The sequence below is a fragment of the Hyperolius riggenbachi genome, chromosome 1, assembly GCF_040937935.1.
Source record: "Hyperolius riggenbachi isolate aHypRig1 chromosome 1, aHypRig1.pri, whole genome shotgun sequence".
NCBI lineage: Eukaryota > Metazoa > Chordata > Amphibia > Anura > Hyperoliidae > Hyperolius > Hyperolius riggenbachi.
The window spans coordinates 414604381-414726276 of NC_090646.1; the positions used below are offsets into that span (position 1 = coordinate 414604381).

The 121896-nt window shown below is 42.6% G+C and overlaps 1 protein-coding gene across 2 annotated transcripts; it reads left to right on the forward strand.

Annotated features, from left to right (window-relative positions):
• Positions 1–24566: 24566 nt before the first annotated feature.
• On the forward strand, positions 24567–121486 carry MAMDC2 (MAM domain containing 2). 2 transcript variants are annotated; one of them, XM_068271408.1, is made up of 14 exons: positions 24567–24673; positions 42444–42557; positions 76787–77055; positions 81865–81949; positions 83401–83538; positions 86949–87205; positions 96926–97019; positions 100049–100189; positions 106302–106567; positions 108527–108620; positions 109934–110086; positions 112421–112683; positions 115500–115584; positions 121067–121486. In XM_068271408.1, the coding sequence occupies exons 1-14, from the start codon at positions 24634–24636 to the stop codon at positions 121132–121134; spliced, it is 2067 nt and encodes a 688-aa protein (XP_068127509.1). In that variant the 5' UTR covers positions 24567–24633; the 3' UTR covers positions 121135–121486. The 2 variants fall into 2 exon arrangements, with proteins under 2 accessions (XP_068127509.1, XP_068127510.1); XM_068271409.1 differs by lacking the exons at positions 115500–115584; positions 121067–121486 and having other exon boundaries at positions 109934–110082; positions 112421–112605.
• The last annotated feature ends 410 nt before the right edge of the window (positions 121487–121896 follow it).

A 121896-nucleotide genomic window follows, 5' to 3' on the forward strand; every position in this document is an offset into this window, starting at 1 on the left:
AAAACAGAAAAATAAAAATGAATCACTTAGAGTGACAAAATAAATAATGAATAACAATTAAAAATACTCTCAGATTTCCTATAAATTGTCTTTTACTGTGAGGAAACGCGGAAAGCCGCCGCGTGTGCCAAGAGCTAGGCGGCTGACTCCGCGTCCTACGCTGTGGTTTGCACGCGTCTGGTTGTATGGTGGATCGCGGAAAAGCCGCCGCATGTCCTGACAGCAAAGCGGCTGTTTGCATGCAGCAGCGTGTGCTTGGTGTGGCTGGGTCTGTTTGTGCACCTAGGCAGATGGAGAGCTATGCGCGCGCGGGCCTGAATTCAGGACCTTTATACCAGCAGGGGAAGTGTCAGCTGATCAGGAAGGTCAGCTGATTCCTGCAGGACTCATGATTGGCTGAATGGTTCGGGCGGGGCGGCAGTGTCCAGCAACTATATATTCTGCTGCTTGGTCAGTTGCTGCATGGGCGTAGGGCCCGCGGTCGCAGGGGTCGCCGTCGCGACCGGGCCCGCCTCCTGAAGAGGCGGGGGGGGCCCGGGGGTATGCCTGGCGCTGGCCGTTTTGCACGAGATGGCGGCCGCCATGTTGTGGGCGGTGCTCGCCGCTCGTAACACTCCGACGTCAGCCAGCACTTTGCCCCATCCGCCCCCTGCCCAATCAGGAGCACCTGGCAGAGGGCGTGCCTGCGATTGAATTGCATTGCAAAGGCAGGGGGCTGGAGAGAGCGTGGATAGCTCCGCCTCCTGCACGTGGTGGAGATGCCTGCCCGGCGCCCGCTGAGCCGCGCTGAACTACTGCAAAAGCAGGGGGCTGGAGAGAGTGTGGATAGCTCCGCCCCCTGCACATGGTGGAGATGGCTGCCCGGCGCCGGCCGACCCCCGCTGAACTATTTTGCCTGCCCGGTGCCCGCTGACCCCGATGGCATTTTCGGCCTGCCCCATTGCACCAGGCTCAGGAAGACCAGGTTCCACCAGCTTAGTGCAGCCAGCCGCCTCCTCCACAGTCCAGTGTCCTCCCTCAGCCTGGCCCTGGCTCTCTGCCACACCACCTAAGGTGACAGCCTGGCCAGAACTAGTCTCACATGCCAGCAGCAGCAAGTAGGTGTGTGTGTGTCAGCAGTGTGTGTGTGTGTCAGCCGCAGTGTGTGTGTCCGCAGCAGCAGTGTGTTTGTGTCCGCAGCAGCAGTGTGTTTGTGTCCGCAGCAGCGTGTGTGTGTAGTGTCAGCAGTGTGTGTGTAGTGTCAGCAGTGTGTGTGTAGTGTCAGCAGTGTGTGTGTGTGTCAGCAGTGTGTGTGTGTGTCAGCAGTGTGTGTGTGTGTGTCAGCAGTGTGTGTGTGTGTCAGCAGTGTGTGTGTGTGTCAGCAGTGTGTGTGTGTCAGCAGTGTGTGTGTGTGTCAGCAGTGTGTGTGTGTGTCAGCAGTGTGTGTGTGTGTGTGTGTCAGCAGTGTGTGTGTGTGTCAGCAGTGTGTGTGTGTGTCAGCAGTGTGTGTGTGTGTGTGTGTGTGTGTGTGTGTGTGTGTGTGTGTGTGTGTCAGCAGTGTGTGTGTGTGTGTGTGTGTGTGTGTGTGTGTCAGCAGTGTGTGTGTGTGTGTGTGTGTGTCAGCAGTGTGTGTGTGTGTGTGTGTGTCAGCAGTGTGTGTGTGTCAGCAGTGTGTGTGTGTGTGTGTGTCAGCAGTGTGTGTGTGTCAGCAGTGTGTGTGTGTGTCAGCAGTGTGTGTGTGTGTGTGTGTGTGTGTCAGCAGTGTGTGTGTGTGTGTGTGTGTGTGTGTCAGCAGTGTGTGTGTGTGTGTGTGTCAGCAGTGTGTGTGTGTGTGTGTGTCAGCAGTGTGTGTGTGTGTGTGTGTCAGCAGTGTGTGTGTGTGTGTGTCAGCAGTGTGTGTGTGTGTGTGTGTGTCAGCAGTGTGTGTGTGTGTGTCAGCAGTGTGTGTGTGTGTGTGTCAGCAGTGTGTGTGTGTGTGTCAGCAGTGTGTGTGTGTGTGTGTCAGCAGTGTGTGTGTGTGTGTCAGCAGTGTGTGTGTGTGTGTGTGTGTGTGTGTGTGTGTGTGTGTGTCAGCAGTGTGTGTGTCAGCAGAGTGTGTGTGTGTGTGTGTGTGTCAGCAGTGTGTGTGTGTGTGTGTGTGTGTCAGCAGTGTGTGTGTGTGTGTCAGCAGTGTGTGTGTGTGTGTGTGTGTCAGCAGTGTGTGTGTGTCAGCAGTGTGTGTGTGTGTGTGTCAGCAGTGTGTGTGTGTGTGTGTGTGTGTGTGTGTCAGCAGTGTGTGTGTGTGTGTGTGTCAGCAGTGTGTGTGTGTGTGTGTGTGTCAGCAGTGTGTGTGTGTGTCAGCAGTGTGTGTGTGTCAGCAGTGTGTGTGTGTGTGTGTGTGTGTCAGCAGTGTGTGTCAGCAGTGTGTGTGTGTGTGTGTCAGCAGTGTGTGTGTGTGTGTCAGCAGTGTGTGTGTGTGTGTGTGTCAGCAGTGTGTGTGTGTGTGTGTGTGTGTGTGTGTGTGTGTGTGTGTCAGCAGTGTGTGTGTGAGAGCAGTGTGTGTGTGTGTCAGCAGTGTGTGTGTGTCAGCAGTGTGTGTGTGTGTGTGTGTGTGTCAGCAGTGTGTGTGTGTGTGTGTGTGTGTGTGTGTGTGTGTGTGTGTCAGCAGTGTGTGTCAGCAGTGTGTGTGTGTGTGTGTCAGCAGTGTGTGTCAGCAGTGTGTGTGTGTGTGTGTGTCAGCAGTGTGTGTGTGTGTGTCAGCAGTGTGTGTGTGTGTGTGTCAGCAGTGTGTGTGTGTGTGTGTCAGCAGTGTGTGTGTGTGTGTGTGTGTGAGCAGTGTGTGTGTGTGAGCAGTGTGTGTGTGTGTCAGCAGTGTGTGTGTGTGTCAGCAGTGTGTGTGTGTGTGTGTGTGTGTGTCAGCAGTGTGTGTGTGTGTGTGTGTCAGCAGTGTGTGTGTGTGTGTGTGTGTGTGTCAGCAGTGTGTGTGTGTGTGTCAGCAGTGTGTGTCAGCAGTGTGTGTGTGTGTGTCAGCAGTGTGTGTGTGTGTGTCAGCAGTGTGTGTGTGTGTCAGCAGTGTGTGTGTGTGTCAGCAGTGTGTGTGTGTGTGTCAGCAGTGTGTGTGTGTGTGTGTGTGTCAGCAGTGTGTGTGTGTGTGTGTGTGTCAGCAGTGTGTGTGTGTGTCAGCAGTGTGTGTGTGTGTGTGTGTGTGTGTCAGCAGTGTGTGTGTGTGTCAGCAGTGTGTGTGTGTGTGTGTGTGTCAGCAGTGTGTGTGTGTGTGTGTGTGTCAGCAGTGTGTGTGTGTGTGTGTGTGTGTGTGTGTGTCAGCAGTGTGTGTGTGTGTCAGCAGTGTGTGTGTGTGTGTGTCAGCAGTGTGTGTGTGTGTGTGTGTGTGTGTCAGCAGTGTGTGTGTGTGTGTGTGTCAGCAGTGTGTGTGTGTGTGTGTGTCAGCAGTGTGTGTGTGTGTGTGTCAGCAGTGTGTGTGTGTGTGTCAGCAGTGTGTGTGTGTGTCAGCAGTGTGTGTGTGTGTCAGCAGTGTGTGTGTGTGTGTGTCAGCAGTGTGTGTGTGTGTGTGTGTGTGTGTGTGTCGTGTCAGCAGCAGTGTGTGTGTCGTGTCAGCAGCAGTGTGTGTGTGTGTGTCGTGTCAGCAGCAGTGTGTGTGTGTGTGTGTGTCGTGTCAGCAGCAGTGTGTGTGTGTAATGTCAGCAGCAGTGTGTGTGTGTGTAATGTCAGCAGCAGTGTGTGTGTGTGTAATGTCAGCAGCAGTGTGTGTGTGTGTGTAATGTCAGCAGCAGTGTGTGTGTGTGTAATGTCAGCAGCAGTGTGTGTGTGTGTAATGTCAGCAGCAGTGTGTGTGTGTGCGTAATGTCAGCAGCAGTGTGTGTGTGTGTAATGTCAGCAGCAGTGTGTGTGTGTGTAATGTCAGCAGCAGTGTGTGTGTGTGTAATGTCGGCAGCAGTGTGTGTGTGTGTAATGTCAGCAGCAGTGTGTGTGTGTGTAATGTCAGCAGCAGTGTGTGTGTGTGTAATGTCAGCAGCAGTGTGTGTGTGTGTAATGTCAGCAGCAGTGTGTGTGTGTGTAATGTCAGCAGCAGTGTGTGTGTGTGTAATGTCAGCAGCAGTGTGTGTGTGTGTAATGTCAGCAGCAGTGTGTGTGTGTAATGTCAGCAGCAGTGTGTGTGTGTAATGTCAGCAGCAGCGTGTGTGTGTAATGTCAGCAGCAGCGTGTGTGTGTGTAATGTCAGCAGCAGTGTGTGTGTTTGTCCGCAGCAGCAGCGTGTGTGTCGTCGTAGCAGCAGCAGCGTGTGTGTGTGTGTCGTGTCAGCAGCAGCGTGTGTGTGTGTGTGTCAGCAGCAGCGTGTGTGTGTGTGTGTCAGCAGCAGCGTGTGTGTGTGTGTGTCGTGTCAGCAGCAGCGTGTGTGTGTGTCGTGGCAGCAGCAGTGTGTGTGTCGTGTCAGCAGCAGCAGTGTGTGTGTCGTGTCAGCAGCAGCAGTGTGTGTGTGTGTCGTGTCAGCAGCAGCAGTGTGTGTGTCGTGTCAGCAGCAGCAGTGTGTGTGTCAGTGTGTGTGTGTGTCAGCAGCAGCAGTGTGTGTGTGTCAGCAGCAACGTTTTTAAACGTAAGTGTGAACCGGGCCTTATGCTGGGAATACACGGGTTGATTCTCGGGCTCGATTCTGCGCCCAATCGTTTTTGGCGCTCGATTCTGTGGGCAATTCTCTTATCTTCCACTCATTTTTCTTATCTTTTTCCATCGTCCCCAATGCAGAATCGAGCGGCAAAACGATCGGGCGGCAGATCGGACGTGTCGGAAATTATCTATCGAGCCATCTTATCAGTTCAGAATCGAGCCGTGTATTCCCAGCATTAGGTTCGGGCTGATCTCTACTACTTTCAATGTGTACAGTATAAGCTGTTATTCTGTTCCTGTACTGCTAGTAAACTAGCGGCAATGTGTACAGTATAAGCTGTTATTCTGTTCTTGTACTGTTAGTAAACTAGCGGCAGTGTGTGCTGATCTCTGCTACCTCCAGCGTGTACAGTATAAGCTGTTACTCTGTGCCTTTGCTGAGCGTAAACTAGCTGCAGTGTGTGCTGATCTGTTACCTCCAGTATGTACAGTATAAGATGTTGCTCTGTGCCTGTACTGACAGTAAACTAGCTGCAGTGTGCTGATCTCTGCTGCCTCCAGCGTGTACAGTATAAGCTGTTACTCTGCCTGTACTGATAGTAAACTAGCTGCAGTGTGTGCTGATCTGTTACCTCCAGTATGTACAGTATAAGGTGTTGCTCTGTGCCTGTACTACTAGTAAACTAGCGGCAGTGTGTCCTGATCTCTGCTACTTCCAGCGTGTACAGTATAAGCTCTTACTCTGTGCCTGTACTGATGGTAAACTAACTGCAGCATGTGGTGATCTCTGCTGTCTCCAGCGTGTACAGTATAAGCTGTTACTCTGTGCCTTTACTGATAGTAAACTAGCTGCAGTGTGTGCTGATCTGTTACCTCCAGTATGTACAGTATAAGCTGTTGCTCTGTGCCTGTACTGATTGTAAACTAGCTGCAGTGTGTGCTGATCTGTTACTTCCAGTATGTACAGTATAAGGTGTTGCTCTGGGCCTGTACTGACAGTAAACTAGCTGCAGTGTGTGCTGATCTGTTACTTCCAGTATGTACAGTATAAGGTGTTGCTCTGGGCCTGTACTGACAGTAAACTAGCTGCAGTGTGTGCTGATCTCTGCTACCTCCAGTATGTACAGTATAAGCTGTTGCTCTGTGCCTGTACTGATTGTAAACCAGCTGTATTATATGTACAGTATTAGCTGTAAAGCCTGGTACACACATACAATTTTGAATAGCCAATTTTACTACTTCTAGGTATTATGAGAGCTCAGCTCTGTTCACAGTATTCAAAGTCTCTTGGCCCTCATACTACATGTAGTGGTAAAATTGGTCAGTGAGTGACCAATCAAAATTAAATGTGTGTATGCAACTTTATTCTATGCCTATACTGATAGTAATCTATCTAATTGAAGGCTAGGGGGCTCCATCCAACATTTTGCTGGGCAGGCCCATTATTATTAGGTTACACCGCTGTTAAGTTCATGTAACTTGGTCCCACCCATGGCCACACCCATTTTTGCCACGGCACACTGCGCGCATCGCAGGTCCTTCCCAGCCAGTGCTCATTGGTGCCCTGGATCTTTTAGGATCCTAGCAACGCCCCTGTTTACTATAAAAGGATTCTACTGTAATTCCTTCAGACTGGCATCTTGCTACTAATTGCCCTATTTCCTCTGGGTGCTGCGTATGTTTGCAAATTGAACGTGGCCCCCATGCTGCTGCAAAGATGAATTGATATAGCCATGCCATGCACAGCTATGGGGATTCGGATATGTGTGTGCATCGGGTGTTGTGGGGGAAGGGGCTGTTGTTGCCGGGAGGGGGGGGCCCACATCCAGATTCCGCATCGGGGCCCAGAGGTTTGTAGCTACGCCACTGAGTTGCTGGTTGCCTGTCGTTGCGAACACATACGTGGGAGCACTCAGACCTGTAGTCAAATCCTCAAGTGTGCCAGGACCAGCTGGAGCTGTAAACCTACACTTAGCTAGATTCTGTTGATAGCTTAAAGTACTAGTTTGATTGTGATTATCTGTTATGACTTCCTGCTTGTCTGACTACTCTCCTGATATCTGACTCTGTACCTTGCCTTTCCGATTCTCCGTTGCCAACCTCCGCTAGCCCTTGACTCTGCCTCTGTCTTCTGATCCTGTACTTTGTTTGTCTGTGAGTTGCCGACCTGGCCTTCCCGACCCTGAGAACTATCTCTATCACTAGGAGATAGTTCATGCCTTGTATGTGCTGGGCACCTGCTTCACAGGGCCAGCTCTGTATGTGCTGGGCACCTGCTCCACAGGGCCAGCTCTGTATGTGCTGGGCACCTGCTCCACAGGGCCAGCTCTGTATTCGCTGGGCACCTGCTCCCCAGGGCCAGCTCTGTATTCGCTGGGCACCTGCTCCCCAGGGCCTTCCCGACCCTGAGAACTATCTCTATCACTAGGAGATAGTTCATGCCTTGTATGTTCTGGGCACCTGCTCCACAGGGCCAGCTTTGTATGTTCTAGGCACCTGCTCCACAGGGCCAGCTCTGTATTTGCTGGGCACCTGCTCCCCAGGGCCAGCTCTGTATTTGCTGGGCACCTGCTCCCCAGGGCCAGCTCTGTATTTGCTGGGCACCTGCCCCATAGGGCCAGCTCTGTATTTGTTGGGCACCTGCTCCACAGGGCCAGCTCTGTATTTGCTGCCTCAGGGCCCATCCTGTATTCATTGGGAACTCGCTCCTCAGGTTCCCCAAGCTTGTTACTATTCTTCTGTATTCTGATCTTGTACCTTGTCATTCTGATACCCTGTTGCCGAACCTCGGCTCGCTCTTAGACTCTGCACCTGATTCCTGATTCTGTACCCCAATATTTCTGATACCCTGTTGCCGAACCCTGCTTGTTTATTAGACTCCGCCTCTGCTTTCTGAATCTGTACTGTATCTGTCCATATGTTACGACCTGGCTTGCCCGACTTCGAGAACTGACCTTACTGTTAGAGGCAGTTCCCAGATCTGTTAGTGACACTCTCTCCTAGGTGTCACTCACGTTCTGTCCTTCCTACGCTCCACCTGACTCCTCCCCCGGGAGAGTCCAGGCCTTCGGAAGGAATCTGTATTGCTGCAGTACTTTATACTGTACGGCACTTGTTTCTGAGGCTTAGTCCTCACGGTATTACTGTTGCACCAAGCACTCACACTACTCAGGTGTTCAGAGGTTAGCGTTATATCGGATTATCGGTGATACTGCAAATCATCAATAATCAGATATATATCTGTATTCCCAGTGATACTGCAGATCACCGAGAATCAGACCCTCTCTGCTACACCGATCGTGACATTTACTCACTTTTATTATAATTTTAATTGAATGACAGCTGACCGATTACAGTTGACTGACAGCAGCACCTGTAGAATTAGGCTGATAGTATAGGACAGTGCTGGTAGCTGCCATCTACAAAAGGCAACACCTGGTGGCAGCACCTGGAGGAGGGGCACAAAGCACAAGATGTAAGAACTGGTACCCAGGACTGACAGAAGGATGCAAGAACTGGTGCTGCAGCTGATTTAGGGAAATAAGACACAATCTTCTATGTGTTTTCCATTCACAAAGCTTTTCAAAGCATACACACATTGGCTAGATGAGGAAGACCCAAGGACATGTAAGGCAGGACTCTCAGATAAGCTAACCTCTGTTTATATGCAGATATTTTGGGTATAAAAATGTTGGCTTATCTATAAGTGTATTTGGTATGTGTATGTGCTTCTTGAAGTGAAGGAGTACATGTAAGGAGATGCATAGATTTTTTTAAACTGTGTTAATTCACAATGAAAACCATAATTTTGCTTCTATTACTGTTATCAGCATTTGAGGTGCCCATACTAATGTGAAATGTGTGTCATCATCCACCCCCCCCCCCCCACCCCATTGCCCGGTGCAGTATACTTCACCTTTCCATGTCTGCTGGCTCCATCTTCATACATGCACCCCACGTAGTTGCTGGCATACAAGTAGGTGCACGTGTGATGTCACACGCACACCCACATTACATCGACAACCACACGGGGCTTGTGTATGAAGATGGAATAGTAACGGAACTCCACTGTCACTATTTTCTTATAGCTTATGTTGATGGTTCCTGTGATTGTAACAACCCCAGGTTCATCTAAAAGACAAAAGGAGACCAGGAGCCCAATGGTGCAGAATTGTGTAAGATTCAGGAAAGCAAATTGCTAAGGATGTATATACTCACAAAGGCGGGTTGCAAGTCCTTGCAATCACTATCAGAGCAGGCAGGAAATTAACCGTCCCCCGCCTGGTTTTCCAGGTCTGTGACAGGCACTAGGTGGTCGCACTCCGGAAGTTCTTTAGGGCAACTAAAAGCTATCACCTCTAAAAGAGGTATAACAAGCTGGCATATAAGCCCCTGCAGCTAAAGCTAAAAAAATTTTGGGATGCATTAAAAGGGAAATAAAAACTCGAGGTCTTAGCATAATATTGCCCCTAAGTAAGGCCACATCTGGAATATGGAATTCAGTTCTGGACACCACATTACAGGAAAGATATTGCAGTTTTAAAGCAGGTGCAGAGACGAGCAACAAAATTGATACGTGGGATGGAAGGTCTCAATTACCAAGAAAGGTTAGATAAACTGGGTTTATTTAGTCTAGAGAAAAGACGCCTTAGAGGGGATCTAATTAACATGTATAAATACATCAGAGGGCAATATAATAGCTTGGCGGATGAGCTTTTTGTCCCTGGGCCTTCACAAAGGACTAGAGGACATGATCTGCGCATGGAGGAAAAACGTTTTAGCCATTTATTTTGGAAAGGGTTCTTTACAGTAAGAGTGATTAAGATGTGGAATGCATTGCCACAGGAAGTAGTTATGGCAAATTCTATTCCTGCATTTAAAGTGGGCTTAGATGCTTTCCTTGCGTTGAAAGACATCGATCGCTACAATTACTAGGTAATTTCCAATGATGTGGATCCAGGGATTTTATCTGATTGCCATTTGGAGTCAGGAAGCAATTTTTTCCCTTTTGGGGCTAATTGGACCATGCCTTGTAAGGGTTTTTCGCCTTCCTCTGGATCAACAGGGATATGTGAGGGAGCAGGCTGGTGTTGTACTTTGTTCTCTGGTTGAACTCGATGGATGTATGTCTTTTTTCAACCCAAATAACTATGTAACAAGACACTTCAAACAGGGGTGGAGTCACCCAATGCATAAAAGATAGGCTAATAAGCTGCTACTCTTATAAATAGAGAGGGAATCTTACCTCTCTTGAAGAATTTGGACCAATTTATTGAAAAAAGGTCTTTTATTCAAGTACATAAAATTGACAACGCTTTCGCGAGTAAAACAGGTGCCTTAACTGCTATGGCTGTGTAGCATGCAGAGAGGCACTCATGCTTGGTACACAGCCATAACAGTTAAGGCACCTGCTTTTTCATTGACCTGAGGAAGCGGGCAAATACCCGCAAAACGCGTTGTCAATTTTATGTGCTTGAATAAAAGACCTTTTTTCAATAAAATGGTCCAAATTCTTCAAGAGAGGTAAGATTCCCTCTCTGTTTATAAGATTACCAGCTTATTAGCCTATCTTTTATGCATTGGGTGCCTCCAACCCTGTTTTAAGTGACTATTTTATTATGCACTGTCACTCCCCTGCCTCTATTACATCACATGGAGTCCTATGGCAACGCCCATTTCTTTGGGCTGCAATTGTGCTAAAATTAACAGCTTCAATGATGGAGGACAAAGAAGTTACTGTATACATGTGTGTGTAGCACAGAAGCAAATGTCTCTAGACAGTGCAGCACAAAAATCACTTGGTCAGATTACGATCAGATACGATCCTTTTCACTTTTTCTCCTAGGTGACTTTCCTGCTTTATAAATAATAGCGCAAAACTATTTTAAACAGAAGATGAAAACATATCTCCTAGGAGAAAACTTAGGACAAAAAGTGAATTGGATCGGCCCTTACCTCTTGAAGTAAAAGACCAGTTTATGTTTTCTGGAAATGGCCACATCACCCAGAACCAGACTGCTATTAGACATGTTAGACAGGAAGAAGAACATGCCCTACCCATTTTCAATTTTTATCCACCAAAAAGTTTGTGCAGCAATGGTGTGAGAATATTGCTCATGCACTGGTCTTTTTTCCCATTAATTTTTTTGCAGACCAATGTTTTTAAACATATCCTGCTCAAATAAGCAATGCATTATTTATTGTGATGTAAGTACTTCACCACTTCTCCCCGAATCCTCCAGGCTTTTGTCATTGTTGTCTGGTGACAAGTACTAAAATATATTTGGCTAATCTGTAGCTTTCTGGACTGAAACTAGTTAGAAATGGGTTTGGAAGAAAGTGCAAAAAATGTCACTGTATGGACCTTGCTTTACTACATTGTTTTTGTTTAATACTTGCTAAGTGATGTTTGTTATTGTGTCCAGATGACAGCATTGTCATTCCGCACTCTCTCCACTTCTCAGGGACCTCTCTCAGAGTGTAGCTACGATCTTTATTACTATTTACACAAAGAGCTCTTAGAGACCGACCACATCTTTTGGCTTTGAACATGTGTAAAGTTCTGAGAAGATTTATTTGTTAAACAGAAAATAGCTTGGCATGTGCAATGATTTTATAGTCCATCTATTCCCCTTCTGTTTAGAAACCTGAATATTACCTGTTGAAGCTAAATACTTTTTAAACAGACAAGGCTGATTCGCCGAAGCAACATGTAGTAACTATTAACAGCCAATCCTAATTCACAGTTCACTCATGTGACTATACCAAAGTGAAAATAAACCTGTACACAATTATGCTGTGAAATAACATTTACTATAGTAATGAGAAGGCAACAGGGAGGACCAGAAACTTAGAAAACACAAAGAAAACCAGGGTCCAAATGTATACTGTAGTATGTTAAAGTACCAGGTGTAAGTATAAAAAAGTCATACTCAAATTTTTTGGTTGCATCTTTTTGCAACCACCTTTCAGGCATGCAGGGGAATATACACCCCCACTCGGAGCAGCATAGCCGGGCCGACACAGAGGCTGGCGAGGCTCCAGCCTTTGAGCACCAGTCAGGATGAGCGCAGTGTGTGCCAGCCTGCTGTTCGCCTCCCGCTGACGTTTTCAGCTGCTGCCTCTGTGTGCAGTACTTTTGGGACGCAGGAGGGCCTGTGAAACAAAGTATTGTTGCAGATGCCCGCTCGCGCAGCTTTACAGCTATCTTGCTACTACAGACAGTCAGTGGCGCCCCTCCTCCTGATTCCTCCCGGGCACTGTGTCTGTCACAGTGTGCATCATCGGCCAGCGCGAAAATTAAAGAGAGTAGGCATGAGGACAGCTTGTAAGCACTGGAGCATGTCACAGGCAGCTAGAGCACAAGGAGACGTACACTAACAGGAGGGGGGAGGAAAGAGACACAGAAAAGAGCCAGGATGTCTCAAGAGGGAGTCAAAGAGTGTCACATGGAGGACATAGCCAGCCCACAGCCCAGCAGTGTGTTTTAGAGAGATGCAGAGTCCAGGCCAATGACCAAAAAGGAGGTAATAATTATATACTCTGTCATATTATCTTTTTCCCATATGCATTCTCTCTTTCGTTTACCACCTTCTGTCTGCCAGTCTCTCCTCCTCAACACTCCCCTGTCCTTTCTTCCTCCTCTCTGCCCATCCTGTCAGTCTCTCTTCCTCAACTTTCCCCTGTCCTTACACCTCTCTGCCCACCCTGTCATACTCACCTCCTGGACACCCCAGTTCTGTCAGTCTGCCTTGTCAGTCAGTCTAGTACAGTACATAGTCATGTCACTGACTGTCCTCAGAAGAGCTCACAATGTAATCTTACCATAGTTAAGTCTGATGTCCTACCATATTATTATTAAAATTATTATGTATTTATATACCACCAACATCTGCTGCAGCACTTTACAGAGTACATAGTTACGTCACTGACTGTTGCCAGAGTAGCTCACAATGTAATTCTACCAGCGGCCGAGTTCAGATCTGACTCCATGGTGGGGGGAGCTGCCTGTACAGCACTGGTACTGGGCGCTAATAGGCGCCCCAACTGTGGAGGAGAGCAGCTGACAGGCAGTGAATACACCCTTACTGACACCCAAACAAGACTGATTGCAATGTTTTGTTTTTTGTGTTTTTTTGGGGGGTGGGGCGCACCTGGGCAGCTCAGCCTCTGTTGTTGGTGGACCTTGTCCCGGCCCTGCGGAGCAGGATAATTATCTAGACTGTTGACCTCCTGGGTTTGACAGAATAGTAACCAGGAGGTGAAAAACACTATAGTGGTACGTGCGCTCCTCTGAAAGAATGCTACTAAGGATCACACCGAATCACACTGCTATAATGGTAAATGCATGATTTTGTTTGAAGGGAGAAAAAGCCTGCCGTTTTAAGGGATATTGGGATCATTCCCACCAAACACATTTGCTGGTCTCCTGCTGGGTCAGCCTGTGAATCTGGTGAACGTGAAGATATGCTTATATTCACCAGGGTGTGGGATTAACACAGTGTGTACACGGTGCTTGTTGTTGGGGAAGGAAGAAGGATACCATCCACTTCCAAAACTGGTTCACACTATGTCTGCTCCCTTTGTTTATCTTTCAGCTGTTGGCAGGAACAAGCACAAGAGATCATGGGGACCAACTGCATCATTAGAACGCTATTTGCTGATCTTAATCAATCAGCCACCGGATCTGGTGAGAGTATTGAATTCTACCTGACAATCGCAAGCCTGGAAGAGGGCACTTTATGAGATTAATGACTGAGAACTGTCCCTGAGAGATATAAGAACTGTTATGTTTTTTGTATGTGAAGCACTATCTTGGACTTATGGTTATTAATGGTTTAGCACTGGTAGATGTTGAGCGCTATACTGACTTCAACATAGTAACCAGGAGGTACTAGACTAAAATCCCAAGCTCCTTCCAGAGACAATTGTATCTTTATTCCAGTGATTTTTTTGGCACATCGTTGCTGTCACTGACCTGAGGAAGCAGGTAATGCTCGTGAAACGCGTTGTCCAGTTTTTATGTGCAGTGAATTTTTATGTACAAAAAACTTTTAAATTTGAACAGACTGATGGTCCTACAGAAAAGATAAGCCTTCTGATACCTTTTCATTTTAACAGTCCTAATACATTGTATTCTTTTTGGGTGCCTCCATCCCTCCAATTATCATAGTGCCATACTTGCCTTGGTAATCCTGGTTGTTAGCAGCAACCCTGGAGTGTGGGTCTTTGAGTGGATTCACAATGGTGTGGGTCGCATTGCTCCAGTTCATTCGTGCATGTAAAGTGTTCTGGTGCACAGGCAAATAAGCATGTGCAGTGTGCAGGAATGCATGGCAGAAGCCCCAGGTTAAGAACAAAAGGCCAGTGCTGACTCTTTTGGCCAGCTTCCGTTGTGCCCTTGTTGGTGCCACTACTGCCCATTATTCTGCTTGACTGATATCATTTCCAAAGTCCAAAGTGTCTGTGACTCATAACTCCTCCCTCAATTATTGATAGCTTGTCATGCCCCACACTTAATGCTGCACTGGATATAAAAGAAGGCTTACAATTATCTATGAAAATGTACTTTTAGTCCAAAGGCACCATAACTCTAATACATACCAGTAGTGCTTTTCATTGAATAGATAACTGTTTTCAGCACTATTTCAAAGCATATTATAAGCAAGCGAAGGACATTATTCAAAGACTAATTTCAAGAAGTGACATAACCAGGATACTTTTATTTACAGCATATTGAAGTTCTCCCTTAACCACTTGAGGACCACAGTGGTAAACCCCCTAAAGACTAGGCTATTTTTTCAAAATTGGCCACTGCAGCTTTAAGGCCAGGCTGCAGGGTCTGTTGGTGGGGGCAGACTGCCCCACGGATGTTTGTTTATTTATTTATTTGTGTTTAGTTGTCATTTTTTTAAATAAATTTCCTTGATTTTTTATTAAGCATTTGTTGAAGTTCTCCCTTAACCACTTGAGGACCACAGTGGTAAACCCCCCTAAAGACCAGGCTATTTTTTTCAAAATTGGCCACTGCAGCTTTAAGGCCAAGCTGCAGGGTCGAACAACACAGCACACAAGTGATTCCCCTCCCCTTTTTTCCACACCAAAGAGCGTCCTGTTGGTTAGGTCAGACTGCCCCCGGACGTTTGTTTATTTATTTATTTGTGTTTATTTGTCATTTTTTTTAAATACATTTCCTTGATTTTTTATTAAGCATTTGTTCCTCCCTCCCTCGCTCCCCCCGCCGGCCAATCAGCGTGATCAGCTGTCATAGGCTTCAGCCTATGACAGCCGATCACCTTCAGGTGTCCCAGGGGGACAACTGTGTCACACGGCTGTCCACAGTACAGCCCTGCTGCTGATCGCAGTGATGTACATCTAATTAGACAGCGGTTTCACCGTCTAACAGTCTTCCGAGCAGCTCCGCCCCCTGAGCTGGAGATGCGCGATCTCCTGCAAACTGCAGCCCCAGGACTTGACGTCAATTGGCATTAAGTGGTCCTGGGGCTGCCACCGCGGCCACACCAATTGGCGTTAGGCAGTCCCCTAGTAGTTAAAGCGGGAGGGACAGTCATACTATCCCAGGGAAACAAAAACTTATATAAGTAGATACTTGTTCTACATACATAACATATGTATTGTGCTGACCACATTTTGATTTCAGTGGATTTTATGTAGTAAATAAAGAGAAAACTGTTCTTGGCATTTTCCATTTTTACTCCCTCTGATTGAAGCCAATCCTGATGTAATTTCCTCCGTTACTCTCTTTTCTCTCCTAGAAACTGCACTGTCATGTCTAGCTTGCTTTGTAAACATGTGAGCAGCAAAAGATCGTACATCAGAAGCTCACTGAACTAACCTCAGCCAACCAGTGAGTGGCAGGAATGTGGGAGGAGTGATGACAAGCTTCCTTCTCTTCAGCAATGTACCAAATAGAGCCAGGTTGACTGAGATAACATTTATTACAGCAGAAACATTTCTGATTAGATTAAAGGGCTTGCAATACAGGGTCATGATGCAGGCTGCATAATAAACACAGAGCAGTGGGTAAATGGAATTTGATTTTATGGCTGACAATCCCACTTTAAACTCTAGTGGGAAACTGGCAAACGGCTACTGTTATGCACACATTGCAAAAAAATGGTTTATTATAGAAAAATGTGTTTCTGCATTCATTTCTGTTCCACTGGTTTGTCACTGCACCTAAGATGCCCGAAAACTGTGGTCAATATTATTGCTCCAATAAATCCCAGTCACTAGAGGTGGACTAAACTGCTCAATTTCATGAAAACAAAAACAATTTTGATATTTGTGAAACTGAAGGTCAGTGGTGGCTGTAAAAGTAACTTGCAGGAGATATCAAAGGGTTCTTTGATGTATCATCAGTCTTTCCGCCCTGCCATAGACATATAAATTGGGACTCGCCATGCCAAGTCCCTGCATAGAATTTCAAATGTATCACTAATAGGATAGCAATGATTGAACAGTCAACAACTCCTCATACCTGGAGCACAAAACCTCTAGCTACTGGACAAGTGCATTTTTTAGGAAACTGTTTCTCTATACAAAATGAATCTTGACAGTTAGCAGAGCTAATACCCCAAGGTAATACAACTGGCAGGGGCAAGTACTATCAGGCTACTAAGGTAGGGAAATGAGGCAGGACAACTGTTGCTATGCATCGTGAGTGTAGTAGGGATTCATTTAAACATCAATAAGACGATGCCTGTGGTAAAAACAGACAAAATAGGGGTTTTGAACTATTTAGTCATGCATTTTATATTCTTCCTGAATCTGTAGATTTGCCAGACTATTTTCTTATCACAAAAACGAAACCTCATACTACTATGTTTTGTTCAGCCATTGCTGCTATTATTTGTTGATACTCTAAGCACAGACAGAGCTGAGCTTAGAGAGTGGGCGACACCACAAGCATGGGTTGCAGTTCACATCGAATATATCCTCATCTTTCCATTAGTTAGCCACTATGTCAGCACCTCCCACTCACATTACTGTCTTAAAATAATGCATAAATGAGCACTACTCACCCTTTCTAGTATGCTATTGGTTTCATTGGTCTTTAAACACCACATGCTGTTAAACTGTAACTAAAAATGTTCAGTGGAAAATGCAACAAAAACTAAATGTTGTCTGATGGAATTCCAGTAAAACTTCTTCAAACCTTGGAACCTTGGAACTCCTGAGATAAAGTTGGATATGAGGATTGAACAAATCAATTCATCTTCAAAGTGCTAGTATCATCTAATGTTCATCGGATGATCCCAGTATGACAATTTCAGTTCTTAAAGCAAACCTGTCCTTAAAAGGAAATAAGATTTTGTTAAGAAAATGTCTTAAGTATAGATTGGTGCTGCAAAATGCTAAAACTGACAGTGAGCCCAAATTGCTCTTCTTTGCAGCCTGTGCTCTTTGTCATCTGTTAGGAGGGCAGTTGCCATAAGACTGTCCATAAATTTCCACCTTGCTGTAGCAGTAGTTAGCTGCACAAAGCAACACATGTATTACTTATTTCAAACACCTACACTAATCTATTGACCGTTAGCAAACTCTGACACTACTGTCTACCAGTTCCAGCCAGAAGCACTACAGAATACAAACATTAAAAAAAATGTTTGTCATTAATACTTATATTATATAAAGGCAATCTGAAAATACTGAGTTTTTCTCAACAAAAGAGGATTTCCCTTTAATTTGTACTTTTAAAAAGTGGCACTATCTCTTATATCTTGAAGCATCAGACTTACTTAATTGTTCCCATGGCTGTTTACTGCTGACTGCTTATCATAAGGGGACCACCATCTTGGATGTGATTTTGGCACTATGTAGGGCACCGTGGCAAGATACAGAATAGTCTTTCTCAACTTGATGTCTGAAGTATTTGTTAGTCGCTGAGAAGTCATTTCCTATTTTTTGCAGATGGCTGATGGGTTATGTCCTTTGAGAACAGGTTGAAACATCTGTAAAAAGAAAGTGGCTGTATCTCCTCAACAAGAAGTCATTTCTGCAGAGGGCATTCGTTAGTGGAGACCTGGGTAGTCAGTCTACTCTTTTATCTGAAAAGTGCTGCTGTAGTAAAAGGTGTAGTTTAAGTGTGAAAGGTAGTTATATCAGCATAGCATGATAAAGTTTCCATATGATTTTTTTTGTGTATATAAAAACCAAAAGGGATGAGAAAATTCAACTAGGTTCATCACATTTGTATCTTGAGCTGAGTTACACACAGATTGAGAGCTACGCGTGCGCGCCAGGCGACAGGACCTTTATGCTAGTAGAAGGGGAGCCAGCTGATCAAGCCGATCAGCTGACTCCAGCTATGCTCCGGATTGGCTGAGTGGCTGGGGCGGCGCTGTGGAGTGCTCTGGGTATATATAGGACTTGCCTGTCAGTTGCAAGTTGTCTGCTGTTGCGAAAGCGTACGTGTGAGCACTCAGACCATAGTCAGATCTTACAGTGTGTTAGAACCAGCCAGAGCTGGGAATTCACACTTAGTCAGATTCCGTTGATAGCCTATTACTCTATTGTATTGTGACTTCTGTACCATTCTGTAGACTAGTTCCCAGGTGTTGAAACCAAGTACTTCACACCTAAGACTAGGATATTGCTACATTGCTCCTGTTTATGTGTTAGACTAGTTCCCAGGTGTTGAAACCAAGGACTTCACACCTAAGACTAGGATATTGCTACATTGCTACTGTTTATGTGTTAGACTAGTTCCCAGGTGTTGAAACCAAGATCTTCACACCTAAGACTAGGATATTGCTAGACCAGTTCCCAGGTGTTGAAACCAAGGACTTCACACCTAGATTAGGACTGTTATATATTTCTGTTTACCTGTTATGATCTCTGGCTTTCCTGACCACTCTCCTGCTTACTGATTCGGTACTTCCGCCCACCTGATAAACTGTTGCCGACCTTGCCTGTACCCGGATACCGAATCAGTCTTCTGTCTCTGTACTTTATCTGTCCGTATATTGCTGACCTGGCTTGTCTGACCTTTCTGGCGGTCACCTAACCTTTAGGTGATCAGCCTTACTGTACTGTCTGTGACACTAGCTCTTCAGGTGTTCATTAGCTGCAAGCACAGGCTTATGGTCACCTGCTCCTCAGGAGACCATCTTGCAGCACACTCAGTGGTCCCCGCCGCTCAGGTGTCCACTGGCTGCAGTACAGTCTGATTCCCTGCCCCTCAGGGAATCTTTGGCTGCAGTATAATCTGATTCCCTGCTCCTCAGGGAATCCTCGGCTGCAGTCCAATCATTATCTCTCATCCATCTGTTATCGCATTTGCAGCCCAGTCAGTGGTCCCTGCTCCTCAGGCGTCCACTGGCTGCAGTACAATCTGATTCCCTGCTCCTCAGGGAATCCTCGGCTGCAGTTCAATCATAATTCTATCTGTTACCTCATTTGCAGCCCAGTCAGTGGTCCCGGCCCCTCAGGGGTCCACTGGCTGCAGTGCAGTCTGATTCCCTGCTCCTCAGGGAATCCTTGGCTGCAGTCGTGTCTGTGTCTCCAGCTTCTCGGGAGATAACTTCTCTGATTACTGTTGCACCAAACACAATACCACATTGGGTGTCCTGTGTCTAACTATACTAGTATTATTGGTGATTCTGCAGATCACCACATAATCAGGTATAGCATCTGTATTATTGGTGATACTGCAGATCACTAATAATCAGAAAAAACTGTGTTGCTGACACCAATCGTTACAGTTACGGAAAGGGAATAAAGACAATTTTTTGCCTAATCCAGCCATAACTCAAAGAGTTTTTGTACTGCTTTATACAGGTAAGGGTTACAGCATTAGGTAACAGCTGCCAAGCACTTAATTTGCATCATGTGCAAACTGTACAGTTAGACCATTAATCAATATACAATGCACAATGCCATTGCATAACTACATGCCTTAAGCTAAATCAAGTTTCTAAATATACTCTCCAGAATAATTATTTTATTACCATACATTTATTGAATAAAAAAGTGTCACATTTGATAATAAAATAAATATAAAATAACATTTTAAACAAGCTTGAGAAAAGGTAATGTTCCAAATAATTGTTTTATGGTGTCCATTATAACTGCGCTAGTAATACTGGGAACTGGAGATGATCTATGGTATAAAGGAAGCTACAATTTTTATATGGGGGAACAATAGACTACATTTGGTACATGGAGACATAAGGCTGCAGTTGTTACATGGAAGTACAGTTTTTAGATGATGGCCATGAGCAAGCCCGATTCTTGGGGCAGGCGAGGCAGGGTATCGCCCAGGGTGCAGAGCCGGAAGGGGGAGCAGGGGGCGCAAAGGGAGAAGAGGAGAATGCAGAAGGTGCATCAGTGCAAATGCACCAACCTGGCCAATGGAACGAGGAACAGGCAATTCTTCCATATTCCTCTTAGGCGTCCTGTTTCCATAGCAGTAGGACGCCAGTCTCCATGCGACCGCCGCAACAGCAGTTTACGCGATGACTGATATTCTAAAGCTATTGGAGTCCAGGAGCGGACTAGGAAGATGGAAGAATCGTGGGTGCCTCACTCCGCTGGCCATGATGGTGCGTCTGCTCCGCTGAGCTCTGCATGGGGGGCGAGAAAAAGGTTGCACTTTTCTTTTACAGATAGATATTTGACCAGCATGAGACTTCATTTGCTATTGCTATATGGGAGGCAAAACAGAAATTTGCGATCTTAAAACAGAAGATATTTGCAATATATGAGTGCATGAGTGAGATTCAGTGCATCCCTGCTGAATATGAAGATTTTCCTTTTGTTGTCTCTGAAAGCAAAATACACCTCCAGAACTGCTGGAATGCAATGCTTGCTAATTGTACAGAGGAATGATACACCTCTGTTCACACATATACTGTGTACTGTGGGGACCCACCTGTCTCTCTCCCTCTATCTTCCCAAATTCCTTCTCCATTGCCGGGTCCTCTTTTCTTCTTTACTGCAGCTAATCAGTATGGAGAAACATCTCTCCGTAGGCACCCAATGCATTTCACGTCACATTGGGAGCATGAGGACAAATATTACAGCATGGTGATAGGCTGCAGTGGAGGAGAGGAGAGGACCTAGTGCTGGAAGGGTATTTGTGCTCTGCTTCGGGCTCTGCTATTCAGTTGTGGGTATAGAGAGAGACTGGCCCTCTTAGCCCTTGGGCTATAGTTACGCCACCGCCTCTAGAGCCACCTCCCCAAGATTTTGGTGGTTTCATGGTAGGGCTGGCCCTGCCTACATACCACAAAAGGATGACATTTTGGGGTCACAAACCACAGAGAGATTTAAAAATCTATTTCAATGAAATAAAATAAAATACAGGTTTTTAAAAATTTTATTATAATCCAGCCCCACAACTCAGTACGGCTTATAAATTACTTTATGTTTTTGTACAAATAGCTGCTAATTACACTCTTTGGGCTGTCCTCACATTGTTTGCTATACTGAATTTGCTATCGTTTGCTATTGTTGCTATTGCTGCAACCTGTTATTAGATCACCACTTCTTTATAAATAACTTTCTAAAAGTATAGATGAGGAAATGTGCACAGCCAGAAGAAACCAAGGGATTGCCAAAAATTATGTAACATTGTCTGCCAAATGGCTGCATCTGTTCAGAGAACTTGAAAAATTCAATACAACTGTATCCTAACTCATGAAGCAGAGCATAAATCTACATAGAAAGATGCTTTCTAGCCATGGTGGGCCTGCAGCCTTCTGGGGCTCACCTGACAATAGCCCTGTCTAAGATATGGCCTTCAACATAAACGGCAGGTTCTCCATCCTGCCAGTGCAACTGTCATCAATAATATAGCCAAAAAGTGTTCCAAATGGCATCAAACCTTTAGAATCTATAGAGAAGTAATCAGTGCAGTTATACCACTGTCCTCAAGTTGACTTGTTTCAGTATCGCGATGAGTTGAAAACATCATGTAACTCAGAAAATCATTGAGGGGTAAGGAGTATGCCCTGCCCTCTCTATAAAAGCAATAGCTCTGATAGGTGTTGAGGGATGGATTGTAGACTTGTATAGCTTTTGCCACAGGCTGCTCTTGTAAAGAGATGTCATGTGCAGTCCCGTTTCTCGGGGCAGGCAATTTTTATTCCCTTATAGGGGGAAGCACCAAAGTTATGTTGGGCAAGTTTATAAAAAAAATTGTTTAAAATGTGAACTTACTGTAAAAAATTGCCATCTCTGGAAGAGTAGCTTTACCACCTAAAATGTTGCATAGTTATCCAGGTTAGAAAAAGACATATGTTATAACATAACAAAGCAAAAGTTCCACCTCACAAATCGCTTCCCTGACTGGATCAAAGTATGTTGTCCCTACATCTAGCAGCCATAGCTGTGGATGCCCTTCAAAGTTAAAGGAGTCATCAGGCAAAAAAAAAAAATTAGTTTCACTTACCTGGGGCTTCTACCAGCCCCATGCAGCCATCCTGTGTCCTGCGTACATTTTTACGCATTCCCGCTGGTGCAGGAACATTAACACATACATTTTTATGCGTTAGCGGTTCAACATAAAAATGTACGCGTTGAACCGCTAACGCGTAAAAGTGTATGTGTTAATGTTTCTGCACCAGCGGGAATGCATAAAAATGTACGCAATGCGGCCCGCCAACCCCGAGGTCGGCAAAAACTAAACTAGCTGACGGAGGGAGACCAGAGCAGCAGTAAGTGACTACAAGGGCACAGGATGGCTGCATGGGGCTAGTAGAAGCCCCAGGTAAGTGAAACTCATTTTTTTTGCCTGATGACTCCTTTAAGAAAGCATCCACACCCTTTTAAAGTGCAAGTATAAAATTTGCCCTAACTACTTCCTGGGGTAAGATATTTCACACATTCCTCCTTTCCTCCATGGCCTCAATTCACTAAGCTTTATCAAACACTTTATCGAACGTTTGATAATTTACCTCATGAGTAAAATCTAATTTTGAATTCACTAAGGTGTTATAGATTTATTGAACATTTTATCGATAAAACATTCAATACATTTATAACACCTTAATGAATTCAAAATTAGATTTTACTCATGAGGTAAATTATCAAACGTTCGATAAAGTGTTCGATAAAGCTTAGTGAATTGAGGCGTGTGTGTAGATCATGTCCTCTTGTCCTTTGTACAGACCTAGGGAATTGATAAAGAGTTAATTGGCCAAGCTTTTCTCTTGCCCTTGGATGTATCGTCAAGCTGGGTAATTTCTCCTCACAACCAAGGGTCACTAATATGGGTGCTCCACAAGGCTGCGTCCTGTCATAAATCCTGTTCTCCTTCTACAAAAATAACTTCACATCCAAGGCAAACACTGTTAAGGTCATCAAATTTGCTGACAGTACCACCATTGCTGAATTTCCAACCAAGAATGACAAGCAGTCCTACCATCAGCAGGTTGACAGAATATGCCACTGGTGTAAGGAGAACCATCAAGATGAACATCGACTTCAGGAAACATGCCCCCACCCAATTTACATTGATGGTACTGAGGTCGAAAAAGTATCCTGCGTCCATTTCCAATTACCTGAGCTGGAAGGCAAACACTGACTCTACCCAGAGGAAAGCCCAGCAGAGACTACTTTTCCTTTACCAACTGAAGAAGTTCAGTATGGCCCAGGTGCTTCTGATGAGCTTTTACACCGCCACTACTGAATCTGTACTCTGCTCGTCCATCCTGGTCTGGTACGCTGGCTCCTCCACCAGTAACATAGAGGAGACCTGTAGAGTGGATCATTGGAAAACCCCAACCCCTAACTTGACCTCCTCTACAACTACAGATTACGCTTCAGATTGTTGAGGATTGCAAATGACCGACCCTCACACCCAGGCCACCACTTCTATAGTCGACTCCCTTTGAGCCAAAGGTTTTGAGCCATCACCACCAGGACTTCAAGGCATAGGAACTCTTTTTTTTCCCTCTGCTGTTAACCTCTTGAATTCTCTCCCCACTCTCCCCCTCCGATGCCCCCCTTCCCTTTCCCCTTAAGGTTGTGGCTGCTGGCTTCTGTGATTGATAGACTGTCTAGGGAAACACTGTTTAGCTGTATATTGTCACCACCACCGCTATTGTGTTTTTGTCTTATCATGTATATTTTTACTTCTGCTCTGAGCCAAGTATGTGCCAAATCCAATTCCAGGCATCCAATGTGTGTACAGCAGTCCCCATCCTCCCTCGGCCAGCAATCCGCCTGGCAGATCGATTCGGCCGCCTGATGTCACTCCCATCAGCTCTCTCCCCCCTACATAGCAACAGAACAGTGTTGGCCCTGCAGTGCCACCTGAGGGATCGAGCACTCATCCCTGTAAGTGTGTATGTGTGTATCTTGTATTTGTGTGCAAGGCTTGAATCCTTTCAACTGTACATGTAGCCCTTTGTAGGTGGCCCCTACCACTGATTAGCCATCTAGAAACAGCACAGCCCTGCAATAAAATACTTTAAAAAATTTGACAGGAGGACACACACACATGCACGCACGCACGCATCAAGTACGCACACTATCAATGCGGACAAACACTACACAAGTCTATGGGGTCGCAGTGACCAGTGCTCAGAGTTGAGGGTATGTTGATTCCCACAGAGTACAGAGTAGTTATTTTAGGTTCAGAAATTGCTAAATGTAAAAATGATTAACATAAGATGAAAATAAATGCTGCATAAAAGTCAACTCCTTTAACAGTGTGCATCTATTACCCGCACCACAGAGAACCCACAGAGCAAATAATATGTAACCCCAAGAAAGTAGTGTAAATGGGCTGTGTTGGTATAATGTGATATCATTACAGTTCTCCTCATGTATTAGAGCAGTTTATATGATGTGACTTCTCCCTGTATGTCTGGAAGCTGTCAGGAGGAGCAGAGAGAGAGCTTCCCCCTCCCAGGAGTGATCTTTGTCTGTTTCTTCAGCCTTCCCTCACTCCCCACCTTCCCTCCTCCACAAAGAGGGGACAGCTGCGCTCTATCCACAGCCTATCCTCGAGCAGAGCCAGGAGGCTCTCAGTGTAGACTTGCTAGTAGGTGCACACAGTGGTACCCTGTCTCCTGTGCTGTCATGTTGCTCCTGTCTCTTCCTCTGCTGCTTTCTCTGGCAGGTAAGTAGTACCACACAGGGGTTAAACCTGGGGGGTTTGTGCAGTGTGGAAACTTTCTCAGTAGTTTAGGAAAATGCATCGTCAGGTAAAAGAAGCTAGTTATACATGCAAAGTGGGGCTAAGTTACACCAAGTCTGGCAAGAGTCAGGACATGTTTAGAGAATCTAATCAGCCAGCATACTGGCTAAAGTTAACAGCCGGGCAGCACATGTGACTATGATTTACTGGGGAAGCCCTGCACTGTGCTGGATTCTGATTCAGAGCAGCTATCACTGAGGACTGGAATGTGTTTGACACTTGGTGAAACAAAGACATTGCTGGTTGATGTATGGTGGTATGACGGATATCATCCTGCCCTCTGCTCAGGGTCTCAGCTTTCTCCTTCTTAGCAGGACTCCTGTAACTTGCTGACCAGCACTCCTCACTGGCACATGTGAGGAGACCAGATAACTATCTGAATGATGTATGCTGGTACATACTTTGATGTCTTGTTGTATTGTTACACTATCTGAAATCACATTCATTTTGTTACATATGTTAAGCAATACATAACTGAGTAAAATGCTTCTAGTCTAAATACCGTTCTCTGCATTTTAATTCATTGCTTTGAATGAAGTTTTTTTATTTGTTGAATTATGTAAGATTGTAGAAGTACAGTGACACCTACAGCTCACAATAGCATTGCATTGTTAAGTGTGTAACTACTTTGAGGATGCATAAAGTGGAACTCCAGACAAAATAGTTTGCTTTAGATAAAATGGAAAACATTTACATCTGTCAGATTTTACTCCAGTTTTTTTGTCCCTATTGGGAATTGTACCTTTCAAAGTGACCCTTAGCTGAAAATAAACTGATGAGAAGCAACTGTATCCGTCCTCTTACTCCTAAAAAAAAATACTTTTTATTAAATCCTACAGTTTTATTTTATGTTTAAATGCTGAAAAAAATAGATTTTGTCTCAGCAAAAAATAACAGTCTTTCAAACAGTCTGACACAGTTCTAAGCCAAAATCTATGAGCTATGATTTTTTTTAGCTAGTCCCTGCACTCAGAAGCTTTTCTCTGCATCAAAGAGTTTTCTGTCCATAATTCCCTATCAGTGAGGGTTGTATCATTGGTGTAGTCCGACTAGGTCCCAACTAGAGAAACTCACTTGCATATCTGAATGTTTATCTCTTTCAGGTAGAAAAAAATGCCCAACCTAGTTATTTGTATGCTTAGTACTGTACATATCAAATATCAGCAAGTATTCTGGATCAGCACTGCAATTATTATAATGCTCTTTTATTGCATCGTATGGATGGTGGTGCCAATCTAAAATACTTGATGATCATTGCAGTCCCGGGGGTGCTGCGACTGAGGATTTGGGCACACCTGTTGCATGAATGCTTCCCTACCCTACAGCGTTTCTACTGGCATTGTATATACACATGTATGTCAAGTCACATCTCAGCTCAGGTACTCTTTAAGTTAGTCATACATGTGTTGATTGTATCCTGATATGCCAAGGCAATCATTCCCCATCCAACTGGAATTTCATTGAATGGTGATCAATTTCTACCCTTCACAATAAACTCAATTTCTATAGATTTCTATTGGCTGATTCTATCCAGATGATCAAAGCAGCCAGAGATTGATCAGAAAAATTGATGTATATGTGACCAGCTTTCTAAATAATTTTCCAAAGAAAGTGAAATGCAATTTGCGACATTTTTTTACTAGGCTAGGTGTATTGCATTGTAAAACTCCGCAATTTGCCTTAAAGTGGTCTGAAAGCCAGCATTTCTACTTTGCTCAAAAACATTCCTCACAGCTTGAAAGCTACGATCCCAGAAAAAAATTATAGTGGAATATCACTGAAATGGTTAAATAAAGCACTTTCTCCTGCTATTCAGTTTCAAATTCGCATCCAAACTGGAGATAACAGTATATTTTTTACTTGTTAAACACACATGTATTAACACTGGAACGTAAACAAACACTCTCTGAGAAACCGTCTCTGCTTCAGGCACACACAGAGTTTAGCTCCTTAGAAGATTTAAATACATAATAAAAAGCAGTTATAATAGAAAAAGAATAAAATGCAATGCCAGCTATCAGGGTAAGAAAAACTACACTTTGGAAACTTGTAATTTGTAAACAGACAATGTTACTTGTGCACAAAAGCAAATATGATAACTGTATGAGTAATAAAAAGTAGGAAAACACATTTTTATTGAATGTTATGTCAGAGTTTCAGACCACGTTAATGTTTCTCCTGGTACTAGAAGTAACAAAGCAAGTGAGAGAACATATGTCAAGTGAGGACACGGACAACATTAAGATCTGAGAGATGTTCCAGCCCTTCCTTATGGTCTCCAAAACTAAAAAAAAGAATGTCTGGAGTTGCAGCGTAGATTAATTGCAGGATATTGGGTTGCTATTTCTATTCTGATATTGGTGTAATTCCATGATCCTTCCCTAACCTCAACCTCTGCTCTGCGTAACATTAACAGTGATTCCTTAGTAACCATGACTCGATTTGGCCTTGTGAATTCCTAAATAAGGATGGTTATCTTTTTAGCTTTGTGATGTGATGATTAAAGCCTCTGGCCCAGATTATCTACCATACAATGACTGTAGTGAACCAGTGATATACAAAGCTACGATACAACTTAAAACTACTGAACGATTTTTAGAGATGTATTTGGCCTTTGCTAGCTTTTGACCTCTTCACAACATATGGATCAGAAGTAGAATATTATTTTCTAGCTTGATATTTAATAATACCTTTTTCCAAAGAGAGACAAAGTTGGATGTACTGCCCAGTGTGCTAGGCCTTTGCTATTGAAATGTTAAGTTTGTTGATATTATTTACCTGCAAAAGGTTAGTGACCATGCAGAACATCGCATTCATCATCACATTCCTTGGCCACATTATTTTATAGTTAGGCGTGAAAGGCTCATTAGCACTTCTGATAGAAGTCGTTTGACATAAATTATCTAACCAAGGTAATCTGATAGGTCTTCAGGAAAATTCAAACCCATCAACCAACAAAAAAACCAATGAATGGCAAAAGTCTAAGGAGAAGAGGTTTCAGCATGTCAGGATTGTTCGAGGACAGTTGTTTCCTGTTGTCCATATGTAAAGTGACCCACAATGCACACCCAGTCTTTTGCTATAATGCACCTGCTCAATATGAACTCTAGTTGGCACCATGACCTTTCTTTTACATCATGCCTGTGCTACGCTGAGGTGAAAACAAAAGTCTCAAATAACTGTGTGTAGGCATGTCTACTGACAACACATGACCTTCATTGCAGGTGTGTATTAACCTCTTGAGGACTGCAGTGCTAAACCCCCCTAGTGACCAGGCAATTTTAAGTAAACTGTGCCACTGCAGCTTTAAGGCTAAGCTGCAGGGCCGCACAACACAGCACAAAAGTGATTCCCCCCCCTTTTCCCCCCACCAACAGAGCTCTCTGTTGGTGGGGTCTGATCGCCCCCAGATTGTTTATTTTTTTTTTACAAATATTTTTGTTCCTGATTTTATAAAAAAAAAGTATGTTCCTTTAACAGATTCCCTCCCTCCCTCCCTTCTTCCTCACAGCCAGCCAATTGTGGCAATCGGCTGTCATAGGCTTCTGCCTATGAGAACCGATCGCAGTGTCCCAGGGGGACAGCCGTGTCACACGGCTGTCCCCAGTACAACGCTGCTGCCGATCGATCACGCCGTCTAACAGTCTCCCAAGCGGCAACAGCTGCTCGGAGACTGAAGGCGGGGCGTCCTGCGCGCGATCTCCTGTTTTAGCTGGCCCCAGGACTTTATGCCAATCGGCGTTAGGCGGTCCTGGGGCTGCCGCCGCGGCCACGCCCATCGGCGTGACGCGGTCGGCAAGAGGTTAAGCTTTAGAAAATGGCAACTACCTTAAAGTAAACCTGAAGGGAAAAAAACTCTAGTTATTTACCCAAGAAGAGGGAAGGCCTTCCTGGTTCTCTGTCCGTGTCCTCGTTCCAGTGACAGGCTTCTGAAGTACTCGGGTCTTTGAGTATTCACAAAGACGAGCAGCTGTGTACTACACAGGTGCGAACACAGGGATCCTCTAGTACTTACGAAGACGAGTGGCTCCATACTACACAGGTGCGAGCGCAGACATGTGCATGCGCAGTACATAGTCACTCATCTTCAGAAGTTCTTAATGGATCTGAGTACTTCTAAAGACTGACATGAATTTTAAACAGAGACAATGGGGGAACAAAAGGGCAAAGAGAGGACTGGGGAGGTTTATGGAATCTAGAGCCTTTCCTCTCCATTCTTATGTATATGACCTGAAGTGAGTTATCATGCTATTTATGGCAAGTTCATTGCAATAGACATCTATGGACTGATGAGAACAGTGGGATGGTCACAGATGGCATGATTGAGTGTGGCCTAGTGTGAACCCCACCTTACAGTTTCTCCATCTACTGATTCTGCTAGTGTTAGAGGGTTTGTGCATCACAAGCCTCATGTGTTTATTTGAAAGGAAAAGTAGTTTTAAAATTCTGAGTGTTCCAAAAACAGAAAATCATATAAAAACCTAAATTGGGTTATTTTCATATGTCTTCTGAAACCCTGGAATAGTTTTTGTAGACATTCGGTGTGAACATTTATAAATAGAAATGTCACATACCATCTGAAAGTTTAAATATGAGATGCAGTAGAAGTAAATGTCTTGTAATAGTGGGTGGAAAAATAAATGCATATTCTAAGAAAAATAAAGTGTTTAAATCAACACTTTTTTTTGGTTCCAGAAGATTTTTAGTCATTGGTACAAGAGGAACTTTAGTTTAAATGAGATGAAAAAAAAATACTCAGATTTATATGTACATATAGGTGTTACACACCAGACAGCAAAGTAAACCTCATTTTGCAGATCTCAGTTACAAAAGTTGCCTGACTCAAGGTGTATATTGTCTTTAAAACTTGCTGGAGAAGATGTAAAAACAGCAATGTTGATGATAAATGATGTCCCCCTTACTCCCTCCATGGATAGTAGACGTGATAGACGTGGTGGCGTGCCGTGCACTCATCTCCTCTCACGCAGTTAGCATGTAGACAGGAAGACAGGTCGCCCACAAGGACGACATATTCAATAGTCTGTTAACTTTTCACCCCTCCCGCATAATCCTGTGATCAGTGACATCACTTCCTCAATTGTAATTACTACTTTCTATTTCATTAGGAGACACAATACTATACCCAGCTTAGGTGCTGCATTTTCCCCCCACCGCTGGGTTTAAATAAAGTGTCTGGCAGCTAGAGGGCTGAAAAAATTGAAAAAGGCACTGAACTGGTTCAGTACCACAGTCCTTTTGCCTCTGGCTCACATCCTGGTGCACTGATGGGGAACACCTAGTATGAGGGAGGGAAGTGTGCTTCCACTAAAATAAATAGGTACCTCTGGGACTCCTGTACTTCACATGATGTCGGCAGGCCACAACAAGGTGGGCAAGTAATGAAAGGTATGCTTGCTCCAGATTACCTGACACAACCAAAGCCAACCAAAGATTAGAAAATCACAGAGACTAATGCTAAGCGTAATCAATACAATGATTGTTTTAGTGAGCTGAAGGCTAACAATGTATTTATTTTCTATAAGTGAGGATTCTCCATTAAATTAATAGCAACTAAAGAGGGACACACCCATAATTCGAGACCCAAATGGTGCATTGAGCATCACAAAGACCATGGGCCTGCAATTTTCTCCATCTCCATCATTAAATAAGTCCCTGGGAAACCTCCACTCCCTCCCCAAAGCCACAAAGAACCTTCTTAACTAGTCTGGAGTGGACTATAGTCAAACCTTATACATGTCAATTATCAGCTAGCCTGGACTCCTGACTGTCATGCAATGTATCTCTGTACAACATGATCAGTTGGCCTCTTGGAAATAATGAGGTGAGAATTTGCTATATATCTACCGTAGATGCAAAATAATAATTAAAAAAAAAACAGTTTGCCTCTGACTTAAAACAAAAGGTATCTGTGATTATTCAGGGTGGAGGGCACATATGATGTCTCCCATGATGCATCACTGCTGAATATGCAAATTATCCATTGTTTGTCCCTGTTAAATGCACCTCTAGAACCTTAGCTTACAGGCAGGGCCGGTTTAAGCAGCAATGGGGCCCCAGGGCAAAATAAACCTGGGGGGCCCCCCCAACATATACCCCGGCACAAAAATCGGCATTAGGGGACCTTTTTTGCAGCTGGTATAGTCAGGGTGTGAAGTCCCAATCGGTCGGAGCTCCACATTCTGGCTATCCCAGCCTGCATGGGGGACAAGGGGTTAAAAAGTTTCAGGAAGGGGGACCCAACATAATTTTTTTTTTTAAATTCCCACACACTAAACATAAAAAAAAAATTGGAAAAATAGGAAAAAATCCCAGGGATCTTCATACAGCCATATTACGGCTGTATAGCGATCCCTGGCCAAAGCGCTGCGGCTGCGTATAGACACCCTGGAATCCCCGTCAGGAAATTTATTGCGCTTTCGTTTGATGCATGTAAAATGACACTACCGTTAGGTTTGCTACTAAAAGTGACATTTACCGCATTTAAAAGTATACTTTTTTCCTTCTAAACTTTAAAATCGATTTTCTCAAAAACTATAAGGTCTTTTTGAATAATTGTTTTTTCCTCTTATTCCTAATGATCTCCTTAACATATCCTGCAAATTTAGGGTTTCTAGCATTTAAGGTGGATTTGCTATTAACCATTAAAGTCGGCAGGTTTTTAAATGTATTTTTTTTCCTTTGAAACTTTAAAATCGATTTTCTCAAAAACTATAAGGCCGATTTGCAAATTTTTTTTTCCTCTTGTAGCCACTGGGGGCCCCTACAAGCTCTGGGGCCCCGGGGCAGCTGCCTCCTTTGCCTTAATGGTAGCGCCGGCCCTGCTTACAGGAACAAACACAGGATGATTTGCATATTCAGCAGTGATGCATCTTAGGAGACATAGTATTTTAGTAAGCGGGCTTTTTGGTCCTTTTTAGCCCTTTACACATTCCAATGAGTTCTGGTTCACCATAAGCTTGCTGGGCAATCTGTAACTATATATCTAAATACAGACATCCTCCCAACTACTACCTCCTAGATTTCAAGGCAGATGTCTGTGTAGAGTGACTGTAAATCTTAAATGATTCCTTTCCAGCATTTTTTCCTTTTCTTTTTCCCACAATAGCCTCAATTCATAAAAGGCTTTGCAGTAAAAAAATTCTGGGAGGGAAAATACCGCATTCAGTATTTTAGACCTTTGTGTGCTAATTCATAAAGATTTTCACAGCTGCCTTTGAAGTTCGGTAAATTACCGCAGCCCATTGAGTGGTACAGCAGAAGTGTGGCGATATCTCTCTTTTGTTACAAGCTGTAATTACAGTTCCCTGCACAGACTTATGCTGGGTACACATGGTGTGTTCCCGCACTCTATGTTCCGCTCGATTTCTGGCCGCTCGATTATTTCCGAGCGCATTTTGATGATTGTTAGGTCGATTCACATGTAAAGTATGCCAAATCATCCAAACGATCCATCGAAACGCGAATCGGACATGTCGGAAATAATCGAGCCGATGGGAATCGAGCAGCGCATCAAGTGCGGGAACGCACCGAGTGTATCCAGCATCACAGAGACTTCATCTCCCTGCACAGACTCACAGAGACTTCGGCTCCCTGCACAGACTCACAGAGACTTCGGTTCCTTGCACAGACTCACAGAGACTTCGGTTCCCTGCAAAGAGTCACAGAGACTTCGACTCACAGAGACTTCGGCTCCCTGCACAGACTCACAGAGACTTCGGTTCCTTGCACAGACTCACAGAGACTTCGGTTCCCTGCAAAGAGTCACAGAGACTACGACTCACAGAGACTTCGGCTCCCTGCACAGACTCACAGAGACTTCGGTTCCTTGCACAGACTCCCAGAGACTTCGGCTCCCTGCACAGACTCACAGAGACTTCGCTCACAGAGACTTCGGCTCCCTGCACAGACTCACAGAGACTTTGGTTCCCTGCGCAAACTCACAGAGAATTTGGTTCCCTGCACAGACTCACAGAGAATTCGGCTCCCTGCCCAGACAACTCACTGAGACTTTGGCTCCCTGCACAGACTCACAAAGACTTCGACTCACAGAGACTTTGGTTCCCTGCACAGACTCACAGAGAATTCGGCTCCCTGCACAGACAACTCACAGAGACTTTGGCTTCCTGCACAGACTCACAGAGACTTTGACTCACAGAGACTTCGGCTCCCTGCACAGACTCACAGAGACTTTGACTCACAGAGACTTCGGCTCCCTGCACAGACTCACAGAGATTTTGGCTCCCTGCACAGACTCACAGAGATTTCACTCACAGAGACTTCGGCTCCCTGCACAGACCCACAGAGACTTTGGTTCCCTGCACAGACTCACAGAGAATTCGGTTCCCTGCACAGACTCACAGAGACTTCGGCTCCCTGCACAGACTCACAGAGACTTTGGCTCCCTGCACAGACTCACAGAGATTTCACTCACAGAGACTTCGGCTCCCTGCACAGACCCACAGAGACTTTGGTTCCCTGCACAGACTCACAGAGAATTCGGTTCTCTGCACAGACTCACAGAGAATTTGGCTCCCTGCACAGACTCACAGAGACTTCGGTTCCCTGTACAGACTCACAGAGACTTCGGTTTCCTGCACAGACTCACAGAGACTTCGGCTCCCTGCACGGACTCACAGAGACTTCGGCTCCCTGCACAGATGGAGACTTCGCATTGTTAACACCTCACCAGAGGCGTCGGTAATTATCGTCTGACTTACCGCTTGTTGAAGGCTTTATAATTGACAATTGCTGACAATTTACTGACATGTGTTGGAGGTAATTACAGCCAAGTCGGTAATTTACCTCACTGCTCAGTAATTTCAGTTTTTCATGCGGTAACAGCCTTTATGAATTGACACTTTGCTAAGTGCTCTGGAAAGTCTGCTGTTTTCAGCATTACCGCTTTATGAATTGAGACCATTGATGAAGTAGACCCTGTGCAATTCCAGCAAAAAAAATACTTGCAGGTAGTGTGAGTCTTTTATCTCCTCAATATTGCATACAAGTTAATGGTAAATTCAATTGCAGCGATTCAGGAAAGACGCTGGGCGATGCCTAAGTGAGATACTGCACCTTTTTCAAGTAACTTTTTCTCCTAAGTTTTCCCCTGGGAGATAATCTTCTCTTTAAAATAATGTTTTGGGACTTTGCAATTGAAATAGTAGCAAAAAGCAATTGAAAAAGTTCTAACAAAGTTATTTTGAATATTTTCTTGTTTGCTTTAAAAGGCATTTTATTGACATGATGTGAAAATATCACCTAGGAGGTGATAAAAAAAAAAAGTTCAGGATAAAAGATCAGGATAAAAAGTTAATTGCATAGAGGCCACTGAGTCTGAAGCATTCTTGAGCACCATACATCTCATCTCGGCTCAGTATTTTGTTTCGATTTTTGATTTTATTTTTTAACTTTTTTGTTGAAACAAAATTTAGAAAAGACAAGTATCCCATCCTCTTTAATCCCTTCTCTCCCATTGCAGCCCCATCTTTAGAAGTGGAGGTAACTGTCTTATACATAGGTAGGGACTTATAGTGGAATCTGGAAGCCCCCTTTAATAATAATCAGGACTGTGGAGTCTGAGTCGAGGAGTTGAAGTTGGAGCAATTTTTAGCTAAATGAAGTCGGAGTCATTGGTTTCAGATACTGAGGAGTCGGAGTTGGATGATTTTTGTACTGACTCCACTGCCCTGGTAATAATGGGTCGTCCAGATGTCCACCCTTTCCAGGTAGATAGGTGAATGGGCGGTCAGTAATGAGAAGAAATATTTAAAATGGGAAAACTTGATTAATCTCTGTGTTTTGTTATTGTGTGTTTGCTCTAATTTATTATTTTCTGTAGTTTCTGTGAGATTTCTGTTGACTAATGCAATTTCCTATTTTAGATTTGTTACATTGTGTGAGGTATACCGCATTACTGGATGAGCCACAGCAAAATTAAAGGCTTTTTGCAGAATTTACTTTTGCATGATTTACTTTAATTGTTAATGTTGGCAAAACCAGGGTGAATCTTCCAAATAAGTAATTTGTGTTATGCTAAGTACACACCATACAATTTTCTGTTAGATTTTAAAGCCCCCTCTACATCATTCAATTCCAGGCGCGATCGATCAAAGTCGATTAGATCGATTAAATCCGACATGTCCAATCGGGATTCGATCGATCGTGTGATCAATTTTGGCTAGTTTTCAATGCAAATCGATCAAACGATCGATCAAATCCCAATCGAACATGTCGGATTTAAATGATTTAATAGAATTCGATACAATCGAATTCGATCAATCGCGCCTGGAATTGAATGGTGTAGAGGGGGATTAAGATTTACCTGCCAGATAGATAATTTCCAACATGATTGAAATTATCTATCTAACCATCTATCTGCCTAACAATTAGACATTGTTCTACTCAGCAGGAGATAACCAGAAGACAATGCCCCAGAGATAATGACCAGCCTCTACAGAAAATAATCTAACAGAAAAATCTAACAGAAAAATCTAACAGAAATTTGTATGGTGTGTACTAGGCATTAGAAGCCATTGAATTGCCTAAAGGCCACAAGAGGGGGCCCTGGGAAGATTTTGTTTATAGTGTAATCAATGGCTATGAATGGTTGCAGCTTTATAATCATTTGTTAATCTCTTCAGGCACCTTACCGTGGGAAACTACTAGTGGTTTACATTGTAGCTGTTTTTCTGTTTTGTGATTTTCCCCTGGATTGCCAATGCTATATCTAGGATTGTGTTGATGGTTTTGGTGGCCTTATTGCTGGAAAGATTGTAACAAAACGCTAAAACTGGCTATGTACTATTTGATTTTATTTTTGAGTGATATAACAATCAACATTGATATTATTTTACAGCTGACTAAAGACCAACATTGCGGATCAGTCTTTACAGCGATTTTAGCCCTTAGGGCTCTTTCACATTAGGGCAGATTTTGTGCGTTAACGCAAACGGCAGCCATTTGCGTTAACCAAGGTAAGATGAAAGTCCATAGACTTTCATTTTACCTTTCACACCCGACGCTGCGTTTCGATGCGTTGCGGTTCCAACGCACCCGGGCGCAGTTTTTCATCCAACGCACCCGCGAGCCGGCGTTTTCCGTCGGGTTTAATTACCAGCTACCGCCGCTGATTGCGTCGCACCGCAGATACCCGACGACACGCCGCAGGCAGACAACGCGTGCAGGAGAATGGCTCCTGCACGCGTTGTCTAATGTGAAAGAGCCCTTAACCCTTTCGGGACCGAAAAACTCTGGCCCTTTAAGGACCAAGGCTGTCCATTCCTTATTCTGTACCGATGATTACTGTGATTGGCTTGCAGTAATCACAGGGTAAATGCAGAAGATCTGCTGTCACTGAGACAGCAGAGCGAGTGGGTGCAGCGACGGAATAGCAGCGTGAACTGCGAGACCGGCGTGAGTGCGCAGTAGCGGATAGTTAGAATCTACACACTGTAAGAACCACACAGCCCTCGGCAGGACGTAGATTCCAACTACTTTGATCAGTAGAGGGAAGCCTCTGGATAGCCCAGAAATGTCTCTGGTTTTCCTATGCCCTTCCTTCGCTGGGATCCTTTTTTACAGTGGTCAACATTAAAGTAACCCTGAACATTTTTTTAGGTCAAAATAATTTTAATACTGCTTTATTTGTGGCTGTGACATATGTCACAACGCCATCTTCCCCTACAGCACCCCCGTGGCCCCGATCTTCTCAGCTGTCAAATTATGGGCAGGTAGGAAGTGTCAGTTCTTCTTCCTCTCTGTACGATAGTACACTATAGTTCCAACCTCAATGACCACAAGCTCTCCTGCCGATGTGTGCTGTAACACTTATCTGGAACTATAAGCGGCAAGGGGAGGGGGCGGAACTAAGGACAGGCAGAGAGGAGGAAGAACAGACACTTCCTCCCCGCCCATAATCGATGTTCTGCTTGAGGGGGCTATACAATAGGCGACCAACCAACCAATCGACCATCCAATTCGATTATGCCAAGTGCATGCCCGACTGACAAAGCGACCAATTGCGGGACAGAAATTGACCGCACAGTCAATCGCGCATGTTGGTAAATTTCGGGCCGAGGTTGGTTGGTCGGGTGCGCGGCGGTACGGCGACCGATTTGCAAACGAGCGACGAGGCGACGAAACCCCCGCCGCTGCATTGTATAAATGTGTGTAGTGCATTTATACATTACCTGTCCTGAAGCAGCTCGCCGGTCCATCCGTGCATTTTGCCGGGTTCTGCATTAACATGGCGGCGCTCTGACGTCACGAAGGCGCATATCGGCTGACGTCAAACGCTATGCGCCGCTAGCGTGTATGCGGCTTACCCGGCGAGCTGATACAGGACAGGTAATGTATAAATGCACTACACTACATACATTTATACATTTTGGGGGCAGCGGGGGGTAGGACAGCAGCGGCTCAGTCAATTCCCGGATAATTTCATGCTGAAATCAGAAGGGAATTGGCCTGTAGTGTATGGGCAGATTCGATTAGAGACATATTTATCTCTAATCATATTCGATTAGAGATACATTTGTCTCTTGGTCGCATCTGCCCATATTCGTTCTAGTGTATGGGCACCTTTAGTCAAATATTATGACTGAGCATAGTGGGGGCCACCCGGCCACAGGGGGCACTGGAGGGGGAGGATGGTGCTGTGACACATGTGACAGCTCTGTTGTTCCTCCAGGATGCCATATGGCATCATCTCGCGAGGAGCGATACTAGACCAGTGCAAGCTCCCGTCATTGAGCAGTATTAAAATTATGTTGATCAAAAAATGGTTCAGGGGTACCTTAAAGAGTAACTGTCAGGCTGCAGAAGCTAATTTAAACCTCTATTCTCCTATTGCCAAAAAGGCAATACTGTAGTTAAAAATCTCTCTTACATTTGATGTGTGCTTATCAGCAAAGCTGTTAGACACAAGCTCTTAAGAGGACGCAAGCCGCGTACCATACCGCAAAGCCGTCTGGGGCCCTCCCCTCGGCTGCTAATGAGAAGTTACAGGATCAAGTTTCAGCAGCTTGTAACTCAGTCCAGCGCACAGCACTGAAAAATCTCCAGGGCAGAGTACACTGCAGGAGTCCGCTATTGTTCCTAGCCACATGGCTAATTAATATTTACTGCACACTAGTGTTATTCAGTACGAGCTTTTCTGTGATCAGGAAGCAGGCAGGACATGACGACACATTTGGCTTCATAGGAGACAGACAAACATGGAACCTGCCATGAGCTGTCAGGAGCATCATTCTCTGCATATACTATATAAAAATTCTGTGAAATCCAAACGTGGACAGTGAAATGCATATGTAATGTAAGTACAGCCAATATTTAGCTACTGATATATGTGTTTATTTTCTCTGAGACCCTATACCTAACAGCTCCTCTTTAATGTTGAATATTACCCCTTCTGTGTACAAACATAGCCACATTGCACAGGCACAAAGTACACCCTGCTCAAGTGCAATAGCATGCCTTTTTTTAGGGCGGGTTTCCATTTCCGAAGTGATGCGAGTGTGGCTACGCAGCCGCATCGCATTCTGCACTTCCGCCACCGGCCGCATCACTTCCGCATCTCCAATGCGGAAGTGTATTGAGGAGATGGGACACGGCTGCGGGGAGATGCGGCCGTGCGAAAATCTGCAGCATGCTGTAGATTATAGGATCGCACTGCACTGCTCTGCACACCATGCACGCAGTGGAAACTCTTCCACTGGCGTGCATGTGTTTCAGCACACCAAGCCGCATCGCCCCGCTCCTAGTGGAAACGAGCCCTTATTGAACGACTCTGTGGTCGCGCTCATACATGGAGTGGAGCACACCCATAAAAATGAAGAGAGTCCCAGCCAGCAGTGGACGTGTCATGGAGGATTCGGAGGATTCCATCTTCACTAATAGGTACATTCCCTTTTCGCCTTCAAGTCCACTTTAACCACTTGCCGACCGCCTAATGCAGATTGGTGGCGACAGAGTAGCTCTGTTGTTCCTCCAGGATGCCATATGGCATCATCTCGCGAGGAGCGATACTAGACCAGTGCAAGCTCCCGTCATTGTAAACAGCCGGCCTCAGCGATCAGACTGCCAGTGGCTGATCAGCGCTGGCAGGCTGTGTTTTTACAAATAAACCACACATATTTATATAGTGCTGACATCTTACGCAGAGCTGTACAGAAAACTTGTCACTTAACTGTCCCTTGGAGGGGCTCACAATCTAATCCCTGCCATGGCCATATGTGTATGTAGTGTAGTGTATGTCTCTTAGTCTAGGGTCAATTAAAGGGGAAGCCAAATAACTCAACTATATGCATTTTTTTTTTTTTTTACAAAATTTATGCTTTTATAAAAAAAAAAAAAAAAAATTACAGCAACAATCAAATACCTCTAAAAGAAAGCTCTATTTGTGAGAAGAAAAGGAGGTAAAATTAATTTGGGTGCTAGGTTGTATGACCAAACAATAAACCGTTAAATTTGTGAAGTGCCAAATTGTAAAAAATGGCCTGGTCACTAATGGGGTGTAAACCTCTGGTCCTCAAGTGGTTAATATTGATTGCATTATCAATGTTAAAATCTACTTCACTGTACCTGTACAGTGTATGGCCAGCTTAAGGTGTTGACTCCTGTCTTTTGGGACAGAACAAGTACAATAGAACAATAGAGTACTCATTTTTTTTAAAGAAGGTGGCTCCTTCTATTCGGTAAGCCTGCACCTATTCAGTGAGGAGACCTTGGGCTAGACTCCCTAGCTCTGCTTCTGCCTATAGAGCGTGTCCTAGTGGCTACAGCTCTGTTGATTTGAGTCCGCCAGAAGAAAAGCGCGATATAAATGTTCTGTGTATCATATAAACTGACTTGTTTCAATGATGTTTGTTGTATCAGCTATTTTGACCTATATTTGGTTAGACTTTTAGCGTCAGCTAAAGAAATTCTTTTTAGATCAGTTGTGTCCCACAGAACTACAGAAATTCATTGAAAAAAAAAAATCAATAAGCGGTACAAAAAAATAAAACACACTTGCAATCTTTTCCACCTCATGCAAAATACAGTACAAGCTTGTTACAAGCGATTATGGTTTAGTCTGGCAGCTCTTCTGTAGGGATAGGAATTCAAATTTGATTAAGGGAATATACTTCTCAGGGCCAAATGGTCTTGTTGCTAAATGGGCAGGTATGAACACAAACAGGGAATCCGGTCCAGAAACGTTTAAAGAAAGACAAACTGTAAAGTTCTAAGACCGCTCTGTTCTCTTCACAACTCAGAAATCAAATCATAATCATCTGGATGCATCATGTCCACAAATTCCAGACCTGTGATATAATAGAGGAAACTTCTTAAAGGTTTGCAGGCCATTTATCTTGTAAAGGCTCCATACAATAACTGATCGTAGCTTTTTATACCTGTAATAAAACCAAATGTTATTATGTAGTGAAAAGGGCAGTTAGCTTTCCTATCAGTTTCCGTGTAGTAATCACTTTATATCTGAAGCAACATCAACTTTGATCAATGTACTTTTATGATGCATGCACAATGAGCAGTCTGTCTCCTTTTCTACAGTGGAATGAACCTAATTCTGTGGTTTCTACAGATGTTTACAGATGATGCACTTACTGTACAGATCCTAGAGCAGGGACAAGGTCCTCCAGCACCCAAGGCTGAGACAGCAATGTGCGCCCCCCATACCTCCCGCCCCACCCATCACATACTGATAGCTATTAGACTAAAAGGTGCCCCAGGGCCCCCAACACCTTAATATCTAGTTATCTGGCTTGCAGTCACTTCCTTGTATCCCCTTTGCTTATTTCTCTTTGCTTCAAACACAATAGGGGAATGATAGCTGAGTGAGTTGTGCGCCCCCTCCTACACTGCGCCCCGAGGCTGGAGCCTCTCTCGCCTCTGCTTCGGCACGGCCCTGACAGATACCATGTTCTTAATCAATGTATCCTTCTTAAAAGTAAAGTCTTGTGCACAGTAGTGTAGCGTAGGAGCTCTGGGCCCAAGTGCGAGTTTTACATTGGGCCCCCTCAAGCTCTCTATACATAACACTTGATATGGAGCACCAAAGCCTGCTAAGGACAGCTGCAGTGTCAGAGAGGTGTAAGCTGGGGAGAAGAACAGTCTATTAACGGTTACAACCAAAGTACATATAGAGTCATTTATTCCAACTTGCATTGACCTGCATTTGTCCTCTGTTAGAAGAGATTTATCTGGATAGCAGCTTTCAAAGACAGTTGCCTCCAACTAGTAGGAGAGGACTGGCCTAAGAGATAGAGAGGCAATTTCCCCAGGGCCACTTTCTTTCCTTTAAAATGGACTGTTTGGGAGCCACCTGCATATGCTAATATGGTTACACTGCTACTAATCCGACCATTGCCCCTCTGTGGCTTTCTCTCTTCAAGGTAGTGACTCCTAAGAACACATCCTCCGTGGCCTTGCCTCCCTCTTATTGATTGGACAACATTTTGAGTTGGAGTTAGGAGGGTCACGTTGTCAGTAATTGAATTTTAGAGAGGAAGCCATGCAGGAGCAATTACCGGGAGAGTGACTGGACGGCCTGGCAGTTCTTATCAGAGCCCCTTAGTATTAAAGCACTTACAAAGTTATCCCCACCTTGGCCAGCAGTCACAAGTAGCCTCTTGGTCTTTGTTAGAAATCACAGGTGACCTCCCCCTAATATCAGCTACCAGTTAAAAGGTACCCCCAAATATTTACCAGCAATCATAGGTGGCTCCCAATATCAGCCAGCAGTCATAAATGGCTTCCAATATCTGCCAGCAGTTTAAGGTAGCTCTCAATATCTACCAGCAGTCATAGCTGGTCATAGTCTCCATCAGAGGTGATCTCGGTCTCCATTAGTGGTTAGCAAGTACTACAAAGCTGAGGAAACACACTGGGGTGAGCACAAAAAAAGCTGGAGCACTTGAACATTGCCACATTATGACAATAACTGAGGGGGGGGGGGGGGGGGGGGGCTGGGGGTTTGTAGCTAGGACACTCATTCCTCCTACATTCTGATTGGGTGGTAGTAAATTGTGGTGGCTAGGCTATTCCTACTCTCACTACCATACCAACCCCCACCCCCTTCCCTGTTTTCAATTGCGTAACTAGAAGGAGCTGTGGCAGTTAAGACAAGAATGTAGGGATTTCTGCAGATCATTTTTTTGTTCATATGTTATGCCATTGCCACTTGCGGGAGGGGGAGGGAAACTACAGACTCAACAGGTGCTTTAAGAAGGCAATTCTCTTTGTACAGGGTTTTTAGGGTTTTTATAGCTTACTACACAAATACCTGGTGGTTCTTGATAGTCAAACAGGGCAAACACCATTATTTGAGCTTGCTAAGGGCTGGTTTTATCTAAACCACATATAAGCTTTATATTTATATATGGAAAGTTATATAGTTAGACGTGTTTCTAAAGGACTGTTTGCATTTTGCTGTTTCACTGTTGTAATGGAGAAAATTTGAAACTTGAATGCATTCTTCGTCTCTGTTGCTCACGGCTTTGCAAGTTGTACCTGAATCGTAAACAGAATTAATACAAATATGAGTTGGAATCTGACTTCCCAGTGCCGCAGCCTCTGGCAAGTTTTATTCACTTCATTAAACCATTCTCCTCTTTACAGTAATTTCCATGCTGCTCTATGGTTGTAAAAAACTGTGCTTTCTTTTTGTTGGCAGGTTTGCAGTTAGCTGAAGGAGCCAGTGTCTCTGAAGGATCCTGCGCCTTTGAAAACAGCACATGTGCCTACAGATCTGTCTTTGCGTTTCTTCCATGGGCAATAAACTTGGAAGGTACCACTAAACCTCACTTCACTTTTAAGTGTTATCTATACAGAATGTTTACCGTGCTGCTTTAGTTCTTTGCGCTGATGCAGCGTAGATTTTAAAACATTTTGGAATTCATTCATATTCATAGAAAGATTTTCAGCAGACCAGAAACAAATTCAGGTGTTGATTCAATACAAGTTGTTAGTGTGAAAAATTGCACAATATTACCTCATTTGTTATTACCAAATTCAGACGAGCTTTTTAGCTGCTGGCATAGTGTCTCTCATGCTTGCCTTGGCCTGCAGGAAGTCAATACTTTACTGCCAAGCAGTGTGGAATAAAAACACTGCACAGCCCAAGTTTGCTTATTCTTTTATTCATAAAATAGTACAAAAAAATATAGATTGTGGGACCATTAGCATATTATTACCAACTTCACTCCTGTGGGTTATGGCAGTCGGTTAAAACCATCTCTGCTGAGAATCTAGTGTGAGTACATATGGCTGGATTGTCTCAGGTGTGTGTGTGTGTGTGTGTGTGTGTGTGTGTGTGTGTGTCTGCGCGTGTATGTCAAGTCTTCCACACACCCTGACAAAGCACCATTCCCAATACTGTGGGTAAAGGGTGCTCATTGCCAGTTCCTTGACACAATAGGGGTGATGCACAGTAATAAGGGGGGTTTATATGCTATGCACAAGCTTTATTACAGGAGCAATCACATAAACCCCCCTTCTAAGTCAATGAGAACAAGAGGCTTTTCACACGCCACTTATATTCCCACTTGGGTGCTAAAAGTAACTAAAAATTAACACCAAATATTTTACACCTTTACCAAAACAAAGCACAAACCCATCTTTTAAACTATTCTGGATGCTTGAGCAACCCATGAACATAGAAAGGTAAGTTAATGTAAAGGGGGCACCGCCATAGTATTAGATTTTAAACTACATTTCACTTTATGTAACTTTTAAAGAGCCACAATCATGAAAAACGGTACATTTATAATATACATTTAAATCACAATGCCCCATATATTATTTTTTCCTATGTAGCTGTCACTGAGCTTGTTACCGACGGGTTCTGGACTAGTCCATGAGAAGATGGACTAATCAAAACCCTTTATACGTTGAGTGACCGCAACATAGGTGAATAGGTGAAAAAGTTGAAGCAAAGGAGTAGATTGGCCTTAGATTGCACTGCAATTATCATCCCCGATATAAATTGCAGTATGAATAGCCTGATAGCCGTTTCACGGGCAAATGACCCACTTCGTCAAAATGCCTCTGACAAAACGGGTCATTTGCCCGCGAAACGGCAATCAGGCCATTCATACTACAATTTATGTCAGGGATGATTGGGATGGAATAAAGATGACAGTTTGATTGCATCCTTTGTAGTTGGTGCCCGGATTCTTCTTGCCTTGTGTATCTAATACTGTAGGTGAAAAGTACTTTACAGAACATTTCACTTTGGCACATGTGTACATGTTAAGGTGCCCATTAACGGTACAATTTTTTCATTGGATGAGATCTTTGATGCAATTTTTATGACCAAATTGTACATAAACTGCGCACTGTGTGGTAAAAACCAATGTAAAATGACTCTATAGTCGATAGCATCAGAAATTGTACTCGATCCGAATGCTGGATTTTACAATCAAATTGGAAGAGAGAAAATGCCCTAACCAACTTGTTTACGGGGACAATCAATAATTACCTTCCAATTACTTTCAATTGTAAAAATTGTGCTGAAAGGTCGCATCTGATAAAAAAAAATTGCACTATTAATGGGCAAGTTTATATGTATGTTTAAACATTGCTTTTAAGTTTTACAGTTTTTTCGTGATAGCAGTCTACCACCCTGGCGTTCTATTAAGATCGCCAGGGAGGCTGCGGGAGGGTTTTTTTTTAATAAAAAAAAAACTATTTCATGCAGCCAACTTTCAGTTGGCTGCATGAAAGCCCACTAGAGGGCGCTCCGGAGGCGATCTTCCGATCGCCTCCGGCGCCCAGAATAAACAAGGAAGGCCGCAATGAGCAGCCTTCCTTGTTTCGCTTACCTCGTCGCCATGGCGACGAGCGGAGTGACGTCATGGACGTCAGCCGACGTCCTGACATCAGCCGCCTCCGATCCAGCCCTTAGCGCTGGCCGGAACTTTTTGTTCCGGCTACGCTGGGCTCAGGCGGCTGGGGGGACCCTCTTTCGCCGCTGCATGCGGCGGATCGCCGCACTGCAGCGGCGATCAGGCAGCACACGCGGCTGGCAAAGTGCCGGCTGCGTGTGCTGCTTTTTATTTGAGCCAAATCGGCCCAGCAGGGCCTGAGCGGCAGGCTCCGGCGGTACTGGACGAGCTGAGCTCGTCCAGACCGCTCAGCTGGTTAACTTGCACACGAGCTTCACCAAGGAAGGAGAATTTGAGATGGTAAAATCACTGAATAAACACTGCTCATGGTGAACTGGATCGTTGGTAGTTGTGATTTGCCAAATTCTTCCTTGTGGATGGGGATCAGTAGTTTATTAAATGTTTTTGATCATCCCTGATAATCGCTAGTCATGTTTTACTTTTCATTTTGAAATATATACTTGCAACATGAAAAGCTTGCATTATCATAATCACAACTATATACCGGTAAATCTAGTCGTCTATCATACTGAAGTTGGTGTTAAACTGTTCTGACAAAACCAAATGCCTAGGAAGTAACACTCAGTAGTGTAGCAATGTAGCCACACAACTGTTGGTGAAACAGGGGACTTCCAGTGCTAAAATACAACAGCTATTTATATATTCCCACACATTTATTCCAAAATGGGAAGATGCTTTTGTCAGCTGCAACTCTAGCAAAGGGGGTATTCTGCTGCATAACTCTATAGCTGCCAGAAAGGATTTTAGACCACAAGGAGCTGGATCAATTTTACGCTGTGAATGGTTTGCATTTGTTGAAGATGACTTGGAATAACTTTGTTAAACAGGGTTGCCATGGAATATGTTCTCACTAAATATCCTTGCAAAGTATATGAAGCACATATATTCTAAGTTAGATATGGTGGCTGATGTGATGAATTCCATTGGCAGTTAATTTTTCAGGAACTGACAGCAGATTACCTCATGTTCAGCAGCATTTTACATTTTTCCACAATAAGATACAAGTTTGGATTGATAGTAGAAAGGAGGAGAGTTTGACCTCTGCAATACAATATTGTAGAGTTTCATAGCTTGAAAAACTACACATGTCCACATGAAGTTTGACCTTACTATCGAGATAGCGTCTTCAACCAGGACAGCAAATTTCATGATGATCGTTAACATTCCATAAAATAGTATCAATGAAGTGCCATACTCATTTGCTGAGATAAACACTCGCATGTGCTACAAAGTATATACAGTAATTAAGTTCTGCTGACAGACTGTTTAGATTTTCAGTTTATAATTTTACCTCAACGTATTTAGTATCTGAGTGTTGCCAGTTTATACTTAAAGTCCTAATTTACTCTTCCAGATCTTTCATTGTTAGCAAAAGTGAATAGTGGATTGTGTTTATGTTCATATTTGATGCAGCTGTTCTAGAGAAATTCCCTTTGGGAAAGGCAGTCACACAATTCAGAGATCTGTGTGCAAATTATAGAGCTACCAACAGAGTGGGGGTTTCTTATTACGAGTCATCTCCTGAGTCCACCCACAGCCTTCCTCTTGTGGAGCACACGAAGGAGATTGCTAAAATCAGTTCTGTATTCATAGTGAAAGACTGGCTGGTGCCTTTCTCGACTACCTCCAGTAGATAATGGGATAATGGAAGGAGTATGCACAGCTTATGGACAGCTGTTTAGTAGAGCCAAGCTGTATCTCACATTAGCACAGGAAGTTAGTATTGTAAACTTAGCCAGGCAGGTAATAAAACAATGAATCATTTTGATTGGATTTGCACACAAATGTAATCTAAATTAAACTGCTTTTTGTAATTAGGGATGGTTGGAAATGCCGATTTCTGATTCCAATGGAATTCCACATTCTGAAAAGTGTCTTTCTGATTTCAGTGTATTTCCGACTTTCCAATTCCCGGGAACATTTTTTGTTGTTATTTTTTGACAATAAAGTTAGATAATTGTAAAACAATTTTTTTTTTTGCGGAATCTGCTATTTTTTTTAAACTGTACTCAGAATGCATAATCTGGATTTCCAATTGGCAACCTTGGTATACTTCCATATTGTCTGATTGGCCTAATACTTTTGAGTCTTGAGAATGGGCTAAAATTTCTGTGGTAATCCAATATTTTTGGGGCACAATACTGATTCTCTGATTGGTCCAATACTTCGACGTCTTGAAAGTGACCTAAAATTTCCGATTGTCTGTTTTCTGTGTAATTCCGATTTCCGCATACCAATTTCCTCTGCAGAAAGCCGATTTCTGAACAGGAACTCTGAAATCGGAATTCCACAGACTTTGGAAGCTCATCTCTATTTGAGATATGATTTGACTGCAAAATGATCTTTGAAATTATAATTTCGATTTTCATCTTTCAAATGTTCACTCAAAGATTCACTGGTGTGTGACCATCTTAAGAGATTAGTGCACCATTGGTCACATGACCATGGTTTGTAATGCAAAAAAGTATTTACCAACATTATATTCATGTTGCTGCACTGTCAATTTGCAGAACAGGAGGCAGTGGCAATTTGTTTCGGAATGTGGGTTGCATCCATACCAATAACTTATAGAATAATAATACTGGGGAGTACCTCTGGCTACTGTATTGTAACAGTGTGGCCAAATCAACAAGGGTGGGTTGGGGGTGCGCAATTTACAAACCCTTGTCCTGGGAGCTGTATAGCCCAGATCCCGCCTTACCTGGAGGTCACAAAGCTATGAAGACACACAAAAAGGCAGATATGAGGCAACTGGGCCCCCACCTGTTCCCGGGCCTCACAGCAGCTGCTAAACTTTATGCTACGGTCTGTGCTACAAAAAAACCCCACAATATTCTTTTCCATTCTGCTCTTCAATATTTGCATTTCCTGAAAAGTGTGGCAGTTTGTGTGAAATCTTGGAAATGGTCCTTCTCATTGGAAATGGAAATGTCTGCCAGCTCCATGACTCACAGCAGCACCTCAGAGCTGTTATTATGGCTTCTGCAGAAAGCTGAATTCTATATGTTTTCACAGCTTGTAATTCACAGTAGTAGCAGTACATAGCATATGCAGCCTGGCATACTGTCTGTAGTAATTAACTTAGAACCCTTATTAACTCTTCTGTAGTTACGCCATGTAACCATAGAAATGTATATGTCACAGAGTTTGCATTTCTTAGAATTAGGAATAAATATTTCACCTTTGCATGCACAAGAAGAGCATGATTGGAATACAGACTTTGGCCCATATGCAATTCCCTTTTTCACCTGAGTTTTCTTCAAGGTGATATTTTCACAACTTCTCATAAAATGCCTTAAAGCTACCAGCAAGCAAGAAAATACTCAATATGAATTTGATAGTACTATTTCACCAACATTTGGGTACTTTTTCAATTGTAAAATGCTGAACAGTTAGTTTAAAGAGAACATGAAAATTATCTCCTAGGAGATAACTTAGATGAAAAAGTGAATTGCATATGGCCCTTAAACTCTAGTTCAAAGTTCCATTTGTAATGCAATTGATAGTAAATTTGCATTAACTAGCACATTTTATGCATTGCATGTTTGTAGTGTTAGCCATTGATATATTGAAAGTACCTGTCTGGCAGGCTGCATGCATTAGCAAATAAAAACAAATTCCCACAGCAGAACTGACTATAGAGCTGTAATGTTGCAGTACTGGACACAAAGAGATAATCTCTGAGCAGACAGAAAAACTACATTCTTCTTCCTCTACGTTCCTCTTCTATGTTCTTCTTCCCAGCATCTCCTTGACTACCAGCTTGGGCAGTGCAGTGGCATCCATCCCCTGCATGCACATCTAAACATGGCAGCAGCTGCACCTACATGTGCAACTGCTGACATACACATGGTTACAATTGCTGCCATTCACATGCATTGCAACCTGAATATTGCACACTGGCTGGCAGACTGCAACCTGATATCATACTTTGGCTGAACTGAGTGCTTGCCATGCAGTTAAGCCATCCATCTGGAAGAGGCCTAAAGCCACTGACATTGGTGTGAATAACACAGGTTATGTCATTAAAATTGCACTTGTTAAGGGATGGAATATATTACACAGCAAGTGAATAGTTAGCTCTTGAAGGCAATATGTTGGTGCACTGAAGATAGTCCAGCATAAAGATCTGACTGACATTGATCAACTTGTGATGGCTAGAACACTTGGCTAGATGACAAGATTACAGCATCTCTAAAATGGCATGTCTTGTGAGGTGTTCTAATTGTGCACTGACTAGTACTTATCAACCATGACCCTTGGAAGGACAACCTGTGAACCACTGGTACTGTGATGGGCGCCCAAGGCTCAGATACATGTGGGGACTGCCTGTGTGGTCTGATACCACAGAAGAAATAGTGTAGCACAAAATGTTAAATGTATTGCTAGGCATAAGAAAAAAAACATGTCAGGTTGCATGGTACCTTGCAGCTTGTGGTGTATGGGGCAGATTAGCTGCTGACCAGTCAGAATGCCAAAGCGGATCCTTGACCTTTGCCAATATACCTAAAATGGGCATATGAGCATTACAACTAGACCATGAAGCAGTCAAAGAAAGTAGCCTGATGTGATGAACCACTTTTTCTGCAAGTTCTCAAACTGATCAAACAACTGTAAAATGTGCAGAGAAAAAAAAAGTCTTATTCATGGTAGTTTCACCACGCAACTTACCAAAATCATAGTACATGCTGCTAATGTTTGGCCACAAGGTATACCACAACACACCTCTAAAGGTCTTGTGGAGTCCAAACTTTTAAGAATCACAGCTGTTTTAGAAGCACTATGATGACCTACACTATATTAGACAGTTGGTTTAATCTCTTCTTTTTGCATGTGTGTCTGAAACAGCAGACTATTGTCACTTGTTCTCATATACTCCCTTTACTACAAGCAATAGTCCCATAGATAGGGCCAGATTTATGAAAAGACCAACACGGCAGCCAGGCAACTGGTATTGCTTAAAAGGAGATAAATATGGCAGCCTCAATATTATTCTCACCTCGGGTGCCCTTTAAAAGTGCAACGCAAAAACAGTGGGCCCAAGTCAAATCTTCCACATGATTGCATGTATTTTCTGGGCAAATCTGCCAACATGATTGCATGTATTTTCTGGTCAAATATACCGACATGATTGCATGTATTTTCTGGGCAAATCTGCTGACATGATTGGATGTATTTTCTAGGCAAACCTGCCGACATGATTGCATGTATTTTCTGGTCAAATCTGCTTTATGATTGCATTTATTTTCTGGGAAAAATTTGCCGACATGATTGCATGTATTTTCTGGGCAAATATGCCAACATGATTGCATGTATTTTCTGGGCAAATCTGCCGACATGATTGCATGTATTTTCTGGGCAAATCTTCCGACATGATTGAACTATTTTCTGGGCAAATCTGCCTTATGATTGCACGTATTTTCTAGTCAAATCTGCCGACATGATTGAACATAATTTCTGGGCAAATACACATTACGTGTATTTTCTTGAGAAAACCTGCACAATTATGTGAATTTTCTGGGGAAAGCTCCAGAAAATTCACATAATTGTGCAGGTTTTCTCAAGAAAATACACGTAATGTGATCAGATTTGCCCAGAAATTATGTTCAATCAAGTCGGCAGATTTGACTAGAAAATACGTGCAATCATAAGGCAGATTTGCCCAGAAAATAGTTCAATCATGTCGGAAGATTTGCCCAGAAAATACATGCAATCATGTCGGCAGATTTGCCCAGAAAATACATGCAATCATGTCGGCAGATTTGCCTAGAAAATACATGCAATCACGTTGGCAGATTTGCCCAGAAAATGCATGCAATCATGTCGGCAGATTTGCCCAGAAAATACATGCAATCATGTCGGCAAATTTTTCCCAGAAAATAAATGCAATCATGAAGCAGATTTGACCAGAAAATACATGCAATCAAGTCGGCAGGTTTGCCCAGAAAATACATGCAATCATGTCAGCAGATATGCCCCGAAAATACATGCAATCATGTCGGTATATTTGACCAGAAAATACATGCAATCATGTTGGCAGATTTGCCCAGAAAATACATGCAATCATGTCGGCAAATTTTTCCCAGAAAATACATGCAATCATGAAGCAGATTTGACCAGAAAATACATGCAATCATGTCGGCAGGTTTGCCTAGAAAATACATGCAATCATGTCGGTATATTTGACCAGAAAATACATGCAATCATGTTGGCAGATTTGCCCAGAAAATACATGCAATCATGTGGAAGATTTGTCCAGAAAATACATGCAATCATGTGGAAGATTTGTCCAGAAAATACATGCAATCATGTGGCAGACCTGGCCAGAAAACACTTCAATCATGTAGCAGACCTGGCCAGAAAATGCATGCACTCATGTCGACAGATTTGACCAGAAAATACATGCAATCATGTAGCAGACCTGGCGAGAAAATACATGCAATCATGTCGGCAGATTTGATCAGAAAATACATGCAATCATGTAGCAGACCTGGCCAGAAAATACATGCAATCATGTCGGCAGATTTGACCTGAAAATACATGCAATCATGTGGAAGATTTGACCAGAAAATACATGCAATCATGTGGAAGATTTGACCAGAAAATACATGCAATCATGTGGCTGACCTGGCCAGAAAACACTTCAATCATGTAGCAGACCTGGCCAGAACAGTCTATACACCTGCTAATATAAATTAAAAAAAAAAACCTTTACTCACCTGAAGCAACAGCAGACCTCCTGTCCCGACCTCTGTCCGGCACGCATCTCCCACCATCCTCTGCAGCCAGCCAGCAACTGAAACTCCCGCGCTGAGAGCAGGGCTATGGGAAAATGGCGCCCGAAGCCCTGCACTGCAGACTCAAAGTCTCCAGTGCAGGGCTTCAGACACCATTTTACTGTAGCCCTGCTCTGCCGCTGTCAGAGCTGAGGGCTGCTGCTGTCAGTGAACTGACACTGAAAGTCAGTTCACGCTGGGGGGTGCTTTAGGGGTGCTTGGAGAATTTTAGGGGGTGCTTCAGCACCCAAAGCACCCCCCTGGTGCCACCACTGACCCAGTATAGCTAGTATAGTTGCCCCCAATATAGCTAGTATAGTTGCCCTCAGTGTAGGTAATATAGTTGCCCCCAGTGTAGCTAGTATAGTTGGCCACAGTGTAGCTAGTATAGTGGCCCCAAGGTAGCTAGTAAAGTGGCCCCCAGTGTAGCTAGTATAGTGGCCCCCTGTGTAGCTAGTATAGTGACCCCCCCCTGTATAGCTGCCCCCAGTGTAGGTAGTATAGTGGCCCCCATAGTGACTCTCAGTGTAGCTAGTATAATGGCCCCAGGTGTAGCTAGTATAGTGCCCCCCCCCAGTGTAGCTAGTATAGTGGCCCCTATTGTAGCTAGTATAGTGGCCCCCCAGTGTAGCTAGTATAGTGGCTCCCCCAGTGTAGCTAGTATAGTGCCCCCCCCCAGTGTAGCTAGTATAGTGCCCACCCAGTGTAGCTAGTATAGTTGGCCCCAGTGTAGCTAGTATAGTGGCCCCAAGGTAGCTAGTAAAGTGGCCCCAGTGTAGCTAGTATAGTGACCCCCCCCCCCCCGTTTAGCTGCCCCCTGTGTAGGTAGTATAGTGGCCCCCATAGTGACTCTCAGTGTAGCTAGTATAATGGCCCCAGGTGTAGCTAGTATAGTGCCCCCCCCGGTGTAGCTAGTATAGTGCCCCCCCCCAGTGTAGCTAGTATAGTGGCCCCCATTGTAGCTAGTATAGTGGCCCTCCCAGTGTAGCTAGTATAGTGGCTCCCCCAGTGTAGCTAGTATAGTGCCCCCCCCCAGTGTAGCTAGTATAGTGCCCCCCCCCAGTGTAGCTAGTATAGTGGCCCCCATTGTAGCTAGTATAGTGGCCCCCTCCCAGTGTAGCTAGTATAGTGGCTCCCCCATTGTAGCTAGTATAGTGCCCTCCCCCCCCCAGTGTAGCTAGTATAGTGCCCCCCAGTGTAGCTAGTATAGTGGCCCCATTGTAGCTAGTATAGTGGCCCCTCCAGTGTAGTTAGTATAGTGGCCCCCCATTGTAGCTAGTATAGTGCCCCCCCCCCAGTATAGCTAGAAGGAGGGGTGACAGGGACAGCAGTGGGGAGAGGGGGGACAAATCCCCCCCCTTACTAACCTGGGTCCCCTCCTTCTGCCTCTCTTCCCCTCCACAATGCGGGCAGCAGGGGCAGCGGGCACCAAACAGGCAGGGCGGGCAGGTGGAGAATACTTACTACACTTCCGCGTTCCAGCTGCTGGAATGCTGCGTCGGCATGTGACGGCGACGCAACGTTCCAGCAGCTGGAACGCAGAAATGTAGTGAGTATTCTCCGCCTGCCCGCCCTGCCTGTTTGCTGCCCGCTACCCCCGCTGCCCGCATTTTGGAGGGGAAGAGAGGCAGAAGGAGGGGACCCAGGTGAGGGGGGGGGATATGTTCCCCCTCCCCGCCACTATCCCTGTTACCCCTCCTTCTAGCGCTGCTCTTCCCCTCCTGCTCTGCATTGGGGGGTCGTGGCGATACCCCTGGCTGTCACCCGGGGCGCAACGCCCCCTGCGCCCAATGGTAGGAAAGCCACTGTTTCACAATACATTAAAAGAAGTTTATTTGCAGTGATATTTTGTTGGAGGCTAATTTTGGTTCTTCTCATGTGTACACAAATGGATTATGAACATGGTTGAAATCTAAAGTGCTTAGAGTGTATCAAAGCTGTTTATTCTTATGTAATACTAGTTCATGACATTCTGCTCCTCCAAGAAGTAAACGATGGACATGTTTTACTATTAATCCATTCACTTTCTCTGGCTTATATTCCTGTTGACAACATTTGTGTTTAAGGGTTTCAAAAGCAGCTTCTTAAATTTTATGTTCCATTATGTAGACATCCTGTTGGCAGTTTTAGAAAATAAGAAACAATATCATAAATTGAAAAAAGCAATGTTGATTGTTCACTTTGACAACCTGCTTTCCACATCCCCCAAAACACAGAGCTTTCCAGTAGTTGGAAAGTAATGGACAAAGCACTGAGCTGCAAGAGTCACTGCTCAACACACTAAAGGTTTGTACACTCTTGCAATAATGGTCATACAAAAGGACAGCCTTTCCCTACATCCCTTTGTCTCTTTGCCAATCAGCATTTTCTGCTCTATAGAGAGGTAAAGGCATACAATGAGAGTGTTACTACCGCCAGGAGTGTACCGCACATTACGCAATTAGCGCAACCTGCAGTACGGTTTGCTATTTTTTTAACTCCTTGCCGTTTCCCGGGATGAGTATCTACGTCCCTGCAAAATCCCTCTTTACCTCGCAGGGAATCACTGCCAATTGTTAGAAGGGAGATCAAGGCATTCATTCACTGATCTAAGTCCCCGTGTGAATGATTGCCAGCATCAATAAGATTCCTGGGTCATTCACAAAAGTCGATACATACACATCCACACATCACTTCTTGTTTGCATGCTAATAGTGCACACAGGAAAGTTATGCGCGAGGACATCTTGTAGCCAAATAGTAAAATTACACCTACACTATTTTTTTTTTTAAAAGTACTATATTTACATTTAAAATTAACCCCTTACTTCCCACACTCCCCAAAAAGTTACACAAATAAGACTTTTGTAAAAACAAAAATATACAAATAAAAAAAATACATAAATAGTTACCTTAGGGACTGAACTTTTTTAAATATATGTCAAGAGGATATACAGTGGCTTGCAAAAGTATTTGACCCTCTTGAAGTTTTCCACATTTTGTCACATTACAGCCACAAACATGAATCAATTTTATTGGAATTCCACGTGAAAGACCAATACAAAGTGGTGTACACGTGAGAAGTGGAAAGAAAATCATACAGGATTCCAATCATTTTTTTACAAATCAATAACTGCAACGTGGGATGTGCGTAATTATTCAGCTTCCTTTGGTCTGAGTGCAGTCAGTTGCCCATAGACATTGCCTGATGAGTGCTAATGACTAAATAGAGTGCACATGTGTGTAATCTAATGCCAGTACAAATACAGATGCTCTGTGACGGCCTCAGAGGTTGTCTAAGAGAATATTGGGAGCAACAACACCATGAAGTATAAAGTACACACACGACAGGTCAAGGATAAAGTTATTGAGAAATTTAAAGCAGGCTTAGGCTACATAAAGACTTCCAAAGCCTTGAACATCCCACGGAGCACTGTTCAAGCAATCATTCAGAAATGGAAGGAGTATGGCACAATTGAAAACCTACCAAGACAAGGCCGTCCACCTAAACTCACAGGCCGAACAAAGATAGCGCTGATCAGAAATGCAGTCAAGAGGCCCATGGTGACTCTGGACGAGATGCAGAGATCTACAGCTCAGGTGGGGGAATCTGTCCATAGGACAACTATTAGTCATGCACTGCACAAAGTTGGCCTTTATTTCCATAAAGGCCAACTTTGTGTGTGGCAAGAAGAAAGCCATTGTTAACAGAAAAGCATAAGAAGTCCCGTTTGCAGTTTGCTACAAGCCATGTGGGGGACACACAGCAACCATGTGGAAGAAGGTGCTCTGGTCAGATGAGACCAAAATGGAACTTTTTGGCCAAAATGCAAAACTTATGTGTGGTGAAAACTAACACTGCACATCACTCTGAACACACCATCCCCACTGTCAAATATGGTGGTGGCAGCATCATGCTTTGGGGGTGCGTCTCTTCAGCAGGGACAGGGAAGCTGGTCAGAGTTGATGGGAAGATGGATGGAGCCAAATACAGGGCAATCTTGGAAGAAAACTTCTTGGAGTCTGCAAAAGACCTCTTGGAGTCTGCAAAAAGTACCACCCAAAGAAAGCCTAATTGGTGGCAAAAAAAACTATGCATAGATAATTTCAGTGTGAAAAGTACTGATAAAGTTATTGGCAGATGAATGGAAGCAGCGCTGAAAGGTGAAAATTGCCCTAGTTTTTAAGGGGAAAAACCCTTGAAGGTGAAGTGGTTAATGGTTGTTAACACAGTTATTTATGTACCATGGAATGCGCTAATTGCGTAATGCACAGTACACTGCTGGCAATAGTAACTTTCTCATTGTATGCCTCCACCTTTCTCCATAGAAAGAGGTGGAGACAATATTAAAGATCGTACAAATCAATCCCTAGGTCCGCTGCCTAACCAATTCCTAGAGTCAACAGCAGTGGATCAACAGACATGCAGCATAGACTATAAGTACCTATGGGCCTTTTCACTCATGTTCATCTCACCATGTCTGGGTCTGGCTATTGCATTTGAACAATGTACAAGCCAAACCTGCATCATCTTTGCGGACTGTAGATGCATTTCCGCTCATCTGATAGAATGACATGCATCCAATTCTAAACCCTGTGGTAACATCACACATGGACATCTGGAGCTGTATAAAATATCTGTACTATGTAGATATGCTTAAAGAGACTCTGTAACAAATTGTTTATCTTTATTTCTTCTATGCTATAAGTTCCTATGCCTTTTCTAATGTGGTCTGGCTTACTGCAGCTTTTCCTAATTGCACAGTAGCTGTGTTATCTCTGTTATATGATCTAATCTTCTCTCTATAGTCGGCACAGTCAGGCTGAGGCAGTCAGACTGGAATGTGCAGGGCTGCTTGTGATTAGCTAGAAGCTGTACACACCCCCTGCAGGCTCTGTGTGACTAACACACTCTGCTTAGCTGAGCCTATTAGAAGCTGGTTAGTTTGTTTGTAAACACTGCCTAAAACTGGCAATTACAAGCCAGGTTTGCAGCAGAGAATGGCAGAAACAGCACAGAGGGGACCAGGAGCACATAATGAATAGAATGGTATGCTTTTTATTGTAAGAATTTCAGAGTACAGATTCTCTTTAAGCTCTGGTCAGTTCTGGCATAACATAAACTAAGCCTTATTAATAGGAAAATGCAAATGGCCAACCCCCCCCCCCCCCCCCAAAAAAAAACAAAACAAAAAAAAAACAGCAGGCTCCAGGTGCAAGGTTTTTTTTGCCCAACATGTTGCAACACTCAAAGTGCATGCCATTGGAATTATGTTAAAACACTTGTGGGTTCGAGGACCCTGCTGTTGTGTTGTACCACATTGCAGTATAACATTGGTGCTGTCATGCCCCTTGGAAAAAAAAATTATATATACACACACATATATATATATATATATATATATATATATATATACACAGTGGTATGCGAAAGTTTGGGCAACCTTGTTAATTTTCATGATTTTCTTGTATAAATCACTAGTCGTTACAATAAAAAATTACAGTTAAATATACCACACACAGTGATATTTGAGAAGTGAAATGACGTTTATTGGATTTACAGAAACCGTGCAATAATTGTTTAAACAAAATTAGGCAGGTGCATAAATTTGGGCAATGTTGTCATTTTATTGATTCCAAAACCTTAAGAACTAATTATTGGAACTCAAATTGGCTTGTTAAGCTCAGTGAGACCTGACCTACATACAGAGGTAAATCCAATTATGAGAAAGTGTATTTGAGGTGGCAATTGCAAGTTTCCCTCCTATTTTAATTTTCTCTGAAGAGTAGCAACATGGGGGTCTCAAAACAACTCTCAAATGACCTGAATACAAAGATTGTTCACTATCATGGTTTAGGGGAAGGATACAGAAAGCTGTCTCAGAGATTTCAGCTGTCTGTTTCCACAGTTAGTAACATATTAAGGAAATGGAAGACCACAGGCTCAGTTCAAGTTAAGGCTTGAAGTGGCAGACCAAGAAAAATCTTGGATTGACAAAAGCGACAAATGGTGAGAACAGTCAGTCAACCCACAGACCAGCACCAAAGACCTACAACATCATCTTGCTGTAGATGGAGTCACTGTGCATCATTCAGCCATCCGGCGCACTTTACACAATGAGATGCTGTATGCGAGAGTGATGCAGAGGAAGCCTTTTCTCCACCCATAGCACAAACAGAGCTGCTTGAGATATGCTAAAGCACATTTAGACAAGCCAGCTTCATTTTGGAGTAAGGTGCTGTGGACTGATGAAACTAAAATTGAGTTATTTGGACATAACAAGGGGTGTTATGCATGGAGGAAAAAGAACACAGCATTCCAAGAAAAACACCTGCTACCTAAAGTAAAATATGGTAGTGGTTCCATCAAGCTGTGGGGCTGTGTGGCCAGTGCAGGGACTGAGAATCTTGTCAAAGCTTATGGACGCTTGTATTCCACTCAGTATCAGCAGAGACCAATGGAGACCAATGTCCATGAATCAGTGACAAAGCTGAAGCTGCTCCGGGGCGGGATCTTTCAACAAGACAACGACCCTAAACACTGTTCAAAATGCACTTAGGCATTCATGCAGAGGAACAAGTACAACGTTCTGGAATGGCCATCTCAGTCCCCAGACCTGAACATAATTTAAAATCTGTGGTGTGAGTTAAAGAGAGCTGTCCATACTCGGAAGCCATCAAACCTGAATGAACTAGAGATGTTTTGTAAAGTGGAATGGTCCAAAATACCTTCAACCAGAATCCAGACTCTCATTGTAACCTACAGGAAGCGTTTAGAGGCTGTAATTTCTGCAAAAGGAGGATCTACTAAATATTGATTTCATTTATTTTTTGTGGTGCCCAAATGTATGCACCTGCCTAATTTTGTTTAACCTTCCTGGCGGTAAGCCCGAGCTGAGCTCGGGCTATGCCGCGCAGGGGGAGATCTCAGCCCCTGGTGGGGCGATTTTCATTTTGTAAATTGCTGTGCGCGCAGCCAGCACTTTGCTAGCCGCGCGCACAGCTTGATCGCCGCCGCTCTGCGGCGATCGGCCGCACGCAGCGGCTGAAGAGGGCCCCCCCCCCGCCAGAGCCCTGCGCTGCCCGGATCAATGAGTTCCGGGCAGCGGTATGGGCTGGATCGTGTGTCCCTGACGTCAGGACGTCGGCTGACGTCCATGACGTCATCCCGATCGTCGCCATGGCGACAGGAGAAGCCAAACAGGGGAACGCGTTGTATACGCGTTCCCCTGTTTGCTATTGTTGCCGGCGGCGATCGGACTAGAGGGCCACATGCGCCCTCTAGTGGTGTTTCATGTAGCTACCACTCTGGTAGCTTTACATGAAACTTTAAAAAAAAAAATAAAAAAAATTGGAATTCTGCAATTTTTGCAGAAAAAATTACCCGCCAAGGAGGTTAAACAATTACTGCACACTTTCTGTAAATCCAATAAACTTCATTTTACTTCTCAAATATCACTGTGTGTGTCTCCTATATGATATAATTAACTGATATTTTCTTTCGTAACAACCAATGATTTATACAGGAAAATCATGACGATTAACATGGTTGCCCAAACTTTCACATCCCACTGTCTATTGACCTAAGGGCTTAACCTCAGATATGAAATAATTTCCTGCTGAGCAAGTGCATATCCTGCATGGAGAATACACTTAGATGTCACTTGTATTATTATCTGTGAATCAGTAAACGGAGGGCAAGTCATTTTGCTAACATGGTGATAATAGCACAGTTCTGTGATCAAAACAGAAATTGCTCTGAATACACCAAACAAAACAAAAATAGAAAACATATGGGAGCAAATAAATAATATGCAGTTGTCCAAGAAAGCACTCAGACCAGATTCCCAGGAAACTAAGAAAGTATAAGAAATGCACTCAAGTCATAACTCTGTCTTCGTTAAACAAAAGCAAAAAGCAAACAGACACCTTATCTTAATCATTCAGACATGCTGTCATAGCTTCATCATGTTAACTGTGATGTTTCCGTCTTCTCCCCTTCTCACCTAACTATTTTAATGACAAGATCTTTCACATTTGATAAACAGTTCATCTACTAAACAATAATCTTCGATCTGTCTTTCATTAATGCTGGCATTTATGAAGTCACCAGCAAATTGGGTACAAAAATTAAGCCTTGCTTCTCCATTCTTTGTCTTTCGTTAAAGCTAGAGGGTCAGCCACACTGTCCTAATGCTCCTCTGGACGTAAAAGAAGGTTTACAATTATCTAACAAAATGTACTTTTTGTCCAAAAGCACTGTATCTCTAATGCATACTAGTAGTGCTTTTCATAGAATAAATACTGTTTTCAGCAATATTTCAAACCATATTTCAAGCAAGCGAAGAACAGTATTCAAAGGTTCATTTCAAGAAGTGACATAAACAGGATACTTTTATTTACAACATATTGGAGTTCTCCCTTAAAGCAGGAGGGGCAGCCATAATACAGTATCCCAGGATAAAAAAAAACACATTGACAGTACCTGCAGTTGTGGGCCTTTAATTATCTGTCTTTAGCTAGCTTTTTACCTCAGATGACTCCAATTGTTAACAGCATGCCAAAAATGCTCATATTTATCTTTATGCTCCTGATCTCCATACTTAATTGTCTTGTTTTTCCTGAATGTCTGACGGCTAATTTCCTTAAACATAATTTTCCATCATGTAAATCTGCTTCCCCCGCCTGGTAAAAATATTACTATTGCTAGCGCTTTAGTAACTTCTGCTCCTAAAGCCCATTGCTTAGGAATAATTGATGATATTCCTTTATTTAAACTTCACATTCACCTACTTACAAACTCCTGACATCTTCAAATGAAAAGCATTTTCAGCATCTATTCATTTCTCATGTGAGACATGAATTAAATGGCAGGCTGTGCTGACTTGACAATTGTGATTCCCTCCTGTATGGCCTACTAATGAGCCATTTGGCACAATGCCAATCCATCTTGAACTTTGCAGATGAACTCATCCACCTTTTTTTCCAATGTAAGACCTGCAGCTCTGCCAGTCCCTTATCAAGCTGTCATTGAGACAGAGAACAGAGATATCTGCATCTGAATATTCTATTCTCACCTAGAAAACCCTGGGCAGTCTGGCCTTTGCTTACATTTCTGTGCTAAATTCCAGACAACACCTGAAGTTTAAACAGTTTAAACAAGAAACAGTGAAAGCCAGGTTGAGATAAGTGCTTCAGAAAACAGCACTGTAGCCAACCAAGCTAGACCAAGCTAGGTCGGGAAGCTCTAGAGAGAAGCTCTTTAGCACAGATACGGTAACAAGTGAAGTTGCTTAACTCTTCCTGTACTGGAAACAATATGAGACTCATACCTGTGCTACTAATGTTCTATTTCTTAGCTGTACTACACATACAATTCATTATATCATAAGTTTATTTTCACTTCAGATTCCCTTGAAGTGCTTTGTAAATATCACCTAACAAAATAGAATTCTGATTATCTGTGTTAATCAGATCCCTTCAAAATAATTAGTAATCGTACTGGAGTCACAGCGTAATGTTGCAAAAATTATATGTTTGATTGACCAATCAAATATTAAAATAAATTAAAAACAAGGTAAGATCCATGGTCAGAGTCTCCTCAATATTAATACAATCTACAACTAGCTACGTAATACTAATTCTAAGAGACACCTGTAGCTACCTATGACGGGCAAGGGAAGTGAGGGAGAAGTGACTGCTGGGCCAGCCACCACACTTACGGTGCGGTTCAGCGGGTGTTTGTAGGTTCATGGAGGGTGAAGTCTAGAGTGCCAGGACATCTGTACCTTTAGGCTCATGTGATGTAAATCCAGGTCTCCATACAACAGTGTATGGTATACAAGAAAAATACAAATATGCTATATCAGTTAACATAATAGCAGCAAGGAATCAAAGTGACTAGTGCAGTAAGAAAATACAGTATACCCGTATATACTCGCATATAAGCCGACCCGCATAAAAGCCGACCCCCCAACTTTTACCTAAAAAACAGGAAAAAATTATTGACCCCCATATAAGCCGGGGGTAGGAAATGCTGGATTAGTGCAGATGGAAATGATCTGATCAGATCATTATATTTGTAATGTATTTTTAATACAATGACATTCTATGCCCCAGTATAGCTAGTATAGTGCCCAGTATAGCTAGTATAGTGCCCAGTATAGCTAGTAAAGTGCCCAGTATGGGTAGGTAGTGCCCCAGTATAGCTAGTAAAGTGCCCAGTATAGCTAGTATAGTGCCCAGTATGGGTACGTAGTGCCCCAGTATAGCTAGTAAAGTGCCCAGTATAGCTAGTATAGTGCCCAGTATGGGTACGTAGTGCCCCAGTATAGCTAGTATAGTGCCCAGTATAGCTAGTAAAGTGCCCAGTATGGGTAGGTAGTCCCCCAGTATAGCTAGTATAGTGCCCAGTATAGCTAGTAAAGTGCCCAGTATGGGTAGGTAGTGCCCCAGTATAGCTAGTAAAGTGCCCAGTATAGCTAGTATAGTGCCCAGTATGGGTACGTAGTGCCCCAGTATAGCTAGTATAGTGCCCAGTATAGTGCCCCAATATAGCTAGTAAAGTGCCCCAGTATAGCTAGTATAGTGCCCAGTATAGGTAGGTAGTGCCGAGTATAGCGCCCCAGTATGGGTAGGTAGTTCCGCCCCCCGCCCGCGGCGGCCACCGCTATTACCTTAGCCGGCGACGCTTCCTCTATTCCCCTCTCCTGCTCGTAACTAATTCACAGCAGCTCGCCCCGCGGTTGCTGTGATGATGAGGCAGGAAGCAGGAGAGAGCACGGCTTCCTGTAGTGCCGATGTGTATCGCCGTTACTATGGGAACCGCTCTCCCTCTCCTGCTTCCTGCCTCATCATCACAGCAGCCGCGAGGCGAGCTGCTGTGAATTAGTTATGAGCAGGAGAGGGGAATAGAGGGGCGCGGGGTGGGGGGTGGGGGCTTTACATGACTCGCATACAAGCCGACCCCCCAACTTTTGGCCCACTTTTTGGGGGCCAAAATTCGGCTTGTATGCAAGTATATACGGTAAGTATGCTATGATATCAGCAGAAATCCATAAAATGACTAATGCAGGGAGGTAAAAGTGTGTAATCAGTGGAACCAGCAGAAAAATGATTTGTGCAAAGGAGCATTAATGAGTGAACAAATAGTTATGCAAAGAAGCATAAATATACAGACCAATGAACTGTCTCTCCCAATACTTTGGGTGTTATTCAATTACTCAATATGGCCTATATGCTCGCTTTCTTTGGTTTGTAAATGATAGCTTACTTATGTTTTGTTAAGTTAGCCATTATATGGTATTATCCTGATTCAAAACGTCTTGCTTTTACCGATGGCTACAACATACCTTACTGCTACATTGTACAGAACAAAAATCAATACAAATGTTTTGTTTTTAACATAACATACGTTTTTTTGTTTTTTTTTAACAAATTTTATTTAAATTTTCAAGTGAACACAACTGCAAAAAGTCAATATAAACAGGACTCAGACAGATATTATAACACTATATAAGGCACATATTTCAGAACACATATTGCCCATCAACAATGCTTTTCAGCATTTACATTCAACAGCTGGTTCACATAACTAAAGCCTCTCCCCCAACCTATAACCCCTCCCGTCGTCATCTCTGGTCAAAACCTTCAATAGTATCCCTGTAACGATCGGTGTAACACAGAGAGGATCTGATTATCGGTGATCTGCAGTATCACCGAGAATACAGATATATACCCGATTATTTATGATCTGCAGTATCACCGATAATCCGATATATCTCTAACCTCTGGACACCTGAGTAAGATGAGTGTTTGGTGCAACAGTAATACTTTGAGGAGAGCACCCGCATCGAGGGTGCAAGGCAGTAAGAGATACTGCCCAAGAACAAGCTCCTTCCAATGGCCTGAGGCTCCCCAAGGGGAGGAGTCAGGCTGAGAGTGGGAAGGACCAGAGTGTAAGTGACACCAATGGTGGAATGTCACTGACAGATCTGTGAACTATCTCTAAACAGAGGAGATAGCTCTCGAGGTCGGACAAGCCAGGTCGGCAACAGACAGACAGAGAAGATACAGTGGAAAGAGACTGATACAGAGTCCTAAGGCAAGCTAGGTTTGGCAACGGAGTATCAGATATAGCGAGGTACAAAATCAGGTATCAGAAGAGAGGTCAGGAAAGCAGAAAGTCATAACAAATAATCAACAATGTCTAGTCTAGAGGTGTGAGCTCCTTGATCATCAACACCCTGGAACTAGTCTGAAGAATAACAGGATGATAAAGCTAATTCCTAATCTTGGGTGTGAGCTCCGTAGTCATCAACACCCTGGAACTAGTCTGAAGGATAACAGAAATAACACAGATTCCTAATCTTTGGGTGTGAGGTCCTTGATCGTCAACACCCTGGAACTAGTCTGAAGTATAACAGAGATAACACAGATTCCTAATCTTTGGGTGTGAGGTCCTTGATTATCAACACCCTGGAACTAGTCTGAAGTATAACAGAGATAACACAGATTCCTAATCTTTGGGTGTGAGGTCCTTGATCATCAACACCCTGGAACTAGTCTGAGGTATAATAGAATGATAACACAGATTCCTAATCTTGGGTGTGAGGTCCTTGATCATCAACACCCTGGAACTAGTCTGAAGTATAACAGAGATAACACAGATTCTGACAATAAGGTCTGAGTGCTTCCACGTAGTGATCGCAACGGCAGACAACCAGAGAATGACCAGCACCCAGTATATATAGCAAAGCGCTCTCCAGCGCCTCCCCTAAGTGCTGAACCAATGGGAAGTGGTAAAACCGTCAGCTGACCGGCTTGGTCAGCTGACTCCCTTCTGGCTGTCATATAAGTTCTGCGTAGAAGGATAGACTGGGTCTCAACCTGGATTAGTGCAATTATAGCAAAAATTTATTCCATAGCAGTAAAAAAAGCACACAACGTTTCGGCACTAGGCCTTACAAAGGCCTAGTGCCGAAACGTTGTGTGCTTTTTTTACTGCTATGGAATAAATTTTTGCTAAATTGCACTAATCCAGGTTGAGACCCAGTCTATCCTTCTACGCTGGCTTGTTGTATCTGCACCTTGATGGATCCAGGTGCTGACTGGTCGACTCCCTGGTGTTGATATTATCACACAGTTGAGCTCTGGAACTTCCTCTTCTTTCTGTGTCATATAAGTTCTGCCTCTCAGCGCGCGCGCGCGTCCTTCTGAACCTGTGTGGACTATCAGTCCCAGCCACACCAGACATGTGTTGTAAAGCACCCGCCGCGCTGGACGCGGAATCCGCCGCACCGCTATCAAGGCATGCGGCGGTTTCTCCGCGTCTGGCCATACTACTAGGTGTCGGCCTACGTGTGCCAACCGCCGCGTTGGACGCAGAATCAGCCGCCTTGTTCTGAGTACACGCGGCGGCTTTTCCGCGTTTTCTCACAATTTCCTCACACAATCTCAAGCTTTTCCAAAGAACCCTAGAGTTTCTCTACCAAGTACCTTTTTGTGTACAGTATTTAAAATGTTCTATTAGATCTTTGATCTCCTGTTGAGAAAAGGTGGCGAGAGCAAAGAGTTTCCACTTTTTGAAACATAAGGTTTTTGTATGCTATCAGCTCAGATGCATACAGTGTTCAGTTTTCAACTTTAAACAATGTTTGTGGGGATTTAAATATTGCTTTATAAAATGATGAAGGAATACATTATACAGTATAAGTGTTAGAATATTTTCGTAAATTCCATGGCAAGTGAATTTCCATGGAACTCCAGAGACATATTTATACCTTTAACTGTTTTTTTTTTTTTTTGCAGCATTGTGTTTCACATGTGTGCACCAAATGTGCCACATATGTCTTTTTGATATCTTTTTAAAAGTATGACATACTAAAGTTCATGCAGAGACTGAGAATCAGTGTAAAGCTTCACTTACTGCTAGAGAATGGAGACTGTATTATTTTACTATACTAATTTCTCAGGACAATCATCATTGGATCAATATATAAAGATACATTACAATGAAGGAAATATGGAAGTGCCTATGGAAGGACCAATTTCAGTTGCCCTTTTGAAAATCCTACTTAAAATTTAATGTAAAAAGTTTCCTGGATGGACTTTGAATCTTGGACCCCAGCACAAGAAGGCATAAACGCTAATCAGACAGCCACCTCTAAAGGGATCCCCGGGAAACTGTAACAAATTGATGGATGCAAATATAATGGCAAGGCAAAGGTGGGCTTTGGATTTTCCTAATGCAGGGGCCAGAAAAACTTGATACTAGCTCTGCTGCCCTCTCCACGATTGTCAAAGTTGGACAGACTGCATTTTTCCAGCATAGATCAGCATGGTGGCCAGGGAACTGGCTTTTATAAATTAAAAAAAGGGAGGTGTGAGGAAGGAAAAAGTGAATATTAAAAAATGACATCACTGTAGTGTTTAAAACAGAGGTCCTGAGGCCAGTAAGCAGTGGGACACGGAATATGGCTACATTTTCTGTCCAAGAAAGTATGTGAAATATGTGCTGTGCAGTCAGTCTTTCCCTCAGGGTGCTGGGTCTACTTGAAAAACTATGAATATAGTGAGACATTTGGATGTAGCAAAATACTAATATTAGTGTTCAATAACTTTTTATCCCTGAAGATCTAGGGAGGGCACCCATTTATTGTGCATTAGTACTTGATATTGTATTATTATAGCATGAATACATATTGACCCTTATCCAATTCACTTTTTCTCTCACAGTAAATCTTCTTCTAGGAGATCATTTTTCATCTTCTGTTTCTTGCTTACTGGTGGCTTAAGAGGAACTTTATCAATAAGATGTGAAAATATCACCTATGGACAGTGCTGCCCAACTCCAGTCCTCAAGGGCCGAGATCCTCACACATTTTTGGCACATCTCAAATTAATTGATGGGATTGAATCAGGAAAGGCGTGGGTCTTCACTTAAAACACATTTCTCTATCCATCCTAAACACTGGAATGGATATGGTGCGCAAGGACTGGAGTTGGACAACTCTGCCCTAGGAGAAAACATAGGAAAAAAAGTAAATTGCATCAGGCCCATTATCTCACAGAGGTGTTAGGGGACTAATCTACTTCATCCTACTACCAATTACTGAATCTGAGAGAGCCTAAGCGCTTTGAGTCCTATGGGAGAAAAGCGCTATAGAAATGTTATTGTATTGTATTGTATTGTAATTGTATAATTTGCATTTATGAGAAAATATATTCCAGATTTGAAGAGTCATCTGTTTAAAGGGCACTAACATAATGATAAAGGACATTTTTTTAAAGTGTTGTGACATTTTCTTTACACCTCTTTAAGTGTTATTTGACACATACAAGTGCTTCCCTTCTGTATAGCCTTAGTTAGTAGGAATGAGACTGGGATTACTCTGACACTCACCCTGCCCACTCATATGACTGCATCCTTGCTTCATAAAGATACCTTGCAGAAGGGTTATAGACAGTATTTTGGGGAGTGTCAGAATACAATAAATAAAGAAACGTATGTAACTCTGACCCTTGTAATGTTTCTGCAACACTGGGGCTACAATATCATTCCTTTCCTTGTTATCTTCTTTAAACCAAGATGATAATTTGAGTACTGCGACTGAAATTTCACTTCATGCATCCACTAGATGACAGCATCGCTGCTCTGACACAGCTTGCCTATATTACATTCTCCATCAGACAAAGTGTATTTTTCATGATTTATCTGCAGTGTATTCTGAATCTCAGTACATGCTATTATCTTTAAAATCATCCATTTCTGGGCCAATTCCCTGGGTGGTTTCTATGAAATATTTTCTTTTGTGTTTTTGCATTACCATTTTTATCCTTGGCTGTCTTGTCAGAATAAGCTTAGTCGGCCTGTCTGACCTTTCCATTGGGATACCTCTGTGAACTATGCATACCCTTTTCCTTCTTGCATGAACATAGCAGAGTAAAGAGAACATTTTAAGGAAGTTAAGATGTTACTGGTTTTTATGTCATTGAGACATATTTCAATACTGCACACTAATGGGTGTTAATTTTTGCAGCCTGTTGAAGAGTACAGGAATAGACAACACAGATTTAGGTACTATCTCTCATATCTCTTATGTCAAAACACGATAATAAGTTTCTGTTTATCATAGCAGCAAATTCATTTTGTTGTGCCTAACACTGTGTTCATACTTTAGATTTTCATTGGCCAAAATGATGATGTCTGCTAAAAATCTACAGCTACAAATCTGCCTGAATGCATTGCTGTGTCTGTTGTTCTGCTGTAGCATTTTGAAGATCATGCTTTCACCTCATCTCTACTGTACACAAAGCACGAAAAACAGAAAAGCACATCATTCCCCAGTCCCAGTACCAGTTAAAATTGGCATAGGCATATCTACCACTCATGGGGTGCAATAGCAAATCTTTCATGTTTCTCCCCTTGCTTGATGCTGCACCACTGAAGTGATTGTACAAGACTCCATGGATGTGTTCTGGATAGACAGTACAGTTACACTATTTTGTGGCTTATTTTCCTCTGCAGCTTGGATGTTTTTTTTATAAACTGTTGAACAGTTCCGAGCTCCGAAATCGAAGGTAAAGGTTGGAGGGTGGAGCATTTCACTTCAAAACCAGTCTGCATGCGCAGTATCCCCGGACTGACGCGTCTGAGACAGTTACCGGGGATGATTGCCGCTAAACGGAGGACTACGGGAGGATGGTGAAGGATGCATCCGTGCTTATGGGGCTGGAGGAAGCCCGGGTAAGTAAAAAATCTTTATATTTGCAGGTCTCTGGTTTACTTTAATTTAGCGCAGCATAGTACTCCCAATCTACTCCCCACCTCCTTCAGCCCTACTCTCCTTATCCTCTAGGATCCTAAAGATGAGAGACGGGCTGGAAAGAGGCTGAAACTGGATGGCGAGTGGGTGTGGGAGCAGGAAAAAAGATCTGCCCCTTCCTGCCTCCCCAAATTCCAAACATATTGTTGAATTTTTTTAGATGGGCCACTGGGTTGATAGGTGTTCAGTGATAACATATAGCAGAGCAGTTTTTGTTTTAGAATAAAATAACTCATGCAGCAGATTGGAACTAAATATATAAATAAAAAAGAGAACCAAAAAAAACAGCATTGGCCCTCTCTCTTAGCCTGTTCCAGATGCAAGCAATTGAAATCTATGCCCTGCTTGCAGTCTCTTATTCCAGTCAGGAAGCAGATTTCAATGTACCGTTGCTGTGCACCTGCATCACTATCGACACTCTGCCACCACTGCTGCACTCCTCTCATTCAGCTGTCTAATGACAGCAGAGCTCCATGCGCCTTTGGAGGAACACAGCGGATGCAGCGATCAGATGGTAGCAGTGGCAAGAGACCAGAATGACTAGAGGCGGGTAGATGAAGCCCTAGGTACCGTTACATTTTTCTCTTTACATATCCTTTATATATCAAGGGAATTTTTACAGCAGAGTGTTTCCATAGACTCCAGTTTCACTACAAAAGTTAGCATACTATGGGCTTGATTCACAAAAGAGTGCTAACTGTTAGCATGGATGTTTTCGCGCGAATGAATTTTCGCACAAAATCGTTATCGTTTTCGTGAGCACGTGAATTTTGGCGCGAAACCAATAACAATTTCGCTTGAAAATTTGCGCTTGCGCGCGAAAACGTTTAATTGCATGCAAACATTTCTGATCGTACGCAAACTCAAAAATTCACGCAAAAACGGCCATGCTAACAGTTAGCACTCTTTTGTGAATCAAGCCCCATGTATTAAATGTAATCTCAGACCGCTACTTACATAAAATAACAAACTTTGTTATGTATAATTCTTGTGAATGGCAGTTTAAATTTTTTGGGTGAAATAAGTAGAGATATATTGAATTCTGCAGTGATTTAATCACTGCAGGCATGAAGTCATTGCTTACTGAAGTAATAGCATATGATTTTGGTATGTTATGTTCTTTAATGTGGTAGTAAGGGAGTGAATGCTGTTGCTGGGTGCCACATCACCAGCCCTATGTTTCTACTTTTCTCTAGGATAATAAATGTACCAAAAAAGACTAACACAAACCACATAAAAACGTACAGGAAAATGTGGTACTGCACATTAATGATGGATTACAGAACCTAAGTGTTGGGCACTGTTAAAGCCTAGCGTTTTTATATACAGCCCTCAGACAACATTATGAGTCGTGGCATATAGTCTACATACACTTGTCTCAATTTATTATTATTATTATTGATTTATAAAACACCAACATATTCCAGATGCTGTACAGAGTAAGAATTTAACTTAGGGTACATAATATGTAAATTGTAGTTATATGTAACTAAGCAGTAGTAGAATTATTTTCTGAATTTGTGGCATATACAGTACACTTCAGCAGTTTAACTACGTTTAGTATAGCAAAGTAACAGATAGCACACCATCTTAATTTTACAACTTTTTTGTTGCTTTTATGTCTGTTTCCAAGACAGATGTGCAACCACTTGTGTAAGTTTATGATAAGCTGACATCCTACAGTAATGTGCTCGGGAAGACATGGCCAAACTGAAATCCGCAGATTAAAACAACTGAAAACCTGGCTGGGTTATTTATAGAAGTCTTGTAAACATTTAGAGTCAAGAATATCTTGCTGCTTGCACGTATGAATTATCTGTTACGTACAAGGTGATGCCAGATATAATGGCCTGTTCCAGGCACGGAGTACGTGATAAAAAATGAAAGTGATGAATACCTACATGTCATGTACAGGACTTTGGCTTCACTTGGTAAACAGTACCGAAAACAGAGCAAAGTTAAGTGTAAAGTGCCTGTACTAGTATAAAGTTGCATTATGACATTAGTTCCTGTGGCTAATACATGTTGGAGCCTGTTTGAGAAGAAGGGAAAATAGTTTTTGGCACTTACCGTATTTCACACATATTAGTAAAAGAGTAAACATGTATATTTAGGCAAAACAGGCTGGAAATGAAAGGAAAGATGTACAATAAATACCGTAGCTGAAGTGGGAAAGGCAGTTTCATTAAAATTGGAAAAAGTGGAGTGAATGTGCAGAAAAAGTGGCCAAATATAAACTCCTTTGACATGCACTGAAATCATAATGGGAAGAATGCCAGAAGTGGTAAATGTGTTTGAGCCATTTTCCAGCTGCCCTCTTAACAGCTTAGCTACAAGTTGGTGCTTTGCTCTGTTTTATTTACAGTTTGACCAAGTCTCTAAGCTGACCTGTGGGCTTTGCTCAGAATTTCTTGTCATGTGACAGTTTGCTAACAGTGATGATGAAACCATTTGACTCATTTGTGATTTAGCCCTACCAAAAAGACATAAATTAGGATTAGCAAATCACATCTTCTAGTAGTTCACCCAGCAGCTGTGTTAGTTCTTCAGTGATTTGATAGCCCCAGCTATTCCCTCTGAAGCCAATCTAATCTGCATGTTTGGTGACATTACCCTCACATCACCTCTTTGCTAATACTTTTACCGTAAGTCTGTCTGTATGTCTGATGGATGGTCCATGGCTGTGCAGTATCATTGGATTGTAATAATGGGAGTGATTTAAAAAGCTTCTCTTTTGAAATATCTCACTTGCCCCATATGTGTTCCCCTCAACTATAAGAAGAAAGAATTCTTATGATAAACAGACAAGGTCCCTGATTCACCAAACAGCAGTAATTTGTGGTGCGCTGGTATCGCACTGCAATTTTACTGGTAATAACACCAGGGGAACACCACCCATTAACCACCCATTGTGTGCATTACCGAGATATCCCAGTGTACCGTGGTGCTAAGCGGTTAATGGGCGAAACTACCCTAGCGTTATTACCAGTAAAATAGTCATATGCTACCTGTGCACTGCACTCTTAGCGCTGTTTGGGGAATCAGGGACCAGGATAGATAGTTCATGAGATAAACAGACAAGGGTCCTTATTCAATTCACTTTGGGCCTGATGCAATATACGCTGGTACTAACTCTGCACTTATTACTACCCGGTTATCACACATATTGCTATAGTAACAGTAATGGTAGGGTAACACGCACAGAACTAATAGGTTTTTTTGCAGCCTGCTGAAGATTACAGGAATGTTACTAGCCCGTATTCTTACATTGCCCGTGTACATCAACTTTACTAACGTATAGTGCCTCAGGCCCTTAATCACCTAAATTGTTTCCTAGGAGATAATTTTTTATCTTCTGTTTAAAATAACTTTGCAACACTACCAGAAAGTAAGTGAAAAAGGACTGTCAGAATTATTATGAGTAGTTTTTTTGGTTGCTAGAAGGCATTTTAATGATACGCTGGGAATATATCATCAAAAATTAATTGAATAAGGGTCAAGGAGAGACAAACTATGAGTTCAGGGCAATAGAGAAAGAGAAATCATTAATTAAGATAAATAAGGAGGAATAAAACATGAGTTATATCAGATAGGAAGAGATTATTCATTGGTTAAGATAGACAAGGAGAGTTAATACATGAGATAGGTGTTGTGAATCAACCTCAGTATATTTTTTTAAACTCTACATCAGTGTTCCTCAAACTAAGGCACGTGGGCCAAATGTGGCCCCTTGAGGCTTTTTTACCGGCCCCCCACACACAAAATGTATTATAGATGCAGTCAGCTACATCTTTAAATATTGGTGGTCTACATATAGAATAGCAGTGCTGGCAACGCCCATCCACATGGAAGCCAGAAAGCAGTAATTCGCTGGTTTCCAATCAAATTCCACATCAGGTGACACTGTTGTCCAATTGGACTGCAGGTTGTCACCTGGGTATGCTTCACTGTCTGGCCCGCAAAGGCTTCTACATAATTTTATGTTTACTCCGGCCCCCCAGCAGTCTGAAGTATGTTGACCCAGCTCTTGACCCAAAACGTTTGGGGACCCCTGCTCTACATAGTTGGGGTTTAGGACAGTAGCAGAGGCAGGTCCTAGTAACTGATATTTAAGATCCAGCAACGGAAGGGCACTGAGGATAATAGGGAAACATACTTGTGAGTGAAGTAATGCTCAGACATAGGCTTGGGGACTGGAAGGAGTGTTTCATCAGAATAATTTTAACTGAACACAGAGTCCAGCTTTAAGTTATTATTGAAATGTACAATTCAGTCACATAAGCACTTACAATTACTTAGAACAAGCTGTGCATTTGAAAGATGGTGCATAACCCCAACATCCCCATTACTAATGCAGATTCCAAAAGCATTACGTTCTCCCCTAAATGCAGTGTGTACTCATGGGCTGTTACTATGTGTCTCTGTGTTCTTGAGAGATTGTCCATTAATCACCATGCTAAGCAAAGCAATATTGTCCACTGATGGAACCTAATATATTGTCATTGTTAATTAATTAAATATTGCATAATAAATAAGCAAGTCCGTCAGTGCAAAATATACTTGTTATTCCATTTTTTCATTTCAAAATGGAACTTACATCTGAGTGTGTTCATTGCTGTTCCTGTGATTAAGCTGTATCCTCCAATCAGAGCAAAGAAGGGTGGAAGTGACGTGAAATTACGGAGGCAAAAGAAGTTGCATAGGGCACAGTTATGAGTATGTTTGTTTGGCTAGAGTGCCTGGTTCGAAAACAACAATAATGTCTGCAGGCTCATAGATAAACAGCTTTGATGGTAACCTCAGGGTGACACTAGGCTATCTATCCAACCCAAACAGTCCCTGAAATATCCATATAGAACATCCAAGTACAACCAATGGGAAAATATTTCCCTCTGGTTTAATTGCAAATTTTAGAGAAGAAAATACAGCAGTGGCTGGCACAATGTTTCAACTCACATAGACCATTCAAGAAAGCATCTCAAACGAAATCACTGAGTCCATCCAGCTTCAGCATCCCCAGCCTGTCAATACAAAAATGCTGTTTGCTTAGGTTGGCCCAAGTGGGGTCCATTCCTTCAGCCATCCTCACCTTCCCTAACACACATGAGCATAATTGGCAGGCATTTTGACTACAGTACGGTCCTGCATACCCTACAGAGATTATACAGTAATATATGGTGAACAAAAAGTTAGCCATGTAAATAACTTATGATGATTTGCAGGTAAAGAAAATAAAAACTCTGAGAGGAAATATTACTTCAGTTCTTGGGTGAAAAACATCATCACCTTGCATGATGGAGCACTGTTGACAGTTAAGGCATGGGAAGGTGCCAATCATAAACCTTTGGACCCTTGGTGTAATCACCCCCACATCAGCTCTCATTACTTGATCCCCTTATACTATTGGCTTCCCTCAAGATAAACTGGGGTGTATTACCACTCTCACATGACAGCTAGGTATTCCTTTCCAGCATAACCCAATGTTTCAGTATGAATCTTCTCTTTGGTCCAGCTCCATTTAAATGCAAGGGTGGAATGCCAAGTGTTAATCTGTAATGGGAAAGCATTCAACTCCTCCCTACATCCCATCCAATGAAAAAAAATCCACAATACATATGCCAAGGGCAGAGAAAGCTGTGTACACAATGCAGCTGGGGACTGTAATTGTTATATGGACAGAACTGTGGCTAGTGTTAGGTTGAGACAAAAAGATAGGGCTGAGTCTTCTATATTCATAGGCAGACACTGTTTGGGACAAGGGGTGAGGCCTTTGAGTTTGGGGGTGAAAGGTGTACAAACAGAGCCTGTGTGTATCCTGCACCTTCCATTAGAATCCGTGTATCCTCCATGTTACATTAGAATCAGTGTTTAAAAGAGGATGTTCAATTTGTTTCTAAGCAAACAGAAATCTGGTTTAGTTCTCTGCAAGTAACCATGAGGTTTTAGGATACCCATCAAGGGAAGTCAATAATTCGGTATTCCCATATTTTATTTTTACACATCTTTAGCCATGCAACACAAGTCTCGACAACTACATAGCATGTAATGTACTCTACTATTTAATTCTGAGGTTAAAACCCATAGCTAGTTAAAGAAGTTTTAAGAGTAGATCTATTTTAGAGTACTTTTCTTTGATTTGTGATGTGTTTCTAAAATTGGTTGTTACACTAGATGTTAGCGGTTGTGTGTTTTCACCACTTGTAATAGGTCTGTGCCGTCTGGAAAGCTAAATTGTAAAGGAGTATTTCGTGCCCACACTTTATTACATGTTTCTCATTCAGACTGTATAATTGGAAAGTAGGAATGTTGGCAAATTCTCATCTTCTTGTAGCTAGATAGCCACTTTCTGGTAATTAAAACAGCAACAAAAGTCTGTGTGCCTTATGTCACTTCAGATTAGCATGGAGAATTAACATGCCACACTAAGCAACATTATACCATCATATGTCATAACAGGTGGTGAGTTACTTCTCAAATTACATCTGTGGTTTAATAGAGAACAGAAGCAGGATGGTAAGTGAAATCAGGATTTTATTTGTGTGGTTTAGATTGAACCCTACTTCCCATTACAATAAAGTTAGCCTCTTGTGATCAATAAGTAGAATGTAACGATTGGTGTCAGCAAGAACTGGATTCTGATTATTAGGTGATCTGCAGTATCACCTATAATGCAGATATAAACCTAATTATATGATGATCTGCAGAATCACCAATAATAGAGGTATACCAACAGCTAATGCGATAGCAAAGTATAGTGCTTGGTGCAACAGTAGTACTGACAGGTTTAGCTATGCCACACCAGAGGAGCTGGTGGGCACTAACAGTACAAAACCCCTCACCAGAGACTAGGGCCCTCTGGTGAGAGTAGAGTGGTCAGACTAAACGAGTTGGCAACAGGCTGGCAGATACAGTACAAAGTCAGAAGGCAAAGGCAGGAAGGTTTTAACAGGCAGAGTCGGCAGCAAGATCAGATGGGCAGAAGTACAGAATCACTGAGAGTAAGAATAGTCAGAACGAGCAAGAGTCATACACAGATAATACAATATTCATTTATAATTATGGCTATCCAACAATCCTATCACTGTGTGAAATCCCCGGTTTCCTCCCGGATCAAAGCACACCGGATCTAACTAAGGTCTGAGCGCTAACACGAAGTATTCGCAACAGCAGACAAGTTGCGAGTGATTCAGGGAAGCTTAAGAAGCAGAAGAGACCCCTCCGGCATGCCCCCTCTTATCAACCAATGAGGAGCGGCGAACGTCTCCTCTGACTTCAGCCGACCGGCCGGTCAGCTGACGCGCCTCTTCCCCGCATAAAGGTCTCGTCTATGCGCGCGCGCACCCGACAATGCAACCCTATGTGCTGCTGACAAACCTGTCCTTGGCGTGCTAGACGCCCGAGGAGCGGATAGATCGTTAGGCAGAGAAATGGAGATGGCTGTGGTGGTATCGCTGTTCACCGCAGCCGTCTCTTCCGTGTTTGTTACATAGAAGTTAGCTTTGATGATTTTAGGAGAATTTTTGGAGAATCCCAAATGACGAGTTTCATACTGGTTTTCCTTGCACCTTTCTTTCAACAGCAGCACCTCTATTCTCCAATTAATAATTAATGGTACACTCTAACTTCAAACTCTTTGGAATATTGGAAGAATCAACTCTTTGGTCCTAATTCTATTAACCTTTTCTAATACGTTTTCTCCTATTAGATCAACTTTCATTGTCTGTTTAAAATGACATTTCAGCACTCTGCAATTGAAAAAAAGTGCTGTAAAAATAATTTTCAGTATTTTCTTGCTTGCAGTAGGTTAAAAGGCATTTTCCTGATAAAGTATGAAAATGGGCCCGATCCAATTCACGTTTTCTCTTAAGTTTTCTCCTAGGTGATATTTTCACATTAGAAATAAAATGCCCGTTAAGCCACCAGTAAGCAAGAAAATACTCAGAATAATTTTGACAGTGTTTTCATCTTCTTTTGATATATTTTCAATTGCAAAAGTTATTTAAAACAGAAAATGAAAAATTATCGCCTAGGTGAACGTTTAGGGGAAAAAGTGAATTGGATCCGGCCATTTTTCACAACTTATCAACTAAATGCTCCTTAACCTACATAAAGCAAGAACATATTCAGAGTATTTTATTCTTTCAATATTTTTGCAGTACTTTTTCACCTACTTTTTTAATTGAAGAGTGCTGAAAAGTTATTTTAAACAGCAGATGAAAAATTATCTCCTTGAAGAAAACTTAAAGAAAACTTCAAAACTTAAAAAGTAGAAGAAGAATTGGATCATGTCTAATATTACCTAGGAAAAAATTTAGGAGAAAAGGTTAATTTAATAAGGGCATTTGAGAATGATTTATTAAGATGCAGAGATTATTAGATCTCATCACAGGCCATTAGTAATCCTGCAATGGAGGTCCTGATTTATTAATTGCATTAGCAATGTTTGTTTACTCCCATAAAATAATGTAGCAACAGCATCCTGTTTCACAGTATAGTTATTTCCATTAACATTATTTACTTTCATTCTTAGGTCATTACATTTCCCTGGACACAACTAATGGTTTGCAGGGTCACAGAGCTGTCCTTATGAGCCCTGACCTACAGCCTGATGAATGGAGTTGCCTCAGACTGGTCTACCAAATATCGGGCTCAGATTTCTCTCCCATTCCAAGCATTTTAAATGTATTCATCCAGCCTGAAGGAGAGAGTTTTGACCACCTGTTATGGTCTACCCAGGAACAGTCAGATAGTTGGCTAATTGCAAGTGTTGATTTGAGAAACACAGCAAAAAGGTATAAGGTAAATAAAAAAAATCTACACATTGTTACTGCTGCTGTTTATAGTGTGTAATCTTTAATGCATGCATGTCACATATATTATTATTATTTAGCATTTTTATAGCGCCAACATCTTCCACAGTGCTGTACAGAATATATTGTCATGTCACTTAACTATATACCTCAGAGGGGCTCACAGTCTAACCCCTACCATAGTCATATGTCTATATTGTGTAGTGTATGTATCGTAGTCTTGGACCAATTTTAGTGGTAAGCCAACCTGTATGTTTTGAAAGTTTTGTAAAGGGAGTGGTGTTAGGTTCCTCCATGCAAGGGTCAGAGAACAAGAGTAGATTAAAAGGGCAATGGCAAAGAAGATTTTTGTTAAAGGGCACCACAGGCTCAACCATATGTCCCCACATGCGTGGAGGTAGTTACCTCCACCTCCCCAAAGGTGAGAATAAGTCCCTTGCTCTTGACATGGACAATGGGGCTTACAAAGGGAAGGAAATATTTCTGCCCCCCTCTTTCACAGGACTCTCTTGGTTCATGTCATGAGCCAGGCATGGTGGTTTTGTTGCAATGCCCATAGTGTATTCCAGATTTTCTTTGTCTCTGTGGTGTAGTCCAGCTTTCCAATGCCCTCTACAGTATGTTTCAGCATTCTGTAGTTCCTGCAGTGGAGTGTCAGTTAGTGATGGATGAATTTGTTCACCGGCAGACAGTTTGTGACAAACATTCATTCACTGTTCACATTTTCGTGAACAATAGTTCCCAAAAAGTTAAAGTTCGCCTTTAGTATTGAAGTCAGTGGCCGCCGACTTTAGCAGTTAATGGCAAAGCCAAGGGCTGGGCGGCAAGGGCTGGGCCTAAAATGACCGCAATACGCCCATCGGCGGCGGCGGGCGTGGTTATGCGCCGATCGCGTCACGCGTGACGCGATCAGGCGCCGGTGACAGGCTCCACCCCCCTTGTGCAGTAACCCGCCGGCCGTTCGGAAGCGCCGGCAGGTTACTAGCCTTCAGATTGCCGCATGCAAAGCGTATAATACGCTTTGTAATATATACAAAGCGTATTATACAGGCTGCCTCCTGCCCTGGTGGTCCCAGTGATCGAGGGGCCACCAGGGCAGGATGCAGCCCCCCAGGTAAGCACCCAAGCACACTGATCTGCCCCCCCTTCCCTCTGATCGCCCACAGCAACCCTCAGACCCCCCTGCCCACCCCTCAGACCGCTGTTTGCACCCAATCACCCCCCTAATCACTAATCAATCACTCCCTGTCACTATCTGTCAACACTATTTTTTTAGATTGGTCCCTAAACTGCCCCCTGGGGGCTCCTGATCACCCCCCCCCACTCTCAGATCCTCCCCAGCCCCCCCCCCCCTGTGTACTGTATACATCTATCCTCCCCTGTAATCACCTGTCACTGCCACCTACCAGATCAGACCCTAACCTGCCTCTTACGGGCATCTGATCACCCTCCCACACCATCAGATCGCCCGCAGACCTACCCTCAGATCACCTCCAAAGTGCATTGTTTACATATGTTCTGCCATCTAATCACCCACTGATCACCCATCAATATCCCCCTGTCACTGCTACCCATCAGATCAGACCCCATCTGCCCCTAGGGCACTCAATCACCCGCCCACACCCTCAGAATGACCTCAGACCCCCCAGACCTCCCCCCCCTATGTACTGTATACATCTATTCTCCCCTGTAATCACCTGTCAATCACCCGTCAATCACCCCGTCACCACCTGTCACTGCCTCCCATCAGATCAGACCCTAACCTGCCTCTTATGGGCATCTGATCACCATCAGATTGCCCGCAGACCTACCCTCAAATCACCTCCAAAGTGCATTGTTTACATTTGTTCTGCCATCTTATCACCCACTGATCACCCATCAATCACCCCCTGTCACCACCTGTCACTGCTACCCATCACCCGCTCACACCCTCAGAACGCCCTTAGACCCCAGCACTGATCACCTCGCCAGTGCATTGCTTGCATCTATTCCCCCCTCTAATCACACCTTGAAAAAGACACCCCAAGGTATTCCGTTAGGTGTATGACGAGTTCATCGAAGATTTTATTTTTTGTCAAAAGTTAGCGGAAATTGATTTTTATTGTGTTTTTCACAAAGTGTCATTTTCCACTAACTTGTGACAAAAAATAAAATCTTCTATGAACTCACCATACACCTAACGGAATACCTTGGGGTGTCTTCTTTCTAAAATAATAATAATAATAATAATAATAATCTGAACATTTGTATAGCGCTTTTCTCCTGTCGGACTCAAAGCGCTCAAGAGCTGCAGCCACTGGGACGCGCTCAAGAGGCCACTCTGCAGTGTTAGGGAGTCTTGCCTTGAACTCCTTACTGAATAGGTACTTGACCTAGCCAGGATTCGAACCCTGGTCTCCCATGTCAAAGGCAGAGCCCTTAACCAGTACACTATCCAGCCACTGTATGGGGTCACTTGTGGGGTTCCTATACTGCTCTGGCATTTTAGGGTCCCTAAACCGTGAGGAGTAGTCTAGAAACCAAATGCCTCAAAATGACCTGTGAATAGGAGGTTGGGCCCCTTAGCGCCTAGGTTCTCAACATGCGGTACGCGTACCCCAGGGGGTACTTCTGATGGGTCCAGGGGGTACTCGAGCTTGATATACTTAACCAAGAATAACAAATTTAGAGATATAGAAAATTATAATTCTTATTTAAACAACACCAAATTAGTATTTTAGCTGATTAAAAGCAATAATAAATGCTTGCACGTTGTTTAGAACCAATTATCATGTACTACGATTAAATATATATTTGTCAAGGGGTACTTGTGATCATGTTTACTATGCTAGGGGGTACTCGATGAGTACAGGGTTTTAAAAGGGGTACACACTTATAAAATGTTGAGAAACGCTTAGCGCACCTAGGCTGCAAAAAAGTGTCACACATGTGGTATCGCCGTACTCAGTAGAAGTAGTATAATGTGTTTTAGGGTGTATTTTTACACATACCCAGGCTGGGTGGGAGAAATCTCTCTGTAAATGGACAATTGTGTGTAAAAAAAAAAATCAAAAAATTGTCATTTACAGAGATATTTCTCCCACCCAGCATGGGTATATGTAAAAATACACCACAAAACACATTATACTACTTCTCCTGAGTATGGCGGTACCACATGTGTGGCACTTTTTTGCACCCTAACTGCGCTAAGGGGCCCAAAGTCTAATGAGTACCTTTAGGATTTCACAGGTCATTTTGAGACATTTGGTTTCAAGACCACTCCTCACGGTTTAGGGCCCCTAAAATGCCAATTGGCATTGGACAATTGTGTGTAAAAAAAAATCAAAACATTGTCATTTACAGAGATATTTCTCCCACCCAGCATGGGTATGTGTAAAAATACACCCCAAAACACATTATACTACTTCTCCTGAGTACGGCAATACCACATGTGTGGCACTTTTTTGCAGCCTAACTGCGTTAAGGGGCCCAAAGTCCAATGAGCACCTTTAGGCTTTACAGGGGTGCTTACAATTTAGCACCCCCCAAAATGCCAGGACAGTAAACACACCCCACAAATGACCCCATTTTGGAAAGTAGACACTTCAAGGTATTCAGAGAGGGGCATGGTGAGTCCGTGGCAGATTTCATTTTTTTTTTTGTCACAAGTTAGCAGAAATGGAAACTTTTTTTTTTGTCTCCAAGTGTCATTTTCCGCTAACTTGTGACAAAAAATAAAATCTTTTATGAACTCACCATGCCTCTCAGTGAATACTTTGGGATGTCTTCTTTCAAAAATGGGGTCATTTGGGGGGTATTTATACTATCCTGGAATTTCAGCACCTCATGAAACATGACAGGTGCTCAGAAAAGTCAGAGATGCTTCAAAATGGGAAAATTCACTTTTTGCACCATAGTTTGTAAACGCTATAACTTTTACCCAAATCAATAAATATACACTGAATGGTTTTTTTTTTATCAAAGACATGTAGCACAATAAATTTGGACAAAATGTATACAGAAATTTTACTTTATTTGAAAAATGTCAGCACAGAAAGTAAAAAAAAATCATTTTTTTGACAAAATTCATGTCTTTTTTGATGAATATAATAAAAACTAAAACTCGCAGCAGCAATAAAATAGCACCAAAAGAAAGCTGTATTAGTGACAAGAAAAGGAGGTAAAATTCATTTAGATAGTAGGTTGTATGACCGAGCAATAAACTGTGAAAGCTGCAGTGGTCTGAATGGAGAAAAAGGCTCTGGTCCTTAAGGGGCGAAAAGACTGTGGTCCTTAAGTGGTTAATTTTATGCATCTGTTTTTCTCTTGCAGTTCCTAAATAGGGATGGTCAATGAGATGCAAATAATTCCATGATGATACAGAATTATGCAAATTTTGTTTACAAATGTATGCAGCTTGAAAATGGACCAATCAAATCTTGCCTTGGGTTCAATCAATTGATTTGTTTTAAAGCTGCATATATTTTCATAGAAAATTTACATAATCCTTTATTGACTTGGAATTAACAATATTTGCATCTTATTGACCATTCCTATTACCAACGATTTAATTCATGTAATAAGACAAAGAGCAATGACCACAATGGTGTAACTATAGAGAGAAAGATCAGTATACATTTTTTTACTATTCTGACATTAAACAAGTAAAAAGCTAATTTAATTTGTTGCTATATGCATTGTATTTTCTCTTTGTAGCATATTATTATTATTATATTAATCTAGAGATAGATAATATGTAATATAACTCATACCTGTGCTCATGTTATCATTGCCGCTTATTGTCATGTGTTATTTCTAGATCATACTAGAGGGGATACTTGGAGCAGATGATAATAGTAGCATTGCAATTTATGAATTAAAAATGACCACAGGATATTGCATTGGTAGGTACAAAATCATGTTTTGTGTACTATAATGCTGAGCGAGTAAATGAGACTGAAAAATGATATGATAATGTTTCCCTTGGTGTATTATAATGTGCTATAATGTGTTATAATGTTTATGGTGTCCAGCTCAGGATGCTGTCATCATTCCACCAATTGCTTGTTGCAGCTGAGCTGCGGCCAGATAGCCCTGGATTTCCTGCATGCATGTTGTTACATAATACTGCATGTATTTCTTATGGGGGTCCTTTGCATTCACAGCCAGCTAGCAAATGGTAATCAAGCCAGCTCAGGATTGAGTGATTACCATTCAGCTACGTGGAGATTTGCATACCTGCATCCATTGGCTGATGCCAGCATAAAAGTCTGCCTCCCATTTCATACCCCGCCCGTCATAGTGGTCAGTACGCTGATCTACTGGGCATTTTGTTACTCTGTATACTTCTGTTATTCTATGCGACCTTATTACTTGTGCTTTAGCTAGTTCTTGATAAATATATATGCAGACTTGCTAATATATATTTATCCGTTAGTTGAGCCGTTTGTTATTTTTCTTATTATTGTGTATTGCCTAGTTCCATGCTTGATGGACGTTCGCTACATCCGCAGTTGATCAGTGAAGACCATTATCCAGATATCTTGGATTCTGCCATCACCACGTTGGTGACTGTAATATTCCTGCTACTCTAGTTTCTGGGAACGTAACTATAGGCTCCAGTTGCTATTAGTTACGTTCTATCCTGTAGTCTTGCCTGGGTGGATGCTTGCTGGTGACTGTTGTTAGCCTGCTTCCTCTGCTTCTGTGGACGTGACTGTGAGCAGCGGTTGCTACTAGATACGGTCCAACTTTAGTCTTGTCTTGTACCTGTCTGAACGCTTGCTATCGCTAAGGCAGCACAGTGCGAACTAAGGCAGCGCAACATCGCACTGCGCTGCCATTGTGTTTTATTTGTAGTGATATCGGAAGCTCAGAGCTGCAGTTGCTCTGGGCAGCCTGTCTAACGTCTTCCACTATCCAGCTCTTAGCCTTCTTGTGCTGGGTGGTCAGAAACTATGACCCCCCAGCATTACACATTTATTGCTCATTTTACTCAGGAAGAAATATACTTCTTATTTGTATGCGTTTTAAATTTTAAGCTTTTTGCGCCAGTTCCTCTTTAAAGATGCCAGGCTGTCTTCTCCTGAGAATTATTGTCCAGTCATCTCATATCTTTAGGTTAATTTATGCGCTTGTATCTACTCGATACTATAAAACAAAAATGCTTGCAAAACTTGTGAATTCAGATATTTTAAGTCTTCCTCATATTAGATGACTTGTTTAAATGTGTTTTGAATAAATAATGTGACGGGGCATGCAGCACAGGTGAGAGGCAGAGCTGCATATATACAAAATATATAGGGTAATCTTAAAGATGATCAAAAGCTGTTTTACAACCTGAGTGTCTTTGCAGAGTGTGATTTTGAAGAAAACCATCTTTGTGGTTATATGAACAGCTGGAACCCAAATGTAAACTGGTTTGTTGGAGGTGGCAACATCAGAAATTCACAGGCCATCATGCCTAAAGATCATACACTTAAAAGTAAATTTGGTAAGTTGGACTTAAAAGTCATCTGCTTTGTTAACCTCATAGGGAAGTTGGGCATAGAGTTTTTGTCATAGATTCAGAAAAAGTGCAAAAGTACTATTTCATAGAAATTACGATATGTAACAGCGCATTCACTTTTTGACCCTGACAAAGACTATAGTGAATTCTCAGTGCATATTAACAGGGTTGAACACCACTGCATATGTGATCCATTAATTTCAGAACTTAAACTCTTCCCTCATCTAAACTGAACATAAGCGCCATCCATATACCCACACGTAATGAAATAGTAGGAGGAGTCAGAAGGAACCACAGCTATGGTGAAGTAGTAGAGTATTTGGCTTTCACTGACTGGAGACTTGTGGATTCAGGCCCGGTCTGCCTATGATGCCAAGTGAAGTGACTTCCTCAGGCGGCAGAAGTCTGGGGGCAGCACCAGGCAGAAACAGGAAGTGAAGAGAGCGCCTGGGCAACCTATGCTGGGGGCAACTGTACCTGGCTAACCTATACTGGGGGCAACAGTATCTAGCTACCAACACTGGGAGCACTTATAACTGGCTACCTACCTATACTGAGGGTGTTTTTTGGGGGACTCACCACAGCTATAACATGCGGTGCAAATTGTCGGGTGCTGTGCGATCATTCTAATTTGGGGCCCTGTGTGGATTTAGCACACACTGTATTATTGTTCTTATACTGAGTGCCAGCTGGAATAGCCCCTCTTACTGTAATACCATACAGCACAGGCAAGTGCTAGCCTGAATAGCACATGTAAGTGTCATCCCGAGTAGCACGTTTAGTCACTGGCCTGAATATCACATATAACTTACAGTCTAAATAACAAGTGGAAGTGTCTGCCAGCCCAAATGGAATATGTAAGTGACAGCTTAGATAAGACAGGTAACTAACTGCCTGTAGACTAAAATAAGGCACGTATTTGCAAGTGCAAATAGGACATGTAATTCCAATCTGAAGAGAGAGATTCTTTAGGGTATGTGGAGGTTAAGGTGACCACAGATATGGTGGACGTGCTATGTGGTCAAAGGGCTTCAGGTTGCTTTCTACCTATTTAATATGATGGTCCAAAGGAACTTATGGGTCGCACTTCTGCATCACAGGATAGAAAAACTGAGGTCCTGTTCACATGGAGGCATCACAAAATACTGCATTGTGAAGCCAGTGGAAGGTTCACAGTATTAAATTAAAGCATTAACAATTTATGAAAAATGCTTAAAAAAGTAATACTGTTGAAGGCACTTGGAAGTGGCATTGTATGGCATTTATTATGACATTTTTATGGCAAAGTGTGACCAGGTCCTAAGAGACAGATAAAGTACTCTGCTTACCCTCTTTTTCTCACAGTAGTGGAATCTACATGTATCTAGTGCCTAGAAAAAGCCTTTGGGGAAGTTGAGATTCGTTTGCATAGTGCTAACTAAAAATTAGCCAGCTAGAAAGTACATTTCTCAGAGTCTGGAAACCTTGAATAAATAGTACCATTAGTACCATAGGAAAAGAGCTCCATTACTCACAGTTTTCGTAGCTGTTCAGACAGCACAGGAAAGGTTAATAACCTATGTTTGCATCGTTGTTCACTTAATTTCTGTTGCTCTTATTAGTGTCCCAAAAGATTGTTTACTCCACAGGAGCATAAACAGTAATTATTACACTTTTGTAATTAGAGAACAGTTAAAAAGCTTGCCAGGTTTTTATTGTCGTTTGTGTCCTTGTTTGACATTTTTACTTTTTTCCTGTCTTTTTCATGGAGGTTACGCATGATAGAATGTAAGAGGAAATCTGCCCAAATAGGATGCAGGCAACAATAATAAACTCACAGTAGTGCTTTCCCTCACACGCTCTGTATAAAACAAAAATTAAGAGAAGTTCAATTTCTGGTTTCCATCAAAGTGACTTCATGCAGCCTAATCTGTGAAACGCTCAGTGGCATATTCAGTACATCTGATCTGGTCACTTGCAATGCAGGAATGTGCCTCACTGGTAACTGCTGGTATGTAAGCAGTATAAATCTTCCAGTAATAGCTGGATACTATCAACCGATCAATTTCCTGTAATAATTTACAATATGATAAAGTTTTGGACTGTCTTCTACTGTACTGTTTTGTAAAATGTAAAAGATACAGAAACTGAGATCTGAATCTACCTGAGGGTTCCAAATAGGAGGAGTGGGACTACACTGAGTGAAATCTCTAGCTTCACTGTTGTACACAAATTTATGCAGCGTAAAAATTGATCAATTGGTCTAATCAAATTCCATCTAGGCTGGAATCAATTAGTTTATTAACTTGGAATGATTTGCTCATCATTGACCATTTCAAGTTGTTGGTTTTATTAGCTAACCAGCTGTCAGCTAACTGATCTTTCTTTTTCTGGGTCAGTGGAAATTTTCACGTTAGCTGTTTGCTCCTCACAAGACCTAAAGCTATTTTATAAACACACATACACACATACAGTATTATTATTATGAATTTTCAACACATGGCTGAACTGGCTAATCGGACAGCTCATGTTCACAACTGGAATGGATAGCACATGTTTTGGCAAACTAGCATCTGAAAAATCTAATACATCTGTATCTTAAGGCTTAGTCATAATGGTTGTGCTGGTGTCTCCATGTGTGGAATAACTTACCAGCTGTTTGAAAATACTTATCCGGAAAAAAGGAAAGCCTGCTTTATTATGTATTTGAATGAAGTTTATTGTATAAACACCTATGCTACTAATATATGTTTTAAACATTTATTTATTGTATTATTTGCTATAAACCAAATCCACGGAAAAAAAATTGTCTCCAAGAGTGACAAATAACCATCAAACAAACCATTTTGTTGCAAAGAGAAAAAAAGAAACCCCAAAAAGTCATAGCTATTTTACATTTCCTTTAACCAGGACCACCAGTATTCATGTCAACTACTTTGCTAATGTGCTTGGTTTGAATACATCATACTGATGTCCACTGTGTTGTGCTGTGGTATATTAAAAGGGTATACAGCTACTGCTGCCCATCGCTTCCCCTGCTACAATATTGTTATGGAAACCAATGCTACACTGTGGGCGGTTCCATCAGATAAATGCCTACATTACCTCAGACCATGGGAAAAGGGAAGGGGACTGAGAACAGAGCCTTGTTGTTCACCCATAGTCACAGCTTGAGAGCAGCTAATGTGAAATGTACAATTACAGACAATGGTGTGTTCAATATTTATATGTAGAATTCGTTTTATTTTACACAATGAAAAAGATTATCAGTTTACAGAATTGTATATTAAAAAAATACATTTACCAAATGCAATTTTTCTTTGCTGTTAGATGACAGTGTAACATGTTACTAGCATTGCTTACTGTTTTCAAAGCCATGCATTAACATCTTTCTTTTCCCCCTTCATTACTCCTAGGTCATTATATGTATGTAGACTCCGTTTATGCCAAACAATTCCAAGAGGTAGCACAGTTGGTGTCCCCATTGATTATAACACCAATCTCAGGTTGCCTCTCCTTTTATTATCAAATTCAGCGTGAGAGCAGCAATGATTTTATGGTCTACACTAGAGACTTACATGGCAGCTATGATGAAATCTGGAAAATGAATGTTGTGCGGCAAGGGGAATGGAACCTGGCAGAGGTTGACTTAAATGCATTATTTCCAGTTGAGGTAAGACTAATACAATTCAAGGATACAATACTGAGGAAAAAATATGTCTCACTAGGCCTTGTTAGCCATTGACTTAGGTGTACAAAGGGGAAACCCCACAGTGAATATTTAGTGCAGATTATGATGCAGAGCAAGGTGGCAGGGGCGTACCTGGGTAATATAGAGCCCATGGCAAACACGAAAAATACGCTCCCACCTTACCCCCCTCAGAGCCCCCTTCCCCTTTAAAAACAGCATTGCTGAAGTTGGTTTTCCGGAATTACTTCTTATCCCCCCTCTGTCCTGTTTTCTAACACTAAGCCAATTGCACCCTACATATATAAATTAAGCAGCTATGTTCCCCAGATAATAATAATTAATCTGATTTGAGATCTGAGTGATGTGGAGGCATGGGGGCACAGCACAGGGGCAGGCAGGAGACACAGCACAGGAGCAGCTTGGCGCAGATGGTGCTGTGGCCCCCATGGCATGAGCCATGCCTGCACCCCTCTAGATACGCCACTGCAAGGTGGCAGATAAAAATAAATACCAGTAGAGGCATAAGGACAGAGAAATACAGCAAACTTGTGATACAGTTGTCCAGCAATAGGCATTAGGACAAAAAGCACACATTTGATAATCAGATGAGACCAAAAAACTTCTCCTCAGTGAGAAAAGCTAACAAGGATACTGGGATCATCTTTTTCTTCACTTATACCAAATAAAGTTACATTTTTGTGAAGCCCCTTGTTTGTTCCTGTGTCCTCCTGTTTCTCCCCGTTGTCCTTCTGTTTGTTCTCCTATGTCCCTGTTTGTCCCCATTTCCTCGTTTGTCTCCCTGTGTCCTCCTTTAGGTTTCCCTGTGTCCTTGTTTGTCTCTTTGTGTCCACGTTTTTGTGATCGTGTCCACATTTTTCCCCCTGTGTCCTCCGCTGCCACTGTGCAGAGTTAATAGAGGCAGAAGCCAATCATGTATCTCACTTGATCCAAAGGTGCAGTGATCAGAGACCTCTCTCCTTCCTCACTGTTCCCCTAGTGCCGGACACGTGTAATGAGACAATCAGGAAAAGCTGGCTCTAGGGGAACAGTCAGGGAGAGGAGAAGCCGCTGATTGATACGAGTGCCCTTGAATTCGGATGAGAGACGCACCGCTTCTACCTGCTGCTTACAGTAATCTGCACAGAGCGAAGGAGGATATGGGAAACAAAGGAAGACACAATACAAGGAGTCCCTGATGTTGCGGCAGTCTGTATCAGCGGGCATTCGGAAGTTGGGTTCTCCATGTATTTTGAATATAAAAAACACTGTGACTTTTTCTCTCCATTTTTGAGGGAGAAAAAGTGCTTCTTATATTCTGAAAAATACAGTAGTCATAAAGTATATTTAAAGAGAATCTGTATTGTTAAAATCGCACAAAAGTAAACATACCAGTGCGTTAGGGGACATCTCCTATTACCCTCTGACACAATTTTGCCGCTCCCCTCCGCATTAAAAGTAGTCAAAAACAGTTTTTAAAAGTTTGTTTATAAACAAACAAAATGGCCACCAAAACAGGAAGTAGGTTGATGAACAGTATGTCCACACATAGAAAATACATCCATACACAAGCAGGCTGTATACAGCATTCCTTTTGTATCTCAAGAGATCACTTGTGTGTTTCTTTCCCCCTTCTGCTCTCATGCACTGAACATTACAGGCTTCCTGCAGACAGCTCTGCCTGTGCCTGTGTTTGTAATTCCTCAGTATGTGTCAGCCAGCTACTTTCACAGCCTAACAGAGGAGGATTTTTATCCAGCTTTCTTCTATCACTGATAAGATAGCAGAGAAGCTGCTGGCTTATGTAAATAAAACACACACTGGAGTGTGCATAGAGGAACAGACCAGCACAGAAGAGTTGGCGGCCTTCCAGACACAGGCTGACAAGTCTGACAGGGGAAAGATACATTGATTTATTACAGAGACCGTGATAGTACAAAGTGCTGCAGTGAGCCAGAACAGATTAGAATAGGTTTAGGAACTTGTAGGATGGTAGAAAAAACGTTGTAATTTTTGTTACAGAGTCACTTTAAAATGATGATAGGTAGAAAAAAGTAGGCGGGCACTACGTTGCTAGTGTGCTTTCATCAAGGTATATAAATGACATTAAAGGAATCCGGGGTAAGGACCAGGTTGGATCAATATAGTTCATGCGTGCTCAAAACCAAAAAACAACATTGTGCATATGAAAAAGGGAAAAAGGAAGGAGCAGTTTGGCACTTGCATTCCACTAAAAAAGCTTTATTCTTGCGGCTTCAGAATTTCTCTTGAATAAATACATATAAATATCATGCTGAAAGTTCCTACCAGGTCCTTTGGGCGCTGTGGGGTTGGTGGGAGCGGTGTGGGGCCTGACGACCGTTTCGCTCACTGAGCGTCCTCAGAGGCTCTCTGCACGCTGCGGCATCCATTTTTGGAATCATTTATAGGGATATCCTCCCTCCCGCTTGCGTGCTTAATCACCGCCGCTCGCCGAATCCCCGGCCGGCTGTCGCTTGATCGACGTCACGCCGGAACCGGAAGATCGTGCGTTCCACCGCGGCCTCTCATTGCCAGGAAAACAATGTAACCACTGGCAATGTAAGAAGCCGCCGCTAGATGGCGCCAAAACATAAAAAGCATATGACAGTTCAGTATGGGGGATTCTCATCTCCCATACCAGAAACCGTCACATTTTGGCCTGGAAGAAAGATTACTCTTTAAATTAAAAAGTACAGGCAACAATATAAATAATGGTGGATAGTGGTGTTGATAATGAAATGCATAAAGGGGGGGAGGGAAGAGGAACACGTGCGGGTGCATGCGCAATGGCCACCAAGGAATAAAGTCCTATTAAGGTCTGCCACCGCACATCCACCTACACCCCATCCACCCCTACAGACATCACACCATCCTAAGGGGAAAGGGGAGGAGAAGAAGGACCATGAGATAATTTATACTATCTCTCATAGTGCTCGTTTACATTTTGGCTATTCAGTTCCCACTACTCACTCCCACGTGTTCCCACCTATTCTGACTGTACTAACTAAAAACAACAATAAAACAAAGTACAATTAGACATGTGACTCTTTCCATAATAACTATCTAGGAAGGGTGTATTCTCCACAGGCAGCTCCCTACACCTAAGTTCAGGGGTCAAGAAAACAGGCCATGTCCACATAATCATTTAGTCCCAACGCGCCCATGGCATCAGTTCTAATAATCCATTGGGTTTCTTTTCTCAGCAGCATTTTCTTCCTATCTCCACCTCTATGTGGTGTCATGACCTGTTCCAATCCAGCAAATCGTAAACATCCTGGGTTTCCATCATGTTGTAACCTAACATGTTCTATCAAGCGGGGACAGCCCTTCCCTGATCCTATAGATCCCAGGTGCCTTTGTATTCTTTCTTTGAGTTTTCTGGTCGTCATGCCAACATAAAAACGCTGGCACGAGCACCAGATAATATATACCACATACCTCGTCTGGCATGTAATTAAGGTTTTCAACCTGTTCTCTACCGGGCCTACTTTCAAACTCTTTCCCTGCTCCATTTGGGGACATACAGAACAATGTCCACACCTATAGTTGCCTTGTGGCTGCATTTTCTCCAGCCAATTCTGTTTTCTAGGGGTCCTGAACTCACTACTAGTTAGATGGTTTCCCAATGTTGGAGCTCTCTTGAAGGTAATTAAAGGGGGTTCTTTGTATATTTTCCCTAAAATGGGGTCTCTTTCAATGATTTTCCAATTTTTCAAAATACTCTTTTTTACTTCTCTGGCCATCGGTGTATACTCAAAGGTGAAGGTGAGACGTTCATCTGTTCTCTCTTGTTTTTTATTTTTCCTTACTATCAGATTTTTCCTATCCACTCTTTGTGCCTTCATCCAGGCTTCATCTAATTGTTTCTGGTTATATCCTCTTTTCTCTAGGTTCGATTTGAGTTCTTGTGCCTGTTCCATGAAGTCCTCTTCATTTGTATTATTTCGCCTAAGGCGCAAAAATTGGCTATATGGCAGGGATTTAAATACATGTTCCGGATGGTAACTTTCTCTGTGTAACAGGGTGTTCCCTGTAATTGGTTTTTTATAACCTTTTGAAGTAATAAATCCATTCTGTATTCGGATACATAGGTCCAGGTATGCCACTTCCTTAGTGCTGTAGACATAGGTGAATTGCATATTATTTTTTCCAGTGTTCAGGTATTCAAAAAACTCCTTAAACATGTCCTCGGTCCCGGTCCAAAACACCAGGACGTCATCTACAAATCTGGACCATCTCCTGAGGCATGCGCCATGGGGTACACCCGGGCCATACACGTATAACTCCTCCCACCATGCCAAAAACAAATTGGCATACGTGCATGACACGGATGTTCCCATGGCGGTGCCCGACAGCTGCCAAAACCACCTGCCGTCGTACATAAAGGCATTGTGAGTGAGTATGAACATAAGGCATTCACAAACATATTCAATGTAACAGTCATCTTTGTTTGTTTTCTTGAGGAAATGTCTAACCGCCGTTACACCATCTACATGTGGTATTCTATTATATAAGTTCACCACATCAATGGTTATTAGGGCATCCCCTTCCCCCCAGGGCACCCCTTCTATGCTTTTCAGCACGTCCAGGGTGTCCTGCAGGTGGGATGGAACCTGTTTGAGCAGAGGCCTCAGGAGATGGTCCAAATACCTTGATAGTCTCTCGGTTAGAGACCCTATAACGGAGACTATCGGACGTCCCGGTGGTTTGTCCCGGGACTTGTGGATCTTAGGTAGGTGGTACCATATGGGTTTCCTCGGGTATTCCGGTAGCAGATCTTCTGCAAATTTTTGACTTAGATACCCATATTCTACGCCCCTCCTGAGTAAAGACTGCAATGCTCCCTTAAATCGTCCACCTGCAGGACACCCTGGACGTGCTGAAAAGCATAGAAGGGGTGCCCTGGGGGGAAGGGGATGCCCTAATAACCATTGATGTGGTGAACTTATATAATAGAATACCACATGTAGATGGTGTAACGGCGGTTAGACATTTCCTCAAGAAAACAAACAAAGATGACTGTTACATTGAATATGTTTGTGAATGCCTTATGTTCATACTCACTCACAATGCCTTTATGTACGACGGCAGGTGGTTTTGGCAGCTGTCGGGCACCGCCATGGAAACATCCGTGTCATGCACGTATGCCAATTTGTTTTTGGCATGGTGGGAGGAGTTATACGTGTATGGCCCGGGTGTACCCCATGGCGCATGCCTCAGGAGATGGTCCAGATTTGTAGATGACGTCCTGGTGTTTTGGACCGGGACCGAGGACATGTTTAAGGAGTTTTTTGAATACCTGAACACTGGAAAAAATAATATGCAATTCACCTATGTCTACAGCACTAAGGAAGTGGCATACCTGGACCTATGTATCCGAATACAGAATGGATTTATTACTTCAAAAGGTTATAAAAAACCAATTACAGGGAACACCCTGTTACACAGAGAAAGTTACCATCCGGAACATGTATTTAAATCCCTGCCATATAGCCAATTTTTGCGCCTTAGGCGAAATAATACAAATGAAGAGGACTTCATGGAACAGGCACAAGAACTCAAATCGAACCTAGAGAAAAGAGGATATAACCAGAAACAATTAGATGAAGCCTGGATGAAGGCACAAAGAGTGGATAGGAAAAATCTGATAGTAAGGAAAAATAAAAAACAAGAGAGAACAGATGAACGTCTCACCTTCACCTTTGAGTATACACCGATGGCCAGAGAAGTAAAAAAGAGTATTTTGAAAAATTGGAAAATCATTGAAAGAGACCCCATTTTAGGGAAAATATACAAAGAACCCCCTTTAATTACCTTCAAGAGAGCTCCAACATTGGGAAACCATCTAACTAGTAGTGAGTTCAGGACCCCTAGAAAACAGAATTGGCTGGAGAAAATGCAGCCACAAGGCAACTATAGGTGTGGACATTGTTCTGTATGTCCCCAAATGGAGCAGGGAAAGAGTTTGAAAGTAGGCCCGGTAGAGAACAGGTTGAAAACCTTAATTACATGCCAGACGAGGTATGTGGTATATATTATCTGGTGCTCGTGCCAGCGTTTTTATGTTGGCATGACGACCAGAAAACTCAAAGAAAGAATACAAAGGCACCTGGGATCTATAGGATCAGGGAAGGGCTGTCCCCGCTTGATAGAACATGTTAGGTTACAACATGATGGAAACCCAGGATGTTTACGATTTGCTGGATTGGAACAGGTCATGACACCACATAGAGGTGGAGATAGGAAGAAAATGCTGCTGAGAAAAGAAACCCAATGGATTATTAGAACTGATGCCATGGGCGCGTTGGGACTAAATGATTATGTGGACATGGCCTGTTTTCTTGACCCCTGAACTTAGGTGTAGGGAGCTGCCTGTGGAGAATACACCCTTCCTAGATAGTTATTATGGAAAGAGTCACATGTCTAATTGTACTTTGTTTTATTGTTGTTTTTAGTTAGTACAGTCAGAATAGGTGGGAACACGTGGGAGTGAGTAGTGGGAACTGAATAGCCAAAATGTAAACGAGCACTATGAGAGATAGTATAAATTATCTCATGGTCCTTCTTCTCCTCCCCTTTCCCCTTAGGATGGTGTGATGTCTGTAGGGGTGGATGGGGTGTAGGTGGATGTGCGGTGGCAGACCTTAATAGGACTTTATTCCTTGGTGGCCATTGCGCATGCACCCGCACGTGTTCCTCTTCCCTCCCCCCCTTTATGCATTTCATTATCAACACCACTATCCACCATTATTTATATTGTTGCCTGTACTTTTTAATTTAAAGAGTAATCTTTCTTCCAGGCCAAAATGTGACGGTTTCTGGTATGGGAGATGAGAATCCCCCATACTGAACTGTCATATGCTTTTTATGTTTTGGCGCCATCTAGCGGCGGCTTCTTACATTGCCAGTGGTTACATTGTTTTCCTGGCAATGAGAGGCCGCGGTGGAACGCACGATCTTCCGGTTCCGGCGTGACGTCGATCAAGCGACAGCCGGCCGGGGATTCGGCGAGCGGCGGTGATTAAGCACGCAAGCGGGAGGGAGGATATCCCTATAAATGATTCCAAAAATGGATGCCGCAGCGTTCAGAGAGCCTCTGAGGACGCTCAGTGAGCGAAACGGTCGTCAGGCCCCACACCGCTCCCACCAACCCCACAGCGCCCAAAGGACCTGGTAGGAACTTTCAGCATGATATTTATATGTATTTATTCAAGAGAAATTCTGAAGCCGCAAGAATAAAGCTTTTTTAGTGGAATGCAAGTGCCAAACTGCTCCTTCCTTTTTCCCTTTTTCATATGCATAAAGTATATTTAAAGAGGAGCTGTTAGGTATAAGGTCTCAGAGAAAATAAACACATATATCAGTAGCTAAAGATTGGCTGTACTTACATTACATATGCATTTCACTGTCCACGTTTGTACTTCACAGAATTTGTATATAGTATATGCAGAGATTGATGCTCCTGACAGCTCATGGCAGGTTCCATGTTTGTCTGTCTCCTATGAAGCCAAATGTGTCGTCATGTCCTGCCTGCTTCCTGATCACAGAAAAGCTCGTACTGAATAACACTAGTGTGCAGTGAATATTAATTAGCCATGTGGCTAGGAACAATAGCGGACTCCTGCAGTGTACTCTGCCCGGAGATTTTTCAGTGCTGTGCGCTGGACTGAGTTACAAGCTGCTGAAACTTGATCCTGTAACTTCTCCTTAGCAGCCGAGGGGAGGGCCCCAGAATGCTTTGCAGTATGGTATGCGGCTTGCGTCCTCTTGGGTCTAACAGCTTTGCTGATAAGCACACATCAAATGTAAGAGAGATTTTTATCTTCACTATTGTTTTTTTGGCTTCCATCTAAACTGTTTAACACAGGAGAATAGAGGTTTAAATTAGCTTCTGCAGCCTGACAGTTACTCTTTAAGGAGGAAAAAGACCAAGATCAAATATAGCATAGAAGCAGAGTCAGGGACAAATTCTATGAGGTTGATACGCTAAAGCCAATTGCCAAAAACAAGTGATTTTGTATTTAGTAAAGAAATACACTATGCATATGTGTGGGTGTATGGGTATTCACCTTATTTTCTACTGTATTTGGCTCTATCCGATTTTTAAAGCGCATGCAACTTGTTTATCACAAGAACTCTTTTCTTCTTCCATGCAGAACAGGGTCCTCCCTTTCCACTAGTGCGTTGAGTTGCACTGCATGCATGCTGTCTTTTTGGTGAGATTACCTTTCAGTGCAATTAAATGAGACTTTCTAATTGCATCACATCTGGACCATAAAGCAAGTGCTTGGCCCTATGCCTCTTTTACCCTATACGCTAAAAAACTGATGCTTTTTAACTTTTCACAGCAGTGCATTGTAAAAGTGTTTAAATAAAATGCATATAATGTGAACTGAGCATTAGAAAAACATTGACAATACCTTGCACGTCACCTGTTCTTTTAGTTATAACTGGCAGCAACTGTTGTAGTGTAAAAGGACCTTCAAACAAGGGTCTCCTTCCCCGAGTAATACCAAACAGGGTACTTATCCCTACCTCTAGTCATTTAAAATTAAATTCAAGTTTCTTTTGCTACTTAACATCTATTGTAAATAGCTAGGGCCTTATAAATGACTGCATTTACCTTTCAACCATATAGTAAGTGTCCTTCACAATATCACCATCACCTTTTCCTAAACACTAGTGGTTGGCAAGGGCCTCATGTCTACAGTACTGGATTAGGGTGTTGCCAAGGAGAAAAGTCGATAAAGGCTTTACTGCCTCCTTAGTATAGCATAGCACTTCCAATTTTAGGGAACACTTGGGCTGGTAGTATTCACAAACGAAAGCCCAGGGGCGTAGCAATAGGGGGTGCAGAGGTAGCGACCGCATCGGGGCCCTTGGGCCAGAGGGGCCCCGAAGGGCCCTCCCTCAACCACAGTATTAGCTCTCTATTCCTGTGCTCATAATAATCACTTCTATAGATACTTTGAATAGTGGTAATCATTAACACACTGTTCCCCATCCCCTTCTTGCACCTCTGACACTGTAGTTTCCATTGGCAGGTTTTGGTGCGCCGTATTAATTGTCATGTATAGAGTGCTTGGGGGGCCCCATTGTAAAACCTGCATCGGGGCCCACAGCTCCTTAGCTACGCCACTGCGAAAGCCCATAATTGTGGGCTCTAATAGCGCCCTAATAGAGTAACTGGCAGTACACACTGCCAGTAGTAACGGTAAAATTTGCGTGCGCTGTCTGTGCACGGCAATATTATTGCACATTTGTGCATTAAGCCCAATGTATTACAAGATATGCATCAGAGGATGGTAAGGATCTGGAACAATGTTTGAATAAATACTTGCAGTGTATATAGTATACAGTATGTGCCTTTTGAGGTTCATAGGCAAAATATTCGTTTTTATTTTTTAATCATTTGGTTGTGATTTTGGCTTTTCAATTACAGAAATCACATACTTGAAAAAAAAAATAACATAATTATTTCAGTATCACAGTTGTGTTTGAAGAAACTGTTCTTCCTTGTCCTTTCCCTGTATGACATTGGTTCATTTTTTTTTAAATATGGTAGTCTGCATTCATGTATTCAAATTCAAATAACGCATGCCATTAATTAAACTTTAATGTAGTAAAAAAAATGGGTTTGTTATGTTACAAAATGAAGACTAACTGTTTTATTATTAATTTCAGGTTGTTTTTGAAGTTGCATTTAATGGCATCCAAGCAGGATATGTTGCCGTAGATGATATTTCCTTTTCCTCAGAATACTGTAGCGGCGATAGAGGTATAAATATTTGTATTTTTATTCATATAGGGATAACAGGTGAATAGCTCTCTCTGATTAATGAAAAATATTACCTGACATAACTACGGTAATTGTGAATTTCATGACTATCTGTATGGAGGTTCTAGACCAGTGCTAGGGCCCGATTTCCTTAATATTTTAAGGAGGGCACTGGTTAATAGCTGCATGATCTTGGCATAGTACCTAGAAGTACCAGGATTTCCTGCACAGATGAGAAAGTATTGTTAGAACTAGCAGGGTGTTAGAGTGTTATGCACAAGTGCAGGCTGAATACAGATGATAAGGTAGGGAATCCGGATCCGAGACGAACGTTTACTCATTGCATAATTGTGTTCCTTTCCTATTGTTTATAGGGCATTCCTCAAGCCAAATACTTTTTTGTTTTTGTTTTAATGCTCTAATTCCCTATAAACTAAATAAACCACTCCCACAGGTTTTCAGAGAGCCAAGGCACTTTCAGACAGTAGCAAGGGCTCATGGGAGCTCAGTCTGGGCAGGAGGAGGGGGAGGTATTACTAGCCAGAGATTTCAGAGGCAGAGGGGAGGAGGGTGTAGGAGGGGGATTAGTTTTCTTTGCTCAAGATGCAGATAAGCCTGTTTCTGTGTAATGTTTACAAACAACATGTCTGCTGTCATTGTATCACAGGAAGAAATATTCTTATTCTATTAAAGCTGTTTGCAGCTAGATTTGCTGTGTAAACTATCTAAACTTTAACTAAGATATATAGATAAGTTACTTGTTATAGTTAGTTTTTCATCTCGGATCCGCTTTAGGGCCTATTTCCTCTACACGTGGATTCTGGATGCAGAAAACTGACTCCAATGAATGCCTATTAGAAATCTGCATCAGAAGAATCGTGTTTAGTGGAAACAGGCCCATAGACATTTATTGGAGTCAGTTTTTCTGCATCCAGAATCTGCATGTAGTGGAAACAGGCCCTAAAGGGATGAGGTTAGGGCTAGAGGTCAGCCTTAAAGGTCTTAGGGCTCATTCACACTATGTGCTGCGCTGTCAATTTTGACACAACGCACATAGTATAAGATTCATATGGCAACATGAAAGTCCATAGACTTCCATGTTACCATTCACACTACAGCTGTGCGTTCCCATGCGTTACGTTGTAACGCATCTGGGAACATTTTAACGCACGGTGCATACGATTCCCCGATGGGTACAGTTGCCGACGTCTACGCTTTAGCGCACCACAACGTGCATTCCGTGCGATCACTGTGAGTTGGCAGCCTATGCATGGAATCGCATTTGTGCATACGTTCTGTAGTGAGAATCAGCCCTTAGTATTTTTGGTACCAAGGATGCTAAGCGATTGCTAACTTTAAGCACTTGCAAATTCTAAAATGAGGTAATAAAGTTTTCACTCAGCAGGGTAAGAAAAAACTCACTTGGAGATAAACATTTTTTACAAAGAGGACTAAGATGGAATATCCATCTTGCTGCAAGCTTACATTTAAAACACTGTGCTGTGTTATTCCCTCAATACTACACCATATGCAATTCTCAGGGCTAGTCTCCTGTTCAATAAAGATATAGCAGTATGCAGTGTTTTGTGTGTTGCCTGTTGTACGACCATTAGTCTTGTTTCAATTGTATATAGCTATTACAATACACAGTACCGTTACAGAGGTTTTTCTTCTGCAGCTTTCAAAGTCCCGTTCCCTTTGTGCGTTAGATTTTGGCAAGTACGTTCACATTTGGCTTGTTAAGCATCTGATCTCATTGTTTGGTAACGGTGACAGCGGGGTTCATAAATACATTTCTGTTCCATAGCAGCTTGGTGCTTTCAAGTTCTGAGTACACATCCTTCTCCTTGCATTGGATTTATATTCCCTCTCTCATATTTTATCTGCTGAGAGATCATGGAAATTAAAAGAACATTATTGCATTTGTGATTTGGTCTCACGCTTTCTGTAAACAGCATTCCCATGAAAACAACATTCTGTGTAGTGTGAAGCATAATCATTTATTGTGAAGTTTTGTCTACAAGTCTCCAGAGCAGTTGCGTTCTGTAGAGTGTTTGGAAAATGCATGGGTGGTTTGTGATTACCATTAGTGACTATGGGCCAGGGACATACTGTAACTAGGGAGACCTGTCCAGATTTCTGCTTTTCAAACTTCCCTTCCAACAGTACTCATGATATACATAACCCAAATGCTCTGACAGGTCTCACTCTTATGATTATTTCCCAAACTAGACCCCATGTATATTGCACAAATCCCCACTACAAACCCACCACGTCCTACACACATTGTAAGCCCCCCCTTCCCCCCCCCCCCCCACGCACACAAACATACACACACATACTTATCTCCAGGCTCTCCTCAAATTGTATCCCCCCCACACACGCACACTCACACACGCACACTCACCACCAATTGAGGAGGGTTCTTTACCACCTAATAGGAGCCTTTAAAAATACCAGGCCAAAATTGATGGCTCACTTGTTCTGTCCCCACTGGAGATGCTTGGCAATCTCTGGGGAAGCCTTACTAAAGCAGTTTAATTGCTTTGAGATGAGGAGAGCAGTCGCACTAAACCAAAATGTATTGTCTGACTGATAGCAGGTAAGTACTTTAGGTGTGAAAAATGAAAGTGTCCCTTTAAATAAGCATGCATGGCAGAAGCAGCAGGAAGGAAGCATGTAATTGATCAGAAATGTACGGTGAGATCATGTAAGAAATACAGTAGATGAAAGATCTCTTTGGTATTCTATTTTTTTTATCCCTGAAGCTCTCAGGTTTGATAAATGATCCCCTGGTGTACAGTGCTCTTCGCTCTCTTTTGATGTTCCTTTTTGTTTTATGGCATGGTGAACCATGTTTTCTCCATTATATGAACACATTTGAACTGGAAACACTTGTGCTACTCAGATAAATACTGACTGCAACCACTTTCTGCTTAGGCCTTTGTTCTGTTACATACACGTTGGTGGTGGTGAGCACCTGCCCAGAACCTGTAATAATTCTTATATTCATTCCACTTGTGTTTCAGCGACTGCGTTCAATGCACAAGAAGCCGGATGTGATTTTGAGAATGGTCTCTGCAAGTTCCACCTGGGTGATAAAGATGGATGGAGCAGGGTGATTGTGAAGCCTAATATCTACAGAATGGGAGACCACACAACCGGCCTGGGTACATTATGAAAAGCACGCTCAGCGAGTAAAGTCATCCTTCATTGAGCTTTTTCATGATGACCATCTTTTCATTTCTTTCCCTTTCTCTATGGCACAATTTCCCATTTTTTTCCAGTATTATGGATGCTCAGGGCTTAGACCTACTAGGAGCGCTTTTGCACAGCTTGCCAATCTCCGGCGATTAGCAAAGTGTTACTTCAGTGGATCCCTATGAGGGTTGTCACTCTAGCAGCGTTGCGATTGCCGATCGATTGCAAATCGCTGCTTGCAGCAGTTAACGAGTGATCCTGAAGCAATCACATCAGTGGGTACAGTAGCCAATCCCGATCGCTCTGGAATTTGCTGTGAAATCGGGGCTTTTCCAGTATTTGCTAAATCACGGGTCATTTCCGATTGCTGCAAAGTGTCTGTAGTAGATCTCAGCCCTTAAAGTGGAACTCTAATTAAAACTTTCCATTCATGTTTCTGATAAAGTGAGGAAATGATGCATACCTGTACCTATTTACTTTACCTCCTTCTGAACTGGACTAACTGCAATTATGGACCTGATTCACAAACATTTGTGTTGCATAGCTCATAGTAAATGTAAATGTTAGTGCAAGTTACACAAATTGCCTAACTCGAGTTAAGCAAGTAAGGTCAGATCTTGTCAGATCTGCATGCTTGTTCAGGGTCTGTGGCTAAAAGTATTAGAGGCAGAGCATCACCAGGACAGCCAGGCAATCTGCATTGTTTAAAATAAAATATATATTTAAAATAAAATAAATATGTCAGCCTTCATATTCCTCCTCTCAGGTTCTTTTTAATGCCCATGTTAGAGGTAATGTATATATTGTTTGCATAACCATGTAGCTCGCATTACCCAGTGTACTGGTTAAGAGCTCTGCCTCTGATACAGGGGACCTGGGTTCAAATCTTAGCTTTTCCTGTTAGTCAGCACCTAATTGGACAAGACTCCCTAACGATGCTACTGCCTAGCGGCTGCAGCTCTGGCGCAATCCACCAGGAGAAAAGTGCAATATAATGTTCTGTGTCTTTTCTTGTCCTATTTCTTCCCAGTGCACTCTTTAAAAGGCAAGATTTGGCTGAAGGTCCAATGTGATATACAGGGCCGGATTTCTACATTTTACCACCCAAGGCCCACTGTCACCAGCCGCCCCCCTGACAACGTATGTAAATAAAATAGCGCTGCAAAAAAATGGCACAGGGTGATGCTGATGACGACATCTTGCTACTAAGTTTTAAATAACCTTAGTAACAAGATGTCATCGTGGCCATCTGCATATATTACCTGGTCCCAGTGATCACATCCCTCCTCCATTTCCTGGTTAGTTTGCGGTAGTCCTTCAGCTGGCCAATCACCATGCAGGGACTGACATCACATGGTGATTGGCTGGCTGCAGAACTACTGCAAACTAACTAGGACATGAAGGAGACACGATGGCTCAGGACCAGGTAATGTATGCCTTCACCCCTGCCTACTCTCACATGAACCCTCCACCTACCTCTTCCTAACCCCAAGACCCCCAGGTGCCTAAACATAGCCACTCCACCCCGGCTGCCTATCCCCCCGCCTAAGTTTACCTACTCCCCGTTTACCATAGGTGGCAATAGTCAAAGCCGCAATTAGCCATAATTTAACCTCCTTGCTAATCGTGGCCTTTACTATTTAGTATGGCGGTGCCATTTTTATAGGCCCCCTCCCATCAGTCTAGGTAGCTTTTTCACCAATCCCCCTTCCCTTCAAGAGAAGCTGAGACGAGAAGCGTCTTAGGTTCCATACTTGCCGGAGGCTAAGCAGCTGATCTGTCCCTTGCCGCAACTCCAGGGTCCCCTCCGTTGCAGATGCCGACCTCTTCTGCACAATCATGCAGGCACAGAAGATGCTGACCTGGCGACAGAGGGGACCCCGGAGCTGCAGCAAGGGACAGATCGGCTGCCAGGGGTTGAAGGCAGCCCCAGGCAAGTAGATCTTTTTTTTCCCCTCCGATGTTTCCTTTGAGCCCCCTTGAGGCTACTCATCCCTCGCCGTCTCCTCGGGTGGCTTCAGTCACCCGCAATAGTTCCTGAAAGCCTGGCCAAGTTGTGCTTTGTCGCACATGTACAGCCCAGCCAGGAGCGCTACCCTGTCACACTCCCCACCCTCAAAGTGTTCAGCGCCATGCGTGACAAATCGCAACTCAGCTAGGCTTTCGAGCACTATTGCGGATGACTGGAGTCACCTGAGGAGATGGCGAGGAATGAGCAGCCTCAAGGGGGCTTAAGGAAGCCCCAGGTAAGCTTCTGTCTCAGGTACGTACACTCTCAGTATAGGTAGCCATCACCCCCCTCCCTTCAGTATAAGTAGCCATCTCCCCCATCCCTCAGTGTAGGTAGCCACCCATCCTTCAGTATAGCTAGCTCTCCCCCATCCCCCTTCAGTACAGATAGCTTTCTCTCCCTTCTCCCCTTTTTTCAGTATAGGTAGCTGTCTCCTCCACCCACCCAGCAACCCTCCCTTTAGTATAGGTAGCGCTCTCTCCCATCCCCCCTCCCTTCAGTATAGCTTGCTGTCTCCACCATCCCACCTCCCTTCAGTGTAGTAGTCGTCCCCCCCCTCCCTAAAGTATATAGCTAGCTGTCTCCTACACATTAATCTTAAAACGCAGGCAGTACTTGACTTACAGCAGCCTGCTGAAGTATTTTCTCCCTTCGGAATCCATCACAGCAGACGGGGAGGGAGGTTCCGATCTTGCTCAGCGTCTGCACACTTGGGGTTCTGATACATCCATCAGCCCCAGCGGCACCGCGAGATCTCCCATCCACTACACACTTCTGGCTGGGCTCAGCCAGGCTGATGTCACTTACTTGACAAAGCGACCAGCCGGGTGAGTGATGGGCCCGCTGCGAGCTGGTGTACTGCATGGGTCTCGGGAGACAGAGTCTGCCTTCTGGCTGCTGCCGTGTCTCTCTCTCTCTCTCTGCAACATCGATACTTCTAGTAGCCGTGGCCGCCCCTTGCTAGCTGTTTACACAGTACAGAGCAAAGCAGGGCGGGCGGCTGCGGACTTGCACAGTAGCTGACACTGATAGTTATGGCGGCACCCGCCCCATGTATTTTAGCTAAATCTGCCGCCCTAGTCCTGTGCCTCGGAGGCATTTCCACAAATCCGGCTCTGGTGATATAGAATTACTAACTAACATTTCAGATTACATTAAGCTCAAAATCTTAATTTACTGAATTAGGTCCGAAACCCTGAATTCTTCCTCTATACGTTTGCCCAAAAGGAACCTGGGGCTATTTGACAAATGGTCATCAGACTTTTTCATTCAAATAATTTTTTAATAATTTGAACTTTTTATGCTATACTATTAGTAAATGTGGTGAACAACCTAGAACATTGAGGCCTCTTTCACAGTAGGATGTTGTGTTTCAGTGCGACTTTAACGCAAAGCATATACACTTTCACAGCATGACGTTAAAGTCGCACGTTAGAAAATGTATTTACTATGGAACGAAAACGGCGCATGCGGAACATTTTAAAAAAGGAAAAAAAAACATTACTGAGCATGTGCAACACAAGTAACGCAGCAGATTCATTTCTAAACGCACAGCATGCAGCACCTTCTAATAACGCTACACGTTACACACAAACGCAACGTGTGCACTGTGAATGTCACACAGACTTAATATTGCTGTGTGTTAGTCTGCGTTGAAACATTTTCTAACGTGCGACTTTAACGCCACACTGTTAAAGAGGTTTGACAGTTCTTCTTTTGAAACTGCAGTGCTTATTCTGCATATCTATAATCAGGATAAATGTAATTTTCAAATAAACCTGAAGATTAACTTTGTTACTGTTTACCATCCCCTCGAAGGTGGTGAAAAAGTGTCCAGAAACTTGATAGAAAGTGGATTAAAGCCTATCTGAGTAATTGGGACACAGATATTTAAGGTTATCAACACTCAATTTCACCCTGTTTCTGGGGTGGAGGGGACCAAACAGTAGGGCTTTCTGAGGTCATTTTACACCCCATGTGTTTAGGAAAATAAAAAAATGAAATTATCTCCTAGAATACTTCACTCTCATAATCCTCAAATGTTGCCTTAGGTTGCGTGTAGGTTTGCTCTGATTTACCCTAAATATTTTGCCTGGGTGCTCTCATGGGAGGGGAGGACATGATTACTTTGTGTCACCTGGTTGGTTGGTATAGCAACAGCTGATAACAACTATAACCATGGCCGCCGAATTTAATTGTCAGCATCTTCAGCTACCCACACACTATTTGGTTGCAACAGTGATTGTCCTGTAATCTACGAGTAAAAAAATCCTATCCCAATCAGGGGATGTCACCTGCAGGTTAAGTGGCGGGACAATTGTGGCAAGGGAACCATGATCTTTGCACAATTCAACGTTTGAATGTCACATTAAGCAAAAATATTGTATAGCTTTAGACTATGCCCCCAAAACATGAAACATCTAGATCCTGTACTTGCATATGATTGCACCAATTTCCCTCATTGTGTGCACAAAAGCAGCAAAGAGGCAATTTTAGAAGGAGAAAAAAATAGGTCGCAGCACAAATACATCATGATAAATGCTTCAGTAATAACTAGCAATAATAGCTACACTAATATTAGCATGGTTTAACATTTATGTCTACAGATAAATTTCTAATGATAAATTATGTAAATAGTATGCAATTATCATTATGATTATTGCAGTTTTCTTAATTTTAACCCTGTAACAGTGTAGCAAAACACATTGTAAACTTTTGAAGAAGAATATGGCAGAAAGCATAGGTTTGATGACCCATAGATCAAATTGGGCTTCATGAAGTGTAATATTTCAAACTGTCTGGGCCGCTTAGCGCTACCGTTTTGCGGAGGTGATTTTTCCACTATTTAACGCGGAAAAAAATCACTGGACAAATACGCATTCTTGGAGTGATTGCGATTAGTGCTTCTACAACATGCTAATTGCGATTGTTCCCGAATTGCCATAAAATGCTGCAGGTAACGCGTTTGGTGACTGCCGGCAATCGAGGCCGTGAGATCACTGGCATACACTTACTATTGCGCTAGCGCTTTAAAAAGTGCTAGCGCTTGGGCGATTAGAATGGGCCCTGAGTCTGGCTGTTGGATGACGTGTCTTACAAGCAGCTGTAAATGATCAACCATTTGTGTTCCCAATATCATACAAAACACTCCCACACCAGACTTCCAAGAAGATGGTCAGGTCTAGACAGAGCATGTAGAATGACATCTAAGTAAATGGAGGTGGAGCTGCACAAACGCAAATGTTGTGCCAGACTACTAAAGAAAAAGAAGCACTGACTATGCCTCTACTTTGAATTTACTTGTAAATGCATGAGTAAGTGACGGGATACTTTAATGTTCAATTTCATGGAAATATTTTACTTTTGCATGTCACATAAAGGGGTTAAAAAGTCTTTGAAGTTTGAAGTTTTATTTACACCTGTTCTCTCATCTGGGATACTTTCCTTCACTTTCTGTACTAACATAGGTTAACCTCCCCACTGTGTAGAGAGAGAGAGAGAGCGCGCAACAAACATCATCTCGTTTTTGTAGAGTGGGAAAGAGGTAAATGTCTGAAATGCATTCCCTCATTTTTTGTCTCTTGGTCCCAAAGACAGGAAATAAGAGGGAAATGTCTCCAATGAGGACTATGTCAGTAGTAACAAACCAGAAGAGGTTAAACATTTACTTTTTGGAGTTTGACTAAATATTTCTGAAAATGTGGACTAATGTATTAGCTGGCCCGTTCTTGTAATGTGCCCACATTGTCCCAATATGGGTTATATCTTGGGGTGCCTCCCCTCCTGCCCTCTCCTTCTACCCTTCTCACAAGACAGATACAACCAGTACACTCTGTGTACGTGTTTTTGTTCTACCTTCCTTGTTGTGAAGGCTATATATGTTTTATTTTCTGCTATACCGGCTTTCCAGTGCTGTTAGTACAGTATATGTATAAAAATCAATACAATTTTCCATATAAAAATGTTTTTCCTGAAAATGAACAAGAAAGCATTTTAGGAAGACTCCTTATATGAGTGGAAGTATGTAGGAGGACATACATTGTGTGATGTGTCAACTGTAACTATTGCAGGTCATTTCATGCTGGCCAGCACAAGGTTTACTTCTCCCTCTGCTTCTTTTGGACGTCTGTATGGCCCTTCATTGCCAGGAAATATGCAATACTGCCTGCGATTCTTTTACACATTGTATGGATTTTCTAAATCGAATGACGTCTTGGCTGTGTACATCTTAGAAGAGAACCACGTTGTTCAAGAAAAAATCTGGTCTGTTAGGGAGTCACCGAGAGGACTCTGGATGCAAGCCGAAATCAGTATTCATAAGCCTATGACATGCCAGGTACTATAATTATTATTAATAATTAAAAGTATATAATTGTAATTGACTTTGCAACATTGATACCTAATTAGACACAAAGCATTTTTAGACATTCAGTTTTGCTTATAGCAGAAATGTTGACGTTATTTCGGTATTTGGATTTAATGAGCAGACAGCTCCTTCTGGTTCTGGTTCACTCCACCATCCAACCTGACATAAGTATTCATTTCCATTAGTGCACAGGTTGAGCAATAGTCAACCCACCGGACTTCATGACAGCCTCTGCTTGAGTGCACAGTCTGGAGTATAGTCAAGTGACACAGAAGAGTCATGGCTATGAGCTCTGTGACTGGACTTTTAATGGGAGAAGCCCAGAACAAGGAGGACTATGTTTTTTTTTATGAGTGCAGCAGAGAGGGTGTTAGAGGGTGTTCCTTAGTCTTAGCTGGTCATATGTCAAGAGTGACAAAAATTGGCTTTAAAGAGAGACATTCATGAATGGGAAATTTTACCATTCAGAAATAGATACAGAAATAACTCTCTAATCCATTATTTAAATCTTCAACTCCCACTTAGGACCTGTACACACTGCTGCTCTTGCCCTGCGCTTTTAAAATCGAATGCGTTTTTTAATCGCAAGGTCTTTTAAAAAATCATCAAAATCGGGAAGACCTGTACACACTGATGCGATTTTTCTATTTTCATGAAGGCTTTGCGATTTAAAAAATCGAGTACGATTGTGTGTACAGGCCCAGCTGTATTATCCCCTGCACTTCCACAGACCAGTAACTAACATTCTGTATGGGTAGTCAAAAAGTTATACCCTGTTAGCAGCTCAAAAAAAAAATTTGTGGGTTAAAGAGACTCCGTAACAAAAATTGCATCCTGTTTTTTATCATCCTACAAGTTCCAAAAGCTATTCTAATGTGTTCTGGCTTAGTGCAGCACTTTCTACTATCACAGTCTCTGTAATAAATCAATGTATCTTTCCCCTGTCAGACTTGTCGGCCTGTGTCTGGAAGGCTGCCAAGTTCTTCAGTGTTGTGGTTCTGCTATGAACTCCCCCTTCCAGGCCCCTCTATGCACACTGCCTGTGTATTATTTAGATTAGGGCAGCTTCTCTCTTCTCTCTTATCTTTTACAAGCTGGATAAATCGTCCTCTGAGCTGGCTGGGCTTTCACATACTGAGGAATTACAGACAAAGGCAAAGCTGTTTGCAGGAAGAAAGGAGCAGCCTGAAACTTCAGTGCATGAGAGCTGAAGGGGGAAAGAAACACACAAATGATCTCTTGAGATTCAAAAGGAAGGGTGTATACAGCCTGCTTGTGTATGGATGTATTTTCTATGTGTGGACATACTGTACATCAACCTACTTCCTGTTTTGGTGGCTATTTTGTTTGTTTAGAAACAAACTTTTTAAAACTGTTTTTAACCACTTTTAATGCGTCGAGGAGCGGCGAAATTGTGACAGAGGGTAATAGGAGATGTCCCCTAACGCACTGGTATGTTTACTTTTGTGCGATTTTAACAATACAGATTCTCTTTAAGGAGGAGAGTGCAGGTGTACACTGCTGCTTATTTTTTGGAAGAGGTACAGTAGTGATTTGTAAAGGTTTTCTAGCTTGTCATCCCTTTGTGCATTGTCAAGTGCAGAACCTAGACTTAAGATTGAAAGTTCTAAAATCTCAGCAACCTTCTGGTTGGAGGAGTGCTTTGATAATCCCTATGACAGTTGTAAATAACTTTATTTTCATCCAAGTGTCACATTGAGCTATTAACTTTGGTAGGATTTGGGCTTTTTATCACCATTCCTAGTCTGATGGGCAGGGTGAAGAGAACTTTAGAAAAATGTATTCATATTCAGCATTTTACATATTAACTGTATACCAAAAAAAAGAAAGAAAAAGAAGACAAATGTAATGTATGTTTTTGTTTGTCCATAGTAACGAAAGCATGAGTACAATGGTCTTTCTTTTCAGGTGGTGTTTGCAAGTTGGTGTAAAAACTTTTGGGACTGCTCTCTTGCAGCAATCGATGATATTACAGTGAGCCTTGGAAATTGCCATCTAGCAGGTAAAACTAAAGAAGAAACAAGCAGAATGGACCTTATAATATAGAAACAGATGCATCCATTATTCATTATACACATTTTTATGACTGTGAGGTAATATTCACATAGGTGCTGAGAAGAGATGGACTATAAGATGCTAATTTCACCTGATATGCAAATTGTATTCATCTTGGAAGCCAGTCAGATGCACTTTTTGCTGTTATTGATTCACCCAATTCTAATCTGCACACCAATTCATATGGAATTATTAGCATCTCTAATGCTGACTGGAGAAGCCCATCCAGTACCCAGTATACCTTATTTTTCCTTTACATAGCAGTGGGATGTTCTGCAGAACTCTACAGAGTACATAGAACACCGAGCTGCAATATGAGATGACAATGTGCATTAGGCCCTGTTCACACTTGCGTTTTGGTAAGTAAACGAACTGGATCCTGATCGGATCAGGACCTGATCCTGATCAGAACCGTACCGTTCCGATCCGGATCTGGTCCGTTTGTATCAGGCATGCATCAGGCTGCCATCCGGATCCGTGGGCAAAAAATAGTTAAATTTAGATAAGAAAATGTTGGGGTCAGCAGAAGGTGCACCTGGTACACCTGTAGAATCAGGTTCCTCCGCTGTAGGCCTCACCTCCACCTCCGACATTCTGCCAAACAGCTCCAGCACGTCTGTCACTGCTGCTCCACTCCAGACATGCTTGGCCCATGTGTCCCCATCCGAAATGGCCGCTTGGATACGCATAGGGAGTGGGGTAGAACGTCAGGTTTTTGTAGGCAGTGTGTTCTGTGCCTTCCGTTCCCCATTGGTTTCTGTGTTCCGGATGGTGCTGTCAGGCTCAGGTCCGGCTCCGGTCCGGGTGCGTGGGCCGGAGATCCAGACCCAAAAAATAGCGCATGTTGGAAAAGAGTCCGGAGTCCGGATCCGGCTCCGTACTGTACAGAACGGACACATGTGAACGTCCGCATAGACTTTACATTGCTATGCGGAACGTACGTTCCGTTTGTGCAGTATGCGGTCCGGATCAGATCCGGAAAATCCGGATAGCGAATGCTAATGTGAACCGGGCCAAAGTGAAACAGTTATTTTGGTGTGTAAATAATGGAAGGGATGAGCTCAAGTGAAGGAACGTTTAGTGCAGGTTTGCCTCAAGCACCTGTCAGGTTCATTCTGCATTTAATTCTTCTCTGTCAATTCCAGTAAGTCATATGGAGAAACACTCACAACAAAGAGGCCTATGTCCCGTTGTTCAGAAATGGTTTTGTGTCTTCGCTTGTGACTTCACTTGTGGTTTCTTTGCTTTGGCTTATTGCAGCAAGGATGCCTGAGCTGCCCGGGAAGTGTAACTTTGAAAGAGATGACTGTGGATTTCACCAGGAATGGCAAAGAAGAGGTATTTGGCACAGGATACGAGGGGGGACGCCTACATCTTACACTGGACCAAAAGGAGATCACACTACTGGGGTAGGTGAGTTCCACAGTATTGTTATGGTTGGAAATCCTTAATCCTTGGGACAAAATTAATGATACAAGAAACAGTTTTCAGTCTTGATGATCTCTTGCTTATCTCAAAGAGAAACCTATCATTGGAAAGGCTATTTGAGTTTTGTTGCTAATTGTATAACTTAGGAAATGAGGATGCAAGGTACTTTGAAACAATTTCTTATCTTGGCCATACATGATTATACAGTATTGATTGTACAGACATGTTTAAACTTACCATGACTATGAAGTATGGGAGTCTACCTCAGCAATCTCTTTTAGGGAAAGTTCAGCTGTTATACAACTGTGTAGTGAGATTTAATAGAATTGTACAATCAAGATTGTTCGGCATATTGCCAGCTTTTAAAAATCTGGACTAGAGCCAACAATACGTTGCAATCTGTACATTAGTGGTTATAATCTTAGATGCCCATTTGTATTCTTCACTATTCAACCTCAGTGGTAAGTACTCCCAGTTTACATTGCAGCACCAAGTTGGGGGAGGATTAGCTTTCTCATGAGAGTTACAACCATCTACCCAGCCCAGAGGGGTTCCTAATAACGTCCTGCCCATAAGACACCTCCGTCATCAGTACATGACACCAGGTGGCCTACAAGAAGAAAATAGGAACCTACCTGATGACATGACATCAGTGTTGCTTGCATGGACCAAACTCATGAGGAACCATATCTATGATCCATTTTTTAGATCTGTAGGTTATACTGGTAAAAATCATGTACTAAACAAGTGTTCACAGATCTGGACCTTGCAAATCTAACAGCTGATCAAACTGAAAGGTGCTGTAAATATAGGTAATCAACTAACCCTGTTTAAAATAAACCTACATCTTACTTCAACAAAAACAGGTTCGCATGACATATGGTATACTTTCTACATGCTATGAATGTGCTTCTTATTTTGAAGTGTCCCTCCAAATAAATTCTAAAATGTATCTCTAGGGAGAAAAGTAGATACTCGCCTCCCCAGTTTTCTTATTCTTCACTGTCCAGGTGTCTTATCTCCCTTATCCGCTGTGAAGTCTTCTGTGACTGTTTGCTCTGTCTTTTGTGTAATTATTTTTAAACAACTAACTGGTCTCCTACTGTCTATAGAGGCCCTGTCCTCTTTTTTTGTTTTTCTTTGTTACCAGTGACTGCTGATTTGAATGGGTAATTATTGGAGTTATACTGTCAGTAAATTCTCTGCATATCAAGAGTTTACAGCGCTCCTCCCATTCATTTGCCAATAACGTTATCACTTCTTTTCACACCTAAATCTACACATTGCTTTTTTTTCGCCACAAATTGGGCTCTCTATGGGTAGTACTTTTTGCTAAGAATTATTTTATTCTGTAGGCATTTTAATGGGTAAAATAAAAAAAAAAAACAATTAAAACATTTCCTTAGTTTTCAGCCATTATAGTTTTAAAATTAAACATGTGACTGTGGATAAAACCCAAACATTTTATTTGGCCATTTGTCCCAGTTATTACAATGTTTAAATTATGTCCCAAGTACAATATATGGCGACAATATTTTATTTGATAATAAAGGTGTATTTTTCCGTTTTGTATTTGTTTATACAACATCATTAATTGCAAGCCCTTATTTGCAAAAATAACAGTAATATACCCACATGACAAACATATTAAAAAGTTGATTCCCTAAGTTATCTATGTATGTATTCTTTTAAATGCTTTTTACAAGTGTTTTATTTTAATTACTCTGGGCCACTAGATATCCCCACACTATTCACAGTACACAGGACGTTTTATTACTTTCACTTTCAGAATTACCACCGGCATCTCGCTGATGCCGGTGATCATTCAATACAGGCACTTTGATCGGCACTGGGGACACCTGTTCCCACTCACCAATCAGTGTCCTAATGGGAGGCAAAAGAAACACACGAGATAGGCGATCATGGTGCAGTACGTATATCTATGCCCCTGGATCAAAGATCCAGGGGCATAGATATACTGTTGCTGAAGTATGAACTGATTAACTGGCTCTAAAATATAATTTATTGAAACCCAGCAGCATTTTTTTCCTATCACCTGAGTGAATGTCTGTGCCATATACTTACTGCAAAAAAAGAAATAAAATGTGTCATGCAAATTGAAACCCGATTGTATAATCTTTGTGTAGTTGTACAGATTGAAAATAATTTGAATACATTGTTTTGGTAGGGCTTTACACAACATAAATTTGGTAAAACTGTACAGTTACATTGTAAGATATATTGCTGGCACCACACTGCCAGGAAAGCCAAACTATCAGTTTTAGTATGTAATATTTGTTTTCTTTTAATCTATTTAAGGGTACTACATGTACATTGAAGCCACCAACATGGTCTATGGACAGAAATCAAGACTTATTTCTAAGTCACTCCGAGCTATCCATGGAAAGCAGTGCTTAACATTTTTTTACCATATGTATGGTGCTGGTACTGGGCTGCTTAATGTCTACTTGAGAGAAGACACTGGCAGGTATAAGGATACACTTCTATGGAGTAGAAGAGGGGAACAGAGTATCAGTTGGCTTTCAGCACAGATAGAATATGAAAGTAACAAGCAGCACTGGGTAAGTTTTAAATCATTTCAAAGACCATTATAACTGTTATATTATGTGAATCTAAAAGAAGAAAAAAGTAATACTTACATCTCACCTACACACGAGTGGGGTGGTGGTGTTGGTGGGGGGGAGGTGTTAGAGAAAAAGACACATAAGCCTCGAATCATAGAGCACAGTGCGGTATGTGTAAAGTGCTCTGTAAATCACGCATTCGGTATTTTAGACTTTTGTGTGCTAATTCATAAAAATGTTCACAGGTGCAGTAGAATTTCAGTAATTTACCGGCTTCAACAGACAAAAACTCAGTGCAGTGAGGGCATTACAATAGTAAGAGGCATCCGACATCGCTTTAGATGTACATGTTTTGCTATACTGTTTGTAACACTGCCTCTGCTCGCTTTGAATCTATCTATTAGTCTTTTTTTAACATTTTATTTATTTGCCACAGCTTAGATGAACTTCCAGGAGACATTACACATGCCCTGCTTAGGTGATTTCCCCACTAGCTACTCCGCATCTTCAAACAGGAACCTAAGAGGTTAAACTGCCGAAGGGCGGCAGGGGAAACCTCTTTTGTTCCGTGATCTCTCTGCTCACTGTCTGGGGGTAGAAAAGCTAACACCTGCCAGAGAAGGCTTCGGGTCCTATCAAAATGTATCATCCCGGCTTGCAGGACACAGGGGCTGTTTCTATTAACTTCTGCTCTTGTCAGTCATAGCTTATCACTCTCTGCTTGTCTGAGTCATGCTGGCTTCCCACAGTATCCCACAGTCTCTGCACTTATTTCGCCACACCAGAGGTGGCGGTAAAATTTCAGGCTTTTACCACACGATCTAGTCTTTATGAATTGACATTTACTGACATTTGCTGAGGTATTTGTATTATACCATCACTGCTGCTCTCTTTCATGGAAAACTGGGTCATGACTGCTGAGCCTTTGCCTCCCTCTGCCCCCCCTCCCCCGATGGTTCTTTAGGGATACAGATGATTGCCAAGTGCAACTGGTGGTGCTGTGGTATGGCAGCTTCTGCTCATGGCTTTTGGACATTATCCCCCCATCCTTCCAGAACCTGTATGAGCCAAAACCAATTCTAGGTACAACCCCCTGTTTGTACTTGGTGAAATAAATTATTCTGATTCTGATTTACCGCACAAGTCGGTAATTTACCTCACTGCTCGGTAACTTCAGTTTTTCATGCGGTAACAGCCTTTATGAATTGACATTTTCCAAAGTGCTCGGTAAAGGCGGCTGTTTTCAGCATTACCAAATGCAGTAATGCTTAATGAATCGAGGCCATAGCATTGTACTGTGGAGAAGCCCAAAACAAACTATGGCTGCCTCACTTCCTAATAACACAAATTCCAGGCTGTGCTAATTACTATTCCCCCTCCGAGTCATAGCAACTCGAAGAGAGAAGTAATTCGGATTAGCTGTACGCGGACTATAGCATTGCTGCTATAGCAGTGTTGTACTCATGCGCTACCCTGCGCGCTAAGAAGCCCTGCCTCTGAAGAAATCACCTTAATGACATTCAATTGCTATCATAGAATTTGTGCATATGAAGTTATGAAGCTTCTTATTTTGGCCAACTATTGCCGGTGAAATTCGTCATGTAACATAAAAGTCACCCCCCAAAAATGTTTAATTTATCTCCCTTCATATTATATCTTGGATGAATGGGATGTCACTAGCTGCTGTTTTTTTTATAACGGCACTAGATTATTTCAGCAATAAAGGCCTATGCTGATCCTAGAACACTTTAACTACTAAACGGGCAAAATGGGGGATATGTAGTTTGCACTCTTTACGCTCCAGAACTTATAGTCCAAGGTTTGAATGTCCAAGACATTAACTGCATGGAATTTGTATGTTCTTGCTGTGATTGTGTGGATTTCATCCCATATTCCAGAAACATACTAGCAGCTACAGTTTGTGAACCCTTTAAATACTCTTTATTATTATATAAATATAAAACATCATCTGATTTATGTTCGGTTATGTATTTATTGGAAAAAAATTAATTCCAAAGAAAGTAATTTGTGCATTCTATATTTGGTGTGACCCCTTTGTGCAGCATACAGTAACTGCAACTGTTTGTGGTAACTGTTTATCAGTCCTGTTTGTAGGGTTACATGAACCAAACCCTTGAGGCCTTTTCACAGCATTTCAATTAAATTAAGGTCCGGACTTGGAACTGGCTATTTAAAAACATTCACTTCAGTCATCTCTAACCATTCTTTTATATAATGATTTGCTTGCATATGATCATTCCATTATTATTATTTTTTTTTTAGGTGTGTGTGTGTGTGTGTGTGGGGGGGGTCATTCCTTTAACTAAGTTTCATCATCAAATAATTTTTAAGTCACATTCATATACAAATATACCATTGTTTAAGACACTTGCAATCGCCACTGTATATTAGCTTCTTTCTAATATTGGCATTAGTCAATGGCTGATGTTAAGTTTATTACATTTGAGCTCCTCTTAAGGACAGTTAGTAATATGAATTGTTCAAAGTTCTGTAAAGTGCTGAGAAAAATATCAGTGCTTTGTAAATGCATAATAGTAATCACACCAGTAAAACAACTCTTTAATTGATTTTAATGACTCATTCATTTCCATTTGTTTTAATATGATTCTGTGTAATGTAACTGTCGTAATAAAGACCTTTTGAATAGCTATCCAGTTTTATTTGCACTATAAAGTACCCAGCTGAATTCCTTAATCAGATCATTTTTATGAGGATTGTGAGTCATTTGATGCTTCATAGAACATGTAAAGTACATAATAATATTAGCAATAATTTTCTTCTCACTTTAACAGATTGTATTTGAAGCCATACGTGGTATTTCTATACGAAGTGATATTGCACTTGATGATGTGTCCTTTCAGATTGGACCTTGCCAAGGTAAGACTGTTGTGTCAAGTGTTGGTTTGTCACTGTTTTGTCAGCTAAAGCTCTGTACACACATTAGATGAAACTCAGCCGACCCAGCTGATAACGACCGCCTCTGCCAAGAATCCAGTGTGTGTACAGCAGCTACGACCCCTCTTGACCACTAGGCCAACGATCCGTCCTGGGGATCACTTTGGCCAAGTGACTGCTGAGAGCATTATTCTACCCACTTACCCTGCCCACCATGTGATGTAATTTCCGAACGTAACATCTTTGCCAGTGTGAGTCAAAAGACTTTTGTTTTTTAAAGATTCATTATTTAAGAAAAATTTTCACAACAAAAAAGAGCAGTTCAGACAATTCCCTTTGTCGCTTAAGCCTCTAATGTTTCAACAAGCAAGCTTAAGGAAAGTTCAGACAATTCCACATTTGTTATTTAAACAGCAAATAGATTTGTGCAGCCAACAACGCGCAGTGTCGTCAGCATAAACCATCATGTACAACAAAATGTTGGCATAACATAAAACACAAAAAGAAAAAAATAAAATAAAGGAAGACATCACATTATAAATCATACGGTTCCCAATTGCACACGTGGCTGCCCCTGTGTGCACGACAGCCCTTATCAATAGACTTCATTTTGTAACACAGTGTAACACTGGTGATAGCTAGTGGTTGCTTTCTGCCTTTACAGTGTAAAGCAAGTGTAGAGACAGTCCCATGAGTCATTTTGTGCTTTACAGGCTATATATAGACAAGTTTACAATATTTATAGAAAAACAGGTAACATCAGTAGTAAAGGTATTGTGGAGCATCCAACAGATTGCCACTTGAACGATGTGCCCAGGCCCGGATCCAGCAGCACTCCGGATCAATCTTGCAAGCGTAGAGAGGAGCCGGCACCATCAGAAGTAATGTATTGCTCTTTTATTTCATCAAGGCATAACAGCAATTCAATGCGACGTTTCGAGGCGTACGCCTCTTTATCAAGCTTGCTGCATGTTAAATACACAGTAATACACATCCATATATATAGTACTGCCCATCAGCAGTGGCCAATCAATTCAAAACTTCCTAAACCAATCAGTCACATCCTCAATCCTGCGGACCTGATGGGGAACTAAAAACGCTCACCTGCTGATGTGGACGCCTCCTTTGTGTCCCTCCCATCCACAAACCCTCCAACAGATGACAGACAGCGGCTGAGGCCGCTGACGTCATCACGTCTCCCGTCTGGACGCCTGCGCTTCCGCGTTGTCGTCATGGCGTCATCCGGCATGGTCCCCTAGCTTATCCGCATGCGCGGCCGGCGTGGTGTGACAGCCGGATAGGACGGGAGAAGGGGGCAGAGGCGGCGGACATTGGATGTTTGTGGATGGGAGGGACACAAAGGAGGCGTCCACATCAGCAGGTGAGCGTTTTTAGTTCCCCATCAGGTCCGCAGGATTGAGGATGTGACTGATTGGTTTAGGAAGTTTTGAATTGATTGGCCACTGCTGATGGGCAGTACTATATATATGGATGTGTATTACTGTGTATTTAACATGCAGCAAGCTTGATAAAGAGGCGTACGCCTCGAAACGTCGCATTGAATTGCTGTTATGCCTTGATGAAATAAAAGAGCAATACATTACTTCTGATGGTGCCGGCTCCTCTCTACGCTTAGAAAAACAGGTAACAAAACAAACAAAAACCTTGCACTGGATGGGTTGCTAAGTAGTAGAATTCCTCTCTACAAGGAGGGAGATCATGAAAACCGTCTGTATCAAATTGAAAACAGATGGATTTATAATCTGGGGACATTATTACCAAATGGTTTAAACACCGAGTTGAACCTGATTCATTATTTGAAAGAGTATTAAGAGTGGGTGGGACCTATACCCCATTGCGGTGGGTGTAGCCCTTATTTTGGGTATGGTTGGTCTGCTGTTATCAGTGTTGGTCCTCAAAAAGAGACATGATGGAGAATAGGCTTCTGTAGCCACTCCCCCCGGTCTGTGCTGTGTTGCATAATTGAAAAGATCTTTTCCCATGTTACATAATGGAAGAGGAGAAAGATCTGGGCATAAGTGTGAATGGTGGCTTATGAGAATGAGAGGTGTTTAGGTTATGTTAAAGCAGTTTGGTACAGTTATAGCAATAAAACTGTTTGATACATGTCCAGATTAAGAGGAATACCATTTCTGGCATGAAAGAAATTAACTTTATGTAGCTTAACCTACCCTCTTGGAGACAATCCAGGACATTGCAGTTAGTTTATGTTAGCTCATAGCTGTTGAAGCTCATAGCTGTTGAAATCTTAATTGGAAATTATAAGCATTTAAAAAAATATGAAAATTGCTAGTAGCAGTGTAAAAAAATATACATGTAAGGACATCTGAAGGTGTGGAAATACTGGACTGATAAAATCACAGCAAAGTGAGTGTGTTACGGCACCCAGAGAGTAAAAACAAAGAATGCTGGAACGCATAGCTATGAGGGAAAGCCCAGAACGAGGCTTGGTATATTGATTGAAAGGGAGGTAGACCCGTCCTATCAAGCCACCATCGCAGCATCACACTGAGGAAGCGCACGTGATAGTTGGCGTAACGTATGTGGGCAAGGCTTGGGGATGATGGGCTGGAGGAACGGCCTGGAGTAAATGCATGAAGCATGGCAAACGCTCAATAGGTGAAGTGGGCAGCGGTGAGCGAACTGATCTGACACACAGGTACTTGGCACCCGCGGGACGCCGCTGTGTTTTTACAGAGCCAGTAAGATCAGGAGTTGATTCCTATGTGATCATCAAGTGGTTTAACCGGCAGAAGTTTTAGAGACTTTTTGGTGCCAATGCTGTCTAAACTTGTTTAAAGAGATGGCTCACGCTGTTAAACTATAAGCCACAGTAAAGAGCTGATTGCATCGGAAGTGCAGAGACTGTTGCTACTTGACAATTGGGAGTCCGTTTGAAAGAACTGAAACTGTATCACAAATTTTCCTGTGGAGATGATGGACTTGCACTATGGTGCTTTATAGCAGGTTGCTACATACACACAGTAAAAAGGGTCGGGCGACCTAGATCTGGTTGTGAATGCGGTGAGAGTGCAGGCATGAGTGATCCAGGAGTACTCCTAAGATTGATGCCCTCATCTTGTTTTTAGGGGTTCATGTTTTATAGTGGGATGGAGGTCACATATTTTCTACCAATAAAATATTTTTGCATAGAGATCTTTGAGTGGTGGTTGTTCATATATTGTAAGTAAATTGATTATTTCAACCAGCCTTCCCTCAGGGAATTCATCCCTGAGGTGAGGTGATCTCGGCTTTTAAAAAGGCCTGTGCACCAGTTATTGTTGAATATCATGCAAGGACATGTCTGATTGACTGAAAACAGTTAGCTCGGGTGACAGTCATCTCGTCTTTACACAATGTTAGAATGTGTGATTATTTAAATGTAATTAACACTAGTACACCTCGAGGTATTGAACAAAAATGTTTTCTTAGTTTGGGTCTCTTTCCAGTATGTGTGCTGCACAAGGTGACTATTGCTGTCCTTTTGTTATGCATGTCGTTATCAATGGATGTGTGTGGTTCTATGCAGTTTTATGGTGCGTTTTTATAGTAGACAAAAATTCTACAACTTCTCATTTTCTTTTGCATCTGGCATACATTGTTTGGGGGTTTCTGTACTTTACCTTAAATGTGTGCATTAAACCCACTTAAATGCAGATCATACTGCATTGAGCATGCGATCCTCAAAAGGGCATACAGCAGTGTGTAGGGATGTGAAACGTCCCATAGAACAGAAGTAAAAACGCAATATGGTAGGTTAAATATACGGGCCCGTATGCAATTCACTTTTACAACTGAGTTTTCTCCTAGGTGATATTTTCACAACTTATAATAAAATGCCTTTTCAACCACCAGCAAGCAAATACTCAATAATTTTTGCAGTAATTTTTCATCCACATTTTGGTACTTTTTTCATTGCAGAGTGATAAAAAGTTATTTTAAATGAAAGATGAAAAATTATCTTCTAGGAGAAAACTCAGGAGGAAAAAGTGAACTGCATATGGGCCACAGTGTACATAGTCATGAAAAGTAAAACAACATGCATAATGTGAATGGGCCATATTAACCACTTGAGGACCACAGTGGTAAACCCCCCTAAAGACCAGGCAATTTTTTAATAAAATGGCCACTGCAGCTTTAAGTCCAAGCTGCAGGGCCACACAACAGAGCACACGAGAGATTCTCCCCCCCTTTGCCCCTCAGTTATTTATTTATTTTTTAATATTTATTCTTTTATTTTTCTATTATTTTTTTTTGTGCCACCCAAACCTCTCCCTCCCCCCAGCAGGCCAATCATGGCGATCGGCTGTCATAGGCTTCTGCCTATGAGAGAAGATCGCTCTCTTGTCCCACAGGGGGACAGCTGTCACACAGCTGTCCCCAGTACAGCGCTGCTGCTGATCGCAGCGCTGTACTAACTGTAAAGACGGCGGTTTCGCCATCTAACAGTCTCCGGAGACTGAAGGCGGGGCGGAGCTCCGCCCCCCGAGCAGGAGATGCGCGCGCAGCCTGCACGCGATCTCCTGCAAACTGCAACCCCAGGACTTGACGCCGATAGGCGGTCCTGGGGCTGCCGCCGTGGCAACGCCCAGGAGGTTAAAAATACATTGTAGAACTCTGTTCTTCCCTGCTCTGAAATATTAATAAAACGTATTAAAAATACTGTGTGTAACTAAGTTTAAACAGACTTTGAACATGAGTTTCACACCTCCTGCAGGCTGGATTTTTACTTTTGGTGCCCCTAGGCCATGTATGTTGTGCTCCTCTTTCACCTGCATCAGAGCCCCTCCCCCCACCACCATTCTATGTGCAGACTCCTCCTCCAGGTATATCAGCCATGTACAGCAGCCCCTCTCTTTCATGAACAGCCACCTTGGGTATGAGTTTCCCCTTTTCATGTGTTGCTCCCTTTTATCAGCCTCCTCTTGCATATGTAGCAACCCTTCTTTCATGTTCAGGTACCCCCTTGGGCTTCAGCCACCCAAGGCCCGGACCTTTGTGGCCTTTCTAGAAATCCAGCCCTCATGGAAAGTATATTATTTCAGCCTTTTCAGGCAAGGTACAACCCTTCTCCTAAAAGAGAACTGTATTATTTTTGAAGCTGCAAAGCAAGTAGTCTGTTTCTCTAGTTAAGTCCTGACTGAATTCATATGGACAAGTCAGAAAACTGGAAAAATAGATTTTTTACAACTGATTAGTTTTTAAGAACATACCTTTTTGAACAGGTATAACTTACAAATGTTATTGCTATCCTATTGCTATCCTGTACCTAATCCAATGGCACTTCAAAGGTTGACCTTTTTAGGAAACTACTTTGTTCAAAATGGATCGTCTATCTAGGGATTTTAACTATTCCTTATTAACATTCCTAGCGTTGTTTTTTTTCTGTTTCCTCACAAATGCAAATGTGTTAATGAATAATTTTACCATAATTTTGTTACAGATGCAGATGATTCTGGGACACTTCAGGCATCTGGATATTCAGATGACTTTAATGAAATAGATTTTTAAAGCAAGACTTTGTCTGAAGAGAGACGTAGTAAAATAGACATTAGTCAGTCCGGAGACTGCACAGAAAATATTCTTTGAAAATGCAATCTGAAGAATGTATATAAAATATTTAGATATATATCACAACTCAGAGCACTCGTGTTCGCAGATGAGAAAACCAACTCAGGGCTAGACATATGATGTAATTTTGCATGTACAGTATTATCAATAGGTATGTTTGTGCAGCCATCCTGTTAGCCACCGTTTTCACTGTATTGTTTTTGTGTATATAGTTGAGTGTTTGTGTGCGCATGTGTGTTACAGAGAGAGAGTGTGTGTGTGTTTCTTTAAAACAGTTGGGAACCAGTAAAATAAATTCACAATAAAATGTTTTATTTGTGATACAAATTTCTTCTCGAGTATTTTTTTTCCTTTTATCCTTTTAGAAATGTTAGCACTTTCAATACAGGATTATATTTAAAGCTGAACTTCTGCCAGGCATACTAAATATAGAGTGAAAATACGATATATGTCAAATGTTTTACCTGTCAAAGGAGCTTTTCTTCACTCCAGAAGCCTTCAGAGAGAAAGCCCCATACATACTGAGCACAGTAGGCACGATCTACCTTCTGTATGTGGGAAGAAGGATAGCCATACTATTACAGGTGACAGCTCATGGTGAAGGATATAAGGGCCCGTTTCCACTAGTGCGGTGCGAATCGCTGGGATTCCACCGCTGACAAAAGCAAAGATTTTTGCCGCGATTTCGCATGCGATTTCGCA

Coding starts and splice junctions, on each gene's coding strand:
- MAMDC2 (XM_068271408.1), top strand. CDS start 24,634: ATGTTGCTCCTGTCTCTTCCTCTGCTGCTTTCTCTGGCAG. Junction 42,558..76,786: donor ATGGGCAATAAACTTGGAAG/GTACCACTAAAC, acceptor TTTCATTCTTAG/GTCATTACATTTCCCTGGAC. Junction 97,020..100,048: donor ATACTGTAGCGGCGATAGAG/GTATAAATATTT, acceptor CTTGTGTTTCAG/CGACTGCGTTCAATGCACAA.